Consider the following 111,842-nt stretch of genomic DNA (forward strand, 5'->3'; position numbering starts at 1 on the left):
CAGGTCTCCCCAGGCTGGGTCACCCACGTAACATCCCACACTTCTGTATTTTCTGTGTGCCGGGCACCTTTCTCTGGCCGTCTTGTGGAATAACTCACTAAGGCAAGCCTGTGAGGTAGGTACTATTATAATTCCCTCAATTCATTCTCTCAGCATCTCTCTGAGGTCAGTACAATTATTATCCCCAATTTCCAGAAGAAGAAACTGAGGCACAGAGAGGTTACACAGCTAGAAAGCAGTAGAGCCAGGATTTGAACCAAAGGCATCCTGCTCTTGGGGGTATGAGATGTACCAGCTGCCTGTCCACGTGACATGAGCTTTTCAGGCTTTAACACATCTACTTCTTACGGCAGTACAAGGTCTGTATGGGCTTGTTATTACTACCCATTTAACAGGAGGGAAAACAGAGGCACAGAGAAGAAAGGTGATGGGCCCAAGGCACCATAGCTAGTATGTGGCAGAGCTTGAAGCCAGAGTTCCCTGCACACATGGGAACGCTCACTCAGCCACAGAGCCATGGGTGTGGGCCACTGGTGCTAGGCTCTTCCTGCTAGTCAGGTGATGGGTGAGGGGTTGGAGGGACAAGTCTCAGAGGGAACACCCAGAGGAGGCGCGCACAGGGATCTGGAGTGAACAGCATGTGTCTTGGGGGTTGGAGATTGCATGTGTGTTTTTTGTTTTCTCTGGCTTTGAAACAAGGCATTTGCCTCGTTAATTAAGAGCCAGGCTGTGGGATTAGACAGGTCTGAGTTCCAATCCTGCTTCATACCAACGTCCCCATGAAGTGGGTCCTATCACAATGCCCACATTATAGTGAGGCCGCTGAGGCTTCAAAACATGAATTGGGGTTGGGGAGACACAATTCAGTCCATAGCACTGCTGGACGTGAAGGCTGTTTTCAGATTTTCTGTATCATAAACCCCTCTGTGATGCCTTCATTGTGCCCGTGTCTGTGGTTACTGGCAGGGACTTTGTGGATTTACCTTTGTCTCTCTTTATTCTCTTGCAGAGCATTTGGTTCTTTTCCTGAAATTTGCCACAGCTTGTCATTGTGTGTGTGTGTGTGTGTGTGTGTATGTGTGTGTGTGTGTGTTTAAATGTCTGTGCCCCAACTAGGCGTGAGAGCAGGGCCTTTGCCAGTTTCAGCTGCACCCTCAGTGCCTAGAGCAGCTCCTGACTTGTAGTAGGTGCTCACTAAACCCTTGTGGCTGAAGACCGTGGTGTTCTCCAGCACCCAGCACCCAGCCCAGCACTTGACCCACGGTGGGACCCCTAAGGGCAGTTTCCTGTGAGGATCCCTGAGAACCTGGCCTGGCCCTGGCCTGGCCGTTACCCTCACAGAAGAAATTACCCTTTCAGAGCCTGAAGGGGGCTTTGGGGTTTGGGAAGCAAATCCTTTTGCACATGAGGGCATCTGGCTCAGAATCCAGGTCAGAAACCCCAGAGGAAGGGACCCTCTCTTTCTGCTGAAAGGCAGAAACACCAGCCCAGCTGCTCGCCAGGAGGAAGCCAGGTTGTGCTGAGGGTTGCCTGATGCTCTCTGGGCGTTTGGGACCAGGTCACTGGGCACCTGAACTGATGCCCCAGTGACCAGCCTGGCTATCCTCCTCCAGGTGATTGTGATGACATCATTCTGGGCAAAGGAACTGGCATCAGGGATCGTTCCCAGAGGCTGCAGGACTGAGTATGCTGCAAAGTTGTGCTTGGAGGAGATGGCCGGGCCATTCCTTGAGTATTCTTCATTCATAGATAACGCTCAGATTCATTTATTTAGCTCTTCACCCAACAAATATTCATCCAATGCCTCTCAAGTCCCTGGCGCTCTCTTAGAGGCTTATTAGGCTTTGTCTAAAACAGATTTACAAGGACTAAGATGATAACAGAGACTCCCATCTATTAGACATCCACCACGTGCCACACTTGCCACCAGGTCCTTGGGCTCTATTCTTTCTTTCTTTCTTTTTAATATTTATTTACTTATTTATGTGGTTGCACCAGGTCTTTTTAAAAAAAAAAACAGTTTTTATTGCATACATTTGTATACTATTTTTAAAAAATAAATAAATTTATTTATTTATTTATGGCTGCATTGGGCCTTCATTGCTGCATGCGGGCTTTCTCTAGTTGCGGTGAGAGGGGGCTACTCTTCATTGCAGTGCGCAGGCTTCTCATTGTGGCGGCTTCTCTTGTTGTGGAGCACGGGCTCTAGGCACGCAGGCTTCAGTAGTTGTGACACGCGGGCTCAGTAGTTGTGGCGCACGGGTTTAGTTGTGGCGCACGGGTTTAGTTGCTTCGCGGCATGTGGGATCTTCCTGGACCAGGGATTGAACCTGTGTCCCCTGCATTGGCAGGAAGATTCTTTTTTTTTTTTTAAATTTTCTTCATTGATTTTTTTTTTAACATCTTTATTGGGGTAAAATTGCTTTACAATGGTGTGTTAGTTTCTGCTTTCTAACAAAATGAATCAGTTATACATATACATATGTTCCCATATCTCTTCCCTCTTGCGTCTCCCTCCTTCCCACCCTCCCTATCCCACCCCTCCAGGCGGTCACAAAGCACTAAGCTGATATCCCTGTGCCATGCGACTGCTTCCCACTAGCTATCTACCTTACGTTTGTTAGTGTATATATGTCCATGCCTCTCTCTCGCCCTGTCACAGCTCACCCTTCCCCCTGGCAGGAAGATTCTTAACCACTGTGCCACCAGGGAAGTGCCTGCACCAGGTCTTAGTTGTGGCATGTGGGCTCCTTAGTTGTGGCACGTGAACTTTTAGTTGTGGTGTGCATGTGGGATCTAGTTCCCTGATCAGGGATCAAACCCAGGCCCCCTGCATTGGGAGCATGGAGTCTTAACCACTGCACCACCAGGAAGTCCCTGGGCTGTATTACTTCTAATTCTCACCATAGACCAGTGGGCAGGACTTATAGTCTCATTTCTGCAGAGGCATGAAGCACCGTGCTCAAGGCCACATGGCTTCTAAGTGGGTTTCAAATCCAGCTTTGTCTAACTTGCTCTGCTTTCTGGTGTGGTCCTTACCTGTGCCAGACGGCTGACATGCATCATCTCTAATCCTCACAGCAAAATTTGTCTGAATTATACTCTCCCCATTTTCCATATGAGGAAACTGAGTCTTGCAGGGGTTAGGTAACCTGCCCACGGTTGCACAGACAGGAAGTGGTGACATTTGGATTGAACTTTACCCCTTGTCCCACTCCATGCAATGTGCAGCTGCCTCCTTGTCAGGTCCCTTTGGCCAATGAGCTCTGAAGTCCCTCTGAGCACAAAGAACCCCAGCCTCTCCATAACTTCAAGTAGAAAATTGGGAGTGTATCTAGATCATCCAGACTGGCCAAAATTGGCAAGTCTCCCCTTCTTACTAAGGTGTTCATCTAAGAGCCCTGTGTCTGCACTTTCTTCTCTTTCTGTTCCCACAGCCCTGCCCCACCCCCAGCACCTCTCCCTGCTCTCCTTCATATAACCCATCCAGGCTGTGGAAGGATTTGGGCATACAAGAGCAACATCTGACTCTAAGATGTGCCAGACCCTGCCCTGCACTCTTTTTATTGCACCCACTCATGTGAACCCCACAACAACGTGATAAAGGGAAGAACTGTTAGTCATTGACAGTGAGCATTACTTCAGGGGCAGAGACGGGAGGTGGAATACAGTTCTGTCTGCATTGAAAGCCTGTGACCTTCCACTATGCCATCTTTGAGAAGGGGAAGGGGACCTAGCAAGAGGAAGGTCAATGCCCCTACCCTACCTTTGACCCCAGGTGCCCACTTTCCTTTTCTAGCATCCAGGATTTCTCCTGGGGAAAATGACCATGAGAATGTCAGCACCACAAAAGCAGGAACTTTCCTTTGTTCATTGCTATACCCTTAGTGCTTAGAATAGGGTCTGGCTCAGAGTAGGTGTACAAGAAATATTATATTTTATTAAATAGAAAACACCATTTATTTTAAGATACATCCTTGCTCCATCACAATTTGTTGAAAAGACTATCCTTCCTCCATTGAATTGCTTTTGCAATTTTGTCAGAGAATCAGTTGGCCATACTTGTGTGGGTTGTTTCTGTGTCCTCTATTTCATTTACTTGATCTATGTGTCTATCCACCAACCAAACACAGTTTTGACTACTAAAGCTGTATCTTGAAATTGGGTTGACTAATTGCTCTCACTTTATTCTTCTTTTTCAAAAATGTTTTAGCTATTATAGTTCTTTCATAATTTCATAGAGTTTTAGAGTAATATTACCTATATCTACAAAAAAATCTTTCTGGGATTCTGATAGTAATTGCATTAAATTTCTACATCAGTTTGGGGAGGACTGACATTTTACTCTGTTGGGTTTTCCAATCCTATACATGGTATGGCTCTCCATTTATTTAGATCTTCTTTCATCAGCCTTTTGTAGCTTTTAGCATACAAGTCTTGTACATTTACACCTAAGTATTTCATTTTCGGGGAACGATTGTAAATGGTATTGTAGTCTTAATTTTGTCCACCTGTTCATTGCTAGTATATCAAAATTCAATTGATTTTTAGGTATTAATCTTGTATCCCATGACTTTGCTAAACTCATTTATTAGTTCTAAGAGTTTTGCAGTAGATTCCTTGGGCTTTTCTATGTAAATAATCATGTCTTCTGCAAATGGAGGCAGTTTTATTTCTTCCTTCCTCATTTGTATGTCTTTTATTTCTTTTCTTGGTTTATCACACTTGCTAGAACTTTCAGTACTAAGTTGAATAACAGTGGCAAGAACGGTCATCTTGTTTCATTCTCGGTCTTGTGAGGAAAGTGTTCAGGCTCCCACCGTTAGGTATGCTGTTAACTGTAGATTTTTTGTATATGCCCTTCATCAGGTGGGGAAGTTCCCCTCTATTCCTAATCTGTGAAGAGTTTTAATCACGAATGACTATTGGATTTTTCAAATGCTCTTTCTTCATCCATTGATATAATTTTTCTTCTCTAGCCTATTAAAATCGTGGGTTACACTATTTTTTGTCAAACAGAACACCAGACACCAACAACCAATGCTGGGGGAAGACTCCAACTACTTGGAGGATAGCAAGATCATCACAACGCCAGACACCAGGAAGAGAAGTCCAAACACTTCTGCCCACTGCACCTTGGTATCAAAGTTGCCATGGAAACACAACCCAGTCAAGCACTGGATGGAAATGCTTTTACTCAGATAGAGAAGAGAGAGCGGGATCAGCTGCAATAGTGTTCATCAGTCCCTCATGGTTAGCAGGTGCCCCCGGCAGCCATGGCAGGGCAACTGGCCTGAGTGCACCCCTCTTGTGCCTCAGGAGAACACCTCCCCCTCGCTCAAGGAGTCTGAAATACTGAAAGCTGAGGGTGCGCCTCAGAGCCGTTGGGTACATGTTTTAACAGAATGCTCATTGAGCCTAAAATAGGGAAAATATTCCTGAGCAAGGTGACAAGCCTGGCACAGGCTGTGTGGGCTCATTATCTCTTAGTAAGGACGTATTCCAGGCCCAGGGCCTATTCTTACGTGGTCTAGGGGGAGCCTAAAGACTGTGCACATGAGACTGCCTGTACCAACAGTCTCGAATGTTATAACAGCCTTGCATCCTTGAAATAAACCTCACTTGGTCAAAATATGTAATTCTTTTTATATATTGCTGAATTCTATTTGCTAATATTTTGTTAAGAATTTATGTCTATATTTACAAGTGATATTGGTCTGTAGTTTGGGATTCTTTTGTATTGTTTTTTGACTGGTTTTGGTATCAGGGTAATACTTGCCTCTTTACATGAGTTGGGAAATATTCCCACCTCTTCTATTTTTCTGGAAGAGACTATGTAGAATTGGTGTTATTTCATCTTTATATGTTTAGTAGAATTCTCCAGCAAACCATTTGGGCCAAGATGTTTCTTTTTGGGGAGTTTTAAAATTATGAATTCAATTTCCTTAATAGGTGTAGGGATATTCAAATTTTCTGTTTCATATTGGGTAAGCTGTATTCATTTGTGCTTTTCAAAAAATTTGTCCATTTCGTCTAAGTTGTCAAATGTATGTGTGTAGAATGGTTTGTAGTATCCTCTTATCATACTTTGGTTGACTTCGGGGCCTGTATCGATATCTCTATTACATTCCTGATATTGGTAATTTGTGTCTTTTCTCTTTTTTAATTTGTCAATTCTTGCTCGATGTTCGACAATTTTACTGATCTTTTCAAATAACCAGATTTTTTCATTGATTTTCTCTATTACTTTTGTTTTCAATTTCATTAATTTCTGTTTTGATCTTATTTCCTTCCTTCTGCTTGTTTGAGTGTCTTTTGCTATTCTGCATCTAGTTACTCGAGAAGGGAGCTTAGAGTATTGACTTGTGATTTTCCCTCTTTTCTAGTGTAAGCGTTTAGTACTATAAATTTCCCTCTCAACTCTGCTGAGCATCACCTATTTTGATATGTTGTCTTTTCATTTTCACTCAGCTCAGTGTATTTTTAAATTTCCCTTGAGATTTTCTCCTTGACCCATTGATTGTTTGGAAGTTCATTGTTTAGTTTCCAAGTGGAGTTTCCTGTTATTTCTCTGTCATTGTTTTCTAGTTTGATTCCACTGTGTCAGAGAACACACTCTGTATGATTTCAATTCTTTTAAATGTGTTGAGGTTGCTTTATGACCCAGGATATGATCTATTTGGTGTAAGTTCTGTAGGTACTTGGAAAGAATGTTAATTCTGAAGTTCTTAGGTAGAGTGTTCTATGAATGTCAGCTCAATTCTGTTAGTTATGGAGTTTTTTTAGGTCTTCTACATCCTTGTCATCTAGTTGTTCTCTCCATCGTTGAGAGAGGAGGGTTGAAGTCTCCAATTATTATTGTGAATTTGTCTGTTTTTCCTTTCAGTTCTATCAGCTCTTCACACCTTTTGCAGCTCTTTCGTTTGGTGCATACACGTTTAGGATTGCTATGCCTTGTGGTGGACTGAAACTTTTAGCATTATCTGATGTCCCTCTCAGTCCCCTGTAAATATTTTGCTCTGAAGTCTACATTATCTGATATTAATAAAGCTATTCCTGCTTTCTTTTGGTTAGTATTTGCATGGTATATCTTTTTTCATTCTTCCACTTTCAACCTACTTATTTCTTTATGTTTGAAGTAAGTTTTTTGTAGACAGCATATAGTTTTAAAATTCATTCTGCTAATCTCTGTCTTTTTATTGGTGCATTTAGACAATTTATATTTAATGTAATTATTGATATATTAGAGCTTAAATTTGTCATTTTATTATTTGTTTGTTTCTGTTTTCTTTTTCCTGCCTTCTTGAGGGTTACCTGAATATTTTTGCAGATTTCATTTTGATTTATCTACAGTACACTTAAGTATATCTCTTGTAGTGGAGGATGATGGTGGGAATTCTGACCTCAGCTGATACCATCCTGGCTGGAAGGCATAAGGATACCTTGTTATTACTCTCCATACGGTCTCCACTAGCACTGTGTGTGTAAATGGGTAACCTCATTGCCACTGGGTAGTCATGAAAGTCCTGACTCCCCCGCTGGCCTCCTGTAAAATATAGGAACAGTTTTACTATCTCAAGAAAATATCAACCAGATGTGTTTTGGGGGCAGGGCCATGAGACATAAAATGATTCTCTCCTTGCCATAGAAGAACCACAGAGCCCATGGTTTTTAGTCACTATGACAACAGGGGACTCCAAATCCATGTCATTTAGGGGGGTGACAGTTTATCCAGTTTCAAGTTATACCTTCAAGGTAATTCTTTCATTTGCTTTGAGTCTGGAACCCTCTATGGGACTGAGGCTAATTTTTTTCAACTAATTGCTTTGCTGCCTCGTTGAATTCCAGGTTCTTTCATTCTCTTCCTTTCTGGTTTATAGTGATTTACATTACATCCAGTTGGATAATGCAGAGCTGAAGCACTTGTCTGGCACTGCCAGGGATTTGAACAGGGATTTGGACCCAGGCAGGCTCAGTGCTCGAGCCATTTTTCCTTCAGTACTGGACGGTTTGATGTAAGGGGCATGCAGCAGACATGTAAGAGGGGCTTGCTTGGTGCTGGCAGCAATCAAGTATCTGGTCTGGATGGTGGAGAAGAAGGGCCCGATCTGCTTCCCTCTTTGTGGGGAGGAGGCTTCCCCACCTTGGCAGGGATTCATTCAAAGGATCAATTCTTCTCATCTTTGGGGAAAGCAACCAGGTCATTATTTGAGAGTTTAAAATGGACACTTCCCCCACCCCCATAGTCAAGTTTCTCTCTGTAGCTGCTGGAAGAAACTCAGAATGCCTCCAGGGTTGGAGCTCTGTATCCTGCTGATGGATACCCCCAAGATACCCTACCGTATTTCACATGGCAGGATTACCGAGTTCCATAGTCTCCGTTTAAAAAGTTCATGGGACATTTCCCCTTTCTTACTACAAGTGGCTGATAATAACAAGTTTGGGGGGGAAAAGTCTAGTTGGAGGAAACATATAAAAATATTCCCTGATTCCATCAGTCACTTCTAGCAAATAATTTTATTTCCTTCCATTTTTTTCATATATAGAATTTTAAATTTCATATCTTATGGATCCTTTTCTGTTCTTATATAGCTTTATTTATTTGTTTTTTAAAATGTCCAGTTCTTATACCAAAGGTAATATTTTTTAAATAGAAAGAGAAACTCCTCCTCACCCACACCCCCTCATTTCACTCCCCACTGGTAACTTCTGTTACCAATTAAGTGTGGATCCTTCTAGAATTTCTTCTAGAGCATTATAGATGATGAGATTATGCCAAACCTACTGTTGCACAACCTTTTTCACTTTATAGGTCTCAGGCAACTTTCCATCTTGTACATATAAATCTGATTTTTCCCTCTTTTTTCATACGTTTAAAAGATGTATTCAAAGCAAATCGTGCCCAATTTAAACCATTTCCATAGGTAATGATTGCTACAACCACTCCCACTTATCCATTTGGCATTTTGCCATTTCACAGGTCACTTCCTTTCGTAGCCAGATTTTTTCACCTAACAAAAAGGTATTTATCGTATTACCGTAAAGACCTTGCAAGTTTCATATAATCCATCAAATGGAGGTACCACAATTTTCCTACCCATTCCCAAATGCTTTTACATTTTGACCAAGCGTTATTCTCATTTTCTGTTATTATGAATTCCAAATAAACATTTCTCTCTGAATAGGGTTACTTCCTTGTTTATTTTCCTGGACGTAGAATTCCTAATATGTGAAACTGCTCTCCAAAGGATTATATAAAATCACATCTATATAAGCAATTCACGCAACTGCTCACTTCATCCTGGCTTTCCCAGCAACTTTTGTTTTTGTTTTCATTTCTGCTATTTTGATTGTGGTATTTTGTGTTTAGTTCTTAATGAGACTGAAAAATGTTCCAGATGTTTGCCATCCAATCTGCCACCCATGTTCTCGTTGTTTTAGAGCAATTTTGATCAGGAAGGATATTAGGAAGGGAAAGGACCAGAGCCAGGAGCCGGAGCCCTGCAGGCAATTCATCACCTCACAAATTCATCGCTTTGTTTTTTCTGATGAGACTATGATTGCATTTCTCCAGCAGCAACTAGAAGTTTGAACCTGGAGCTACGTTAAAATAACACTGCCATACAAACTTTTTTTAAAATATAAATTTATTTATTTTTATTTATGTATTCTTGACTGGGTCAAGGGTCTTCGTTGCTGCACGTGGGTTTTCTCTAGTTGCGGCGAATGGGGGCTACTCTTCGTTGCGGTGCGCGGGCTTCTCATTGCGGTGGCTTCTCTTGTTGTGGAGCACGGGCTCCAGGCACGCGGGTTTCAGCAGTTGCAGCACGGGGGCTCAGTAGTTGTGGCACGACGGCCCTAGAGTGCAGGCTCAGTAATTGTGGAGCACAGGCTTAGTTGCTCCGCGGCATGTGAGATCTTCCCTGACCGGGGATCTGAACCCGTGTCCCCCTGCATTGGCAGGCAGACTCCTAACCACTGCGCCACCAGGGAAGCCCTGCCATACAAACTTGAACCAAGCGCTGGTTTAAAATAACACTGACGCCTCACATTCTTCTCAGCCAGGAGGCTGACAGGCAGGGCTGGAGACTGGTGTTGCCGAGGTCTAGGTAGCGCATGCCTGTCTGGTGGCTGCCTTCTCTAGCACTCTTCTTCCTGGGTGCTCCAGACCTCACTGTGCATCCCTGTCACTAAGGAGGGCTGCCCGGACATCTTCAGCTGCCACTCAAGGGCCCTGTGAGCATAACATCAACATGCCTCTTTGTCCTATAAAGTCCAGGGCTCAGAAGCCATAATGCCTCTTTGTCCTATAAAGTCCAGGGCTCAGAAGCCATAATGCCTCTTTGTCCTATAAAGTCCAGGGCTCAGAAGCCATAATGCCTCTTTGTCCTATAAAGTCCAGGGCTCAGAAGCCATAATGCCTCTTTGTCCTATAAAGTCCAGGGCTCAGAAGCCATAATGCCTCTTTGTCCTATAAAGTCCAGGGCTCAGAAGCCATAATGCCTCTTTGTCCTATAAAGTCCAGGGCTCAGAAGCCATAATGCCTCTTTGTCCTATAAAGTCCAGGGCTCAGAAGCCATAATGCCTCTTTGTCCTATAAAGTCCAGGGCTCAGAAGCCCTAATGCAGGATGATGAGACCTGGGGCTGCCACTGTCCTCACGTTTAGGGCTCTCGTCCTGTTTTTCACTGAGCAGGGCCTCCAGTGGCTGCATTATACTACCTCTGCACCATCCTTTCATGCAATTACTAGGCATTCACTATGTGCCAAGTCCCCTTCCCAAGTCTTAAGGAATCCAGGGAAAAAGCCTCGATTTTTCTGGGATATCCTGCTTTCAAGTATGGTATCCCAATATACGTCTTCTTAACTGCCTTTGTGCAGAGAATGTTCCAGTCCTGTGCTTCCAACCAATAGCATCAACTAGCAGGTCCCGGGCTCCAGGCAGGCGCCAGGTGAAGTCCTTGACACACACCAACTCACGTGATCCTCATATCAACCCCAGGAGGAAGGGGTTATCACCCTCGTTGTGTAGGCAAATAAACTGAGGCTCAGGGAGGTTGAACAAGATCACACACTAGTGATAAAAGAAATCAGGACCTAAACCCAGATCGAGCAATGGCAAAGCCTTAACCACAAGGCTTTACTGGCCAGTTAGGAGGGAAAATAAAAGGCCCCAGACACACTGGTCTGCTGACTTAGATTCATTCACAGACATCTACTGAGCACACCTCTGTGCCTGGTGTTGTGCCAGTTATTAGGGACACAGAAGATAGAAGGGTCCTTGCCTTCAAGGGACATGAAACAAAAGTCAAAGAAACAGAACCAACAGGAGATTCTCTCTCTCAAAAAAAAAAAATATATATATATACACTGTGTGCACATGAGAGAGAGAGAGAGATTTTAAGGAATCAGCTCGCATGATTATGGAGGCTGGTGAGCCCCAAATCTGCAGAACAGGCTGGAGAGAACCCCAAGGAGGAGCTGATGTTGTGGGTTGAGTTTGAAGGCAGTCCGCTAGAAGAATTCCCCCTTCCTTGGAGGATGTCAGTCTTTTTTCTCCTCAGGCCTTCAACTGATTAGATGGGGCCCACCCACATTATGGAGGGTGATCTGCTTTACTTAAAAGTCCACTGATTTAAATGTTAATCTCATCTAAGAATACCTGCACAGCAACATCTGGACTGAAGTTTGACCAGATATCTGGGTGTCATGGCCTAGCCAAGTTGACACGTAAAATTAACCATCACAGGACACATAGTTTAGGACAGCTGTTCCTTTTTTCTCCTTATCTTTCAAAACAGCTTTGTTGAGCAGTAATTGACAAATATAATTGTATACATTTAAAGTGCACAACATGATGACGTGATGTGCATATACATTGCAGAATGATTACCAAGATCAAGATAACTAACACATCCATCACCCGACACAGTTAACGTACGTTAACTCTTGTGTGTGTGTATGTGGTAAGACCGCTTACAATCGACTCTCAGAAACTTTTAAGTATGCAATACTGTTATTGACTACAGTCACCATGCTGTATATTAGATCCTCAGAACTTATTCTTCTTATAACTGAAAATTTGTACCTTTTGACCTAAATCATCCTATTTTCCACTCCCCCAATCTCTGGCAAACCACCATTCTATTTTCCAGTTCTATGCAATGGACTTTTTTCTGTTGTTTAGATTCCACATGTATGTGATACCATCCAGTATCTAAGACAGGTGTTCTCCTTTTTTTTTTTTTTTTTTTACTTTTTTAAACTTTTTATTTTGAAATAGAAGATTCACAGGAAGTTGCAAAGATAGTACAGAGAAGCCCCATTCATTTACCCTTAAACAAGTTTGCCCCAATAGTCACATCTTGATAGTCACAATGTCAAAACCAGGAAATTGACATGAGCACAATGTGTGTGTATTTAATGTCATTTTATGACACGTGTATATTACTCTAGCTATCACCACAATCAAGATACAGACTATTCCTTCACTGCAAAGATACCCCTTGGTGCTATCTCTTTATAGTCACACCCACCCACCTACCCCTCAACCTTTCCAAACCCCTGGCAACAACTAACTGTTCTCCATCATCACAATTTTGTCATTTTGAAAATAGGATGGGTGTTCTTAACGCATATGGGTCACTTACCCTTTTGAGCATTTAAAGGAAGCAATAGAGATGCCCTTAGCTTTTCTTCCCTTGCGGATAGGGAAAGTGAGGCTTGGGGAAGAGCTGTAACTGGCCTAGGGTCATGGTCAAGTGGGTGCTATGGGAGTCTCTCTTCCTGACTCCCTGTGAGCGTTCTTCATCTTCTTGGGGCTTCTTAGTTTGGGTTACCCCAGGGGAGACTCTAAGACAAGGATCTGAGTGTAAGTCGTTTATTCGGGAGGCACTGGATACACTGGGAGGGAGTGGGAAAGTGAGACAGGGAGGGAAGAATCAGTGAAGGCATATTAGTGAGCTGGTCACCACCTGCGGCCGACTGGAGCTTAACCCACCGGGGAGCCCTGGGAAGTGGTGCGGAGCTCAGGCTCCAGAGCGAGCCCTCCCAGGAGCAGTGGAGCCAGGGTATTAATACACCCAGTCCCATCAGTCGTTGGTTAAGGGCTGCTCCTGGGGGGCGTTAGTTCCCTGCACTTTGATGGGCGGGCTCTGGTGGCCAGAGAAAACCTCAAGCAGAGTGCAGGTGCTGGCACTCTCGGGCTGGACCTCCATGAACCGAAGAGGGAGGGGGTAGGGGGGCACCGACAGCATCTGTTACAGGAGCCGTGTCCTCAGCCCTTCAAGGAGCAGGGCACAGCTGGGGACACATTTCCCCTGAAAAATGCATATGGAATATTTTGCCCACAGTTTGATGGGTTCACAGACCCCTGGGGATTCTGCTTGACGATCTCCATCTCCAGGGACTCTTTCTTCCTCTCCCCCCGCCCCGACCCGGAGATGGTCAGGGCTTTACAGACACAGCTGCCCTCTACACACACACACACACACACACACACACGCTCAGGGACTCTCCCGGGGAAAGGGGGCTCACTGATGACATGGTAGTCTGATCACCCATCTGTGGACGCCCTCCTATTCCCTGAGCTTTGGAGCAGCTGGCCTGCTTGCAGCCCACCCCCAGAAGCCCTTCCCGAGGGTTGGCAAATCCTCCGCCATCTGCCACTGGAGGCGGGGTCTGCTCTTGTTCCGGCCAGTGTGAGCCATGTTGATGAACTTGAGCCACTCATGCATGCTTTCCGTGGTTGCCTTTATATCCGTGTGCACTTCTTCAAACTGCACAATGTATTGTACATTTGGAGGAGCCTGTAACATGCAATCATTTTAAGGAATCACAACAAAGAGAACACCGTGGAAACACCACCCAGGTTGAGGAATAGAAAGTCTTCAGCACCTTTGAAACTGTTTGATGACACCTCCCTCACTCCTTCCCCCAGGTGCAGAGCAAACAATGATGCGAACTTTTGCCACCATCAGTCTGTTGCTTTTCTTCATGGTTTTTACTTTATTGTTTAGTTTTGCCTGCTTTTGGCCTTTACGTAAATGGAAGCACACTTTATTCCTCTGTGACTTGCTTCCTTCCCTTAACGTGGTGTTTGTGAGATGCATCCATGTTGATGCGTGAGCCGTAAATGGTTCATCTTCATTGCTCTCTAATATTCCGCCATATGAATATACAACAATTGAGTTATCCATCCTACTGGAGATGGGCATTGTTTCCAGTTTGAGGATAATTTGACAAATGCTGCTATGAATATTCATGTCTCTTCAGGTAGCAGTGCAAGAGTTTCTCTAGGTATATACCTAGGGAGTCAAGTTTCTGGCGTAGGGTGTGGGCATTTTTAACGTGCTGGGTAGTAACTATTTTTCAAAGTGGTTATACCAGTTTTATCCCCATCAGCAATTTATATACGAGGGTTCTGTTGTTCCGTATTCTCACTAACAGTTTTACTTTCTGTATTTATTTATTTTTGCCCATCTGGTGTGCATGTATTATTATACCACTATGGTTTTCCTTCATATTTTCCTGATTATTAATGAGGTTGAATATCTTTTTCATCTGTTTATTGGAAATCTGTGTTTTTTGTTTTGTGAAAAGCCTCTTCATAATTTTATAGTATTTTTCTAGCAGTTTGTTTCCCTTTTTCTTTTTCTGTTTTTTATTGAATGGTAGGAGTGGTTTATACATCCTAGATACTGGTCCACAAAGAACAAAATGATAAAGGAAAGGAAGGATAAACTTAGTTACACTAAAGTGAAGAACTGCTATTGACTAAAAGACAGATTAAGAGAGTAAAAAGAAAAGCCACAGCCTGGGAGAAAATATACCTGTAATACATGTAAATGGTGACAGATCAGTATATAGGGTTTATAAACAACTTCTCCCATGCAATAATAAAATGTCTGGCCCTCTGTTCTGTGTAAATGGACTGTCTATCTCTGCATAAATTCTACATTGTTTGATTTACTATGGCTTTATAATAAGTCAACACCTGGTAGAGCAAGTTTTCACACCTTGTCATCTTCAGGAGTGACTTAGCTATTCTTGGTTCTTAATACTTCTATATACATTTTATAATCAGCTTATAAGTTCTACACACACATACACTGTAGCTATTCTAATTGGGTTTGCATTAATTTACAGATCTTGGGGAGAATTGGCATTTTTTTCAATATTAAGCTTTGAATTTATAAACATGGTAACTCTCTCCATGAATTTAGATCTTCTCTAATGTTTTTCAGTACAGTTGTATAGTATACTCCATAAAGGTTTTACACATCTTTTGTTAGATTTGCTCTTTGGTGTTTTATTTTGTTTTTCTTTTTTATTGCTATTATAAGTGATATATTTAAATTTAAAATTTTTTTCTATTTGCTGTTGGTATATAGAAATCCAATTGATTTTTGTATTGGTTTTGTAATGATAGCCTTGCAAAACCCTCTTATTGATTCTTGTAGCCTGTAGATTCTTTTGGATTTCTACATATATAATCATTCTTTTCTGATCCTTAAAACTTTTATTTCTTTCTCTTGCCTTACCTACTACATGGACTTTCTTTGTTCAGTGCTGAATAAAAGTGATGATAGCAGACACTCTTGTCTTATTCTGATCCTAGAAGGAACGCTTTCAATATTCCATCATTAAGTATAGTTTTTGATGTGGGTTTCTTGGTTGTCAAACTCTACCAGCACTAGAGTTACCTGGAGAGCTTATTGAAACAGATTACTCCCCTACCCCAAACCCCAGAGTTTCAGATTCAGTAGGTCTTGGTGAACCGTGAGGGTTTTCATTTTGGACAAGTTCCTTGGCAATGCTGATGCCCTTTGAGATCCACCATGATAGATATTCTTTATCAGGTTAAAGAAGTTCCTTTCTAGTCTTAGTTTTTTCTTGTTTTGTTTTTTTTTTTTTTGCGGTACGCGGGCCTCTCACTGCCGTGGCCTCTCCCGTTACGGAGCACAGGCTCCGGATGCGCAGGCTCAGCGGCCATGGCTCACGGGCCCAGCTGCTCCGCGGCACGTGGGATCATCCCGGACTGGGGCATAGAACCCGTGTCCCCTGCATCGGCAGGCGGACTCCCAACCACTGAGCCACCAGGGAAGCCCTATTCTTAGTTCTTTATTTTAAAATCATAAATGGAAGTTTTATCAACTGTTATTTTCTGATTTATGGAGAAAATTGTGTAATTTTTTTCTTTGACCTGTTAATCTATTGAACTGATTTTCTAAGATGAAGTTTGCATTCCTGGGATCCATTTAATTTGACCTGGTATTGTATAATCTGATGTTGTATCCTTTTCGAATGCAGTTTGCTAAGAGTTTTACTTAGAATATTTTTGTTTCTGGGTTCATTGCTGTGTCTATAGGTTTCCTTTCTCATGCTGTTCTTGTCATGTGTAGTACTTAGCTCAGATTAAGTGCTAAAAAATGGGAGCCATCATAGTTATTATTATTATATGCCGATTATTATTATTATGGCCTTATAATCGTACGTACCCTGCCAGGGTAAGTATTATTATGCCCTTATAATAATAAGTATTAATTAATAAATAAGAATAATACTTATAATAATAAGTCATTCACTGCTATATCTCCAGAATCTACCACTGAGCTGGACACATAATAGGGATAATTGTGCCCATATAAAGTAGGCATGAGGATTAAATAGCTAGATAATAAGGAACCAATAACTATAGTAAGGCACTAATCCTGTGGGGAGTGAGTGGGAATAGAAAGTAAAGAAATGAATTTTGGTTGGGTGCTTACGGCCTGCCAGGGGCTGGTCTAGTCCTCAGAGAACCCAAAAAGCAAGCAGTCCTCACATTTTACAGATGAGTAAGCAGAGGCCCTGCCCCAGGCGGTCTCTCATCAGGTTTTTGCTGCTACAAGGTCGTCGAGGACCCTGACTCCTCCACACCCTTTTACAAAGGTCTGTGTGTGGCAGGAATCATTTGGCATGTTGCCTTCCTTCTAGTAATGAGAATCAGATGCCTAACTCTGGTTCCCTTCTTGCATGGGCTGCTGGGAAGCTCAGATCCTAACTCTGAGCTTAACCACAGGTGCTAGTTCGATCCTCATGGTCATAGATATGTTTGTCCTTTCCCATGACCTTTATGTCCGAGATTTTTCCTGCTTTGATATCTTTATGTTTCTCTACTTTTTAGTCACCTGCTTGTTGAATATTTCCTTATTATAAGTGGCCTGGAGTCCCTTGAGAAATGTGTCAAGGAAATAAAAAATTAAAAATAGAGAATAAGGGGCTTCCTTGGTGGCACAGTGGTTGAGAGTCTGCCTGCCGATGCGGGGGACATGGGTTCGTGCCCCGGTCCGGGAAGATCCCATGTGCCGCGGAGCAGCTAAGCCTGTGAGCCATGGCCGCTGAGCCTGCGCGTCCGGAGCCTGTGCTCCGCAACGGGAGAGGCCACAACAGTGAGAGGCCCACGTACCGCAAAAAAAAAAAAAAAAAAAAAAGAGAATAAGTAAGTATAATGATTGAGCTGTCCAGGAGCCTCTTCGGTCATGTTACTCACATGAAAACTCCTTTCTGAATGATTCCCTGCCCAGCCCTGCTCAGGTCCCTGCTCGCCCGAGCCCTGGAAACTGCCCAGGACAGCTATAATTTCTGCAATTAAGGTAATTAAGATGTTCCAATTGTTATAATTAACACTGAGATGCTGTTTCTCAAGATGCTGAGACTCATTTAAAGACCCAAGACAGGTTCAAAAAAGAAACTATGGAACTAACTTTACTGCTGGCCTTAAACCCTTCAAAGACAGCTCTGCTTCAGGGATTTATCAATCGCGCTTCGTTTGCATCCACTGGTTCATGACACACACGTCAGATGAGCACCCACACCGACAACGCTCACCCTCGGCTTTCCAAGCATGCGTTCCTTTCTAGGAACTCCAAGGGTGACTCCTGCGCCCTGACATCCTGTCAGCAACCATCCCAAATCCTTGCTACCCGACCAGGAGACCCAGGACAGGTGCCCAGAACTGATGGGACGGACTTGGGGGAATAGAGTCCAGCCCCTCTCCCACGCTGAGCCTCATGAAAACCTGCCCAATGTTCGTTTCAGCTTCAGATCGTAAGGGAGTGGCCACTGACACATCGCAGTGGGCAAACGGGAGACACCACTGCCCACCCCCAGTGGGCAGCAAATGCTAACACTTGTGGTCTTAATGAAGGCTTTGCTGTCACCTGACTTCTTATGTGTCCGGCTTCTCTTTTTTTTTTTTGGCTGCGTGGGGTCTTAGTTGCCGCACTCGGGATCTTCACTGGGGCACGCAGGATCTTTAACTGCAGTGCGCGGGCTTCTCTCTAGTTGTGGCATGCGGGTTTTCTCTCTCTGGTTGTGGTGCACAGGCTCCAGAGCGCATGGGCTCTGTAGTATGTGGCACACGTGCTCTCTCGCTGAGGAGCGCGATCTTAGTAGCTGCAGCGCGCAGACTTTGTTGCCCTGCGGCATGTGGGATCTTAGTTCCCTGACCAGGGATTGAACCCGTGTCCCCTGCATTGGAAGGCGGATTCTTTACCACTGGACCACCGGGAAAGTCCTTGTCCGGCTTATCTTAAAAAATATTTATCATCAGAAAAAAGCAGGCAAGATTGTTGGTGGGAATGTAAATTTATACAGCCACTATGGAGAACAGTATGGACGTTTATTAAAAAACTAAAAATAGAACTACCATATGACCCAGCAATCCCACTACAGGGCATATACCCTGAGAAACCATAATTCAAAAAGGCACATGTACCCGAATCTTCACTGCAGCACTATTTACAATAGCCAAGACGTGGAAACAATCCAAATGTCATCAATCGACATATGAATGGATAAAGAAGATGTGGTACATACAATGGAATATTACTCAGCCATAAAAAGGAACGAAATTGGATCATTTGTAGAGACATGGATGGACGTAGAGACTGTCATACAGAGTGAAGTAAGTCAGAAAAAGAAAAACAAATATCATATCTTAATGCATATATGTGGAATCGAGAAAAATGGTAGAAATGAACCTATTTTCAGGGCAAGAATAGAGACGCAGACATAGGGAATGGACATGTGGACACGGCGGGGGTAAGGAGAGGGTAGGACGAATTGGGAGATTAGGATTGACATATATGCACTACCATGGGTAAAATTGATGGCTAGTGGGAATCTGTTGTATAGCACAAGGAACTCAGCTCAGTGCTCTGTGGTGACCTAGATGGGTGGCATGGGCGGGTGAGTGGGAGAGAGGTCCAAGAGGGAGGGGATATATGTACACACATAGCTGATTCACTTCGTTGTACAGCAGAAACTAACAGAACATTGTAAAACAACTATACTCCGATAAAAAAAGAAAATTTTAAAAAAAGGAAAAAAGCAGGCAAGAGACTCCTTAGGTGGCAGTGCAGAAAAAACGAGGCTTTGGAGCCAAACATACCTGTCTTTTTAGCTTACTCGGGTAAGTTACTTCAAGTTACTTTCTCCCTGTCACTGAGCTGCAGTTCGCTGAGTGCCAGGCCCTATGCCAATCACCTACCCGGATCTGTCACACTGCTCACAACACCGCCCTGAGATGGGTACTGTCACTATCCCCATTCTACCAATGAGCAAAGTAAAGTTCAGAGAGGTTAAGCAATCAGCCCGAAGTCACACAACTGGCAGTGGCAAAGCTAGGAAGCACACCCTGGCAGCCTGGCCCCGGAGCCCAGGCTCTGAACTGTGCTACAGTCACTGTCACTTATTGCCTGGGTACATAGTATGTGCTCAACAAATATTCACTGGATTAAATGAAAATATGTTTGAGAGTCCACTCCTGTTTCCTTCCCATCTGCAGAGCTCTTCCTCATGAGCAATGGCAGGGACAGTTTCGCAGATAAATCTCAACCTACTTCTGTGTTGGCACGCCAATTGCTCCATGGCCACAAATAGGGAAGCAGAAAAGACAGAAAGAGACACTTCCCAACACGCTTTCATCAGTCCCCAGGCCCTTCCTAAGGCCCTTTGTCAGATTCCCTTGCAGAAACCCTTGACTCATTAATCTCTCTCCAGGAAACCCTGCTTGCAGTGTCTCTTGCTCAGCGAGCGAGACCCAGAACCACAACATGAATGGGCCCGGGATGGGGTGAGGGATCAGAGAGGAACCTACAGGGGTGGGTCTGTGCTGTCTGGCCACCACTGTGAGAAGAAGGCTGGCTCTGCATCCCTAAGGGTAGGACACGAAGTGAATAGAAGTGAGACTTGAGCCGAAAACTGAAGGATGAGCCCTGGCAAGCTTCTCGCCATGAACGAGGTTTTTCTCCTGGCCCAGTGTCCTTCTCCTCTGGGCTCGGGGTGGCTAGGGGTCAACGAGGAATTCCTTCCCCTCTGGGTTCGGGGTGGCTAGGGGTCAACGAGGAATTCCTTCCCCATCGTCTATAACGTGGACCCGGCTCTGGAGGTGGCTGCCCAGCCAACGACCACATTTCCCAGAGTCCCCTGCATCCACACGTGGCCACTGAGTTCTCCCTGTTGGACTGTAAACGGAAGTGATGTGGGGCCCTTCTGGCCTGAGGTGGTTCAGATACTGGTGTGCTTTCTCCGCCCTCTCTCTTCTCTTTTCTGGGGGCTCAAGGTCAATGCCCACAGTGAAGCCAACAGAACCTCCATCAGCCTGGGTCCCTGAGGGACGGTGTGGAACAGAGCTCCCCCACTCCACCCCAACACACGTACTTACCATTCAGACCTGAACCACCTTAGACTGTTGGCCTGAGCAGGAGATAAACACAGGCAGTGTCTGAGCCATTACACATTTTATAGTCTATTTGTTAGAGCAGCTGGCCTCCCTGAATGCTTACTTCCTCCCAAACGGCTCCTATCCCTTTTTCCTCCACAGCATCACCATTCTCCCAGTTAATAAAGCTAAACACCTTCTAGGAATGTATTCTAGGGAGACTCATGAATGTGTACACCAGGAAACGTCTCCAAGAATGGTGAGAGCCACATTGTTATAGCAAGTGTAGGAAGAACCCGAGACACTTTGACAGAAAGAGGTATAAATAAATCGCATTCACAAAATGGAATACTACACAGCAGTGAAAAGGAATGGATTACGGTGACCAGCAACATGAATGAATCTCACCAACACAGTGGTGAGTGAAAAAAACAAGTCAAAGAATAACACAACGAATATTGTTCTATGCATATAAATTCTAAAAACAGGCAAAATGCAAGAGTAGGTCGTTCAGAGATACTGAGATAGGTGGTAAAATTATAGAGAGAAGCAAAGTCATGATAAACACAAAATTCAGATTAGCGAGACCCCTGGGTGTGGGAGAGGCGTGCGAAGGCTCACCCACAGGACTGTGGAGGGGTTTGGAATGTTCTCTTTCTTAAGGAAATCAGTGCCGAGTACACAGGCTTTTCACTTCCTAATTATCCTTTAAATCATTTAGAAACATCATAAAAACTTTTTTGTACCCTTGATCTACTTCATAAAAAATCAATAAGTAATAAGTCTGGAAACCCGGCAGCTGACCCCACCTCTCCCCATTCCCACCTCCTGTCCATCAGCAAGCCTGCTGCTTCCTGTTTTCACACAAATGGAGAGTTGAACAGGGTCACTTCTCTGGCTGAACTAACGTGCAGCCCTCTGACCTGTGTCTTTGCTCCCATCCCATTCCTTACCCCCAAATCTCACGCTAAGCTGTTCCACGTCTAGAGCAATCTTTAAAACAACGTAGGCCAAATCACATCACACCCTGCTTAGAGGGGTCCCCACTGCATCGGAGTGACAGCCAGGCTCATCACTGTGGCCTACCAGACCCCAGAGACCGGGACCTGCCTTCTCTTCTACCATCACCCACGCCACTCTCCTCATTCCCTACGCTCCCCCACTAGAGGCCTTTGGCCAGGTTTTAGAACATGTCAGGCCAGTCCCCACTCAGGGCTTTGGCACGGTCTCCTCTCTCCACCTGGCTCCTTCCCAGCCTTCCAACCCAGTCTGAGATGCCACCTCCTCAGAAGGCCTCCCTGACCTCTTGTTGAAGGTAGATCCCCTGTGGCTCCCAGCCCCATGTCCCATTTATTTCCTTCCTGATCCGAGTATCACTTGGTGCTGGGTCACTGCGGGCTCCATGGAGGAAAGGGCTCCCTGTGGTCTGTACTGTGACAAGGGCTATCTTGTCCTTTATACTCTCTCCAGGACTTCGACCTGGACTTTGATTTCCAAGGGTTGCCACGGTCTTTGGCCCAAAACACAGCTCATTTTTATTTTTTTATAAAAAGCTTTTATACATATACACACCAATGTAATTAAAATAAGTAAATCACATGTGTGGCCAAAATGCACCCTACTTTTAAGCTTTTTTTTTTTTTTTTAAGCCATTGTCTGTCTGCTTGGCTTCTTCCTGCTCCGTGCCACACCCATGCTAACCGGGTGGACCGGTCCATGTTTTTTCCATGATCGTATAATCATCAATCAATACACACACATACACACACGGGGGCGGGGGGGGCATGGCTCTGAGGTCACAGTGACCACGCTGACGTCATAATGCACAAACTCTTTTGTGTCTTGTCTTTCTTACTCGATACTTTGTGGAAATTTCTCCAAGTCAGTTGGGATACTTCCTACTGGTTCTTGTTAAATGACAGTGTAACAGTCCAAGGTGTGAAATATACCAGAATGTGTTCAAAGACACCCTCTTGATAAACCGTTCACTTTGTATCCAGGAGTTTTTGCCACGATGAATAGGAAAGGGTTGGGGTTTCAACCCAGGTGTGCATCAGAACCATCTGGGAAGCTTTACAATATACAGTTGCCCAGGCCCAGGGATTTGGCCTCGGGAGGCCTGGCTGGAGGGGTTGGGGGCCCAGGAATCTGTATTTTTAATGACTCTTCCAGGAAATTTTGTGTGCACTCTGTTTAAGAACCTCTGGCCCAGCAAGAAAATTTGACTGTAGCAGGAACTGTCTGGTTGTTGAAGGTGCCACCACAACCTGAGTGGCTGCCACAAAAGGGGAACCACGACCCCCTGAAACTGCTGATCCCAGACTGGGGGAGGGGTACCGGTGCAGGGGCGGGGCAGAGATGCTTAGGAGGACAATATGGCAGGGGTCGTTGATACTCCACGCTGGCCACAAGGCACAATCACCGGGCAACTTTTTACAACATCCCAATATCCAGACGGGATCTCCAAGGGGGAGGAGGACTCTGCTAGGTTTTCATTTTTTTTGAGGCGGGGTTTTGTTTTGTTTTGTTTTGTTTTTTGGCCACGCCTGTGGGATCTTAGTTCCCCGGGTAGGGATTGAACTCCGGGCACTCGGCAGTGAAAGCGCGGAGCCCTAACCACTGGATCGCCAGGGAATTCCCTTTTCTTTCTTTTTTTTTCCTGCTAGGTTTTAAGAGCCTTCCAGGTGATTCTAATTTGAGAACCACTGGCGTGGCTGGCTGAGAACCCCGGCTATGGAGGTCACATGTCCAGGCTCACCTGCCTCCCCCACTTCATAGCTCTGTGACCCGGGCAGTTTCCTTCATTTCTCTGTGTCTCAGTTTCCTTGTCTATACAGTGAGGCTAATAATTGCAACTACCTATTAGCCTGTCATGAAGAGCAAATGAGATGATGCGTGTAAAGTGTCTCTGGTACATGCCCAGCACACAGCTCACACTCACCATCATTCCGCTGTAGGAGATGTGGATGACATTGACCCTACAGGAAATGACAGTTCCATTGACTCGGTCCAGTCGTCCAGAATTCCTTTCCGGCCACCCTACCCTGGAGCCCCAGCAATCCCACCTGACACTCCCGCCCTCCGGGGCTGCCAGGGAAGGGGCAGGAGACCACAGGGTTGGGCAACCTCCTGAAGTTACTTATTCCTAATTCTGAATATAGCATGAGTCAGGCAGGCCCAGTGCCACCCAAGTTGTAAATCTCTACAAGAAAGATAGGCTCTCACTCCTCTCTGGGCAGGAGCCTCCTCCTGGGTCAACCTCATGCAACTGAGCCCAGCAGGATATGACCTGAGAGTTGCCAGGACAGCCTTCCCTTCCCTTCCCTTCCTCCCAAATCTGACCTCTGGGTCTCAAAAGGTCTTTGTCCCCTATTTGAATGCAGAAATTAGGAGTATATATGCAGAGCCATCATTTGGGGATGGTCCAGGGGGTGTTATATAACAACAGTGACCTTTTATCAAGCACTTACTACGCGCCAGGCACGGTGCTACTAGGCACCTCACTTAAACCCCACTCAAGCTCTGTGAGGCAGGCACGATCATCATGCCCATTTTACAGAGGAGGAAACTGAGTCTCAGAGAGCTTAAATGCACAGCTGAGAAGAGTCAGTTCAGCGTCAGGTCATCTGACTCCGAGGCACGTGGCCTTTTCACTGTGCCATATTGCTTTGTCCAGGAACCCTGTCGGGCGGGCAGAGTGCCTGGGCATGCTCTACCTTCTCCTGCCCACCCCTGAGTCAGACCCTGGAGAGGGGGAGTGGAGAGGGACAACATGCTTCAAGATGGGCGTAGTAGGGCTACAGGAAAACAGGCCTCCTCCTCGTCTACTCCCTCCACACACCCCCATCCAGGGCTTTTGGTCCTGCCTCTGCTGCCTGTGCTCCCCTACTTCCAGGCCTTTGCACAGCCGTTCCCAGTGCCCAGAAGCTTGCTCCCCTGCTTACCCGCAGCTCGGTGTCATCCTCCAGTCTCAGCTCAAATGTCACCTCCGTTGAGAGGTGACAATTATCCTGCTGAAGCAAGTCCCTATCCCCTCTATTCCCTGGCCCTCACTTCCTCCACTTAATGGCACTTAGCTATTTGTGTTTCTTTTCTTGCTACCTCCCTAGATGTAAACTCCTGAGGTTAGAGATTTTTGCCTGGCAAAACCCAGCCCTAGGGCCAGCTTGAGTTTTTATGGGTTTTGCATCTCCGGAGAGAATACAGGGCTTGGAAGGGACAAGCAAAGAGAGCGATTTCCTGGGGCTCTAGAGCAAGCCCGCCGGGGCCTTCATGGGGTGCTCATGGCCTCCCCATGGGCAGGAAGGAGGATGTCTCTGAGGGCACATGGTAGGCCTCTCCATGCTCCACATACACTGGCTTCCCTCACTGCCACACTCATGATGCAACCTTCCAGCCACAGCCCAGACCCTCACCCTGCCATGCTCACGTGGTCCTGGCAGCCTGACATTTGACCCCTGGGCTTGCATTTATGCATCCGTATCATTGCAACTGTCCACGGTGGCCCTAACTCATCCTATGGCCAAGATGGAGCAACCTCACAGTCTTACCAAAATTTGGGCTTCTCAGCCTCATCTTCTTGGGGGTCAGGCAAGCAAATACTTCAGCCGCAAAAAAACTTCTCTGTTCTTGCTGTTGTGTTCTAAGCCCAAAGAAGGGCCCAAATTAGACTCAAACCATTTGTGTTTCTGTAGCTTTATTAGCCAGGGATGGAAACACAGCTGGACCCACACAACACACATGTAACTGACACACATCTGGAGAAAACCACCCAACCCCTCCCCCCACTCCCCTGCACTCAGAGCGCTTCATTCCCAGAGTTGCCCCCTTGTGAGCCGTCTCGGTGGGTCCGGCCCACCAGGCCCCCCTCTCCTGAGGCAGAGCAAGATATGGAAGTATTGACCGGGAGTCAACAGAAAGCCTAGGACTGATTTTACCAGGGCTCTCCCCTCCTGCAGAGAGGACCCAGGGCCACTGATGCACCCCATGTATTATGAAGGACATTTTTCACCCTTGCACCCAGTCTTGCCAATCTCCGGGAATTCCCCAGATATTTTCATCTCCAAGAAATTCCAGGAGGTCTTAGAACCAAGTCAGGTTTCTGAACATCAGCTGATGAGATGTTTCTAAGGCTAAGGGGTGACTACCATTGCTTCAACATGTGTCTAGAAGCACCTACTATGTTAAAGCTCCTGCTGGGCACTGGGCGGGGGTGGCGTTCAACACCTGGTCAGGAGCCTGGGAGTTGGAATGCTGGTCCCGCCTCTGCTCCTTTCCTGTGGGTGAGGCTATGGGCTGGATCTCTCTCCTGTGACTTTAGGACGTTAGTTCCCCTGTAGCTCCAGAGGCAATCAGACCAAAGCAGGATTGTGGGTCCTTCCTCTGTTAGGACACACAGGCCAAGAGGGCAGAGGAGATGCATGGATGTTTCTAGACCCCAAAGTGAATTAGGCCCCATACAGAGGATTTGGGGGAAGGGGGGAGGGGGATGTTTGGAGGAGTTCCCGTGGGTCATGTTGATCCGCATGAGAGGCCACAAGAAACGAGGTCCTTCTTATTGGGAGGCCAAGGGGAATCAAGGCTGAAAACCAAATGGGTTGCAGGTGAGGCGTGAACACTTCTAAGGAAAAGGCTTCCAAGAGGGTGTTCCATCTGGAAACTTGGAGTCTCTTGACACTTATTGTTCAGGGGCCTGTCTCAGTCTCCATCACCCAGGCCGACATCCCACCCCAGGGGTAAAGGATGGTGGGGGGATGGGCTCAGGGCACCATGTTCCACCACCTGAAGGAGAAGGTCTGCCGGCGCACGATGGTGCCGCAGTGCACCTCCCCGTGCAGCTTGTGGTATAGGGTGAAGTCGTCAGTGAAGGTGCACTGGAGGCCCAGCGGCTCCAGCAGGGACCGCACCTTCTCCCCCAGGCAGCAGCGGCCGTAGATGATGGGTCCGAAGGGCTTGGGGATGCCCAGGTGCTTCCCCAGCACCAGCATGTTCACCTACAACAAAGGGGGAGCCCAGGTCAGGGGCAGCACTTCATCATCGACTCCCACCCCAGCACCCTCACTATACCCGGCAGGACCTGGGTTTGTCTTTGAGGCAGGCTTGCAAATAGCTACTCGCCTCTCCAGGCAGCGGGAGAAGAACTTGGGCTGCTAAGAAATCTGGCCAGCTGTGCATTGCCATGAGCACGTCTGCAGAGTTCACAATGACAACTTATTTCTCTGGTGACTGCCCTCCTTATTGGTGGATCATGGTGGTTGCCATGTCTGTGCTACAGAATCCCAAACTCCTAGGCTGTAGCCAATTGGACCAGGGTAGACATATGACCCCAGCTGGATCAATCAGATTCTCTCCTCCGGTGTTTGAAGTTGATATGGTGGGAGAGTTGAGTCAATCTCTGCCTGTGTCTATACTTACATGTGGCCATATTAATATTCATCCCCAGGGACAGAGGAGCAAGGGAAACCAAGAAATGGAGGAGGAGAAGCAGGGAAGGAGAGGGATGAATGATGTAGACGCAGAGACAAGAAATGGTTCCACGCGCTCCTGATGTCCCCCACAGCTGCCCCTGGCTTTCCTGGGGTCCTTATACTAAATCTTCTGCTCTGGCTGAAGCTGGCTTGGGTGGTCCTCCTGCAACACAAGAATCTGGACCAGTGCACAAGCTTCTTGGGGGCACAGACATAATTGCCAGGCCTCCTTAGAGATGCAGGAAGGAAAAGGAGTGATGAGAGGCTTTACAAGTGGGGAAATCAAAGATGTCAAAAAGCCAGAAAGGGGAAGGAAAAAAGGAGGGATGAAGCAGTGGTGGTGTGGACGGGCTCCCTGCGAGCCTCTGATGATGGGCGAGTCTAGCTCCTCTGGAGGATGGAGGTGTAGAGGGTTTGAAAGGGTAGGGGAAAGAAGAAGGAGGAAGCCGGGTGATTGACAGCGGTGATCTCAAAGTGTGGTCCTCAGAGAGCAGCAAGCATCACCTGGATGCTTGCTTGTTAGAAAGGCAGCAGTGTCTCAGGTCCCTGCTAGATCAGAACCCCTGGGGTGAGGGCCCAGTGGTCCATGTGTTCCAGATGCAAGTTCAAGTTTCAGAGGTAAGGCCCTCAGGGCTCAATCAAAGGCCACTTCTTCCATGAAGCCCTCTTGGATCTCCAGTCCTACCTCTTGTGCCGGAAGTGATTTGTCCCATCTCTGAACTGCCACATCACTTTATTATACAAAGTAGATTGTTGGGACACATCCTCAGAGAGGTGAAGAGAGTTTTCCCCTGAACAGATTTGACCGGCAGCTCCTTGGGCGCAGGGAGCAGCCTTAATCACCTGTGTATCTCACACAGGGTACCCTAAATATGTGGAGGATGGTGAAGAGCTGTTTACTGGGAGAAAGAGAGCAGAATGGGCACCTGAGCTTCCAGTGGATACTACATGCTTTACATGCACAGCCTCATGCAATCTTTCATTCACTCCACAAATATCAAGTGGGTCCCTGGGAGGAGAGAAGAGCCCTTCCCTGATGGCCCCTGACCAAGGGCTTGGCCAATGAGCATTTCATAGTGACCATGACAATCAGCCAAGAAGAAGTCCTTCTGCTGGGCACCATGGGACCTCTGATTCTCCCTGCCGCCGCTACCAGCCACCACAGTCCCAAACGTGGCAGCGACCAATCGTCTTGCCCACTGGGGAGCAGAGGCTCAGAGCTTAATTTGATGAAACCTTAAATCACGGGTGGTGGCCTCACCAAGTCAGGGAAGAAGGCCACCGCCTTTCTCCTCTCCATCTTGAAGAGCTGGGGGATGTCGATGAGGTCACCATCGGTCAGGCCCAGCTCCCGCTTCAGCACCTCCCGGTTCCAGTCGACGCAGCTGTAGGAGAGGAGGAAGGAAGAGGTAGGAGACCTTGCCCATATTGGAGGGAACCCCAGGGGTCATGTCTGGTTAAGGACGGGCAGGATGCCCAGAGATCAACTCTCCACACAAACCTTCTCTTTGTACCCCTTCATCAAAATATACCTGCCCCGTGTCCCACCCCTCATAGTCCTATCCCATTAGCCAGGCTCAAGTGAGAGTGTTCCAGAGTGTTCCATCCTTGACCCTCTCCCTTCTCTAGATCCTTCACTCCTTAGGGGATCTCCTTCAGTCTTTTTTTTTTTTGGCTGCGTTGGGTCTTAATTTCGGCGTGCGGGATCTTTCGTTGTGGCATGCAGGCTTCTCTCTAGGTGTGGCACATGGGCTTAGCTGGCCCTCAGCATGTGGGATCTTAATTCCCCGACCAGGGATCAAACCTGAGTCCCCTGCACTGGAAGGCAGATTCTTAACCACTGCACCGCCAGGGAAGTCCCCCTCCTTCAGTCTTATGGTTTAAAACACCAGACACTGACAACTCCTAAATTTCTATCTCCCAACCGCTTTATAGAGCCCAGCCTCTTTGCTGAGCTCAGACGTGCAAGCATAACCAGCACTTTGCATCTTTACTTGGGTGTCTAACGGGCACATCAGATGTGACGGGTCCAAAGACAACCTCTTCATTTCCACCCATGCCCCCACCCCGTTCTTCCACTCTGTGAATGGACCCATTGCTTGGGTCAAAATCCCTGAGGCTATCCTCGATGCCTCCTTTCCTCTCACTCAGCATCCATCATCAGCCAGTCCCGTGGGCTCTACTTCCAAAATATACGCCCGATCGGACGCCTCCCCACTACTTCCACCCGGGGTAGAGGCCTCCCCGCCCGCCTGGCTGCCGGCAGCGGCCTCCTCACTGGCCTCCTGGCTTCTTCTGGTCTTGCTTCATGTGGCGGCCATGACAATGCTCCTCGAAGACCTCCAGCCATGGGAGTGGAATTGACCGAGGGCCCAGCTGCCCAGATCCAGCTCTGAAATCCTTCCTGTGCTGGCGCCCGCCCGAGGCCACACCTCCCACCAGCTGCTAACAGCCAATGGCTGAGCTCCGCAAGGATACTAAGGCAGACAGTTTCTGGGAGCCGGGACCCTCTGATGGCTGATTGGCTTGCAGAATCCCGCAGTTTGGCCGAGCCTAACTTGACTGTGCGGCAGTAAAAGGATGCATCCACCCTTCCTTCCCTCTCCTTCCCTCAGGACCAGCTTGACCAGCCTCCTCCAGCTCCCTTCCTCTTTCCCTCCTGCAGCATTGCCCCTAATAAAATCCTTGCATGTTTAACCCCCATCTTGGCATTCGCTTCTTGGAAGGCCCTGGGCTGGATATTCTGTTTGCTCTACTGGACCCACTGTCACCCATCTTACCTGCTCTGTGCCCTGGGAGGCTGCCCCTTGGGAATCAGGGGCTCCCCTACCCACAGGCTTCCGGTTGGGTTCAGCCAATGGGGGCACTGGCAGAAGGTGGGGGGGCTGGTAGGAGAGTGCAGTTGGGATCTTTGTTCCCCCAGCTCCCTCCCTGTCAGGTCACTGTGGGTTGGCTGTGAAGTCCCAGCTGCTGTCTCGTAGCCTCTTCTTGTAGTGACCCCTCCAGGTCCCAGTAACATCTTCCTTGCCTAATTCCTCCGGGCCCAGGGGTGGTGACGGCTCCCCTCTTTCTACCCTGGGGATATGGGACAGGCCTTTGTTGATTTCCTCAAATCCTCCCTATGTCTTTGTAAATATTCTCTTTGTTAAACTTTTCTACAGTTATCCGCTTCAAGTGCCATATGTTTCCTGCTGGGACCTGCTGTCACCACTCCCCACCCCTTGCCATAATAGAAGATGTATTCTCAACACAGCAGCACAGAGATCATTTCAAAGCATAAGTCCTCTGCTCAAATTCCCCAGTGGCCTCCAATCTCACTCGGAGTCACAGCCAAAGCCCTAGTGATGCCCTACAAGGCCTTGTGGGACCTGTCTCCCCGCACTCCACGTGGGCCTCCTGGCTTGTCCTTAAACACCCCAGGCCCCTCTGTTCCTCCTCAGGGCCTCGTCTGTGCTGTGCCCTCTGCCTGGAATGTTTGTCCTCCTCACATGCGCCTGCTTACCCCCTCCTTTCTCTCGGGTCAAAGTCAGGGTTTAGGGGCCCTCATCTGGGCCTGCTCCAGCCTGAGCTTTCATGAACTGTGAGCTTCAGGCCCCCGTCCCCATCCCGGTCCCCAGCCACGCCCAGCTCCCACTCACAGCCCACGGCCCTGTACCTGGACAAACCTACTGTAACTGATGAGGTTTCCATTGGAGAGGACCTGGTCGATGGAGATGGCGTTGATCTGCTGATTGCCTGTGAAGGAGAGAGAGACACGAAGGGCAGGGCGAGAACAATGCCAGCAGGGAGGGCCACCTGCTCTGGGAAGCAGCCAGACAGAGGCCAAGTTCGCAGGCACCGGTCTTGCTGAGTCAGCAGCTCCCCGGCCTTTCCGCTTGGCCACTGTGCGAGTCTGGGCGTGTGAGGACGGCAGGGGCAGGTGGCTGCAGTGCCATGAACTTTAGACCCTCATCTGAGCACTTCGGAAGTGGCGACACCTTTTATTGGAAATGTACAGCCTCCCCCTCTCCCACCGGGGCACTGGGTGATGATCGCTCTTTTTTGGCTAGTGGTGGGTCAGGGAGCTGGGTCACCCACCTGCCACCAGTGCCAGCCCTGACGGACACCACTGGACCCTGCCCCTGACCTCCAAGAGGTGACTGCATGGCAAAGGGGCTCCCCCAGGCCCAGCTTTCCTGCAGCCTTGATGAGGTGCCCGTGGAGACGGGCGTGACAGGGGAGGTCAGAGCCAATGGCTCACAATCCTCATGGCTGCCATTTATGAAGCTCTTACCCTGTGCAGGCCCTGAGTCCAGCGCTCTACACTCAGCACTTCATTTAGGCCTCATGGCAACCCTACAAGGTATGCATCATCATCCCCACTTTACAGATGAGGAAACTGAGGCTCAGAGAGGTAAAAAGACTTGCCTCAGGTCTTGCAGCTAGGAAATGGGGGTGCTTGTGATTCAAACCCAAGCCCAGTGCTCATGAAGGGGTGAAGCCTTGACCAAGGGAAAGGAGAGGGCTTGCTGGCCACCCCACCCCCCACCCCAGGCTTGACATCCCCCCCACCCTAGTTGGAATCCAGACCCAGCTCCACTGCATTATTGCTGAGGCCTCTGGGCCAGCGACTTACCCTCTCTGAGCCTCATATTCTGACGTGTGAAGCAGAGTGACAGTAAGCCTCACAGGCTCTCCTGAGGTCAAATGGGGTAACCTGCGTGGACCACACAGCCTGGGGGCTGGTACACAGTAGGTGACCACTGAGGTGTGCTGGACCTCCACGGCCACCACCCTGGGTATCAGCTCTCCAGTGCCACATGGTGGCTATGTGCGGTCTGACAGCTGTGAATTCCCTCACTGTCCTGCTCAGGACACTGCTCCCTGTAAAGCGGTACTTCCAAGAAAGATGAAGATAGCTTTCTCCCTGCCTGGTACATGAAATTTGGATTTGAGCATTTTTTCAGGTTTCATCTGAGCTCAAAGGAGTCTATTCATGGTCCTTGTGGGAGTGATGGGTTTGGGGAAATTGTATTTCTTCCACTTTATAGCTGGGGCTTTGGGGTGATGGTAGTGAGGGGTGGTAAGGGGACGTGGGAAGTTATACTTGGGAGCTTCTAAGTTCTATGGAAGCTTTTCTCTCAGAGAGAGGTGTGGTCCAGGGTGGGACTGTTCATGAGCCCAGGCTCCAAGCCCCCAAAAGATGCTCCATTGATCAATCAGATTTTGCTCACAAAACACAAATTATTAAGATTTTCAAGACAGTGAAGGGCAGAGCATCAAATCCCAAGTGCTGGACCCTTCTGAGCAGAGGGCCCTGTATGACTGCCCTGGTCACGTGCCCACAAAGCTGGCCACGTCTCCACTCTGTCCACACCCACCACAAGCCCATCATCCATCATGGAGCTCCCTGCCAGCTCTGCCCCAGCCATGGACAGTGGTATCTCGTGGAGCAAGGGATCTCACACCTGGGAGGACAGCCCTGTTTTAAAATGTGCCCTTCCTCCCTCAAGCCACAACGTGTCTTAATTTAGGTGACGGGGGTGGGAGATCTGTGATGAGGGATACAGCACCGGTACCCACCAATAACCCCTTGGAACAGGAGGGCCATGCCGTGGCCCTGCTTCTGCTTTTCCTGGAAGAGCTTGAAGCAGGTGCTAGGGCTGGCCAGGAGCGTCCGGAAGCCCTGTGTGGAGAGAGCAGATTCCATTGAGCTCGCCGGCCTCAGCATGGCTCCTTGGAGCTCATCCCCTAACCCAGAGCTGTCTCCCGAGTCCTTACCTTCCCATCGGGGGCAGGGACAAAGCTCAGAAACTCATCCACATGGCCCGCGGCCAACCAGTCCACAAAAAGCTCCACAGTGGGCTGCACCTTCTGCGTGTGAAGGAAGTCCTGAACCACCTGGGTGACCCTGCAGCCTCTTGACCTGGGGCCCAAGGGGTTAAAAAACAAAAGTTAACTAAAAATATACGTATATGCAGAAATGGAATGACAAGAGTTCAAGATTTCTGCAACATCTGCCCAAAAATGCATTGCTTTTGTAATCAGGGAAGACAATAAATATATATTTAAATTGCACTCGGGGCTTCCCTGGTGGTCCAGTGGTTTAGAATCCACCTTCCAATGCAGGGGACACGGGTCCGATCCCTGGTGGGGTAACTAAGATCCCACATGCCGTGGGGCAACTAAGGCTGCACGCTGAGACTCCTGAGCACGCGAGCCACAGCTAGAGAGAAGCCCGTGCCCAGCAACGAAGATCCTGCGTGCCGCAACAAAGACCCAACGCAGCCAAAAATAAAAAATAAATAGGCATGGACTTATATATACTACCAAATGTAAAACAGATAGCTAGTGGGAAGCAGCCGCATAGCACAGGGAGATCAGCTGGGTGCTTTGTGACTACCTAGAGGGGTGGGATAGGGAGGGTGGGAGGGAGACACAAGAGGGAGGGGATATGGGGATATATGTATACGTATAGCTGATTCAGTTTGTTGTATAGCAGAAACTAACACACCATTGTAAAGCAGTTATACTCCAATAAAGATGTTAAAATAAATAAATAAATAAATATATATTAAAAAATATATATTTATATAATAAATTACACTCCAGGTGAGTTCTTGATGAGGCAGACACAGGACAGGTCAATCACACCAGGTCAGTGACCCACCCAGGTCTCACCATACAGGCAAATCCTCAGAAACACCCTCAGGCCCCATCCTCACATTCTCTAAGAGACTGATTTCACCCCCATATTCAATCACCGGCTGGGCAGTGCTTTGTAGAGTTTAACTTACATCTCTCTTGCTGCAGCCTCGCCTTCCTGCATGTCAGTGAGGGGAGAGGGTGATCTTTTCTCATAGCCCCGGCATATTATGTTCATGAATTTAAACCCCATTCTTCTCTTGCCTTCTGAAAAAGTATCTAATGGCATGGCCCCAACTTCCTCTTTCTGTGAGATCATGTGTTTGAGGGCAGGTAGTCCCCTTCAAAGCTTCTTGTTTCACCTGTTGTTTGATCACAGGTCTGTTCTAACTGCTTTGCTGAATTTGGTTGGCTCAGTTTTGGTCTATTCCATAGCAAATAACCATTATGATATAATTCCTTTTCTTTTTCATCAATATCCCTGTGTCACATATTGAACAAGACATAATCAGTTACACTCTCTCTTTGTGTCACTGCTGTCTCAATTTTCATGTCCTATACCTCCCTTTTGCTCTCAGGACAAGGTCTGATATTAGTCATTTACATCATAGTGTGAACAAGCATTGATTGAAATGTAATTTCTCCTGGGACTGCTGAGACTTAAAACTTTTTCATCTATAACTATTAATTGATGTCAACATCTATTTATTTTCTGAATCAGAAGACCTAAGTCTAGTCATAACTTTGCAGCCTGTGTGACCTTTCCCAGGTCACTCACCTTCTCTGGGCCCACTTATGAAACGAAAGGGTTGGACTGAATGATCTCTTACGTCTCTGCTTGCTCCAGTCTTCTCAGTCTCCCGGAGGTAAGTGTGGACAGTGTCTGGAGAACCGTCTTCTGCTCCCACCCCACCACATCCAGGTCTACAATTTCATCACTGATTTTTTCTGGTTCTCTTCCAGGAGTAGAATGGCCCCTCCCCCAGCCACCATCACCACCCCACCCTCAGTCTCCACCCCAGGAACACCTCTCTCACCCAGGCAGGTTGCCACCAAAGAGGATCCTCCCCAGGGGGTATTCTTTCCCATTGGCCACCACTGGGGGACTGACCTCCAGGTTCCCAAAGGAATCCAGGCCACTCACAGAGTTGTCTCGTGGTTCCCGAGTCACGTAGCCGAAATCTGGACCCTGGTAGGGGAAGTTGAGTCAGGCTGGGAGTGGGGAGGCTCACCAGGAAGAGCTTGAACCTACCTGTTGGGCTTTGAGCTCCTTAGAGTGGGAGTGACCACCCATTCTTCAGATGGAAATACTGAGTCAAAGATGGGGATCTGACCTAGCGGTATTTTATTCACGCCTGCCAAGGCTGGGACACACACAGCTCACTGACTGGCCCCGCTGCCATATTAGAGAACGTTATTCCCCATGGTGATGGGAAAACAGCAGAGAGGACCCTGGCTGCTCCAACACTCCCCATTAGACACTGAGCCTGAGGCCACGGCCTCCCCCTTTACCCTCTGCACGGCCTTCCTGCCAAGTCCAATCCAAGGCAGGTATCTGGCTGCTCTAGAGTGGCCTACTTTGGGGACAAATAGGCTGGTCTCAGTTTTTCAACTGAGACTCAGTTTTTCAACTCTGGAAAAGGGGAGTACTTCCCAGGGCCATCTCTTAGAAGGAATTTAGACAATATCGAGGGCCAGGGGAGAGCTCCTCCCACCTTTGTGATCCAATAAGGTGCTGGAGAAGTCTTCCGTTCTCTTTGGCACGAGGGAATCTCCCCTCTTTTCTCAGGAGAGGTAGATTAAGACACTTTTTTTTTTTTAATTTTATTGAAGTTTAGTTGATTTACAATGTTGTGTTAATTTCTGCTGTACAACAGAATGACTCAATGATACATATATCTCTTCTTTTTCATATTCTTTTCCATTATGGTTTATCACAGGATATTAAATATAGTTTCCTATGCTAGACAGTAGCACCTTGTTGTTTATCCATCCTGTATGTAACAGTTTGCATTGGCTAAGCCCAAACTCCCAGTCCTTCCCTCCCCCACTCCCCCTCCTCTTTGGCAACCACCAGTCTGTTCTCTATGTCTGTGCATCTCTTTCTGTTTCATAGATAAGTTCATTTGAAGACACCCTCTTTATTACCAATAATCATACGAGCAAACTATGTTGTATGTTTTCTTCATGTAGGCATGGAGAAGCCTCACAAACACCTGTGAGGCCAGGGCTAACATATTTTTACTGATGAGGAGACTGAGGCTCAGAGAGGGGAAATTATTTGTGCAAGGTCACACAGCATGTGAGTGACAGAGCCAGGCTGTCTGGCTCCAAAGCCTATGTTCTTAACAGCTGCACTGTCCTGCCTCCCTTTCCCTTCTCGGGCTGCCAGATTTAGTAAAAAAAGAAAAGATACAGGATGCCGGGCTTCCCTGGTGGCACAGTGGTTGAGAGTCCGCCTGCGGATGCAGGGTACATGGGTTCGTGCCCCGGTCCAGGAAGATCCCACATGCTGCAGAGCGGCTGGGCCCGTGAGCCATGGCTGCTGAGCCTGCGCATCCGGAGCCGGTGCTCTGCAATGGGAGAGGCCACAACAGTGAGAGGCCCGTGTACCGCAAAAAAAAAAAAAAAAGATACAGGATGCCCAGTTCAATTTGAATATCAGATAAACAAATATTTTTAGTATAAGTATATCCCATGCAATGTATGAGATATACTTATACTAAAAGTTACTCACTGTGTAGCTGAAATTCAGCTTTAACTGGGCATCTCCTATTTTATCTGGCAACTCTACTCCTGTCCCTAAAGAACATAGTTCCCAGTCTGGCCCTTGGGGTAATGTCTCTCAGCCCTCAGGCCTAGGCTGTGGCCTTGACCACTCACCAGGATTCTTTTGTAAGGGAAGTCCTGCAGTTCTCCATTCCCCGGGGGAGTCAAAGACTACTGGGAAGGTCTTGTGCGGTGCCTGAATGTAGCCCAGCTCCATCCCATCCTGCAAACATGAGGTCGCCAGCTGTGGATGGTCAGCAGCTTCCCCTGCTTGCCTGGCACTCAGCACCTTGGCGAAGACTGTTCACGGGAGTTCTGTGCCACAGGCCTGCTTTGCCCTTGCGGGGGAGGGGCCATGATGTCTGCTAGCTGGGGGAGGGGCTGGAGGCTCAGAGAGGGGGTCCCCTTGCCTAGGGTCACACAGCAAGACAGGTCAGGAATGAACGAGAACATGGCCTTGGGGTTGTCCCTGTGCTGTGTCAGGGCAGAGTGGATACAGAGACGGGTTTGGGTGGCCTGCAATGGACAAACAGGCTGCTGGGTACCAGCCAGCACATCTGGCCTCTGCACGTGGTCATGAGGGATTGACGGCTGGATAGGGCTGAGGGGACCTGAGGAGTACAGATCTGCCTCCTTTTCTTTTTGTTTTGCCACGCTGCATGTGGCATGTGGGATCTTAGTTCCCCGACAAGGGATCTAACCCATGCCCCCTGCAGTGGAAGCTCGGAGTCCTAACCACTGGACCTCCAGGGAAGCCCCAGGCCTCCTTTTCAAACACGTAAACACACCCAGGTCAATTCTGAGCCCTCTGGCTCCGGAGGCAAAGATGACCCATCACTGATGAACTATGTATCCAACAAGAAGCTCACGATTATGGGCCCGGCCCTGCCTTATGCTCTTTACAAATATTAACTCCATCAGTCCTCATGACATGCCTGTGTGGAGGTGCCACGATTACCCCATATCACCGATGAGGAAAGTGAGGAACAGAGAGATCTAGTTATTTGTCCAAGGGCACACAGCTGGCCAGCAGCATAGCCAGGATCCAAACCCAGCCTGTCCGGCTCCAGAGTCCTGCTCTGAACCACCTCATTGGACGAACCTCCAGTTGAAATGAAAGCTTCTTAGCTTGGCATTCAAGGCCTCCTACCTCAACTCTTGCCCTTCAGAGAAACTGGGCCCTGGCCAAAGAGAATAGGTGACATCTTTTCTCATGCCTCCCACCTCTGGTCCTTTGCACATACCAGTCTTCTGCCAGGACCACCGTCCATTGAGTCTCAGCACAGCCCTTACCAGATCTGTGGCCCTAGGCATTTACTCCACTGAGAGCTCCTTCTTTATTGACAGGGCATTGTCAGGAAGATGAAGTGATGCTACACACGGCCAGCAATGAGTGCTCGATAAGCGACACAAATCATTATCCACTCGCCAAATCTGGTCCAGCTCAGATGCCCCCTCCAGGCAGTCTTCACTGATCCCCCAGACAGAGGTGATGCCACACGCCTCCAAACCCTGCTGGCACTTTGCCAGCACCCCTGCTACATCTTAGACTGCTGGGCGGGGATTTCTGTCGCAGTCATTCTCTACATCAGGGCTTCTAGCCTCGGCACTCTTGACACTTGGGACCAGGTAATTTTTGTCGTGGAGGCCGTCCTGTGCATTGCAGGATGTTTAGCAGCACCCTTGGTCTCTACGCACTGGAAGCCAATAGCACCACTTCTCTCAGTGTAACGACCAAATGTCTCCAGATGCCGCCAAATGTCCCCTGGGGGGACGAAATCACCTTCCATGGAGAACCACTGGTCCAGGTTGTTGAGGGCAAGAAGCGTGTGCCCTGCACCTCTGCCATCCCCTTCAGGTTCAGCCCAGTGCCTATGCCAGATCCTATGGGTGAATGGATGTCAAATTCAATGTCAGTGTGCTTGAGCCTCCAGAAGGTTCTGGAGAGAAGGGGAGAGCTCTAGGTCTAGAGTTAGAAAGAGCAGTGCCCTGGGGAGGACGAGCACAGCCCCATTCCTCCTGGATATTCCCAGCAGCACCCGCGTTGGGATAGGCCAGCCTCTCCCTCCAGGCCAGTGTCGGGTGAGGTGCTGCCCGGCGGCCGTGGTACCTGGATCCAGCGGTCGTTGCGGTTCTCGGCCTGTGGGCAGATGGTCAGCTTGCAGCCGGCTCTCCTGGCCAGCTCCGCCACTGCATCCACAAAGCACGTGTTGTTCCTCACACTGCAGACGAGCCCAGGGAGAGTGGCTCAGGACAGAGCTGGGCCTGGGGGTGGAGAGAGGGGCCACCAGGGTCAGAAGGACACCCAGCACCCCCCGGACTCACCGGCACACGTACACCTCCAGGGGCGGCAGGGTGCTGGGCGTCATAATCCAGGGCACCACACAGAACACCACGGTGTCAGTGAAGATGGGGGATTCAGAGAAATCCTGCAGGGGAAGACCAGAGGGAAAAGAAACTGGCCTCAGGGTCCAGAGCCTGGATGGTTCAAGGACCACCGTGGACTTGAGCAAGCCGCTTGCTCCTTAGTTTCTAGAGAGGCACCAGCGGGGTGGTTGGGATCTTTCACGCCAGCGTCAGGGAAGGAGAGGCCCTCTACGAAGAAGCACTCCTCATCCCCGTGGAAGCGGGGCACCTGGTACGACACCTTGTTCTGGCCCAGCACGTGCCTGTAAGCCTCTCATGAGTCCTCGGGACCTGGGAGGGGACAGAAGGGGTGGCCGTGGCTCCCGAGCAGGCCTGGGGAGCAGGAAGGGCTGTGCAGCCTCACCAACAAAATGTAAGCCAGACAACAGCTCATGCCTCTCACCTCCCACTGGCAAAGGAGAGAAAGATGCTTAATACCTGGCATGGGCAGGCCTGGGTGGGGGCAAGGGAGGGCATTCCTTTCTAAGATCAGTGCTCAGATCTTTCGGAGGGCAATTTGGTGGCATCTAAGAAGGTAATGTTGGGACTTCCCTGGTGGTGCAGTGGTTAAGAATCCGCCTGCCAATGCAGGGGACACGGGTTCGAGCCCTGGTCCAGGAAGATCCCACATGCCGCGGAGCAACGAAGCCCGTCCACCACAACTACTGAGCCTGCGCTCTAGAGCCCACGAGCCACAGCTACTGAGCCCACGTGCCACAACTACTGAAGCCCGCGTGCCTAGAGCCCCTGCTCCACAACAAGAGAAGCCACCGCAATGAGAAGCCCGCGCACTGCAATGAAGAGTAGCCCCCACTCACCACAACTACAGAAAGCCCGCGCACAGCAACAAAGACCCAACACAGTCAAAAGTAAATAAATTTATTTAAAAAAAAAAAAAAAGAAGGTAATGTTTACCCCTAACCAGCAATTCCATGGCTAGGTATCTTTCCTAAAAAATACAGGTACAAGGGTGTTCACTGGTTAATTATTCATTCATTGAATAAATATTTACTGAGCACCTACTATGCACCTAGGAGGCATAGCTCTGGACTCAGGATATGGCTGTGAGCAAGGTCCCTGCCCGCCAGGAACCTAGATTGTTGTAAAATCAGAACACTGCAAAAACTGTGCCTTCAGGGGACCAGATAATTTACAGCAGCTCCAAGCTTTGGAATACGATGCAACTGTGGAGGAGAGTGAAGCGGAGCTAAATAAACACACAGGGAGATGTGTAGGATGTATAACTCAATGAGAGAAACCATTTGGAAAGCAGAGTATGTACACACACACACGCACGCACCCACACACCATGCACACACACACACCATGCTCATCTAGTGCACATAGAGAAAAGTCGGGAAGAACACACACCAGATTGTTAACAGTGAACACATGTTAAGGGTCAGGTTTTGGGGTAGGGATAGCAAACTCTCATTTTTTATTTTACATACTTCTATATTTTTTAAATGACCATATTATTACTTGTATACATTTGTATTTTTAAAATGTAAAAAATTTTTACGTTATATACTTTTATTTGTGACAATGGAATTGTGGCTATGTAAAGCAATAGTTTGGGTTTTTTTTCTTTGAGTGGGGTGGGGAGATACAGACTGAATTATTATAGAGGCAGACAGCCAGGGTGTCTGGGACTGGCTTTAAAATACTTCAGCAAACCGAAAAGGATAGATGAAGTAAGAGAGGCAAAATAGTGATCACTGTTGAATCTGAGTGGGTGGCACATGGGGGTTCATTACACCGTTCTCTCTACTTTTGTGGATGTTTGAAAGTTGTGATAATAAAAATTTCTAAACATGCTTAGAACATATTTTAAAAATTCAGTCATCCGGTAAAACCACCTGAGGCACGGCTGTGCCAGGGATGCCAGCCAACCGGTTCTGGAGCTCTCTCATCTGATTCTTCTTCCTCTGACCCCCAAGGCAGCCCAGGAGCCAAAGCAGAGCCTGCTCTCTCACCCCAGGTGGGGAAACTGAGGCCCCCCCCCGGCAGGGCAGGATGGGCATGAACTCACCACAAGCATGGAAGACCTGTGCCCACTTGGCGTCACAGCTGGAGGTGTGGAGGACAAGTGTGTGGTCGTCGAAAAGAGCAATGGGGCCTTGGGTCCGCAGGACCATGACAGACATATCTTCCAGGTCTGGGGAGCCAGACACAGGGCGGCAATTCAGGGGGCCTCCGACACCCCAGCCCCTCCGACTCCTGCCCGTGCCCTCCCCAGGGCAGAGGGTGCCGAGACCTGGGTCTCTGAGCCCCAGCTCTGCCCAGCCTGTGGAAGCACTGGGAGCCATCAGGAGCAAACCACAAAGATGGCTGTAAGCATGTGACATGGTGAGCTACTTCCTACCCTCTCTGAGCCTCGGTTTCCTCATCTGCCCAGAGAACCAGGAAGTATAGAGCAGTCAGCCCGGTGCCTGGCACACGACAGGTGTGCAGGAGAAGCATGTGTGGTAAGAAGCCCACCTGGGTGGCACGAAGGTGAAGGCCCCTGTCTCAGTCCCAGAATCGCTCGCTGCTGCCCTGGGCCAGCCCCTCCCCGCCCCAAAGCCTCAGCCTTCCTGTCTCCAAAACAATCATGCCAACTTTTAGAGTAGCATGGGCATCTCATGTGTGAAGCCCCTGGCCCACACCAAGGATGCTGCTGCAGCATCCTTCATGGGTCCGTGCATGTGGTTCAGGATGGACTTAAACGTGGGGCAGGGCTTCCCTGGTGGCGCAGTGGTTGAGAGTCCGCCTGCCAATGCAGGGGACGCAGGTTCGTGCCCCGGTCCGGGAGGATCCCACATGCCGCGGAGCGGCTGGGCCTGTGAGCCATGGCCGCTGAGCCTGTGCGTCCGGAGCCTGTGCTCCACGGAGGGAGAGGCCACAACAGCGAGAGGCCCGCGTACCGCAAAAAAAAAAAACACGTGGGACATCTCTGAAACCCAGACCAGCGATGCCAGGGAGGAGGAAGAGGCCGGATTTCGGGTTGGAATCAGAAGGCTTGGACCTGCCACAGGCTGGCTGAGTGACTTTAGGGATCTCCTGACCTCTGAGCCTCAACGTCCTTGTCTCTAAATTGGGGCGATGTTGCCCTTCTGCTTCGATGGTTAAATGAGAATTTGGGTAAAGAGTCTGGCACATGACGGGTGCTCAAATAATGTTAGCATCCTCTACTCCCCTGGAGGGAGAGAAAGGTGAGTCAGCTCCTTTCCAGAGCTCTGCCCCAGCATGCGAGTGCCCGCTGGCACTGAGGATGGGGAGAGGCAGCTGCCGGCCTGAGGCAGGTTTTAAGGAGCATCAAGGTGTGTACGGGAGCTGAGACTCTGGCCCTGAGCTCTGCCTTCAGAGCTGCCTGTGGGGGTCAGAATCCCTGCAGGGTAGCTGAGCACTGACCCTGGAAACCCAGGGACACAGGCTGCCCCGGTGCCCCCCTCGCCTTGCAGGCAGCGCACGTGCCGGTCACAGTTGTCCTGGTCATCACAGTTCAGGTTGTCCCTGTCACAGTTCACCAGCAGGATGGCTCCATACCCACTAGATCCCCAGACCCACTGCCGCTGCCAATGGCAAAGCGCAGCTGATGACGGGGGCTCAGACCAGACCTGTGCCTCCCTCCTCAGCAACCTCCTGGCCAGCCTCCTAACCCATCCCTTCCTCTTCACCCTGCCCTGTGATGATAGGTCCACTCCTGCTCAAGAAACGGCAATAGCTCCCTACTGCCCACACCATCAAATTCAAACGACACAGCTGTCTCTCATGGCTGCCTGTGTTATGTCTCCAGCCAACATCCTCCTTCCGATAGGCAGCTTCCTGATAAGATCCATTCCTTTCTCCAGGCCTTAGCTTCTGCTGTGCCCTCCACCTGAAATGCCCTCCGTCTTGCATTGCTTTGGAGCCCAGCGCACGGGGACTTCAAGGGAAGTCTTTCTTGCTCACAAAGCCCACCTTGCCCTTCTCCTCTGAACTCCCAATGCATTAAGTGCCACCACAATTCAGCCCAAAGTTCTTTTACAGTTTCAGCCTTGGTAGATTTCCCTTTTCACCTAGATTAGGGGGTCAGCACACTACTGCCCGTGGGCCAAATCTGGCCCACTACCTGTTTTTTTTAAATAAAGTTTTATTGGAACACTGTCACATCCATTTGTTTCTGTACTATCTCTTTCATCCTACAATGGCAGAATCAAGTAATTGCAAGAGAGACAGGATGACTCGCAAAGCCTAAAATATTTACTATCTTGCTCTTACAGGAAAAGTTTGCCAACCCCCAACCTAGATTGAAAATCCAGAAGGACTTTTCCCCAGAAAGGAAGGCCTAGCCCAGGGCTGGGCACATGTGTGCTTGAAAACTCTTGGTGATGATTTTTCTCCCAGAAGATCCCCAGCCATGCCTGGTTCCTATCTGGCTCCACTGGCCTTGACATCAGCTGGGAGGCAGGGGGATACCTATAATGGTCTCCCTCCTCTTAACCCAGCCTAGAGCAGCTCCAAACTCCATGCCCGTTTCTGGGCCCAGAGATAGCCTACCTTGTCCACAAAGCCCCTATCCCGTCTGCCTTCACAGTTCAGGTCACAATCCAGGGTGATATCTGCAAGGAGAGGGCAGAAGGTAAGTCATGACAGTGTTTCCAGGGGCCCAGCACGTTTTAGCCTCGGTCTTGGCCCATCTGGCAAATGGAAGTCATTTCCAAGGAGACACTGCCCAGAGGTGGGAGCATCTGGAGCCTCCCTCCCTGGGCTGGGGAAAGAGGCCTTGGGGAGGAAGCAGGGTCAGAGCAAAGACCCAGGTCAAATGCTGCCCCCTCCAGGAAGCCTTCCCTGAACTCTCCCTCTCCTGCATCTCTACAGCCCTCGACGTCTGGGGCACACCCTGCACTGCGCCTGGGTTGCCCTGGACATTCTTGGTCTGTATGAAGCTACCTCGTCTCCTTGGGATGGGGCAGTGAGCCTGGACTTTGGTGTTAGATAGTCATGGATGTGAATCTAGGCTCTGGCACCTACAGGCTATGTGGCTTCTCTGAGCCTCAGCTTTTCCCTAAATCCCAGCCTCCATCCCACTGTCTTAACCTTTCTCCCTAGAAAGTGGGGGAGATTTTACAATACAAATGAAACCTTCAAGGGAGAGAGAGAGAGAGAATTTGAAATGATTTTTAAACATGTGAAAAGGCACCCACCCACCATGCAATAAGTGCATGAAACTCACAAAGCTAACATGGGGCAAAACAAGCCCAACTCCAAAGGACGCGTACAATAAGATTCCATCCAGGGAGAATTCAAAGATAGGCAAAAATAGACTATTATTTGGGTGTGCCTATTCAGATGATAAAACCATAAAGAAAAGCAAGGAAATACTTACCACAAGATAGTGGTTACCTCTAAGGGAAGGAGGGAGCTTTGATCAGAGAGAGGCTCGGTGGCGGGGGGCACTTTGGGGTATTGACCACGTTCCCTGTTCTATTTCTTAACCTGGGTAATGGTTGCTCAGGTGTTTGCTTTGTAACTATTCCTTAATGTGTGTGTATTCACACCCATACTCTCACACACACATACATACATACGTACTTTGCTCTATGCGTATTTTCCAAAGAACAAGGGTGGGTGTGTGTTCAGGGAGAGGAGGTGGGGAGGTCCCCAACATCAGTCCTAACTAAAGGGAGGCAAATTAAAGCAACAATGAGACAGCGACCTCTCAGACTGGCCAAAAATGGAAAAGGTTGATAATGTACAGCGTTGGCAAGGCACTCCCATACTCCCTGCTGTTGGCAGGTGTATAACGTGGTACGGTCTTTTCGAAGAGCCATTTGGCAATATCTATCACAATTTAAATGTACCTTCCCTGTAACTCAGCAGTTCTGCTTCTAAAAACGCCTCCTGCAGACAAAGCATTTTCAACTTTCTTGCTAACTTTCTTGTTCTCCAAGTGCTTGTACCAACGCAAACCCCACCCCCGGTAGAAGGAGTTTCCAGTTGCACATCCTTCGCAGATAAGTATCTTCTAAGATAAGTATCCTTTCATTTGAGTTCTGATCATTGGGGCTTTTCTCATCTGTGATTTGCTGGGGTTTTTTCTTTTTTGTTGTTATTGTTGTTGCTGTTTTGCCTGTTTCTATTGTTTGGTTTTTCTTTCTTATTGATCGGCATTCTCCATTACCTATAAGCACTGAGTCAGCTATATGCATTGCAAAGCTCTTCTCCATAGTCTGGCTTTGTACTTGTCCTCCACTGTACAGAAGTTTTCAATTTTAATACAGTCTAATTTATCAGTCTTGCCCCTAAAGTCCTGTGCTTTTGTTTTGCCTTGTTAAAGAAAACTTCTGACTGCTTTGATGTTGAAAAGATATTCTCTTCTAAAAGCTTTAAAATTCTGACTTTCACCTTGAGATTTTTAACCCATCCGGAATTTATTTTTGAGTATGGTATGAAGTAGGGCTCCAAGTTCATTGAGTTCATTCAATGGGTCTGGGTTCTGGTCCTCTATTGGTTCCGTTGGTCTGTATTTAACCCTGCACCAATTTCACACTGCCATTGGCTGAGGCCCCGGACTTACCCACACAGGTGAGGTAGAGCACCGCATAGGCCAGAGGCTCTTGGCCAGAATGGTAGGAAATCTGAACCTGTAGAGAGATGGGCCCCAAGGTCAAGTTGGCTGAAGCCAAGAGCCCTGCCCCCAAAACACAGGTCTTGGGGGATCTGGCAAGGAGGGGAGGAGTTCCCAGGAAACTCTGTGCAGTAAAGTTGAGTTTATCAACCCAGCTCTTCCTTTAGCCTTCTCTGTGCCATTTATTTTTCCATGCCTCAGTTGGCCTATCTGTAAAATGGGAACAATTTGTGAGGGATTCCATGGAGACGTGCGTCCTGGTGCTGCCAATGACTACTGTGTGCTTTTCCAAAGAACAGGAGCTGGGGCTCCTGTTTTTGATCTCAGTTTTGCCATTCCTAAAATGAGGAGTTTGGACTGGGCAGGCTTTAGGGACACTCTCTTAACTCTGGGATTCAGACAGGCCTAGACTTGAGCCCAGCACCTCTGGGTTCTGTGACCTTGGCCGAGGCCCTTCACCTTTCTGAGCTACCTCAGTTTCCTCATCTGCAAAATGGGCTTTATATAGGTCCCTACCTCAGAGGATTGTAGTGCGGATTTGAAACGATCCATGTAAAAGTCTAACCTTATAGGAAATACCCAAGAAATACCAGCTATTGTTATTAGAGGGCAGGGGCTATGATGTAAGAGTCAGTGCAGAGTTCTGGAGTCAGATGTCCTGGGCTCAGATTCTGGATCCACCATGTGAGAATATCCTGGGAAAAGTTGTTGTCCTGTCTGGGCCTCAATTTGCTCAGCTGTAGAATGGGGATAATAATAGTTCCGTAGGACTGATTATAGGCTATGAGGATTGAAAAAGGAAAGCACGTGACGTTCTTGACGCGGTGCTCACAGCACACGCCCAGCAACTGTCAGAGGTGAGGCTGAGGGTGGTGGTGCTGATAAAGCAATCCCAGGCTGATGTATCAAACCCCTCTGACCCACCGCCCTCCACTTGGACCTTCCCTTTTTGGCTCTGATGTTCTCAACTCGGCCAGAAGGTTCAGGATTTTATAGCGACCCTTCACCCCTCTGTCCTGGGAGCCCCTAAATCCTGCAGTTACTGACCCCTATGTGTCAAGCCCCAGCAATGATGCTCACCTCAGGCATAAAATTACCTGGATCCCGGGCAAAGGGGGGGAGGGGAAGTAGGGGACACTCTGATGACCCTCCTCAGTCCCTGCGGTCCTCGGTGTCAGGGAGCTCAGATTGGGGAGGTATCCACACAGCCTCTGGCTCAGTGCAGGGCACCCAGGAGCGGCCCCTCACAGGATGGCTGGTCCTCTTGCCCTGCCCCGGGGGCCTCTGTCCTGACTCTCACCAACTCCGCTACTTACTAATCATGTGGCTTCAGGTAAGCCACGCCCCTTCTTGGTCTGTTTCCTTGTCTGTAAAATGGGTTCATTCTGCCCCACCTGCCTCACGGAACTCCCTGGATAGGATAATTCAGACACATGGATGGTAAAGATGTGGGGGTGATGGAGGGAGCCTGTACCCAGGTGTCGAGCAGCTCTGACACCTGAATTCTAGCCTTCCCACTGATTGGCTATGTGGCTCCAGGACAGTTACTCTGAACCTTGGTGGCCCCACCTGTGAAATGGGGATCAGACCCTGCCTCTCAGGGCTGCTGTCGGGGCCGGGGGAGGTCACGGCTGCCCCAAGCTGGGCGCATGGTCAGTGCTCCTTAAAGGGCCAGTTTCCCAAAATATCGCCCCTGACATGGAGTGGGGACCTGCCACCCACACGACAAGGCCTGGTTCCCATCACCCCTTTAGGGGGCGTCCCCTGTGCCCTGTGTCGAGGGACACCCGACTTCTCCCACTTTCTAAATCCCCCCCTGCCATGGGGCCAGAACACTGCCTCCAGCTGGGTCTTGTTAAACTCAAACTTAATGGGCAGAGAGAGGAGAGGAAGGGGAGGCATCCGGCCTCTGAGAAGTGAATGGGGGTCAGGAAGGGAGTGGGTTAGGGGAAGGTGAGGCCCCTGGGGAAAGGGGTCTCCCCAGGCAGCGGCTTCCCTCCCCCATCTCTGCTTTCTCTCCCTCATTCAGAGTATCAGAGACCACGAGTCAACCCTCAGCCTACAGATAGGGAAACTGAGGCCCGACACAGAAGAAGTAGGACAACTCCTCCCTTCACAATGGGTCCTGGGAAGCAAGAGAAGGAGCAAAGGCTGGCTCCTGTTCAACACTAGGAGGAAGGTGCTATGATTACCCCATTTTACAGTTGGGGAAACTGAGGCCCAGAGCAGTGATGTGACTCACCAGCAGACTCACAGTTTGTGTTTGTAAGTTGCAGAGCTGGCTGGCTCCAGGGCCAGGCACTTACCCACTGTGCTACCCTGCACTCTGGATAAAGAGAGGGCCCTGGGCCCTTGTGGAGTGAGATCACTGCCTCCCCATCACTCCCTCAGACCAAGGGACTTGCTTACGTGACTGTCGTTGAGGTCGTTGCTGGGAGAGTTCATGACCACGATGATCTGCAACCCCACATCAAAGCACCACCGCCCGGTGTCTGCATGTTCCCAGTCCCTCTCCACTCCGGGAGAGATGGAGATGTCCACGCTGGGGGTTCCGTAGACCTCAAACATCTCTGTTCCCTCAGGTACTGACCTGGGAAGAACAGGGAGCCACGGGAAGTGCTAGAGGGCAGCTCTTGTTCAGATGCTTGAGCTCTGGCTCAAACTCTTTCTTCCAGGAAGCCTTCACTGACTACCCCAGGCCTCTCAGATTCTCACAGCAAGCTCCTGGAAGTCAAGCCTGGACCTCACACACAGATAAACATTCTCACATTCTAAGGTTCTGTGCTCATTGACGTTTCCCTTGTGAGTTCTCCAGGCGTTAATTGTAGGGTTAAAAATTCCACGCTGTTCTGTGGCCCTGGGGCCTCGTCCCCCACCCCAGCTAGTCTGTTCATCCTCCGATTGTCTGTGGGGTGCCTACTGCGCGTGCTGCACCGCTGGGCTGAGGAAGACACACCCACTGCCCCCGAGCCTTGAGTCTGGCTAGGGAGCTGCGGACAGCACTGCCCAGGGCAACCAGATGCGATTCAGGGTGATGGGGTCAGGGGTCAGTGGGTCTCTCCCATGTAGGGAGAGACCACTGTGGGCCAGAGGAACCGGAAGGCTTCCTGGAGGAAGCAGCACACACATCCAGCTGGGAGATAACAGTAGCTGACTTTGGTTGAGCCCTTGCTAGGTGCCAGCCCTATTTGACTTTCTTTATGTGCCTTATGTCATGTAATCCACTCAAAAACCCCAGGAGGTAGCGACTATTATTGTCTCCCGTTTTACAGGTGGGAAACTGAGGTTAAAGTAAACTGTCCAAGGTCATGGAGCCAGTTAGTGGCAGGACTGGGGTCCTTCTGGCTCCTGAGTCCACATTCTTACCCAAGAGTAATAACAACAGTAATCATAACCCCCAGGGCTCCCACCCCCTGAACATTTACCATGGCAGGCTTGGCTGAGACTTTCCGAATATCAGCTCATCCAGTCCTCAGCACAGCCCCAGGAGGAGGGGATCATTACTCCCACTTAACATGGGGAAACTTGCCCCAGGAGGGGCAAGAGGCTCCCCCAAGCTTGCAGAGCTGGCCACAACCACTACCCAGGCCCTTTCCCTTCCCTGCCTCCATGGGGAAGAAAGCAGACCTCCTCCAAAGCACCCTCGTCACTCCTCTTCCAGCATGAGTCTGACACTTCTCGACACGCCTTTCCTTTAAAAAAAGAGAAATACCTGAAGCCTAAGTGTACTCCACCAGGCGGGTCCCACTCCTGGGCTTGGCCCTGCCAGGTATCCTCACCAGGTGGGAGGGGCTGACACACCTGTGTCTCCTTCCAAGCAGGGCTGCCAGATTTAATAAAATACGGAACACCCAGTCGGACTTGAATTTCAGATAAACAACAAACAATTGTTTTAGTATAAGTATGTCCCATGAAATATCTGGGATATACTTACACTAAAAAAGTATTCATTGTTCATCTGGATTTCAAATTTAACTAGGCATCCTGGGTTTTATCTGGCAACCCTACTCCCGAAGCTGTCATTTCCAGGGCTCTGTCCTATTGTGCCCTGGGTGTGTGAGAATCTAGATAGAGAGACATGGGGACACAGAGACAGCGACAAAGGGACATGAAAAGATATGGAGAGACAGAGAGACAGAGACTCATGGAGACAGACCCGGGTACGAAGGGCCCCCAGCATCCTCCCCCCAAACACAAGCTAGAGCGGAGCGCCTTGGGTGGTCCTCCTGGTACAAAGCCCACCCAGTTCCCAGGCCCCAGCCTCTGGTTTGGGGTATCTCAGCCCAGCTCCCCTGCACCTCCCTGGCCCGGGGCTTGTATGAGGCACCAGGGGACCCCTGATGAAGATAGAAGTGCCCCTGCCCAGGAGGGGCCCAAAGAAACTGAGAGCTTGGTAGTGCCAGGACCAAGATCAAGAGTCAGGGTCTAGCCTGGGCTGGGTTGCCCATCAGCCAGGTGACCTTGAACAAATCACCTAGCCTCCCCGGGCCCTGTTACCTCACCTGTAAAGTGGGATAATGACACCTACTGGGCCATCCTCACAGGCAATTGTGAGGCTCAAGCACGATAATAGGTGGGCAAGTCTTTTGGAAAACCACTGGCCCAGGACTGGGGAAGGGGTTACTAGGGTAAATTAGGGCACAGGAAATGGGTGGATAGGAGCAGCTTGAGAGGGTGTACTGGGGTGTCTGGGGAAGGCTTCCCGGAGGAAGGCAGGTAAACCGAGGACAAGGAAGAGACATATCTAAGGGGAAGGGGTTTCCACTGCAGAGCCTTAGGAGGTCAAGTGCAAACTCAGGCTGCAACGAGCTCATTTTCATTTCACCCCTATGTAATGGGAAGCCAGCGATGGTTCCTGATTAGGAGAGGCAACACAGTGGAACCATGATGAGGTGGCTAAGCCTGTGGACTCTGGGTGCAGGAAGCCTGGGTTCAAATCCCAGCCCCACCACTCACTAGCTGTGTGACCTTGAGGAAGTGACTTGGCCTCCCTGTGCCTCAGTGTCTACATCTATAAAGTGGGGTGATGAGAAGACGAAAGGAGTGTGAGTAAACACTGGGGATGAGTAAAATTTGGAGGCACCTGAACCCATGCCCTCATTTCACTGCTGGGGAAACTGAGACCCAGAAGAGGAGAGACTAGAAGACAGGGCCCTAGACTCCCAGTCTCGTACTCATGCTCCATCCTGCAGCCGTGTGTTAGGAAGATCAAAGGGGAGGCTTCTAGGCGGAGAGCCTGCGTCAGGTACAGGAGGATCTGGATTTCCCATTTCCTGGAGGACAGGGAAAGTGGCCAGAGGCTCACGAGGATGAAGTTCTTCCTCCAGCCAGGCCACCCAGAGCGCGGCATGCTGCTCTAGACAGTGTCCCCAGCCCAGTCCTGGGGGCACTTGTGGCTGGGGACCTCGTCCTCTCCCAGCGAGTAGGACAGTCCAAGACCCTCCCCAGCCCTGAGCCCTTCTAGCCAGCCCAAGGGCCCAACTGATCCAGTAGTACAGCCAGCCTAGGAGCTGGTGCACAGTGGGGAAAACATGATGGGATGACCAACAGTTCTGGTTTGCCAGGGACTGAGGCATTTCCTGAGGTGCAGGACATTCCATGCTAAAACCTAGAAAGTCTTGGGCAAACTGGGACAGCTGGTCACCCTCACAGTGGTCAACTTCAGATCTAGCTCTTGAAAATGCAGATTCCAGAACGATAAGTTCTGCAGTCAGAGCTCCGGAACCTGCATTTTATTTTTTTTTATTTTATTTTTTTAATTTAATTTTTTTTTTTTTGCGGTACGCGGGCCTCTGACTGTTGTGGCCTCTCCCGTTGCGGAGCACAGGTTCTGGACGCGCAGGCTCAGCGGCCATGGCTCACGGGCCCAGCCGCTCTGCAGCATGTGGGATCTTCCCGGACCGGGGCACGAACCCGTGTCCCCTGCATCGGCAGGTGGACTCTCAACCACTGCGCCACCAGGGAAGCCCATGGAGCCTGCATTTTAAACCACACTGATGCCCAGTGAAGTCTGAGGACCATGGCTAAGGATGGACTGTCTCAGAAACAGTGCACCCTAGTCCCCCGGGAGTGTGGGCGTGACTCAATGCGAGCTCACGCCCTCCTGGGAATCAAGACAGGTCAGGTCTTCCTTTAGAGTCGTGCCACCCCTTCAATGGTGAGGATGATGGTGGCGACAAGGGTGATGAAGATGGCTCTCCTAGTCATAGGACGTCAGTACTATTTCCCCCACTTTACAGATAAGAAAACTGAGGCCCAGAGATGACAGGTGACTTGCTCAAAGTCACACAGCTGGTGAGTGACAGAGCCAGGACTCACAGCCAGCTCTGTCCCCACTCCCTTGCAAACCGAAACCCACTCTCTCCCTTCAAGGGCTCAAGGCCTCCACCTCTGGGAAAACAAAATCAGACATTTCAGAGCCATGAAATTGACAGCAAAGGTCTTTGTGGCTGAAAACAGGAAAGTTGACAAGCTGACCACCAAGGTCCCCAGCAAATTGGCCCATAGGAGCCGAGGAGACCAAGGTCCCAACAGCTCAGGCTCTGGGTACCAGCTGCCCCTCCCTCTTCAGTGAGGCTCCCAGATCCCCGACTGCACTGGCCTCACCAACAGAACACAATTCAGGAAGTCACTGCCCCTCCTTAATTCTACGTCTTCCTGCCCCTGGAAAATGGCAGTCACAAACACTTTTTACAAAGTTCAAGTAGTTAAGAGAGTTAAAGATGCGTCCACCTCCCAGAGCCCAGCTCTTTGCACAGGCAGGTTGGAGCTTTACAGCAAACAAAATCTGGTAGAGACAGAAGGGGAGGTGCTTTGTCAAATCAGGGAGGAGGCTCAGAGGCCTCCATGAGCAGAGCTTGAAATCCACTCTTCTACACCAACCTCCTCAGAGTACCTATGGGGAAACTGAGGCCCAGGAAGGAGCAGAAAGTTACTCAAGATGACATAGCAAAGGGTGAAAGAGCTAGGGCCAAAACTCAGGGTTCCTGGCCCCCAGTGCCCCAAGCCTTTTCTTTCTATTAGACCACCTCTGCTGAGCAAGGGGTGAGCTGTTTGCCCTTCCAGCTAGGGCAGCGGTTCTCAACCCTGGCTGCACATCCGATGCGTGTCTCAGCATACCTGTGTATTACCCTTCCTTACCCTCCTCCCTAAGAATCCCTATTCAGGGCCTTCCCTGGTGGCGCAGTGGTTGAGAGTCTGCCTGCCGATGCAGGGGACACGGGTTCGTGCCCCGGTCTGGGAAGATCCCACATGCCGCGGAGCGGCTGGGCCCCGTGAGCCATGGCCGCTGAGCCTGCGCGTCCGGAGCCTGTGCTCCACAACGGGAGAGGCCACAACGTTGAGAGGCCCGCGTACCGCAAAAAAAAAAAAGAATCCATATTCAGGAAAGCAAAACCCCCTCACCAAGTCTGGGCCATCTCCAACTCAGTGGAAGGAAGGAAGACAGGGTTTAATCCACTAGTGATCAGAGAGCCCCAATGGTCTTGCTCATCCTGCAAGGCTCTGGTTGGTGCCCTTTCTCCAGGAAGCCTGCCCTGACTGCTCAGCCTGTGTTAATTTCTCTTTTCTCATTTCCTCCTTCTCCCAGTACAGCTCAGAGTTTGTTCCCCAGCCATCTTGTGGATGGCAGGTTTGGGGACGCTTGAGGCTGTCTAGAGACCCAGGAAGGATACTTAAAATGATGATGATGGTGGTTATAATGGTAGCAGTTACCATAATCGAACGTTCACACGACAGCCATCGCCTATGTGCGCTACATGCACAATCTCATTCAATCGTCCCAATAGCCCTTTGAAGTGAAGGCCAAAGTGCTCGGGCTGCATCCTGGCTCTGCCTCTCCTCACTGGCTGTGTGACATGGGGCAAGTGACTTAGCCTCTCTGTGCCTCAGTTTCCTCAACTCTGCAATGGGGATGAAGACAGTACCCATCTCACAGAATGGCTGTGAGCATCAGTTAACATATGTTAAGCCTTTAGGGCAGTGACTGGTATGGAGCAGCCTCTGAGTATCATTGCTGATATTATGACGACCTTCATTCTATAGACGAAGAAAGAGCGACTTGAGAGATTAAGTGACTTTCCCAAGGCCAGACAGCTGCTAGATCACAGAGCCAGGACTGAGCCACCACACCCAGTGCCCTTTCTCTTGTTGGCCCACAGTCTGAGCACCAAGGATTCCTAAATCACTGTATCTCCGAGCCGGAAGGGACTTTAGAATTAGTCCAGCCCCGTTCCCCTTGCAAGACAGGAATCCTTTCCACAGCACCCCTGCAAGGTGGTCCAGCCTCTGCTAGAACTGCAGGACAGGGTTCTCAGAGGGCAGGGACCACGCCTGCTTGCTCACCATTGTGTCCCCATGCCTGGCACGCAATAGACCCCCCCCCAAATACTTGATGAATGTGTGAAAGAACAAACTAGGAGCTCTCCCCCATCCCCAATGTGGTCTGGTCATTGGAGGCCCGAGGGTCCCCCGTGTGAGGGTGCCAGAGGCTCCACCCCCCACCCTGTGACTGTCCCACCCACAGCTCCTTTGCAAACCCCAAAGTGGCCCATCTATCCACAACACCCCAGGATACTGCTGCCTTTGCCTCTCATGGCCCAAATCCTTCCTCCATCCTCTAGGAAGGTCTGCAGGGAAGGAACCAGCCCCCGGGCTTCCTGGGGCAGGTCAAACTAGAGACACATCTGCCCCATGGGCATGAGGAAGCCAGGGCACGAGGCAGCCGTGGGCACACAGCCCTGGAGGAGGTGGTGGTGCCAGCCGGCACAGGTACACCTCCTCCCTCATCACCCCTCTGTGGCTGCCACCTGCTTCAGGATCAGCTGAATCCCCTTCCCACTCCTCACTGCCCACCCACCCTCAACTGGGCTTTAGCTCCTCCTACTAGCTTGGAGGCCTTGCTCCAGACTTGGTTCCCTCCCATGACCAGCTCCTCACCCCCTGTCATCTAATGCCCTGGGACCAACCCCATCTCTGCTTCTAAGTTCACTCCAATTTTTAAAGTCTTAGTCTGAGACACTGGTTCTCATCAGGGTGTGATTTTCCCTCCAGGGCACACTTGGCAACGTTCGGAGATGTTTTTGGTTGTCATACGTCGGGGTGTGCTACCAGCATCTAGTGAGTAGAAGCCTCTCTACCCCCATTCAGTCTCCCACACTTAACACCCCCTAGCGGGGGTTCTTTAAGAAGCCTGGCTGAGAAAGACGAGGACCCAAGCTTCCACGATTGGCAGCTATGCCAAGGCCAAGGCTCAGGAGAGGGCAGCCAAGTCAGGCCTGAGCCTTGAGGAAGCCCCACACAGCTCGCAAGGAGAGCCCAAGAGGTCAGCACCAGGGGCCTGCAAACCCCCAGATTTCTGGCTCTTACCCATAAATGTCCACGAGGGTCTCCACGCCAGCCACACACACGGCACTGGTGGGATGCTCCAGGGACACTCGCAGGATCCTCTGCAGAGACATGCTAGCCTTGGGCTGGGCTTGGGCCACAAAACCCCTGGCATGTGGTTTAAAAGCCTTTGTTATACAGCGGAAACTAACACACCATTGTAAAGCAATTATACTCCAATAAAAATGTTAAAAAATAAATAAATAAATAAAAGCCCTTGGCCTTTCCCTTCCAGCCCAAGGTGCTAATTCATTGGCTCCAGTCCTGGAAGCCCAGCCCCTTCCCAGAGCCAAGAGCTCAGGATTGGCTGGAAGGAACCCAATATTTGCATATGAACCTGTTGCTCCCACCCAGGCGCAGGGAGAGTTAATTTCTCACTTTAAGGGGAGCAAGTAAGTACTTCGCCAAGGCACCAGGACCCTGGGGGGCGTGCAGAGATGCAGGGTATGGATCAGGGGACCTTCCTTGCTTTCCACACTCAGCCTCTTCACCCCTTTTTCTGCATTTTCAGAGATCATTGCTTTAGTGGGGAGTTTCTCTATCCTGATTTTGGAACTGATGAAAACGGAGATTCCCAGGCCCAGCCTCCAATTTGATAAGCAGCCTGGTGTCTGGAGTCTTTTTTTTTTACAAGCATCCCTATAGCATTTTGAGGCACTTTGAGGAACGCCAACTTTTTTCTTAAGAGCATGGATTTTGCAGGCAGGACTGGATTTCAGCCCTGCCTCAATTACACCCTGACTGGGTGACCAGGGGCAAGTCACTTAATTGCTCTGTGCCTCACTTTTGGCATCTGAAAAATGGTTGTTATGAGGGTTAAAGGGGAAAACATGGGTAGAGCTCTAGTGTGGAGCTCAGTATTCTTTTATTATGGTTGTTTTTGTTATTGTTATTATTGTTAGATGCCTAAAGCCTCTGGAAGGAGTTAGTGATAAGGGTGAAAACCCTCTCTGGCCAGGAGGAGCTTAGAATGTCAGAGTAGGAAGGCTCACTCGTTAGGTGGGGAAACTGAGCCCAGAGGGGCATTCAGCCACCTGAAACAGAAAGAGCGAGGGCTGTGGGGAGAGGAGTCTCAGGTTTGGACCCAGGGACCACCAGGCACTAGCTGTGTCCCCTCCCTTGCAGCCTTGGTGTCCGCATCCGTAGAAAATGTGGCTACTCACCAGCCCTGGCAGAGATAATGGTGGGACACACCCTGTCCAGCAAGGCTCAGAAGGTGCTGAATAGAGGTTTCCTCCCTCCTCCCCGGTGATGCTGACAATCTGAGGCAGGGTGAGGACCAATATCTGCTCCCCCGGAGTCCCCGGCTAGTGCATTCACACCAATTCAAGGATCTCAGCAAGACTCTAAGACTGGCACCCCTATATCCCAGGTTCTGGTAACGATGTTCTTCTCAAGGAGAGCTGCTGGGCTGCTGGATCCAGGGACAGCTTCACTTTTTTGGCTGTGAAACGGCTCGGGGGCTGACTCAGCTCTGGGTAAGAGTCAGAGTTCAGGAGGAAGCCTCAGGCAGGCTCCATAGCCTGTTTGTGGGCACAGCTGGGGAACAGATACAGAAGCAGGGGCATTCCTCTGGGCACTGGCCCACTGTGATGGCGACAGGATAGCCTCCAGCTCAGAGCCCTGGATCTCCCTTTGGAAGTAGACTCATGCTTTCACTTCTCCCCAGTTACCACATGCCGGCTTTTAGAAAGAGATTGGTGGTTCATTCAGACTAAAGTGTCCATGACTGATGGGCAGCAACTTTTTGCCTCTTAGTCCACAACAAATCTAAAATAAAGTGAATGAGTGAGTGAGGGAGTGTCAGGGGAGCCACCTGAGGCAGCACCAAGTGTGTAGGATGAGAGGGGTGATAATTTCGGGTCCCTGAAATCAGACCACTGAGGCTGGGTAGCTTGGTAGCTTTAGAGGCAGGAATTCGAGGGAATTACATTGGCCTGTGGCCCTGGGCACCAGTCCTGCTGGGGACTCTCCCACTCTGCCAATAGGGCCCAGCCTGCCTGCCCTCTGAGAGATGGAGGAGATAGACCAGGGAAGGGAGAGGAATGAAGAGATAGGACCCACCCTCCCCCGATAGCCATCTCAGCAGGGCAGGCAGCCTCACGGCAATAGGCGTGGGCCAGCCATCCTGCTGCGTCCGCCTGCCTGCCTGGCACTGGCCCTGGGGGCTCTCCCAGCTGGGTAGGAGCTGCCCATGGCCAGTGGAAGTTGAGCCAGGGAGCTGGTAGCATTGTGGGTGGAACTGAGAGCACCTCTCCCCCCGCTTCCCTCCCCTCCTCCCCACAGCCCAAAGAACAGAAGCTAAGGAGGCAGCCACTTGAAGAAATGCATGTTGACATTTTTATTAATCAGAAAGGTGACCAGTCACCTGGAACATTCTCGGAGGGAACATCAGCAACCCCCCCCCCAAACAGCCCAGCAGCAATTCCAGAGCTCCCCACACTCAACGCCACTCCCCTCCCACCCGCAGCGCCTTCCCTGGGGAGCCCCAGCTGCACACCCTTGGCCGCCGAAAAGATCCCTTCTCCTCTTGGCTCAGTCTAAGGGGCATCATGATTATGAGCAGAAAGTGCACAGGCTAGACCAGGGGCTTGCAAAAGGGGCTCCCCAGAACCTTCTGGAAGGGGAGGATCCTCGTACACCAACCCTGCCACCTTAAACCAGAGCAGTTCCGTTTTCATCAGTTTCACATGCTGGGTCTCCGTGGTAGCCTCTGATGGCTAAGTGTTCCACAGCTAATAGAGTTTAAGGGCAGATGGCTCAATCTAAATCTCACTGAGAGCCAGGGAGAAAACCCAGAAGGTAGAGGCCCAGAGGCTGTGGGAGAGGAAGGCCGGCTGGTTCCCTCCTGCCCACGCTTGTCTGGGGCAGGGGCCACCTCTCGCCCTGCACCGGCCAAGCCAGCTTGCCTGTGCATGTCCCGGTGACCTCACCTGGGCCCAGGCTATTAAATTCCCGTGGCAGCTCTGCCTTGCCTTCTGTGGGAGGGGACACAGGCCTGCCACAGGGCTTTACTCACAGGTGAAACCCAAGCTACGTGCAGGGTCTCTGAGTTGCTGAGAGAGACTGGGAGAGCCTTCCCTCCCACTGCCGGCAGAACAAAGGGGAATAATGAAAGACCATTAAAGGAAATTAAACCCCACCCTCAAAGATAACCTAATGACCCCCCACCGGCTTCTAACATCTAGGCCCCCTCTCCTTGCTGCATCTGGAACAGCCAGACCCCATCACATCCAGAGTCCAAAACTTAAAGCCTGGGAGGCCTAGGGCGCAGAGGCCAGGTCCCAGGTTTTATCCCCGTGCCTCAGCCTCCTCTGCCATCCTGGCCTCCTCGCCTCCTGCCCAGCCTTCCTCCGTGCGCCCTCCTCGGGCCTCACTTTGGCCTCTCAGCGTTTGCGAGCCGGAAGCAGCCAGCACGCGTAATTAAAGGCTTTCCAAACAGGTAACAGGCACCCTTCTGAGGAGGGAGTCAGGTATTAAAGGGGGGTTGTTGCTTTTTCTTTTTAAAACAGTAAAGCAATTATACTCTAATAAAGATGTTTAAAAAAAAAAAAGAAACAGGCCATCAGATGCTGAGTTTTCCTGCCCTTATTCGCCTACATAAATATGGCTGAGGAGTGCTAGGAGATCACAGCCTGGGGGCTCCCTGAAGGAGAAGATAGCCAGAAAAGGAAAAAGGGGACCCAAATCCCCCTTCCGGTCTTACAAGAGCCACCGGTGGCCTAGACCCAGGGCTCTCACCCCAGGCCCCAGGCCCTGTAGGCCACGCCAGAGGTGAGGATGTGCGGTGTCCATCCCTGTATCCTGGTACCCACGGTGACCAGCACACTTGCGGGCACACAGGGGGAAGCGTCCAAGGCTCCCCCAAGAGGATGGAGGCCAGGTGGAGGTTCCTTATCCTGGCGGAATTCCCTGGCAGGTGGGGAGAGAGGATGGCGTGTGGGGAGCAGGCTCAGGGCACCATGTGCCACCACTTGAAGGGAAAGGGCTTCCGGCGCACGTTGGTGCCGCAGTGGATCTCTCCACACAGCTTGTGGTAGGACAAGTAGTCGTCGATGAAGGTACAGCAGAGGCCCAGAGGCTCCAAAAGGGACCGTACCTTCTCCTCCAAGCAGCAGCATCCGTTGATTATGGGCCCGTAGGGTTTGGGGATGCCCAGGTACTTGCCTAAGACCACCATGTTCACCTGTAGAAGAGACAAGGCAAGAAAGAGACCCGGTTAGCTGGGGATGCTCTACACCTGCGGCCCCTTCTGGGTTCTGGCTCTGGCGGACCCATCCCCAGGGCCTGTCCCATCTTTGCCAGCATCTCCGGGCCACTAAGGCTGGCACTCGCTCAAGAGCTAAGGTCTATGGAAGCAGAAAAGACATAGATCCGTAGTTGGAAGAGAGGATTAATAACAGGCAGGGCTGCCAGTAACATACATGGGAACTTCATATAAATAAAAGTCACCCCTTCCTCCAACACTTTCCTCCACCTATCAGAAAAGTAGATTATAATGACTTCGTTAGAACAAGATTTTACCGTTATCTGCCAAAAACTTGTACAGCAAATGTATCCATCTACAAGGTCCACGGTGTGAATGTCACAGGTGTGGTGCATTTATTTGTGCAGTACACACCAAGCTCAACCGTTCCTGGAAGCCCTGATAATTGTTACCGTTTATTGAGCATCTTCTACGTGCCAGATATCGCATCCGTAAACCTCACAGCCTCCCTCCGAGGCCATAGCGTGGACTGGTTAAGTAATATAATTAAGGCCACACAGCCAGAGAACAGGGAGACTGAAATTTGACTCAGGTCTGACTCATGCCAAAACTCGTGCTCTTTCTACTCTGCCAGAGTGTAGCACTGTGGCTGCCTGGGGTGCTAAGGAGTTGGGGCAAGGGGCTGGGAGTCCTTGGGGGCACCTGGGTTTATCTCCAATGACACTTCTGCTTCCCTGGCTGGGGGACCTGGCAGGGGGCCCTAACACCAGGGAAGGGAAGTCTGCCCAGTGCAGGGTATGGAGGCTTCTTAGAGGTAACTTCTTGCCCAGTAGATGGCCAGAGGAGCTGTCCTTGGTGTTCAGAGGGGACACTCTGACTCACTGGGTCATCTCAGTGTTGGGTGGGCTGCCCTTACACTCTCCATGCCCCAGCCCCTCACCCTCAAGTCTGCCCCGCAGGGCCATCCACGGCTGGGACCAACATGGAGCTGGAGGGTCCTGTGGGGGTCAGTCACATGGCCTTGGCCCTGACCTGCTTGGTTGCCCACTAATGGGCCAGAACATGGTGGGAGTGGGGGCACACAGAGGGACAAAGGGCAGGGAGAGGAACAGAGAGCGGTATTCAGGACCATTGCTGGCCTGGCTTTGCCTCCTCCTAGACGAGGACCCAGGAGACTGGAGGTCGGTCCATTTGCTCGCTGGAGACCTCAGGCAAGTCAACCACTCTCCTCCGAGGGCCTCTTTCCCCTTCTGACGAATGAGGGTTAACTGAGTGTTCCCTAAGGACTCTCCAGTGAGAACATGCTGGGATCCTCTAGCTGGGCCTGGTCTGAAGCTGAGAGATTCCCACGGAGGGCTGTGTGTTGGGGAGGGGCTCCCAGTAGGGGAGGGCAGGGCCACAGCCCAGGGCTGACCACGGTCATGGGCCTTCCCCCACGCTCAGTCAGAACCGGAGGCAGGTCACCCCTTAGAGCTTCACTGTCTGATACGGTAGCCGTCCGCCACATGTGGCTGCTGACGTTAAAGTGAAAGTAAAACTTCCGTTCCTCAGTCACACTGGCCACATTTGAAGCGCTCAGTAGCCGCATGTGGCGGCGGCCACGTCACATTGCACAGATGTAGAACATTTCCATCACCCGAGAAAGTTCTGACAGCACTACCCTAGAGCAGTGGTTCTCAACCAGGGCGATCTTGCCTCCAGGCATTTTGCAACCATCCTACGATGCACAGGGCAACCCCCAGAGCAAAAGATTCTTTAGCCCCAAGTATCGGTAGAACCAAGGTTGTGAAGCCCTGCCTGCGAGGTCTCTGCAGGGGCCTCACAGCGAGGGGTCAGGAGTGAATGCGACCCTGGCGGGGGAAGCCCAACCCTACACACTGGCCTCCAATCAGGACCCCAGGATTCACTGGCTGGTCCAATGACAGGGATTCGAGTCAAGGCCCCAGGCTGAAGAGGGAGGGTCTCCCATCCTAGGGAACCACCCCTCACTGCTGCCAATGCCCCGACATCCTTTCCCAAGGGGTTACTGGGCGCTATGGGCAGGGCTGTGCCAATAGCATCGCTCAGACCCCTCCCAGGGGCCACACTGGTGAGATCACATCTGCTCATCTGCTTGTCAGGTGCCTGAGTTAATGACAGCCAGGGTGGCAGCTGCCACCCCTGCCCAACTCAGGATGCCTCTGGGGAGCAGACAGTGGGGTGCCAGCCTGGGGAGCAGAACAGGCAGCTGAGACCCAGAAGCGAAAGCTCGAAACATTGGAACCAAACCACGCTTCCATTTTCCACTTTGAGGGAGGGAAAGGCCTTAGTTGTGGGGCTGCCCTGTGCACTGTAGGATGTTTAGCAGCATCCGTGGCCTCCACCCACTAGATGCCAGTAGCACCCTCCTCGTGTGGCAATCAAAGTGCCCAGGGCGGGGGTGGGGGGAGGAGAAATCACCCTGGTTGGGAACCACCGATGGAGATTTTCTATATCTGCCCCAAAAAGCAAACACTGGCGAGGTCCGCAGGGCCCGTCCCAGCCTCCTTGCCAGTCTGCCCCTGGATAGGGACGGCTTCTCCTCTGGACCCCCAACTGACCACCCAGCAGGACCCCGCCAGGCACCAAGGATGGAAATGACCCGTCCTCCCTCCACGCTCTCACCATGTCGGGGAAGAAGGCTTCTGCGTGGGAGTCCTTCAGGTAAAAGAGCTGGGGGATGTCCACGATGTCCCGCTCAGTCAGGCCCAGTTCTTGCTTCAGCACCTCCCGGTTCCAGTCAATGCATCTCTGAGGGTGGGAGGAGGGGCACAGGTACCCAGGGAGCCAGGAAGGATCCAACGTTTCTGAGCACCTGCTACGTGTCGGGCCCTGTGCACCCCTTGGCTTGTTTGATCCTCATAACAGCTTTGTGCCATTGCTACTGCAGATGGGGAAACTGAGGCTCAAGTGACCTGCCCAAGGTCACAGAGCTAGGAAGTAGTGGACCTGGGGTTTGGATCCAGGCAGCTTCTGGTTGCAAAAGTGCTTGCTGTCACCACACACTGTCCCAACCAGAGCCGGGCTTATGCTTCTGCCCAGCTCAGCTGTTTAGGAGAAAAGCGTCCGGCACCACTGGGGAGAAGCATGGGGCCTCCTCCCGTCTACTGAGTAGGACTCCATGCCAGGCCTACACCAGGCACGTGGCAGGCATTAGCTCCGCCCCTTCCTGGGACCTCCTTCCACCTCATCTCCTCACCAGGTCACCCTGATTCTCACGCACCCCAGCCCTCGCCCCTACAGGGCCCCATTTCCCCACCACATCTCTCCCATCTCCCCAGACTTCTCGGGGAACTCAATTCTACTTCCGCTGAAACCCATCATTTCCCCAGAATGGGGGCAAGATGTCCCCCACTGGGCTGTCACGGCTGTGTCTCTTCCATCAGACTGTGGGTTTCCCAAGAGCAGGGGCCCTACCCAACCCACAGGTCTCAGCGGCCCCCAGGAGAGTCAGAGGCGCAGGGCTGAACCCCTCACCCCCACCCCGGCAGTTCCTGGGGCTGCTTCACCCTCCACCCCCCTCACCTGTGCATAGAGGTTGTCACTCCTGAGAATTCTGTCTTCCAGTATCTCATTAATGCTTCTCTTCACCTGGTGATTTAACCCTGCAAGAGAAAGAAGACCACAGCCGGCTCAGGGAATACTGCCTGGGGCCACCTCAAGCCTGGGCTTTAAAATCCGGGCCAGGATTTTTCTCCCACCTCAGCGCCAGGGTCTGAAGCAAGGACTGAGAAAGCCAGAGACTGGAAACCCTGATGGGACCAAGCTCTGGCTGCAAGTAAATCCTGGTGATGGATTATAAACTCCTTGGGAAGGGACGCCTGAGCTCAGAGCCTAATAATAACAGAAGAGCTACCGTTATTGAACACCCACCATGCTCTGGGCCTCCTATTATATTTATTACTGATCTCTAAAACAATGCTAGGTCAGGTTAGTTATCACCCCGCATTCAGAGAAGAGGAAATGGAGGCACTGAGAGGTTCAGAACGCATCTTTGATCTCATAGCCAGCAAGTGGCAAGGTCAGGATCTGAATCCAGGTCTATCTTTGTTGAAGGCTATGCCACACCCCTTCCAATGCTCCATTCCTCAGGTGAGAACGCTGCGATCCCTGGTGGGGAAGGGGGAGGTGCTCAAGGGGGCCAACCAGGCCCTTGGAGGGTCTGTCGATTCCCCCAGGAAGGTCCACAGAGGGGCCCGGACCACCCTCCTGGCTTCTCACCCCTCCCTCTCTTGAGCCCCTGGCCCTGCTGCTTCCTGCTGCTTAGCCCTGGGCAAGCCGCTTCCCCTCTCTGAGCCTCAGTTTTCTCCTCTAGGAAAAGGGATAAGGAGAAGGGGGTGAACGATCTGACTGGGCAAGAGCATGAAAGTGCATGTTCGGACAGGCACGTGGGAAGGCTCACGGCTTCCTGTTCCTTTCTTCCCCTGGGGTGCGGCCAGGAACAACCCAGTGTATGGAGGAGGCCACCCAGGCTTCCATCCCTGGCCCAAGAAAGGGAGAGCCCTCATCCTTTGCTCCCACATGAAGGTGTTGGGAAAATCAGTGATGGACTCTGAGCTGAGAGCTGGCAGGCAAATGGCCTGTAAGCAGAGCACAGCCATGTCAGGCATCAATAGTGCCCAGGGCTGGCAACGAGAGGGCATGGTCTGCCAGGGTGATGGGTTCACTGGCACTCACCGTCAAACTGGGCCGCCTCCCCGTAGCCCTCCTCCTTCTTCTCTTGGAACAGGTTGAGGCAAGCGCTGGGGCTGGCCAGGAGCAGCCGGAAGCCCTGGCACAGAGGATGGGAGAGCAGCTCAGTGGACAGGTTCTCCCCCCATGCAGGAAACCCCAAACTCAGGAGGGGCCTGAGTTCAGAGGCCAGACTGCACATGGCAGCCCCCCTCAATCCCTCCCACCAGCCACAAAGGACTGTCTGCACCTCCCTGAATCCTCCAAGCCGGTTCACACCTGCAGGCCTTTGTCCATAACCTTCTCTTTTCCTGGAAGCCCTTCCCCACTTTGTACACCAGGGAACTCAACCACTGGTCACTAGGAGGCCTCCCTCCCGGGCTGCCTGCTCCCTGCGGGCTGTACCCTCCCTGATCGCCTCTGCAAGGTGGTGAGTGGTTAACGTTGCTGGTCCAGAGCCCACCGTCTTGGTCTGAATTTTACCCTACTAGTTAATTGCCCTTCTGAGCCTCGTTTTCCTTATTTATAAAATGGAGGAAATGATAATAGTACCCACCTCATGGGGTTGCTAGAGGACTAAATGCATTAAAACACATACATCTCACAGGTGCTCAGTAAATGTTTCCAATTATTACCAGTGTCAGTCCTGGGTCTTGACTGAGAGGTCTGGATCAGAACAAACACCCAGTAAGTGTGAGAATGAGTGTATGAGAAGTGAGCGAATGAGTTCCCTCCTGGGCTCTGACCTCCTCCAGGAAGCCCCCCCCCCCCCGATTAACACCACCTGGCCCAGAGGGTACCCTGACTCCAAGCTCTCTATGGACCGAGGTGGTGAGCTAGTTTCAGGTGCCTTTGCCCTATCCTGACCCATCAGGATAGGGAGGGGCAGAGGTAGCTCAGGCAGGAGGAGAGGGGATGTACCTTTTGGTCGGAGGTGGGCACAAAGCTCAGGAACTCATCCACGTGGCCCACCCAGAGCCAGTCAGAGTAGAGCTCCACGGGCGCCTGCACCTGCTGGGCCTTCAGGAAGTCGCGCACCACCTTGGCCATTCGCCGCCCGCCAGACCTGGCCAGGGAGGGAAAGAGCAGGGTCACCTCGTGCGCGTTGTGTGCTGGTTCCCTGCAGGCACTTCCTGAGCCCCTCCCTGCCCACTGTCAACCCTCTGAATGGGTCTTCTTTGGTCCCTGCTTCCTGGCCCCAGCGCCCAAGTGCTCCCAGGAACTCGCTGTCCATCCTGAGTATCACCCAAGAGAGTCTGTCCCTCCCTCACCTTAAAGCATCCTCCCCAAGGCCAGAAAGGTCCTGCCACCCCTTCTTGCAGAAGAGAGTCAAATGAGAGCCCTCCATCTGCCAAAGGGAACTGAAGACGCTCATCTCAATTCCTGGGACTCAGAGAGGTTGACTCTTTACCCAAGGCACCAAGCTTTTTGTTCAAAACATGACTGGGAGCTGGCAAGCCGCCCCACATCGTGTTTAGTCCAGTGTTGCCCCCCATGTCCCTCACTTTCCTCAGGTTTAACTCAAACGTCACCTCTTTCTCTATGTGGACTTTGGAAATAACAACCACCCCTCAACTCCTTTCCCAGCATTATTCTTCTTTACAGCATTTGGTACTATTTGGCATACTTGATATCTTGTTTATTGCCTGGCAGCCCACTAGAATGTAAGCTCCAGGAGGGCTGGGATTTTTCTCTAGGTTCACTGCTGTATCCCCAGCACCTCTTATAGAATAGCTGCTCAAAAATATTTGTGAATGATATTAAGGCTTTTGAACAGCTGTGTAAGAGTCCACAGTCTATATAACAACAAAACTAGAAGGGAGACCCAACAAGCAGTGACACAAGGCAACACTGATTTGATTCAGGGGATGGGAATGTGGAAAATATTTTTCTTGTATTTCTGTTTATTTTAATATAATATTTTAATATTTAATATTTTAGTTTCTGTTATTTTAAGTCCCTCCTTGGGACTCTGCAGCCCTCTGCCTGGAGGCAGGGGAATGGACCAGATGACCCCAGCCTTGAGAAGCATCAGACGTGGTCTCTGAGTCACATCAAAGCTGCCACCAGGAGGCAGAATTGTTCCAAGATCGTTTTAAATGTGGGGAGCAGAGCTTGGAGAACCCAAGATAGTAGAGAAAAGAGGGGGCATTTGCTGAGCACCTGCTGTGTGCCTGCCTGAGGCTCCTCACACTGGGTGTCTTGTTTAATCCCCATGATAACCCTATTATGTACGTAAAAATGACAGGTCCATGTCATGATCTGAACTCTGCCGGACCAAGCTCTCTGACCTCATCCCCCCACACCCCCTTGTTCCCTCTGCTCCAGACCCAATGGCCTCCTTGCTGTTCCTCTAATGTCTCCAGCACGCTCCTGCCTCAGAGCCTTTGCACTAGTTGTTTCTACTCCCTTGCACATCTTCCTCCCAATTAGCCACATCTTTAACTGTCTCATCTCCTTCAGGGAAATGTCAGCCTCTCACCAACGCTTCTTTTACCTAACATACTAGATGATTTACTTATTTATTATGTTTGCTTATTGTCTGTTTCTCTCTGCTAGGATGTATGTAGGTTGTTTTGTTCACTGCTAAGGTCAGAAGCCAAGACAGGAACACAGGACAGCAGCCTGGATGTTAAATTTTAATTCGGGGTCCAAGGAGGAGATCTGAATTCTGACTATTCCCCTAACTTGCTGTGTGGTCCTAGGCAGTAGCTGCCCCTCCCTGAGCCTCAGGGTTCCATCTGTCTACCAAGAGCTTTGTTCCTGGTTTTCAACACAATAGCCAATGGAGTGAGGCCCAGCTCTGCTAGAGACCCCCCACACGTTCCCATCCGGGGTCCTTGCTCTGAGCTTGGAATTTTCCAGCACATTTCTTTTATCCCCAGCACGAGGCCCCGAACCTGGCATATAGGAAGTCTCAATAAATAGTTATTGAATTGATAAATGAATGCATGAATTAGTGCATTCACTTCATTTATCTAAGCCTCAACTTCCTCATCTGTAAAATGGGGATAATAGTCATCTCAACCTCATAGGGCTGTTGTAAGAATTAATGGAGGTAACCTGGGTAAAGCGCCATGTTCATGGCATGTAGGTGATCAATAACTTTTATCCGTTGAGTTCCAACCTACTTCAAGGCACATCCACAGCCAGCGGTCCAGCTAAGTAATACCCAAGCATTCGGAAGTTGGTTAACGTGAATCCTTTATCCCCAGTAACGGCTATTATACAGCTAGGACAGGGGTTTTTTATAAGCCCATTTCACTGAGGAGGACACTGAGGGATGACGTATAAAATAATTTGCCCATTTAATAATGTATCTTTGTCACCCGATGTATCCCTAGTACCTTCATCAGTGCCTGGCACATGGTAGGCATGCAATAAATATTTCTAAATGAATTAATCAAGCACCTACTATGTTCCAGGCCCTGTGGTAGGCACTAGTTAGATGATGTACCCCAAATCATGTGGCCAATAAGTGGCAGAGGCAGGACTTGAACCCAAATCCGTTAGATATCAAAGCCTGTGCTCGTTCCTCCTGGATCCCTCCTGGAAGCACAGAATGACTGCCCAGCGGTCCCAAGGCCCTTCTGCCCCCAGAGCTGTGGGCAGGATCCAGCCCCAGAGTAGTTCTGCACATGAGTCGGCAGCAAGGTGAGTGCACTCCTCTTGTCCTGGCCAACCTCAGCCCCGGGTACCCAGCCTGGGCACCCAGCTTCATGCCTGGGGTTGGTGCCAGGAAGCCTCACCTCACCTGATCCAGAGCCATGAGGCTACCAAGGTCACCACATGAGCCTGGGTAACCTTCCCAGGACTGCCTGGCTCCTCTGGGCCCAAGACCAGATAGCCAGGGCTTGGGGACGCAAGCTGGGTCACGCCTGGGCTCCATGCCAACCCCACACAAACCAGAAGGCAACCTCCAGGGCCTGGGGTGGGCTTAATCTTTAGGCAGGAAGCAGGGGATCGCACTAGGATCCCTGTGCTCCACACCCCGTTCTTCGGCTGCCCACAGGCTGGGTGGGGGCCCACTAGGGAGATTTAGCTGATGCTGTCATCTCTCTGAGCCCTAAACCCTAAATACCTTGTTTCCTCCTAGATGACAGCACCTGTCAAGTTACCTCCGTCACCCTGGTATCGTGACCTGCAGCCTTGTGGTGACGGCTGCACCCTTTCTAGCTGTTGCCAGGACAAAAGCTATTTCGATTTCCTCACTGGAGAGGTCAACGGATCCAACTCCTACTTCTGCCCTGGATTACACGTGACCTCCCCGCTCTTCTGATGTTTCAAAAGAAGTCAGAAATCTGGCTTTTTATATGAAGCCTCCTGATATATGTATATTTAATGTTGGTGACGAATTATGCTCATAAATACTAGGCAGGGCAAAAGACCGTGGGCCAATAGTTTGTTTTTTTCCTAAGATTCTGTGATCTTTCCTGTGATCTGTGATTCTAGGACTCTATTCTAGGATTCCATGCAGGAACTTAAGACCACTTTTCAGACTGGAGAATTGTGTTTGCGGTGGAGGCAGGGGGTGTTGGAGAGTGGATGCTGCCTTGGGTCCCCCGGGCCCTCCCGTGACCTCCACCACCCTCCTGCCCTGGTTTCTCACTTGGGGAAGCTGCTGCCAATGAGAATTCGGCCCAGGGGGTACTCCTTGCCCTCCACTGTGACTGGAGGGCTGATGTCCAGGTTGCCGAAGGAGTCAAGGCCAGAAACACCAGCGAACTGCGTTTCCCGGATTACATATCCAAAGTCGGGACCCTAGGGGAAAACCATCGTGAGCTCTAACCGTCAGTTAGAAAAGGAAGAGACAGCTCTTGGGGCAGGGGAGCGAGGGGTGCTTCTGGGGGAATCCCACTCCCTGAAAAACAACCACTATTCGCTTTTCACACATCCTCCCGGTGCCCTGAGCCTTGTGCTGTTAAAGCCGAAGCCAATAACAGAACAATAACTAGAAAATCCCTGACTGTTTGGAAATGAGGCAACATACTTCTAAAGAACCCACGGGTCAAAGAAGAAATCAAAGGGGAGGTTACACAGTATTTTGAAGTGAAAGGTAAAAACCACACAGCACGTTAAAACTTGAGGGGATGCCGGTAAAGCTGCACTTCTAGGGAATTGCCGCAGCTCTAAACACATATATTAAGAAGAGACAGGGTTGAAAAATCTTAGCTTCCGTTTCCAGCTAGGAAAGGAACAGCAAATTAAACCTAAAGAAAGTAGAAGGAAGGAAATGATAAAGACAGAGCAGAGAGCAGTGGAAAAGGCGCTGGCCAGGTCAAGCCCAGGGCTTGGGGTCAGGCCCTTTGTTGATGCAGGCTCACCCCACAGAGCTCACTGTCACCTCCCCAGGGACTCTTCCCTGATCCCTCCAGGCTGGGGTAAATGTCCCTTCTCTGTGTGCCCATGAGTTCCTGGACCTTCCCCATCATATCCCCCACCAGACCCTGGCATTGTCCTGGAGGCGGGGGACAGGGGCCAGTAAACGGGCAGAGACGTGAGTTCTGGGACCCGGACCCACCTCAGAAGGCAGGTTAGCCTGACGGTAAAGTTCAGGGGCCGTGGAGGCAGCCCCTCTGGTTTTGGTGCCACTGCGAACTAGCTGTGTGGCCTTGGGTAAGTTGCTTAACCTCTCTGAGCCTCAGTAAAGAGGGAATAATAATATCCATAGGAGTATGGATATCCATACTTATCCATAGGAATCCACGTGGATTAAATGAGCAACTGTGTAAAGCTAGGAGAGAGGGCCTGGAACTCAGGACACGGCTGCTGGAGTGGCTCCTGTCGCCCTCCTGTGTGTAGAAGCAGCATTGTGCCTGGCACACAGTAGGCGTTCAGAAAACATTCGTTACCTGAAGAGAGGACCTGGCTCACAAAAGCAAGAGCCATGAGGGCTCGCTAAGGGTGCGTTGCCCTCAAAAGGCAGTTTAGTTTCCCCAGAGCTGACTCCTTTGTTCACTCCCCCTTGGGGGAAAGGAAGGACCCCAAGGAGGACTTTACTGGCCTGTCCCTCCCAGAACAGGGGTGATTTGCGTGAGATTTGCATTTCATTTACATATTCCTCCCAAACCTCCCACTAACTCCCCATTTGCCAGAACCCACCACCTGTGTCCTTTTGTAGCCCCTAAAGGACTAGGACCATGCAAGACTGACTGGAGAATCCTATAGGAGGAGCCACCCACGGTTTCCCCACTCTGCCCTTTGCCGCATACCAGGATCCTCTTATAAGGGAAATACTTCAGGCCTCTGTCTCGGGGGGAGTCAAAGACCACTGGGAAGGATTTGTGAGGAGCCTCGATGTAGCCAAACTCCATCTCGTCCTGGGAGGGGAGAGAGAAAGACCACAGTGACTGCCTCAATATAGTATTAAGAATGGGTTAATCCCCCCAGGCCCGGGGCGGGGCAGGGCAGGACAGTGGATCTTCCCCAAGACCTGGAGGGTGCAGGGACCAGGGAACAGAGGTGGAGTGAGGCCTCTCAGGACCACAGCCAGAGGAGGACTCTGCCTGGGACCAGAGCACTTGGAGGGAAGCAGGAGACACTGGGGCGACGCAGGCAGTGGCGGGGGGGGGGGCGTTCCCCTAGACTGCATGCCCCCCACCCTAAGTCCTGGCACCCAGGCCGGCCTGGCTTCTCTAGGGAAACGGAGGCCAGTAGGAGCCTGCGCAGGCCAGCTTTCCCAAATCCAGTGTAAAGGACGGGGTTCAAGCCTCCCGGGCTGCCCTCCTCTCCCGGGATTGCTCCCGCACCCACCTGGATCCAGCGGTCATTCCGATTCTCAGTCCAAGGGCAGACGATCAGCTTGCAGTTGGCTTTCAACACCAGGTCAGATATGTCTTTCAGAAACTTCTCATTTGAGCCATGGGAGTCTAAGACACTGCAAAACAGAGGGAGAGGGGAGCGAAATAATGACTGCTGACTGTGGCCTTGGCCTCAGGGCCGGGAGGCAGGGGATAGATGGGGTGGCCTTGGTGCGGTCTGTGCTAGGCTCCGAGTGGACCCTGGGCACAGGGGTTCAAACCCAGTGTCTGCACTAGAGAGATTCATGGGCTAATGACAGAGACAAATAATGTCCCCAGATCACATCAGGGGGCAGGTGCAAGGGGAGGGACAGGCCCGGGGCTGTGGAGCCCAAAGGCAGGGCACCATAAGTCCTGGAGAAGGTGACTGGGGACTGAATCTCACTGGTTAAGGTGGTAGTGAGGGGGCAGGTAGCCCCATCTCCTCCTGTTTCTCACAACTGGCCTAAACAAAAGAGTCAGGGTGGTGTTAGTGAGCAAACAGAAAGAAAGAGTTCCCTTCTGAACACCTGGGCCCAGCTCAGCAGAGCAAACCTGTTTGGCCACACCCTTCCTGGCCTTTTGACTTATGTTCCAAGTCATCTATGGCCCTTTCCAGTGGTCCGACCTCTGATGCAGAGGCCCGGAGTAGCCTTGCCAATCCAGGCTCACCTGCCCATCAAGGCGCCTGACAAGGATTCTGAGAGATGGCAGAAGGACCAGGGACCCGGGTTGGGCCAGGGCTCACAGAGGAGCTTGGAGTTGGGGTCCCGAGTTCTCTGCAGGCCCAGGAGCACACCCACATCTGAGCAAGGCTGGGTCTCCTGCAGCTGCTAGCAGTCTGAACGGGGCCTGGCCCCACTGCCTGGAATAAATCCTAGATGTTCTGGGGCTGCTACATGCAGGACACGGTAGGGCAGGTATGCTGGACTTGAGTCATTGACCTCAGCCAGGGCCTTAGCTGCTCAGAGCAGGTGGGGCTGACAGGCCCAAGCCAGCCTGCTGCTATCCTGTTCCCAGCTTGTGTCCGTGGGTGCCTGCAATGAATCCGTCCAGTATGAGTGCAGGGCCAAGCCTGGTACGGCATTCTGTCCCTATCTCTATGAGTCCAGAGATGGTGGGAGAGCTGCAGGAGGGGCGAGGCCTCACCTGCACACATACAGCTCCAGGGGGCACTGGGTGTTGGGGGTCATGATCCAGGGGGCCATGCGGAAGGTCACGGTGTCTGTGAAGTAGGGCACCTCAGGCAGGGTCTGGGGGGAAAATGAGGACTCAGTGGGCCCTGCAGGGAGCCCCATCAGGCTTCAAGACCCTGCAGCCCCCAGCCTCCCAGTCCTGGAGCCTCCATGCTGGTCCCTGAAGCCCCTCATCCCCTATCATGGCCCCCAGCGCCATACATACCTTGGTGTCCACCAGGCTGACGCTGAGAGAGACCAGCCCCAAGAAATCAGCGTCGGGAAAGGTGAGCCCCTCCACGTAGAAGCTGATCTCCCGTTCCCCCGGACGCCGCTCCACTTCGTAGTACAGATGCTGGGGCCCCAGCACCTGCTTGTAGTCTGAGAGAGAATTCCCACCTAGGGGGAACCAGAGTCAGCACTGGGGGCCCAGTGCTGGGACAGGGGTGTGGGGCTGCGAGGATGTGAGGACAGGAAACCCAAGGCCAGGAATGTAGAGGCAGAACCACCTTTGTGTTAGATCTACTTGGACTCCTCCAGCTCTGCCATGGGCAAGCTGTGTGACCTCAGCTCAATGACTCAACCCCTCTGAGCCTCAGTTCCTCATCTGTAAAATGGGCTAATATTACATTTCTCATGCGGTCAGCGTAAGCTTTAAACTAGATAAGGAAGTAAAAGCAGCTGGCACAAAAGATGAAAACAACCTAAATGTCCATCAACGGATGAATGGATAAACAAAATGTAGTATGTCCATATGCTGGCATGTTATTCATCCATAAAAAGGAATGAAGTATTGATACATGCGACAGCGCAGATGAACCTTGACATTATACTAAGTGAAAGAAGCCCGACACAAAAGGCCTCATATCGTATCATTCTATTTGTACGAGATGCACAGAATAGGTACATCCATAGGGACAGAAAACAGATTAGCTGTTGCCTAGGGCTGGGGGTTGGGGGATGGGGAGTGACTGCTAATAAGTACAGGCCTTTATTTGGGGGTGATGAAAATGTCTTAGAGCTAGAAATTTTGTGGTAGTTACCCAACATTGAGAATGTACTCAATGTCACTGAATTGTTCACTTTAAAATGGTTAATTTGGGGACTCCCCCGGTGGTGCAGAGGCTAAGAATCCGCCTGCCAATGCAGGGGACACAGGTTTGGGCCCTGGTCCGGGAAGATCCCACATGCCGTGGAGCAACTAAGCCTGTGCACCACAGCTACTGAGCCCACGTGCCACAAATACTGAAGCCCACGCGCCTAGAGCCCGTGCTCTGCAACAAGAGAAACCACTGCAGTGAGAAGCCCGCTCACCACAACGAAGAGTAGCCCCCACTCACCGCAACTAGAGAAAGCCTGCGCCCCTCAACAAAGACCCAAGGCAGCCAAAAATAAATAAATTTATAAAAAAATAAATAAAATAAAATGGTTAATTTTACGTTATGTGAATTTCATCTCAAGTTTTTAAAAAAATCACCTGGCACATAGTAGTTCTGGCCCGTAGCCTTTTCCCCTCCCCTGAGGGTTGTCTGGGAAGTGCCACCCTGGCACGCTCTTACAGCATGAAATGTTGTCACCTCACTTACGGAGACTTTGCTTATGTTCTGGTATCACAGTAAGTGTTTCCAAGCTGGACTCCTGGGTAACCTTCCACCATTGGGACATTCTGGTCCCTGCCAGGCTCATTTAGCTGGGACAAGTTCTGAGTCAGTTTGAACAGAGGAGGATGAAGAGGAAGAAGGAAGGGGCAGGAGAGGTCTCTTGTGATTTATGAAAATGAGTAAGGGCACCTCAGGGTTAAGGATTAGTGTTTCTGCCAGGTTTTTTTTTTTTTTTTTTTTTTTAATCCACAGACTTTGATTAATAAACTGTCAGAACAACTGGATTCTGAAGGCAAGCCTGGGCCTCAGCTTTGCTAGTCCCTGCCTCCACCCCACCCAGCCTGGACACTGCTGTTTTACATCAAGAACTCATTCCATGCTAACCGACCAGAGGAAGGATGGGCTCAGGAGAAAGGGCAAGGGTAGTGGAAAGAGGGGCTTTGGCGCCCAAGAGACTGGCTTTGAATGCTTGCTCCATCCCCAACTGGTTGTGTGACCTTAGGGCAGTGAATTCACATGTCTGAGCCTCAGTTTTCCCCTCTGTAAAATGGGTCTAGTTTGGGAACCTCTTTCTTGGGCGATATGTCGTGTCCTGATGGAGTGGCTGTTTGTAAGTGGTAGTGAGAGTTACAAAATGATGATGGAAGGAGGGAGAGAGGTGGATAAGAGAAGAATGGTTTGGGAAGCAGAAGATGGAGCAGGGAGGGAAGAGATCCCTCCAGGCCACTCACCCCTAGCGCAGAAGACCCCCATTCTCCTGGAATCAGAAAACGGCACGTTCAAGACCAGCTTGTGGCTGTCAAAGAGCTCATCAGGGCCATCGCAGCTCAGCACCATTGGGGCCATGTCCTGCAGGTCTGGAGAGAGGGGTGCCCATGAGACAATCTTGCTCCATCCCACACCTTCACCCTGGACAACGCCATACACCCCTTCTGTTGCTCACCATCCAGTGATGTCAGCTGGGTGCTGGTGAGGTCGATCTCCCTGGACCAGAAACTATCCCGGTCACAGTTCACCAGCAGGACAGCCCCATAGCCCTCAGGGCCCCAGCGCCAGGTTTTCTGTGGCAAAGCAAGAGGCCTTAGGATCAGTGGGACCCAGGGGTCTCTGAGAAGGGGTTCTGGACATGGCTAGAGCTGTCTGCTTTGTTAACTTGGAGACTTTTGTATTCTGGGTTTGCTTAAAGATTTATAGAGGGATCATAGATTTGGGGAATGGAGTTCCAGGTCCCTACACCCAGAGCCACTCCACGCTTGTGCAGTGAACAACTTGAACAACAGCTCCTCCCAGCCATCAGACTGGAAGAGGAAGGGTGATGGCGCCAAACCCAGAAATGGCCTTTGCCAGTCTGCTGAGCTTTGGTCCGGCCAGCAGACTAAGACTGCCTCACCCTGACCTTGATGGGGCTGGAGAATTCCTGGGAGACTCTCCCCATGCCAGTCCTCTCCTGGGGCCTGTCCCACAGTTTTCTCTGACTTTCACTTGAGATCCTGCAGGCCCTGCAAGATAGTCTGAGCAGAGAGGTGGGGAAGATGGCTGGAACCCTGCCTCTGTGAGCAAAGCTCTTCCTGATGTGCTTCTCTTTTTTTCTTTTAATTTATTTGCTTATTTATTTTGGCTGTGCTGGGTCTTAGTTGCGGCACACAGGATCTTTGTTGCGGCACGTGGGATCTTTAGTTGCAGCATACATACTTCTTATTTGCGGCATGCGGACTCTTAGTTGCAGCATGCATGTGGGATCTAGTTCCTCGACCAGGGTTGGAACCCAAGGCCCCCTGCATTGGGAGTGCAGAGTCTTACCCACTGGACCACCAGGGAAGTCCCCTTCCTGACGTGCTTCTACTTTATCCCCACCAGACTCTGCAAGGCAGGGCTTATTTTCCCCATTTCACAGAAGAGGGAAAAGAGGCTCTGGGGTGTGAACCCCAAGTCACATAGATGGGATACAAACTTGGGTCTGGGGGACCTCACAGGACCACTGCTAACTTATATGGCACTCTTGTTCACCCCTCTGGGTAGATGCTTCTCTGTACCGGGGCCCAAGACATGATTTATATCATAGGTCCCACCCGCCACCTTGCCCAAGCAACCTTGTGCAGTGAGCACTCTGCTCAGCCATCCGTGGCAGCCCTACCCCATCTTGTCCACAAAGTCTTCTATATGATTCAGGCTTCCTCTGTGGGGTCTTTCCCTGCAAATCATATCTTCTACCCTCCCAGGATGGCTTTCAGATACATCCGGTGGGATAATGCCTTGAGCCCACCCCATCTTCGTCCTCACTCTTCAGGATCTGTCAGTCACTTGACAAGTCACCTACCATGCTTGGGGGTCCAAATACAGCCCAGGAAATAGAAAAGGCCTCAAGAAAAAGAACTAATCCCAGTTCTAAGGTGGCACAAGAGAGACCCAGAGAGGGTAAGCTGTTTTCCAGGAGTCACACAGCATGTTGATCACACAGTGTAAGTTAAGGCCCATTCATGCTGATTTGGGAGTCCTCAGATGGCTTCCCTATACTGTTGGATACCACAGACCCTAGGAATCCATCACCCTTCTGGAGGAAGAGCCCACTGCTCCCCAGGACCACCCCCAGGTTTGCCTGTCAACTCTGCCATCTTGGGGTAACCAGGAGAGTCCCACCTTGTCGCCGTGGCTCCTCTTCACCTTGCCCGTGCGGCCCGTGTCGACGTCGAGGGAGATGTCTGCAAAGAGATGTAGAGGGACAACAGGGCTCCCCAGGCCCACCCTCGCACCATAACGTCCAGGTCGGGGCAAGCTTCGGCCCCTCCACAAGCCCTTGGGAACCAGGAAGCCCTGTTCTGGGGACCACACCCAACACCTGAGAGGCCCTTGTGGCAGCCCCGTGTGCTTCTGGGTGTTGGAGGGACCCAAGGCTCTGGCTCTTGAATTTTTGACTCATCTATGTGGGCTGAATTGCTAGCTCCTGGGGGCCCTGACTCTGGAGGTCGGGATCAGGCCTGAGGTTCTAGGTGCTGGTTCTGCAGTTCTCAGGGCCAGCTGCCGGGGTCTGGCCCAAGGTAGCATGTGGCTCTCCATGGTTTAGTGATGTCTTGAATTTCCAGTGAGTGTGATAGGCAGACTCTGGATGAAGGAGGCCTATTGTTCGTCTAGCTGGTGACCCATGGGCAGTGCAGTTTCCAGATTCTTATGGCCCTAAGTATGGCCGGGACTCCACCCCTGAGGCTCTAGAGTGGATGAACCACCTCTGAAGAAGCCAAGCTCCTCGATAGGGGAGGAAGATGTCCATGGGCCTTGCACTTGGGGGCTCCCCTAAGACCCTCAAGCAGCCAGCATGGAGGGGTGGATGTACAGAGGAGCCAGGGAGGTGGGACTTACCGGTGCCAGTGAGGTAGAGTACGCTGTGGCCCAGGGCAGCCTTCTGCAGCCCGAAGTAGGAGACTTGCACCTGTGGGGACATGGTCAGCCCTAAGCCAGCACGGCCACCCCTTCAGAAATGGCTGTGACAGGGGGAGTTAGGGGGCACTCCGGCGGCCCTGCTTAGAGGTAGGGGAGGCATGAGGGTCCCAGCTACTCCCTGCTGCTGAAGGCCCAAGGTCCACGGGCTCCCGGCTTGGATCCAGAGCCCCCTTCTCCAGCTGGAGAGGCTGTGGATGCCTCCTCAGCTCCCAGGGCTGGGCTGAGGGGCAAGGAGGGCCAGATGGGGTGCAGGAGGATCCCAAAGGGAGCAGCTGGACCCTCAGGAACCCATGGGGATGTCAGAGAGAAAGAATGAGGGAAGGGACAGCTGTCACTAGGGACAGGCAAGTTATTCAACCTCTCTAAGCCTCTGTTTCTTCATCTGTAAAATGGGAACAATGACCACCCCCCACCCCCGCCCCATAGTAGCAGCCCAAGCTCACAGAGCTTTCCCCATGCCCTAGAACCCATGGCCAGGGCTCCACCCAGGCCATCTCAGTGAGCCCCCAGGATGACCCCAGTAGATGGGGCTCAGAGGTAGGAGAGTAGGGGCTCCAGGGCCCCTACTCTCAACCGCTGCACAGTCCCCACCTTTTCGGTGTCGTTGGAGAAAAGGCTGAATCAATGAATCAGGGCTCACTGTGTATGTGGTGGGTGCCTGAGGGTGAGTAAGAAGGGTGTCCTCTGTGAAAAAGAAGGCTTCCTGCTTCCTTAGGTGGGAGACACACACCCTGGTATGTACCTGTGTCCACGTGCATGCATGTGTGTATGGGTGCTGCCGAGAACTCCTGTCTGCACAGGAGTGGGGGGCTTGTTTGGGGTCTGTGCGGAGCTGTGTTAAAGCAGGTGTTTGTGAATTTGAGGGGGTGAGCAGGAAGGCTGTGCTTTTACGGGAGCACTCGTGTATGTGTGCGTGTGACGTTGGGGCATTGGGGTGGGTTTGCATCTTTGGGTGTCTCTTGAGTTGTATCAGGATGTGTCGCGTGGATGTGGGTGGCAAAGCCTTGTGGGGTTTGGTTGAGTGGGGGTGATGTGTGAACAGGGTGTGCTTTGTGGGGGGCTCTTACCTTCTGTGGGGAAGTAGCCTCTTACCTCGAGATCGTTTAAAGCCTTACTGGCTGTGTCCACAGATATGATCACGTCCACGCCGGCATTCAGGGGCCAGTAGGCCTTACCTGTGGGCTCTGTCACCCGTGCTATGTTGTAGACCGTGAAGACCTCCACCCCGGGGCTCCCAGAGACACTGAAGGTCTCAGCACCCTCGGGCACATCACTGATAGAAAGGAGAGAGGAGAGCATCCGGGGGCTCAGGAGAGAGACCAGTGGGGTAGTGGGCTAGGGCTACCCGGCTATGCAACAGCACCCCCTAACAGCTGGAGTGGGGAGTGGCGGGGAGTGAGGGGCCCACTGGTCGGGAGACCAACCTGGTTGGGCCCCAGGGCTCCATCCCAGCTCTCCACTGATTTCCACGTGACCCACCCTGGGCACATCGTCCCCGGGCCTCAGTCTCCCCATCTGCAACATGAAGGGCTTGGAGCAGAGCAGTGGCTGTTGAGTTCTGTTTTAGTGGCAGAGCCCTTTCAGTGGACCTCGCGTGGAACCCCAGACAGAAGAAGGACAAAAGGGAGTCGGGGGTGGTGCCGAGCCACGGTGTTTAACCCTTCCACCCCCACCGTGGCCCCTGAGGCTCCAGAGAGCAGAGACTGAAAACCTCTGGACATCCTCAATCCCCCACCTCCCCCAAAGCTTCCTGCTTTTATGCTTCCGAATTCTCTAACCCAACAAGAAATCCATTTGAGACCACCTCTCACCTCCTCCACTGCCACACCTGCACCCACTTAGAGTGCTGAGCAGCTTCTTAAGCCCACCTGTGCCCGCTCCAGTCTGTTCCCCACTCAGAACAGATCACGTTGTTCTCATGCTCAAAAGCAACGGTTCCCATCACACACAGTGAAGTCCTCACAATGGCATAAAAAGCCCCTCCCGATTTGCCCTCTGCCAACCCCCGGGAACCTCCTCCACCCCCCTAGGCTCAGTCCTCACTCACTCTGCTCAAGCCACACTGACCTTCCTGATGTTCCATGAAGCTGCCAGGCTGTCCTGCCTCAGGGCCTTTGCACTGGCCGTTTCCACTGCATAAAATGCTCTTCCCCCAGATATCCACAAGACTCACTCCTTTACCTTCTTCAGGGCTCTGCTTAAATGTCACCTTCTCAGTGAGCAACCCCCGCCCATCGCTCTATTTAATGCTACACCTTGTCCCACCTTCTCCCACACTCTCCTTATCCCTGCCACTCTGCTCTGATTCTTTTTTGTTTGTTTGCTTGTTTGTTTTTAACATCTTTACTGGAGTATAATTGCTTTACAGTGGTGTGTTAGTTTCTGCTGTATAACAAAGTGAATCAGCTATATGTATACATATATCTCCCAACCCCTCCCTCTTGCGTCTCCCTCCCACCCTCCCTATCCCACCCCTCTAGGTGGTCACAAAGCACTGTCTGCTCTGATTCTTAATCATACTGTTAGGTATTGTCCGTCTCTCCTGCTAGAAGGTCAGGGAGTTTTGTCTGTTTTGCTCATTGCTATCTCCCAGCACCTATAACAGTGTCTGGTGTGTGGTCAGTCTCATAAACACTTGTTAAATGAATGAATGGATTCAGTTGCCCCTAGTCTGCAGGGGGATTCAGGCCCATCTGCACCCAGTGGTACAGAACTTGACTGAGGCCATACCCTGCAAATTTCTCCCCATCTACCTGATATACCACATCCACCCAATACTCCAGAGCTCTGGGCTCCAGAAAGGGGGATCAGGAAGCCCTCAGTCTGCCAGGCCCCAGCCGGGGTCACCCATCTGCTGGGCCTCCACGCTACTTCTCAAGTCACCAGCTGCTTCCAGCCACAGCAGGTAGGGGCCAGCCTTCCTGGGCCGTAGACTCAGAGGGGATGCTCTGCAAACTCGGGCCACAGGGCACCAGGAGCAAAGTCAGCAGGGCCTCTGGGGGCGCTTGTCCTTCTTCAACCCCTGAATAAACCTGAACTGTGTGCCTCCCTGCCCCAGCCCTGTGATGGGCCCCAGGGTTCCATGAGGCATTTGGCCATGTGGAACACACACCCTGGAGGGGAAGTCGGACGAGGGAACTACATGTCAGGGCTACCCACTGCCGTCCCCCAGGACAGAGCCATCAGCCTCAAGGCCACCACCCAAGGTCAAGTCAACTTGCAAACGTCCACCCGACTGCAAAGATGCCAGGCCCAGAAGGGTCCTTTGATACATCCTCCTGCCTCCATCGTTTCCTGTATCCCTGAGAAACCACCCAAGTATTAAAGCCCCTGGAGAAACCAGACACCCCTTCCAGATCCCTGCCGTGGTCACTCAGTCCCCACAAACAACTGCCCCCATTGACAATGGTGGTGATGGTCGTAGCTACAACAGGCCCAAGTTCCACTCAGGACCTGGCTCTCGGACGCATATCATGGCCCCATAAGGCAATTATTATTCTCGTTTTAAAGATGAGGCTGGGGTGGAGAGGGGTCCCTGAGCCCTGCAGGCTGCTGGCAGGACCCACAGGTCCTCACCCCACTCGTGGCCTCACCGTCCTCAAGAGGCACTTTCAGGCATCTTCCCACCTTACATGCCCTTTGCCATTGTTTAGTCAGTTGCCATAGGAACCTAAGCCTCCCAGACTTAGAACCCCCATTTTCCATCTCAAGACTCAAAGCTGTCTTTTGAACATCTCTTTAGGGTGTCTAACAGGTTTTTTACATTTAACATGTCCAAAACGAAACTCTTAGCTCCCCACTTCTGCCCCGTCCAAACCTGCCCGGGTTAGGCCACAGTTGCCCCATCATCGGATTCATCCTGGCCTTCTCTCCTTCCCTCGAGCTCACATCCAGTCACCAGTAAACCCTGTCAGCTCCCCCTTTACAGCATCACCTGCTGGCATTCACGTCTCTTCCACGCCTAACGCCCTGGTCCAGGCACCAGCTTTTTCCGTGTGGATTTTCACAATAGGCTGGTCCCCCTGCTCCTTCTCCTGCTGCCCACGATCTGGTCTCAGCACAGCAGCAGAGGGATCCTCTTAACACAGAAGTCATTCAGCATCCCTTCTGTTCACAGCTTTTCCCCGGGGGCTCTGCAGTCTGCGCGGAGTTGGCTATGCCCTCCTCACTCCTGCAAACCCAGCTCCTGTTCTCCCTCCAGTTGCCAAGCTCCCTCCTGCCTTGGACCCTTTGCACTTGGGTTCTCTTCGTTCACAATGTTCAGCTCCCGAGCCTCCGCTGGGCCCTCCGTGCCTCATTTCCTTCTCAGAGGTCTTCCCTGACTGCCCTATTTAAATCTGTGTGACATGGGTGACACCATGAACCCCACACTCCCTAACCCCATGACCCAGCTTCATTTCAACCCATGGCACTTGTCACCTGACATGTCATGTTTATTTGACATGTTTTTCTATTGCCTGTCTCTCCTGTTTCTCCCTCTAGAATGTGGGGAATTTTCCCATTTTACTTTCACTAAGACTACTCTCATCTCAGCACCCAGCGTGGTGTCTGGTGTGGGCAAGGGGTACAAGAAACCCCCGTTTTATGGATGAGGACAAGGCAACCCAGGAACGTGGAACTGTACCCGAGCAAGAATCTACGGACCGGGCTTCCCTGGTGACGCAGTGGTTGAGAGTCCGCCTGCCGATGCAGGGGACACGGGTTCGTGCCCTGGTCCGGGAAGATCCCACATGCCGTGGAGCGGCTGGGCCCATGAGCCATGGCCGCTGAGCCTGAGCATCCGGAGCCTGTGCTCCGCAACGGGAGAGGCCACAACAGTGAGAGGCCTGCTAAAAAAAAAAAAAAAAGAACCTATGGACCTCCCCGGGACAGACCCCCCCTCCACCATGTCTTCTGCCTGCCTCTTGTTTGTAATTTTAGCCTCCTAGGCCTTCCCCCAAGTTCCAAAGAATAAATTTAATCAGAAAAATGAGAAAATGCAGAAACAATGGAAAACAGCCAAGCAAGACAAAATAATAATAGTTTAGCCATTAAACAAAGTCAAGGATCTCTAGCTCCTCCTCAAGGGCTATGGATAATATTCTGAGCCGCATCCTTCGAGCTCTTTGGCAGATACTGAAGCCCCCACCAGGTGGAAGAAGTTAACTGCATGCTGCCCACAAGCACAGAGGCCCCAGACAGGTTGGAACCAGAAGGTTGATGATGTTGACTCCCAATTACCTCACCAGCAACCGAGCAGAAGAATGTGCACGAGCAGATCACACACCCCGAAACGCTGTCCCTCACCCTGTCTTTTTTTTTTTTTTTTTTTTTGCGGTACACGGGCCTCTCACCGTTGTGGCCTCTCCCATTGCGGAGCACAGGCTCCAGACGCGCAGGCTCAGCGGCCATGGCTCACGGGCCCAGCCACTCCGCGGCATGTGGGATCTTCCCGGACCGGGGCACGAACCCGTGTCCCCTGCATCGGCAGGCGGACTCCCAACCACTGAGCCACCAGGGAGGCCCCATGCTCAGCTTTTGGTGCCTCGTCTACCCTTCACAACAACCCTCGCAGGAACCCTTGCTGTCCTCATTTAGCAGATGAAGAAATCTTCTCAGAGAGGTTAAGTAACCTTCCTGGTAAAGGATGGAAGGAGCAGCAGGTTTGTCTTCTGTATTATGCTGTCCTGCTGACTTGAAAATGAGTGTGTGTGCCCTGAGCGTGTCCCTGGCGGGGACCGGAGGAAGGAAATAGTCAGGGAAGACGTAGGAAGGAAAAAGGAAAATGTTGAAACTTTGCAACACAAGCGCTTCAATGTGATCCCTTGGGAGCCGGCAGGATGTGGGGCACTGAGGCAGGAGAGCCCTCTTCCCCCTCCACGCACCTGAAATTTGCAGGGGTGAAGTCAGTGCAGACCAGGAAGTTGGCACCCATGACCTCTGGCCCCTTTCTGCCCTAAGACAATGAGACTGTGGAGTATCTTCATAGGCCTTGGGTGAGAGAGGGGCCTCAGAGGCCATCCTGGCCAGCTCCTTGCCCATCGCAGAACTCTGTGCTTGAACAGGCAGCTCACTACCTTACAGCCCTCTGTGCTTTGACAGCTCAGGTAATTAGAAAGCTTTTCCTTTTACTTGGCTGCAACCTGTATCCAGAAGCTTCCTCCCACTGGGGCTCCACAGGCCACACCTTATCTCAACTACTCGGAAGTTGACCACCTGGTCTCTAGGGAGAAGAGAAACATAGCAGTCATGGAGTCCCTCCCCTGCTGTCCATCCTACCTGCTGCTTGGATACCACCAGCCCCTAGGGACGATCTCAGGGGTCAGGGGACCCCTCTGCCCAGCCTAGGGTCTGGGCAGGGAGGGCAGGATGGGGCTGACCCCGCCTCCAGCTAGGGGAGTGGGTATGGGGGTGGCGGCAGAGGACCAGGTTGCCCTGGAGGCTTGTCCAGGGCATTGTGCTGGGGGAGAGGTGAGGGCAGAAGGGAGAATAATGCAGAACTGGATGGAAAGGCTGAGGAGCAAGCTGGCAGGCAGCCCTTGAGCAGACCAGGCCAGCCAAGCCTGTGACTCCCCCTTCACACTTGATCAGCCACCTGTCTGCCCAGAGCCCCAGAGGTGCCACTCTCCAGGTGTCCCGGACTTGATGTTCCCTGGACTGAAGCCACAAGAAATGCCCTGGGACCAGCCAGCAGGACCTGGCAAGTCCTCTCAGGTACGACCAGGTCTGTGGTCGCTTCTGCCAGGAGCCAAGAACCACTGTGGCCAACAGTCCCACGGAGCTGGCCAGACCCCCACAGGCTCCGGCCCTAAAGAACATCAGCTCCGGGGAGCACACGGAGTCCTGTTACTGCTGTCGGCCGCTCTGCCTCAACATGCATTTCCTACTGTGCCACGCTGGGCACCAGGAAAGAAGAGATGAGTCAGCCCTGGCCCTGCCCTCATGGCATCCACCCAGGTCAGGGACATCACGGGCCCCAAAGTACTTTTGCTCCATTCTGATTCCACCCCTACGGCCCCTGTTTGCTGAGCAGAGCGGTTATTATTCTTCTCCCCATTTTACAGATGATGTGAAATTCAGAGGGAGGTCCCACGTGGGGCAACAAGGGAGAGCTGAGATGTGACCCCGCTCAGGGTCTGACTCCAAAGCTCATCCCCTGCCTTGCCCTCACCCACCCCTCGCACCAACCCAGCAACGCAGAAAATTCCCCAATAACGGGCTCTCTTGGGGTTGAGCTCATAGAATTTGCGATCAGGCAAACCTGGGTTCAAATCCCAGCTCTGCCATTTGTTGGCTGTGTGACTTGGGCAAGTCTTTTGACATCTCTGTGTCTCAGTTTCCTTGTCTGCAAGATGGGGATCGTAGTAGTCACTACCTCAGAGGCTTGTTGTGAGATTTAATTGAGATAGTACAGCAAGCACCGTGAGCTGAAGATGGTGCTGTCACCATTGTCATCACTGTCACAAGGGGCATGGGGAGCAGGCAGACCCTGGGGAATAGGATTCTTCCATCTCCCTTCACTCTCAGACCTGACCCCAAACCCGGTTAGCGATGCAATTGTTAGCGTCCACATTCTGAAGGTTTTTTAGCTCCCAGACTAAGATGGGAGCCCCTCGGGGGCGGGGGTGGGTCATATAATCTCCAGGTGCCTCAGCCCAGCACAGAGCTGAATAAGGAGCGGGTGACCAGTAACATTTGTCAAGTGACCACAGCGAGGCAAAGGTCACAGAAAGTTCAGGCCCCCGTGTGGCTTCCTCCTTGGTCCTCCCTGGGTGCTGGCTGTGGCCGACAGAGGTTGGGGAGGGCAATGGCTGACATCACATCACAGGCAGACCCCACATCACAGGCAGGGATTTTCCCCTAAGTGTAGAATCACACAGGGTGTAGTTATGTCCTCTCCCTCTTTCCTTCCTTCCCAGAGATAAGAATCACGGGTGCCTTATGCCCTGTCATTGCTCAGCTAAGGCCACACCCAGAGAGCCTGCAAGGAGGGCCGGGCTGGTCAGGCCTTCTTTCAGTGGACCCCTGCCTGCCCAAGGATGGGGGCTAGAGATGGGGGGTGGCAGCTTTCCACCCCGGGCCTTCCCAGCAGAGGCAAACAGGAGCTGGGGGCCAGAACATCCTTAAGAGAAGAGCCCTGAATGGAAAGTCAGAATCATGAGTCACTTCTCCCCTCTCAGCCTCAGTTTCCCCATCTGCAAGATGGGAAATTGTATGGCTGTGCTCCGTGGATTATGCAATTCTCATCTGTAAAATGGGGGCCAAATTCACAGGTGCAATTAACTGGTGATATTATCCTCATCTAGCATGGGAGGAAACAGGCTCAGAGAGGCTAAGTAACTGGCCCAAAGTCACACAGCCTGCAAGGACCAGCCTGACCCTAACTGGTGGTTATGACTGGTTACCAGCCATCTTGTTCTCTGCAGTCATCGAACTGACTCTCAGAGGCCCCATCCCAATGGAGCTTCCTCCTCTGGGGCCCAGGCCTTCCTTCTTGTCCAGGTCCGGAAGCCCCAGCCCACCCTTTCACTACATCTGGCAGCCTGGCTCAGACCACACCCTCTGCAGGATCCTCCTGAGGAATTTCTGGCCTTCCCTTTGCCCACTCTCCCAGCACAGCAATGGAGACCCAGGTGGGGGTATAGGCAGGGTCATAAGCGTGGCAGGGAAGGTGTGCTGGAGAAGTGCTTGGCAGGGCTTCAGGTGGCCTTGGTCTCAAATGCAGAGTGACTGGGTTCTCTGTTCTGGGGCCCAGGGTGCATTTGGAGACCCAACTCAGGCCTGTACCTGCTGCGAGGCCAGGCTCCTGAAAAGTTCCGGCAGGTCCCAGCTCCCTCGGCACCCACCCCTGGGTGGCAGCATTTGGAATCGCCCCCACTGCTCCCGGCCCACAGCTGAGGTCCCCCTCCTGGGCTCCCCAGGTGGCTGATGTCTTTGGCTGGGTGTGGATTTGCCAGTTCCTTCCAGCCTCACCCCCACCTCCCATACGTCTTTGAGCATCAGAACCACTTGGCAGAGCTGAACAGCTGCTTAAAAGCCACAGCAAAGGGAATGGAAGCTTCTCTGGACATAGCAAAGGAGAGGACAACACATCACAGGGAAAGCATTTTGGGGGTCAAGGAGGCATCTACGTCATGGGTGAGCGATCACCCCTCCATTCCCTGCACCTCACGTCTTCTCTTGGGGTCTGCTGCCTGGCCCCGGGCCCGCCACCAAAGGAGGAAGGTGGGGATTGGGGGGAGGAGAGAGAAGTGGAGCTGGAAGTGCTGGGAGCAGCAGGGGGAAGAGGAGACACTCAAGGATGAGGAGAGGCTCCAAGACCAAAATGATGGGAAGGAGAAGCGGGGACAGGGAAGGGGCTATAGGGCCAGAAGAGGGGAGGGAAGAGTGACTGAATGGATTCCCAGGTCTCAAAATGGGAGTTAGTTAGCAACGAGGACCAGGGAGGCAGGGACACCTGTAGACTTAGGGGGCGTCTGACCTCTGGTACCCTCTCTGATGCCAGTATTTTACGTTTCAAGAACTCACACTGCCCCATTTCGCATCCAAATCCTGTAACTCCCTGGCCTCTCCTGGCTCCGTGGACCTTACAGGGGACCCCGGCCTCATAATCTCCAAGAACCCTCGAATCTAAACATTAACATCACTTCCAATGAAGGAATGCGATACAGCAACAGGACGGAACAAGTAGGAGAGGAGATCCTCACCTGGCTTTAAATCCAGGTCCCAGCCCGGCTCTCGGAGCCTGTCACTCATCATGAATTAGTGTTGGCCTCAATCCTGTAATTATCCCTGAGGAGCACAATTATGTTTCATTGTACTTCTTCGCAAGTTAAAAGCATTAATTTACTTAATGTAAACATCAATTATATATAGATCAGGACTACCCTGGTGGTGCAGTGGTTGAGAATCTGCCTGCCAATGCAGGGGACACAGGTTTGAGACCTGGTCCGGGAAGATCCCACATGCCACGGAGCAACTAAGCCCGTGCGCCACAGCTACTGAGCCTGTGCTCTAGAGCCTGCGAGCCACAACTGTTGAGCCTGTGTGCCGCAACTACTGAAGCCCACGAGCCTAGAGCCCGTGCTCCACAACAAGAGAAGCCACTGCAGTGAGAAGCCCGCACACTGCAATGAAGAGTAGCCCCTGCTCACCTCAGCTAGAGAAAGCCCACACACAGCAACGAAGACACAAAACAGCCAAAAATAAATAAATAAAATAAATTTATTTATTTATAATTATTATTTTTTTAATAAATTCATTTTTTAAAAAAAAGAATATATAGACCACAAGTTTTACAACTCTGTTTTGGCATTTTGGGTTTTTGAAATACAGGGAACCCCAGAAAAGAGAAGTGGTCTGGGTCTTTTCTCTGGCTCATCTGAGAGGCCCTACAGAGACCCCATTCCCTGTGCTCCTGGGATTCCAGTCATCTTGGATCTAAGAGTCTATTTGGCTTTGAGGCTTGTGTAGGGCTGGGGGAGGCTTAGAAAAAATCCAGGAGATTGTCCCTAGCCCCACCCAGCCAGCCTTCTCCTCCATCCCTAAGGATAAATGTTCATGTGATCTCCAGCCTGGGACTCTGATTCTGGCCTCTGGGCAGCCAGGGAGCGCCAGGCTGGACGGCTAATGGATTCCCCATGACACACCCCCTCGTTTTTGGCATAAGTCCTCTGGGGACCACCTCCAAGAAAAGGACAGAGACAGCCAGGGCTATCTGGCCAAACCCAGGAGGTCGCGGTGGAGAGCTAGCCCGCTTGGGTGAGGGTGTAGGATCTGCAGTGCATGCTGAGTCAGGGGATTCCTAAGGTTCCTTGGGCTGGGACCCCCTGGGGCACACAATTACCCCCAAATAACCAGCTTAGAGAGCACATGGGGGAATTAATCACATCCCATGACTCCCACACGCCCATCTCCACTGGCTCTGGAAGGTTGGGAGTCTGGGCAGCTCAGGTGACCAGCACAGGTGGCCCTCTTCTGGGGGGCTTCCGCCTTCTACCAGCAAGGCCAAACAGAGGCCCCTTGCTCGGCCTCAGCTGGAGCCAGGCACCTGGCACTGGGAGTGGGAAAGCCCCAAGTTCATCATCAAGTACAGCCCCTTCATCCTAGACAGCCAAGGCCCTGGAGTGAGCTTCAGGCTCCTCTTAAACCTTCCCAGGTTGTCAATACACGGCCCCCTTCCTCCACCTGTCTTGACAATTCTACGTCACCTTTCTCCACCTATCAGAGACCTCAGTGGCTGGAAGTTCTTCTTTAGGTCTACTTTTAAACCGACTTGCTGCAGAATAAACTTCTGTTTTCTAGTTTAGAGATTCTCCGTGGCTATGACGCTAGTCACTACCAACGTCCAGGGTGAAGTTTCTTTTTTTCTTTTTTTTAACATCTTTATTGGAGTATAATTGCTTTACAATGGTGTGTTAGTTTCTGCTTTATAACAAAGTGAATCAGTTATACATATACATATGTTCCCATATCCCCTCCTTCTTGCATCTCCCTCCCTCCCACCCTCCCTATCCCACCCCTCTAAGTGGTCACAGAGCACCGAGCTGATCTCCCTGTGCGGCTGCTTCCCACTAGCTATCTATTTTACATTTGGTAGTGTATATATGTACATGCCACTCTCTCACTTTGTCACAGCTTACCCTTCCCCCTCCCCATATCCTCAAGTCCATTCTCTAGTAGGTCTGTGTCTTTATTCCCGTCTTACCCCTAGGTTATGACCTTTTTTTTTTTTCTTAGATTCCATATATATGTGTTAGCATACGGTATTTGTTTTTCTCTTTCTGACTTTCTTCACTCTGTATGACAGACTCTAGGTCCATCCAGGGGTGATGTTTCTTGAAGGGCTCTTGGGTACAGGTCCCTCACGGTGCTCACTCAGGACCCCAGAGCAGCCCCCTCTCCCAGAGTCAGCCAGAGCTCAGCAGCTACAGACAACCAGGCAGCTTCCCCTCGGCTGGGCCACGGCCCACACTTGAGGATGCTAAAGCACTTGGTGACCCCAAAGGAGTTTACAGATGACATCGCCCCGTGTTCCCACCACACACCCGCTGATCTGTCCTTTGCTCCTTCCACCCTCTGACACATGATGGGAAGAACAAATAGTGAAGGAAAGGGAACCCACAGAGCTGCCAGAGCTGTAAGCACTTCCCACTCTCACAGAGCAAGGGCCCTACACGTGCATGCTCACAATCATGCTCCCCCTAAGCCATTAACATCAGTGCTATTGCTTCCCCATTTGTCAGATGATGTAACAGGCTCAGAGAAATGCAGCAGCTTGCCCAGGGTCCCACAGCCACCAGTGGAGCTAGGATGAGGACCCAAGTCTGTCCAAGTCCAGGGTGTGGGTGCTTTACCGCCACGCTAAACTGAATAAGGGGCTCAGTTCATCCTGCCAGGGCCCAGAGAGGGCCAGTGGCTTGGCCCACGCCAGACAGCAAGTCAGTGGCAGAGCCCGAACCAGAACCTAAGTCTCCTGGCTCCCAGTCAAATGCTTCTGTCCTCAGTCAGCAGCACAACCTATCATGTAGGGCCCGAGGTTCTGAAATTACCTTCCAGAAATAGCCATCCCCTGGGATGAGAACAGGGGTCTGGAATCGGGAAGATAGGGGCTCACTAGAGACCTCTTCCCTACTTTTGATGTTAAAGCGGAGTTACCAGATAAAGTACAGGATGTCTAGCTAAATGTGGATTTCAGCTAAACAGCATTAAAAAAAAAAAAAAAAAAGTACGTTCCATGCAATATACTTTAAAAAAAAAAGCATTTTTTAAAATCTGAAATGTAAACTTAACTGGGTGCCCTGTATTTTCACTTGCCAAGCCTGGCAACCGTATGATAAAAGGGCAGCAGAAAATGGGATCTCTGTTAGCCACCCAGATGCAAGAGAACCAGCCCCACGCCAGGGCCCCCAGCATGACTTAGAGCCGAGGTCTGGCCTCCCAGGGCTCCTGGCTCTCCCTCCCCAGCCCCAGGCCACTGCCCCAGAGAGGGAGGCAGGGAGGTCTTCTGGGGCAGAGGCTCCCCTGAGGCCAGGTGAAGCTGGGCCCAGCTCAGATCCCACCTTATAACAGACCTCAGCCCCCACCTACTCTGGGAGGGAGACTCCCACCTTGACTGCCCCCTGCCCATCTGCAGGGTCTCTGGTCCCATCCGATCCAGTAGAGATGGAGCTCATAGAGAGTGTGTTGAGTTGGAAAGAGCCCCAAAGACCCCCAAGACCAACTTCCTCAATGGCCAGGTGGGGAAACTCACACTGGGCCAGGTCCCTGGACCTCCATCTGGGTAAAGCCAGGCCAGGAAGTATTGGGACCAACAGGGGAAGCTAATGCTTCCACTGCCCTGAGAGGTGCCTTCAGTGCCATAATCACCATCATCCTCCTGGCAAACACAAGCCCCAGGCTTGTTCCAAGTTCTTTTCCTTTATTAAAAAACACATTGAAACATAAGCCCCAGGCTTATCCCAGTTCTTTTCTTTCATTAACGCATTGAATCATTCCCTAACCACTCCATCTTGATCCCAGTCGCCCCGGCTGGCCTTCTAGGAACGAGCTGCACCACACACACTGCCCCTCCCCACCTCAGAGAGATGGGTCATTGGCAAGAAATTGAGGGCAAAATCAGGGGAGGCCAGTCCTGTCCTCTGTCTTGAGCAACAACTCATTCTGATGCTCCACACAAGTTCCACTGGGATGTCAGAACGCAGAACCCAGACCCTAAAGTCTGTCCCCAGGGCTCAGAGCTGGAACAGTCATCCAGGGGCTTGAGGCCAAAGGCTTGACCCTGGTGCCAGGAGCCAGAGCCCCAAGATGGACCTGATATCCTAGTCCCTCTGCTCTGCTGTCCAAACAACCTCTTGTCAGCATCCTCCAATATGCCCCATTCGTCCACCAGGCGCCCACCCCATTGCCGCGGGTCCTCCAGCCCAGCCCAGCCCTCTGCAGCCAGGTGGGTGCTTTCGGCTCTCACCTGTAAACATCCACGTATGTTTCGATTCCCACCACACACACAGCGTAGGTGGGCTTCTTCAGGGACAGCTGCACAGCTCTCTGTGGGGCCATCCTGTCCCCCAGGCTCCAAGCCTCCGTGCGCCCTGGCTTCCTAGCTCCTCTCCTAGGCACCTCGTCTCCAGGAAGGAGCGTGAGTTCTGAAGTTTCAGTGCTTTCCTCCTCCCTTTTATTTCACACTATGACCTGATTCGCCTGCCTGAGCCCGGTCCCCACCTCCATGCCCATCCCTCCTCACTTCGGCCTGTCAATCCAAGAGGCTGAGGGAGGAGGCACCCAAGGCATCTCTGGGGGATGGGGAAGCAGGAACCCCTGGTGGAGCAGGGCTCAGCTGTCAACAGAAGACAAGCTCCCCAGCAGCCCCCGTCCCCCTTTCTCTAGCTTCACCTCTATCCTCAGACTCTCAGTGCCTGAATCTACACGGTAACGATGTCAGCATTTTCTGAGGGCTCTGTGCTGGCTAAGTGGCTTGCAGATCTTATGTCATACATTAAGGGATCAGTTAGCACATAAAAGCACGGTGCAATCAGACTGTTCCGGCTCTGCCACTTAGAACCTGTGATCTTGGCAAGCTCTTCAACCTCTCCATGGCTCCGTTTCTCCACGGAGAAGATGGCAGCTGTAGCCGTAGTACCTGTTCCACTGGGTTGGTGTGGAGATTACATGAGCTATGTGTAGGAGGGTTAGCACAGTGCCTGGCACCTAGTATTCGCTAGAAGAAAGCCTGGCAACTATTAGTAGTCTCCTCATTTTACAGGAAGAGTCTGTATGAGGGGACACAGTCCCCACCTCCAGAAACGCCCAGTCTGATTAGGGAGATGGGAAGCACACAAATGGCATAGACTTTTACTTGGTTACTTTTGATTTCGAAGATCTTCCTGGAATGATCCTTCTTACTGCCAACATACCTGATTGCAAGTGTTCTTGATCTGCAAAGTTCATTACACCCAAAAGCACTGAGGCAGAGTCTAGGTTTGCCACATGGATACAGAACCCAGCAAAACAGCACTTCAAGGATGCTCAATGATTTTGTTTCCATCACTCTCACCCCTCCCCATTAACCAGGACCTGAGCCATTTTGTTTATCTGTAATGTAATGCGGAGTGTATAAAACAGGTTCCTGAAGAGCATGTGGGGATATTCCCATTAGAGAAGGATGGATGGATGGGTGGGTGGATGGATGGGTGGGTGGATGGATGGATGGGTGGGTGGATGGATGGGTGGATGGATGGATGGGTGGGTGGATGGATGGGTGGGTGGGTGGATGGATGGGTGGGTGGATGGATGGGTGGGTGAGTGGATGGGTGGGTGGATGGATGGGTGGGTGGATGGATGGGTGGATGGATGGATGGGTGGGTGGATGGATGGATGGGTGGGTGGATGGATGGGTGGATGGATGGATGGGTGGGTGGATGGATGGGTGGGTGGATGGATGGGTGGGTGGGTGGATGGATGGGTGGGTGGATGGATGGATGGGTGGGTGGATGGATGGGTGGGTGGGTGGATGGATGGGTGGGTGAGTGGATGGGTGGGTGGATGGATGGGTGGGTGGGCGGATGGGTGGGTGGGCGGATGGGTGGGTGGGTGGATGGGTGGGTGGACAGATTGGAAAGAGAGAGGAAGGCAGGTTGGTGCATAAAGAGCTGTCTGCAAAGATGATGATGGTAACGGTGATGCCAATGGTGATGATGGTGATGGTGATGATGAGATGCTAGCAAACGCATCCATAGCCCTCACTGTGTGCCAAGCACTGCTCTAAGCCCCTTCCGTGGATTTACTTATCTAATCCTCACGACAATACTAGTTGACAGGTACTGATTAAGCCTGGAATCCCAAGTTCAAACGGACTACAGCCTGGGTGTGCAGGATGTGTCTTTTATGGGTTGTGGGCAGGGCAGGGGCCTGGGCAGGTCATGGTGTCTTAAAAAGAAATGTACTCAGAGCTGGAGGAAAGGAAGAGACAATAGCAGAGAGTGGGCAGAGAGGCTGAGAGGAGCACAAATATCCCCATTTTACAAGAAGAAACCGAGGCACCGACAAGTTAAAGACCCTCTCAAGATCCGTAGCTGGAAAGTGGTCACGCCAGGACTTGAGCCCAGGCCATCTGACCCTAGAGGGGCTTGTACTGTGGAGACCTCTACCTGGGAGGAAGAAGAGCGTGTCCTTTTTACCTTTTCTTCGTGCTCAGTTTTTATAAGCAAATATTTTTACCTTTGAAAAAAATAAAGTCTCTCTTGGAAGAAAAATAAGAAGAGTTTCCTGCTCCCAGTCTCCCTGCCCACCCTCTGCAATTTGCTCCCTTCCTCTAGTTTCTTCTGGTTCTGAGAACACTTAAGACACCAAGACCTGCCCAGACCCTTGCCCTGCCCACAACCCACAAAAGGTACCTCCTGCACACCCAGGCTGTGGTCTATTTGAACTTGGGATTCCAGGCATGATTCGTCAGGTCTGGGAGTAGGAGGGTTGGGGGAGCCAGATGACACCATGGCCCCTCTCCCTTCTGGCAGGTAGGACACAGCTGGGTTTACCTCCAAACACAGCGCTGTGCAGGGGCAGAGGCCTGGGGTTTGCTGGGTGACCATGAGACTCCAGCACAACTCCAGGACGTCCCTGGAACCACCCAGGGAAACTGTAGCAGGGAGGGGTTCTGGGGCTGGTGCTGCCATGCCTAGCGCCTCATTTTCCCCATTCTTCAACAATTTTTTTGAGCACCTACCATGCGCCAGGCATTATTCTGGCACTAGGGATACAACAGTGAAACCAAGTCCCTGCCCTCATGGGGCACACAGAGTAGCAAGAGGGACAGAGAATAAACTGGGAGGCTAGAGAGGGGGAGGTCAGGAGGTGATGAGGACAAACAGAGCAGGGTACGGGACAGAGAGGATAGGGGTGCTGCTTTGATCAGGGAAGGTATCCAAAGAAATGATACTGGGACAGAGATCTGAAAATGAGACCTTTGTGATCTCAAGGGCTCTTCCAACCTCTGGGTCATCTAGGATTCCATTCTCCCTGCTCCAGTCTCCGTGTCCACAAAGCAGGGCTGTTGATCGAGCTCAGAGTTTCCAAATGCCTTCAGGGGTCAGGCAGATAACATGTGTGAAGCTACCAAGTACAAGACAATAGGGACAAGTGGCAACTGTGGCAAAGGGAATAGAGCCTGCTTTGTCCAATGTATTGAAATTCAATGTTTCTTAAAAAGCAGAACACTACGGCTCAAGCAAAACTAACTCATTTGTAAGTCAGACCTGACCCTTGGGCCTTTAGTTAGAGACCCCAGCACTGACTGTTTATGAATTGCTGGGTAAGGAGGGTATAACCCTGGTTGGGGAAGTCATATGATGCCCACGGGGATAAGCTACCTAGGCCCAGGTGAGCCTTGACACCATCGGGGCATGGAACCTGCCTGTCTCGGGCCTTATGACCAGTCAGAGTGGGCTCTGAGCTGTTCGCATGATAGCTGACACCAGCTGTGGGCTCTTCCACTCTGGGGGAGCCCCCCCCCAACACACATACACAGAGTCTGTGCCTGAGCTTTCCTAGGACAACAGTGGAGGGAGGGAGGGAGGACCTGCAGAGCTTAGCTCCTAGACACCCTGCCTGTGGCCTTTCTCCACGCCCCACACCCCTGAGCACCACGGGGACAGTTCCCTCTCCTTTCCAGAATCCTCAGCTTCAAGCTGGAAGGGCCCCTGAAGACCATCAGACCAGCTCCTCCATTTTCCAGTTGGGTGAGCCAAGGCTCAGAGAAAAGCAATGACATCCCTGAGATGACATAGCAGTCACTGGATCCAAGGTTTTCCTTCCTCCCTTCATTTCTTGATTGAAAAAACATCTATTGGGCACTTTCTGTATATAGGTGCTGTTCTAGAAATCAGAGTTCTCACCACCTGTTGAGTCCTCTCAGTTTCTTATATGGACACACCCCTCTGGGACCTCCCAGGTCACCCCCAACACCCTTCTGTGCCCCTGATACCCAGAGCAGGATCCTGGACCCCCAGGTGGATGGAGGAAGGGCCCCGAGGGCTCTCGAAACCACTAGGTGGCATTTTGGGGGTGCTTTGAGAAGCCCCGGTTCTTTATGTCTCAGAGCAGAAAGAATTCAGCGAAAGGCAAAGTGATAGATAAAAAGTGATTTAATAGAATAGGACGCTTGTGAAGCTGACAAGCGAATGGGCAAGAGGGTGCCACGCCCCAAGAAGTTAGTGGGCTACAGTTTTATAATCAAAGGAAGAGTGGGGAGGAGGAAATAACCACCTTCTTCCTCATTCTTGAGCAGATGTCACGCTTCCATCACCAGCTCCTCCTCCAAGTTGGGCCAGGGAGTTTTCTTGTCCCTACGTGGTCAAGCCACGACTGTAAATGATTGATTTTTATGTGTGCAGAGAGCACGTCCTAGGGGTCATTAACTTATTGAGCTCACTGGGCAGGATGTGGGACTCATGCCACCATTGTTTTATTGTTTGGGGGCATGTCTCGTGCTTCTGTTGAATTGTTTCACTGTTAAGCAAGCTTGCTTGCTTTTGTGGCTAAGCAAACCTGTTTTCTTGAGTGATCATTAACTTACAGAGGTCTCCCATACTTTTTTCTTTACTTACAATCCCCTAGTGGGATTAACTATTTAATTTGTCCCTTTACTCTCTCCCTATTACTCTGACTCAGCCATTGTGAGAAGGCAGGATACCCACTAATTCCTGCAGGGCCAGAGCGCCTGGGGCTAGCGGCTCTAAAGGCAGGAAGTGGTGGGGGCCATGAGTCACCCAACTGGGTCCACACTGTCCCCTCAGAGCCCCGAAACCCCAGCCCAGGTCACCAGGGACCTTCAGGAATCACCAACTCCTTCCTCGGCTCTGGGACATCTATGGCTCCACGTGGCAAGGTCAACAAAGCTAATGACACCGCGTAGGGGGGCTGGACTGGGCAAGGTCTAAGCCTGCGGGGCTGTGGTCAGGTAAGATCAGCCCCATCTCCGCAGGTGGCCGACTCAGCTGCCTCCGCAGCACATCTTCTCCTTCCCCACCGCCAGCATCGAAAGTCACACCACCTGACCCGTCTGCTCTCCCTCCCAAATCTCTCTTGACCCCACCCCATCCTCTCTGTCCCCACCCTCATCCCCGTTGCTACCCTGGTCCCAGCCACCATCATCTCTCAGCAGAGACCTGAGCTGCCTCCTGGTCCCCCAGACCCCAGACTGACTGCATTCCACGCTGCAGGCAGCAGTGATCTGTTTGAAACCTACATCTGATGACATCATTCCCTGAGAAGCCTTCCACAGCTCCATATGGTCCCAGGATAAAGGAAGGTGGGCAAAGCCTACAGCTGGGGGCTGCTGTCTGGGGTTCCAGTCTGGGCTCTGCCATTTCTTAGATTTCAGAACCCTGGGCAAATGATTTACCTTCTCTGAGGCTCAGTCTCCTAATTCATAAAGCCTGGAATAATGTAGAAATTATTAAGGACATATGTAAAGTGCCTGGGGCAGAGTGGATCCTCAAAAAATAGAAATTTAGGAATTCCCTGGCAGTCCAGTGGTTAGGACTCGCTTGTCTCACTGCCAGGGTGCCGGGTTTGATCCCTGGTCGGGGAACTAAAAGCCCATAAGCCACGCGGTGCGGCCAAAAAACATTAGAAACGCAGCCTGGCATTCAAGGCTCCCAGACCAGGCCCCTGATGAGCCTCCTTCACTCAGTACCTGGCCCCTATCTTGATCATTTTCCTCTGGGCTGCACTCCTTCCCTTCCTGGGGGTTGCTCCCTGACCTGGGCTTTTCCATGAACCTCTGCCCATCAGCAGCCTTCCTGCTCTCCCTTCCCCATTTCCACGTCTCTTCCTCCAGCATCCACTCCACAGGAAGACTCAACGCTTCCACTTCTTTCATGGATTCATAGCCCACATTCTAACAAAAAGGATTTGAGACAGCTTACAAAATACATCCAGGATGTGATTGATCTTTTTAAGTGAGAAAATGAAGTCAAAGAGTGGGAAAGAAAGAAAAAGACAGGGAGAGACGTCCTATCTGGTTGGCAGACTTAGCTGTGAGTTTCCTGGTGGCCCAGGAAAAAAAGGAAATGTAATCAATTCTGTGAATCATGGTGCTCAGAAGTTAAAACTAAACCAGTTGAGGAATAGAAGCCTGGCTCTTCCCGGCCCTGAGAACTGCGAGAAATGCCCCCACCACTGGGTGTAGTTTAATAAATGGGGCAAGTGTGGAATATTAAACTAAGTGATTCACAACATCGCTATGGTTGGGTTTGGCTTGATTCACAGGTAGATTGGGGAAGGGACTGTCTATAGAAATATGTGCTTTGTATCCTTCCAACTCTCCTCCATGAGCATCCTTATTTTATCCAAACCTTTGATTAAATAGGGAGTGGCAGAGAATTTGGGGGTATCCTCTTTGATATTGGCTCTTCCTTGTGCTGAGAAAGCAGAGATTCAATACCTTTGAATGTCAGCCAACCTGGCAACCACCGACATCCCACTGTGAGAATAAACCTGGATTCAACACCTTCTACCGGCTTACCCAGAGCTGGAGAATCATTCCTGGAAAGGGGCTTGGGGACAGCAATGTGTTAGGGGGCGTCCCCTAATGCTGAACTCCACATCTAGGCAGGCCCTTCCAGAAAACATGGTCTGCGGGCCTCACAGGACACACAGAGACTGAGAGGTCCAGAGAAGGGGAGTGACTTGCCTCTAAAGACAAAGCCAGGTGGAGGCAATGTGGAGTAAACGAGAATCAGCCTCAGAGCTAGAAACTTGGATTCTCAAGTCGTCTGACACTCCATCTACATCTGACCTGTCCAACTGCTGTTCTCACCAGCTATGTTACTGACGAGACGTCATCAGCCAAGACTCCCGCTGGAGAAACCATTGTACGGAAGGGTTCAGCATCTTGCCAAAATAAATCACCCATTTATTCAACAAACATTTCTTGGGCATCTACCATGGGCCGGGCCAAGAATAGAAGAGAAAGATCAGATCCCAATTTGCCTTATAGGAAAGCATGGTTTATGGGGAACGTGGACGTGTGAACACGTTGTCACGAGGACGTTTTGTAAAAGCCACAATAAGGGGATGTGCTGAGGACCAGGGATGCATGCACGGAGGGAAGGGATTGTAAGAATGCAAGCCAGCGCTGACTGAGCACTTACAACGTGCCAACTAAGTGCTTTGCAGGCATCATCTTTTCTTCTTGCATCAAACCTAGGAGACAAGCGCTGTTGTTGCCTCTGCTTTGCAGAGAAGGAAGTCTAGTCTCAGGGAGTTTAAGCAACACGTCCAAGGTGTCCTGCTAATGAGGACAGAGGCAGAGCTGCAGCCCCATCCCTGGGACTCAGAGACTGTGTATTAATCACCATGTCCCACTGCCTCCAAGGAGGATGAAGCCAGGGTAGCTCTTGTGTTGTTATAGGCTGCAGGGGCCACTGGCCTCAGCCTCTCCTGTTACATCACATGCACCCCCAGCTTCTGCCCTGGGAGGGGCGAGGCTGTCCTGTGTCTGGCCTGCTGGTCCCAGAGCAGCCCCGATCCCAGACCCCCGCACAGAGGCCTGATGGCAGGAGGACCCAAGAGATACCAGTTCCCAGACACCTCACACCATTAAGGTCCTTTGGACACCGGCCACCCAACTCTGGCACCCCTTCAAACCCTCGAGCCTCCCAGGACAGAGACCCAGGCCATCCAGCCCCTGCTGGCCTTGGCCTGGCCTGAGTCCTGGGGTCAGGGGCTAGCCTGGGGGCAGGGGGGCCCTGATGACTGGGGTAGAGGAGTGGGGGTACATACGATCCTAGAAATTCAGGGAAATAGGAGGCTTTACAGAGAACCTGGAAGTTCAGGAGGCCACAGTTAAAACAGATTAAAGAGCAGACCCTTGGGACCAAGCAAGGTAGGGGCTCAAAGCCCACATGTTCACCTCCTTCCCCCTCCAGTAGGCCCTGCAGCCCTAGTACGGGGGCCTGGGACTCCTCAGGCCCTCTCAGAAAGCCACTGGTCTGATTTGTCCCAGGTGATACACCCGGAGAGGATCAGCAATTGATCCAAGGCCACACAACCCATTCTCTTTACCCCACGTCCAGGGAGGGAAGAAGGGGCGCTGTGGATACAGGGGCATCAGCAGCTGGGGAGGCAGTACCAGCGCCGCACAGAGCATGGGTCCAGCCCTGGCCCGCCATTCACTGGCCGCATGACCACGGGCAGCCACTTGACCCCTCTGGGGATGCTTTGGCCTCATCTGCAGACAGGGACTTGTTATGTACACACCTGGTCCAGGTGCTGGGTTTTACAACACACTCTCCTCGACATCTTCCAGGTGGTGGCTGTGCTTATCCCCACCCTGCAGAAGAAGAAACCAGTGACGTTTCTAAAGCACCCAGCACAGTGGACTTCCCTGGTGGTCCAGTGGGTGAAACTCCAAGCTCCCAATGCAGGGGGCCCGGGTTCGATCCCTGGTCAGGGAACTAGATCCCACATGCTGCAACCAAGAGTTCACATGCCGCAACTAAATATCCTGCGAGCCGCAACTAAAGATCCTGTGTGCTGCAACGAAGACTCGGTGCAGCCAAATAAATAAATAAATATTGAAAAATAAATAAATAAAGCACCCAGCACAGGCTGGGCTCCTGGGCCTATTAGGCTCCCTCCTGGTCCCTCATAGACCACCTCCTCCAGGAAGCCCTCCCAGATGGTTCTGGTTTCCAGAAGTGTTCTGTTCTCTAAGTAACCCCCACAGGCTCTGCCCTGGGAAACCACCTGCTTCAACCACATTCTCCTCGTCCCTCTGACAAGACGTCACATTTCAGAGGGACAGGGAATGGCCAGGCCTTTGGCTCTGGGGGATCAGGAAGCTGGCTTAAATGAAAATATCTAGACTCACAGTGGTACAAGTGTTCTCAGCCACCCATCCCATAGATCCCGTAGCCAGTCAGAAGCCCCCATGTTCCCCAGGCAGAGGTTCCAGCAATCCCTTAACAGAGCTCTTGGGCTGTCTGGCCTTTATCTCCTTGACCCTGGCACTGAACTGAGCATCCTCAGGGACCCCAGTGTCACCTGAGAGCAGAGCTTCGGCCTTCTCCCCACCCCAGCCTGGCCCAGCAGTTCAGTGAAGCCAGAGGGCCTCCAGAGAGGAGAGAGAATGGGAAAGGGAAGGAGAAAAACGGAAAGAAACAGTCTGAAAAACAGAGACAGAGACAAAGAAGGCCCAAAACAGAGAACAAAAGGGACAGAGTGAGGAGGAGAGACACAGAGAAAAGCAGGGGCAGAGGCAGAGCGAGGTGCAGAGAGAGACCGAGACGGAGAGAGGCAGACTGAAAGCCAGAGGGAGGGGCCGAAACCAAGAGAGAATGAAAGGCACAGAGACACTGAGGAGAGAGAAGGAGGGAGTCCTAGAGCCCACAAGATCCTCTCTCGGCTTCCCGCTCCCCCAGGGTCTGTTCCTTCAAGCCCCCTGCTCCCTGCACTTGGACAGGTACTGATCACCTACTGCGTCCCTGGACTGGGTGCTGAGGGGACAACCCCCTTCACATCTCCCAGGTGGTAGCTGTGTTTATCCCCACTATGCAGATGAAGAAACTGAGGCTGGGAGCCATCAGGCGACTCAGCCAAATAAACTGGATCCAGCAGCACTAGGGTGCAGGCAGGGAGGTCATGGACAGGGAGACTGAGGCCCAGAGATGGGTGGTGACTGGCTCTGGATCACAAAGCAGCCAGCCACAAAGCCGAGGCTGGAAACCAGCTCACCTGGCACCTTACCTGGCTCCAAAGAAAACAAATAAATCTCATGAAGTCTTTGGCAAGGAAGCTACAGGGCTTATCAGATGGCCAACGCCCTAGAAGCTGTCAACACCTCCCGCCACATCCGCCTTGCCCACTCACCTCCCACTGTCTTTTCTGGGACCAACTGCCCAAACTCGGGACCTGGGACCCTTTGCTGCAGTGCTTGCACACAGACAAATGTCTCCTTGAGCAACAAAGTACAAAGAAACTATAAGGGACTAAAATAACTGCGTGTGTGTGCAGTTGGGGCAAATGATGGACAGCAAGATACAAAAAGACCAAAAACCCAACTGCCGCTTCTGAAGAGCCGGGAGCAAAAGCAGGGTACCGCGCATGCCCCCTGCACTCACCACCACCAAAGGGGAGGGCAGACCCCCTAAGCCACCCCTCCGGCCTGACCCCTGGACACACCCCTACCCAGCTCACCTCTCCTCAGGGAGCCAGCAAGTGTTCTCGCTCCCTCCTGCTGCAGCAGGAGCCCCAATAAAGCCTTGCCTGAATTTCTTGTCTGTCTTCTTATCAATTTCTATTGATTGGGGAAGGCCAAGAATGCTGATTGGTGACGCCAAGAGCCAGGTCCCTGGCTGTGGCAACTCCAGCTCCCCAGCCCCTGCCCTCCAACCTAGCCTCCCATGCAGACAAGAGGCAGGGTGGCTGTCCCTACACCCCTCACTTTTGCTGACATCAGCAAAGTGTGTCCTGAGGCTCCCCCAAAGTGCCCGGTCCCCCTGGAGGAGGGGAGGGAGGACACACACTGAGACTCTGCTCTGAGCACTCACCACAGCTCACCGTGGTCCCTTGCACCCCAGAAAGGCGGTTACAGGTGAACAGAGCATGGCTCAGAGAGGAGCAGATGCCTGCCAAAGTCATACAACTCATTCAGGACAGTTGTGACTCTGAGCTCGTGCTTCTGCCATCACCCTGGCCCCCAAGGCTGATGGCTCTTACGTGCTCTGCATCCATCCCTGTCCTGGGGTACGCTGGCTGAGAAGGGGGAAACACCCTCAGACCGGTCAGAGCCCTGATTGGGTTTTCCTATCTGTGTGTGTCAGGGGGCAGGGGATGGTTTGATGGTCTCTGGGGGTCCGCAGGCTTGCCTTTCATGAACCTCGCCTTGCCCACGTGCTGTCTGGGGCCCGAGGTCCTTGCTTCCCCCCTCCAAAGTGGCTGTGATTCCTCATAAGCTGATCCCAGGATTCCCAAGTCTTCAGGACACAGCACCCACAGTTTCTGGGGGCAGGGGGCATATAGACACGAGTGTGGTCGTCTGCCTGGTCCCCCTGCCCCTGCCTCCTGACCCAGGGAGGCAGAGGGTGCGGGGGCAATAGCTCAGGGGCTCGAGGCTGCTCACGGGGGCACCACACACCCCCATAGTGCTGCCCCGCCGTCTGTGCTGGGGTGGGACACAGCCCGTGCCCTCACGGAGCTCTGGGGGCCTGGGACAGTCTCAGGCAGATGCAGAGATGACAACACAGGTCTTACAAACAAGCAGAAAGAGATGGCCCCAATTCCACGGGCTCCTGGTCCAGCGCGGGGTCCGGAGCCTTCCGGTCAGAGGCATTGCTGGAGCCTCCTGGGCTGGGACTGGGTTTTCCCTCCCTGATTCAGAGATGCCTCTTGCTTCTCTGTCTTTCCTCCAGGCTCCCCAAGGAGGGAACATGATCCAGCATGTTCACGGTCCCTCCTTCTCAGTCACGCTTCAGAGAACGTCAGAGCCGTGGAGGCCACTTCACAGATAAGAGAACTGAGTCCTCTTAGATGAGAGGGGAGTTGGCTGTTGGCATGTGGCAGGCCAGGAACAGGGCCCGGGCTGGAACCCAGGCCTCTCTGCCCTCCTCTGCCTACCGTCACACTTCGGACACCCTGCCCCCAGCCCGCCAAGGTCCCACCGTCCGTTCACTGGAGGGCCGTGGACGTCTCCGTGGCCTGGGCTCCACTTCGTGCCAGGCCCATCCGACCAGCCTCGTCCTGCCCCCTTTGCTCCAAGGGTTGGCCTCTGCCTCCGTCCTGCTGGCAGCCTCCCAAGTCCCCTTCAGTGCTGGCAGCCCAAGGGTGGGAGTGGAGTCTGGCTTGGCCTGACATGGTACCCACTGACCCCAGGACAGGTGAGGAGTCCTAAACTGGACCCAACTTTGCAGAATATTCATCGGGCCTGACCCCACCCCCGCTTCGCACACTCCCAGGCCGCTTGACTCACGTCCCCTGAGCACCAAGAACCGGGTTCCAGGGTTAAGAATTCGACCACGTCCTGGTGAAGCCACCCAAAACCAGGGCAGAAACCAGGGAAGAGGTCAGGGGCTGAGTACACATTCAGCCAATGGGGCTTGTGGAGTCAAGGAAGCTTCTAGAAGCAGCGCTCACTGCACAGGATTTAAAGACCCAGCCCAGAAAACACGGGGAAACCTTTCTTTTCACCCTGCCTGCATTCTGAAGAAAGTTTTGATAAAACTTTTGTAAAGAAAATCATGTTAGCTTGGTGAGAGAAACTGGCCTTTCTTTCTTCCTCATTCTAAATGTCTGTCTCTCCTCCAGAGGTGTGCTCCCTTTGAGGGCAGGGACCACATCACATGTACCTCGGAACCCCAGCGCCCAGCACAAACAGGGTCTGGCCCATTCATTATTTTTTTTCCTTATTTTTTTTAATTGAAGTATAGTTGATTTACAATGTTGTGTTAATTACTGCTATACAGCAAAGTGATTTAGGTATACATATATATATATATATATATATATTCTTTTCCATTATCACAGGGTATTGAATATAGTTCCCTGTGCTCTACAGTAGGACCTTGTTGTTTATCCGTTCTATATATAATAGCTTACATCGGCTAACCCCAGCCTCCCACTCCATCCCTCAACATCCTCCCCCTTGGCAACCTCCAGTCTGTTCTCTATGTCTGTGAGTCTGTTTCTGTTTCATAGATAGGTCCATTTGTGTTATATATTAGATTCCACCTATAAGTGATATCATATGGTATTTGTCTTTCTCTTTCTGACTTACTTCACTTAGTATGGTAATCTCTAGTTGCATCCATGTTGCTGCAAATGGCATTATTTTGTTCTTTTTTACGGTTGAGTAGTATTCCATTGTATATATGTGTACCACATCTTCTTTATCCATTCATCTGTCAGTGGACATTTAGGTTGTTTCCATGTCTTGCCAGTCTGTTCATTATTGATGCTCCTGGAAGGGGCTGATGACTTAATATTCCATGTAGAAGAGAAGATACTCATAATCCGTGTCTCTGACAAAGGACTCACATCCCGAATACATAAGGAATGTCTACAAATCAACATGAAAAAGATAAACCACCAGCCCTGCACGGTAGAGCGGAACTCAAAACTCACACGCTGCAACTATTAAGCAGGAACGTTCAAGGAGTTTCTGTGCTCACAGCTAGCTTCCCCGGCTGCAACCCCAGAGTCCCTCCAAGGTGTGTATCTGGTTGTGCCTTTACTCAGGGGCAAATTCTGGAAAGTATCAGGCTCAGTGTCCTGGGTAAGAGGGGCTGGGAAGTCTTCCAGACAGCACCCAGATTTGTCTCTGGGTTATCTGGGCTCAGTGCTAACAGTGAGGTTGTCAGGGGCGGGGGGGTGTTCCATCCACCCTCAGATGGGAGGAGAGGCTCCCTAAGAGCACAAGCTGAGCCTCCCCAAGAAGTAGGCAGGCAGAGTGGAAGGGGCACTGGGCTAGGAGTCAGAGCCTTGGGTTCCAGGCTCAACACCCTGCAGACTGGATGGGTGGCATGGGCACCCTCTGTATGACCTTGGTCTTTACAGCTGTACAAGGAGAGGACTGAGTAGCTCTGATCCGCGGAGAGCTGTCCAGCACTGACTCGGTGACACTAGGCCAGGTCTGCACCACCTGCTACCCCTCTCTCATCTCCTCCCCAACAGCACCCCAGTGCCCCCAACCTCAGCGACCCACTCCCACGCCAAATAAGCAGGTGAGGCCAGGTGGGGTTGGGCTGAGTCTGAGAGCCAACCAGCCCCAGGGCAGGCCTGAATCACCCAGCCCGACCCGGCCCTCTGTCCTGAGCTCTCAGTGCCATCGTGGCCTGGCAGGGCGGGCGCCTCGTTCCGAGCCGCTGCTTTGCTTTAATACGCACTTCCCTCTCCACTTCCCCTCGGTCCACGTGTGGCCTCCTTTCTCCCTGACATCCAGCGCTGGTCCCCAAGGGCCAGCCCCGCACCCAGCAGCCATCCACAACACAGGCGTCCTGGGCCCTGGCTGGGAAGGAGAAACGTAGAGGAGGACAGTGGGGCCCCAGTCTGAAGGGGGAGGCACAGCCCACGCTCTGCAGGACCCCCAGACTGAGAGGAGAGACACACTGCCCGTCCTCAGGAGTTTCCTCTCTGAGAGGAGAGGACAGCCCCTACCCTCGGGAAACTTCCCATCTGCTGGGGAGGTATAGCCCCTGACGACACGGATCACCTAGTCTGATGGGGGAAAGACAGCCCCTACCTTACAGGAGTTAAGGGTTAGGCAACACCCCTCTCTCTCTCTTTTTTGAAACTTCTGATCTAACAAGGGAGGCACAGACACTGTCCTGGAGGAATCTCCAGTCTGATGGAGGAGTCCTCAGAAAACTGTCTTCCTGTCTCTTCCTGGAAGGGAACCGCTCTGTCGTGAGGGTCACATTTGCTCAGTTCTGGCAAAGGGCTTTCACACGCTGTCTCCCTTAAGTCTCAACACCATCCAGGAGCAAGGCCAGCCAGAGATTGGCCCCCCTGTTTGACAAATGGGGAAACTGAGGCCCAGAAGGAGAAGTGACAGGCCCAAGGCCACACAGGAAGGCAGGACTAGAGTCCAAGTTTATATCCAAAGGGAAGGAGGGAAGGAGAGAGGCCGCAGACAGGGTGGATGACTAAGGCAGCTGGTTCCGCACACCCTTGGGCTGGGAGGGCTGGGCAGCCGGATGCCCTCTGCACCACTGCCCCTGTTACAGTCTGACTCAGGGCTGCCCAGAGCCAGCCTTTCTCAACTCTGCTTGGAAAACACTTTTTATCTGAGGGAGGCCTGCTGCCTTGCCAGACATTTACGAGCCCTGTTTATTGGTCTGGCCCAGGGAGCCTGGGGCGCAGCTCCTGCATGAGCCAAGGAAAATGCCTGCTGGGGTGCAGCCCTGGCCCAGGCCACTTCTCTGAAAGTCATAGCTGGGTGGAGGCTGGAAATCAACAGTCAGAGCCAGAGGGACCCCAGGGCTGAGTTGGCCCAATACCCACCTTTTACAGGAGGGAACAGTGAGGACCAGAGAAGGGCAATGACTTGCCCAAGGTCACACAGCACATCAGCAGCAGAGGTTGGACCTGCCACTGGTCCCCTGACCCTTGGCCATGGCTCTAGCCTGCACTGGGGCCAGGCGGAGCAGCTCTACACCTCAAGCTGTCCTTGGGGGGACAACTCAGGTGTCAGAAAGATTGCCTGTATTTGGGGTATTCAGGAATCACCTTGGGACTGGATCCCGCCTCCTGGCTCTGCACCCCTGCCCCTGAGCATCCCCTAAGGAGGCCAACTCAGGTCCTGGCCGTGGTAGGAATTTGCCACTATGGAGGTGGTGGGGCTTGGAGGGTCACCTCACCGCTCTGCCCACCACTACGCGGTCAGCTGGCAGAATGCCCTGAGCAGGGGAAAGGCCCGGCTGAGATAGCTGTAGGAGGAGAGGAACTTGCTGTTTATTGAGCACCTGCTGTATGCCAGCCCAGAGAAAGCTCTTGAACATTACCTCATTCGAGCCTCATGCCATTGAGCTGGACATCTTTATTAGAGGAAACAGAGGTTCAAAGATGTTGAGACACTTTGCCCAAGGTCATGCAGCACGTACATGGGGAACTGGATTGCCCGCCCGGCTCTGAGCGCTTCTGAAGCCCAAGCTTTATTTCTCCATTGTACCCTCAGCCTCCGAAAGGGCCCCAGGGGATGCCCGCCTCCTCTGGGGAGTGTCCAGAACCTCCTGGAAACCTCACCCTGCTGACTTGGGCCTGTGGGGGATGGGCTCTCCCCATGGCTCAAAGCTGGCCTTGCTGACCCCCACCCCCAGTTGTAGCCCTGCTCACGGGGCTCCCTAGGCTTCCCGAGGAGAAGCAGTGAGGACAGCCAGACCTGGCCTTGGTGTATGCATGATCCCATTGGCATCCCCAGGCCAGCACAGGACAGCACGAGATGCCCAGGGGCCCAGCTGAAGAGGGTTCATGGGCCAGACTCAAATTTGCACAGTTCCAAGACTGGGATGGGAGGCTTAACTCCCAGCTGAACTCTGCCATATGCTGCTGTGTGACCTTGGACACGTTGCTGGCCCTCTCTGAGCTGCAATTGCCAGGAGCTGGTCACGGACATTCTGTGATGCATGAGTCTACACATGCCTGGTTAGGTTCAAAGATTCAGACAGGACCATTGCTCAGTCAGAGTCCGCAGGAAGAGAGCCAGGCAAGGAGTGGGTGTGAGTTCCTGGGCCGCCCCTCTCTGGCGGGACCCTGCCAAGATCATCCCTCGCTAGCGGCAACATCAGCAGCTGCCAGAGTGGAGGGTGGAGGGTGTCTTGCTCATCTGCAGCAGGAAATGGCAGGTTTCCATTTCTTGTGTGAGAACTCAGCAGTGTGCTGGTGGCTGCCTCTGCACTCAGCGATGCCATATTGGTAGCTTGAAACTGGCTGTGGTGGGAAAATTTACACCACAGCAATTGGTAAACGCTACAAATGAGCAGGTTTTGTTTGTGTGTGTATGTGTTTGGTTGGTTTGGGAAGCCAACTGTCAAGCATTTACCAGCACACTGCTGGTTGTGTGGATGTTATACTTTTCTAGAAATTTGTCCATTTCATCTAAGTTTTCACATTTGTTCACCTATATTTTCTTTTCATTTAAATTTAGTTTTGGGGCTTCCCTGGTGATGCAGTGGTTAAGACTCGCCTGCCAATGCAGGGGACACGGGTTCAATCCCTGGTCCGGGAAGATCCCACATGCCGCGGAGCAACTAAGCCCGTGTGCCACAGCTACTGAGCCTGCACTCTAGGGCCCGTGAGACACAGCTACTGAAGCCCACATGTCTAGACCCATGCCCTGCAACAAGAGAAGCCACCGCAATGAGAAGCCCACACATCGCAATGAAGAGTAGCCCCCGTTTGCTGCAACTAGAGAAACTCCGTGCGCAGCAGTGAAGACCCGACGCAGCCAAGAATAAATAAATAAAATAGATAAATTTTTTAAAAATAATAAATAAATAAATTTAGTTTTAGCAACTAAAGAAAAAAATAAATTTGATTTCATCAAAGTTTTAAACTTTTGTGGGACTTCCCTGGTGGCGCAGTGGTTAAGAATCCGCCTACCAATGCAGGGGACACGGGTTCTAGCCCTGGTCCGGGAAGATCCCACATGCTGCGGAGCCACTAAGCCCGTGTGCCACAACTACTGAGCCGAACTCTAGAGCCCACGAGCCAAAACTACTGAGCCCCTGTGCCACAACTACTGAAGCCTGCGTGCCCAGAGCCCCTGTTCCACAACGAGAAGCTACTGTAATGTGAAGCCTGCACACCACGACAAAGAGTAGCCCCCGCTCGCCGCAACTAGAGAAAGCCCACTCGCAGCAAGGAAGACCCAATGCAGCCAAAGATAAATAAATAAATTAATTTTTTTAAAAAAAGTTTTAAACTTTTGTGATTCAGAGGACAATATCAAGAGAGTGAAAAGACAATCCACAGAATGGGAGGAAATATTTGCAAATCTTATATCTGATAAAGGTCTAATATTCAGACTATATGAAGAGCTCTTACAACTCAACATTAAAAAGAAAACCCTATTACAAAATGGACAAAGGATTTGAGTAGACAGTCCTCCAAAGAAGAGACACAAATGGTCAATAGCACACGAAAAGATGTTCAACATTATTGGTCAGTAGGGAAATGCAAATCAAAACCACAGTGAGGGGCTTCCCTGGTGGTGCAGTGGTTGAGAGTCCGCCTGCCGAAGGAGGGGACACGGGTTCGTGCCCCAGTCCGGGAAGATCTCACATGCCGCGGAGCGGCTGGGCCTGTGAGCCATGGCCACTGAGCCATGGCCATTAAGCCTGCGCGTCCGGAGCCTGTGCTCCACAACGGGAGAGGCCACAACAGTGAGAGGCCTGCGTACCGCAAAAAAAACCCACAGTGAGATGTCACCTCATACCCATTAGGATGGCTACTACCAAAAAACAGATTATGGCAAGTGCTGGTGAGGATGTGGAGAAACTGGAACCCTCATATGTAGCTGGCGGGAATGTAAAATGGTGTAGCAGCTTGGAAATGCAGCTTGGTGCAGCCTCGTGATAGCCTGAGAGTTCTTTTACCTCTCAGGATGAGGCGAGTGAGGAAGGAGGTATGAGAGGAAGGGACTGTGACCCTGGAGACTCTCTTTGGAGAGGTAGCAGGCACCTCTCTGGAGGCCTGGGCTCCTGTGTGTTTGCATGTAGGAGTGTGAAGGTTGGCTTCACAAGCTTGGCTCCCAGAAAGATCATAGGACATGGGTGTCTCCCCTCTTGGGGTCATTCAAAGGCCAGTAGATCTAAGATGGTCTCTATCTTCCCATTCCAGGCACCAAGGGGGTTTCCTTGGGTTTTCTATGTACAGCTTCATCCTCTCCTGTGCCTGCCTCATTAAGTCCCTTTGTTTATGCCTTTCTCTTTTCCCCCAATGAATCGCGTCAGAAGTTTACCAGTTTAATTAATCTTTCCAAAGAACCAACTTTTGGAATTTTAAAACTCCCATTTTTTTTGTTTTTACCATCTCTCACTTTTACATTTATCTTTCCTTTCTTTGGGTCTATCTTATTTTTCTAACTTCTCAAGCTGGGTGCTTAATTCATTGATTTCTTGCCTTCCTTATTTTCTACCCCAAACATTTAAGACTATGTTTTTGTTCTAAGAACCACTTTAGTTGAGTCCCTGAGTTTTCATATGTTGTCCTTTTTACTATTGCTCAGTTCATAATTTCCATCAATGTCTCCTTTGTTCAGTAAGTTCTTTAAAAGACTTCTTAAAATTTTCAGACAAATAGGATTTTCTTATTATCCTGAGTTCTCAGTTAATTGCATTAGAGTCAGAGGATGTGGTCCGGATGATACAATTTATTTTGATTCTGTTGAGACTTGCTTTGTGGCTGGTACCCATATAGTCAGTTTTCACATGTGTTCCCCGTGCTTGAGAAGAATGAGTATTTGTCCATGCTTGATGCCCGGTTACGTGTATGTTGATTGGATGGAGTTGTTATTTGTGCTTGTCAAATCTTCTATTGACTACTGATTTTTTTGTCTGCTCTATCAGTCAGTGAGATGTGTCAAAATCTCCCAGTCTAGTAGACTTTTCCAATTCTCAGAGTTCAATTGACTTTAGTTTCCTATATTTTGATATCCGAGTAATACTGGCTTCATAAAATGAATTGAGGAATGACCTCTCCTCTTCAGTTTTCTGAAAAATATTGTGTAGAATTGGTGCTAATTCTTCAAATATTTGGTAGGATTTTCCAGTGAAACCATCTGAGCCAGGAGATGTCTTTTTCAAGAATTTCTAAATCGTGAATTCAATTTCTTTAATAGATACAGGGCTATTCAAATTACCTATTTCATATTGGGTGAATTTTGGTTGTTTGTGTTTTTCGAGAAAGTGGTCCATTTCATCTAAGTTGTCCAATTTATGTGTGTAGAGTTGTTTGTAGTATTCCCCTATTATTATTTTGATGTCTGCAGGTCTGTATTGGTATTCCTGGTTTCATTCCTGATGTTGATAATTGTGCCTCTCTCCCCACTCTGTTATTTGATCTTTTCAAAGAACCAGCTTTTTGTTTCATTGCTTTTCCCTATTGTTCTTCTGTTTTCAATTGCGTTGATTTTGCTCTTATCTTTATTTTTTCCTTCCTTCTGCTTGCTTTGGGTCTCTTTTTGCTCTTCTTTTTCTAGTTTCTTAAAAAGGGTGCTTAGAATATCAATATGAGATGTTTTCCCTTTTTTATTTTTATTTTTTTGCGGGTACGCGGGCCTCTCACTGTTGTGGCCTCTCCCGTTGCGGAGCACAGGCTCCGGACGCGCAGGCCCAGCGGCCATGGCTCACGGGCCCAGCCTCTCCGCGGCATGTGGGATCCTCCCGGACCGGGGCACGAACCCGTGTCCCCTGCATCGGCAGGCAGACTCTCAACCACTGCGCCACCAGGGAAGCCCCTCCCTTTTTTTTTAATGTCAGCGTTTAGTGCTATAGATTTCCCTCTCCACATTGCTTTCATTGTGTCCCATGTATTTTGGTATGATGTACTTCTATTTTCAGTTTAATGTACTTTTTATTTCCCTGAGACTTCCTCTTTGACCCATGTATCATTTAGAAGTATATTATTTAATTTCCAAGCTTTTGGATATTTTCCTATTATCTTTCTGCTATTGATTTTTGTTTACATCTCCCTGTGGTCAGAGATCACACTCTGTAAGTTTTCAATTTGTTTACATTTTTTGAGATTTGTTTTATGACCCAGGATATGGTCTGTCTCGGCATATGGCCCATTGGTCCTTGAAAAGAATGTATATTCTGCTGTTGTTGGGTGGGATGTTCTATGCATGTTAAAATAGATACTGTTGGTTGATAGTGTACTTGAGTTCTTCTATGACTGCTGATTTCTGTCTAGTTTTTCTATCACTTGTTGAGAGAGTTAAAGTCCCCAACTATAATTGTGGATTTGTCTATTCTCTTTTCAGTGCTATCAGTTTTTGCTTCGTATATTTTGTAGCTCTGTTGACTGGTGCATACACATTTAGGATTTCTATGTCTTCTTAGTGAAATGATTCTTTTATCATTATGTAATGTCTCTCTCTGTCCCTGGTAATTTCTTTGCTCTGAAATCTATGTTACCTCATTATTAATACAGCCACTTATGCCTTCTTTGATTACTGTTGGCATATTATATCTTTTTCCATCCTTTCATCTCAGCATTGGTGTATGGTGATTGTCTTTTCTCATGCAAGTTGAGATCGTCCTAGTTCTTGGTATAACAAATAATCTCCTACTGAAACCTGGACATTTTGGGTGTTATGTTATGAAACTCTGGATCTTATTTAAACATTACGTTATAGCAGAGCCCCTCTGACACTGCTCTAGTCAGGAAAGAGGGATGCCACCTCACTGCTGCCAGGTGGAAGTGTGAGCGCAGTTTCCCTGTTTAGCTTCTATTGACAACTGCCGGGAAGGGTCTCCTGACTACTGTTTTGTGTGAATAGCATCTTAGGCTCCCCAGTAGGCTGGGAGAGTCAGGG

At 51.2% G+C, this 111,842-nt stretch overlaps 2 protein-coding genes across 4 annotated transcripts; both read right to left on the reverse strand.

The window, feature by feature from the left end:
* Positions 1-10,498: 10,498 nt before the first annotated feature.
* On the reverse strand, positions 10,499-57,169 carry PADI3 (peptidyl arginine deiminase 3). Its single transcript, XM_089900208.1, is given in 17 exon segments — positions 10,499-26,699; positions 28,435-28,558; positions 30,839-30,908; positions 32,736-32,838; positions 32,934-33,078; positions 34,835-34,986; positions 36,681-36,725; positions 36,727-36,789; positions 38,677-38,788; positions 38,892-39,090; positions 39,138-39,263; positions 41,005-41,130; positions 42,409-42,526; positions 43,494-43,555; positions 45,514-45,580; positions 47,974-48,154; positions 54,931-57,169. Coding segments are annotated over 17 exon segments (2,019 nt in total). The 5' UTR covers positions 55,023-57,169; the 3' UTR covers positions 10,499-26,465.
* Positions 57,170-57,265: 96 nt separating this feature from the next.
* Positions 57,266-91,249, reverse strand: PADI1 (peptidyl arginine deiminase 1). Of its 3 annotated transcripts, XM_022552025.3 has the most exons (16): positions 90,780-91,209; positions 77,927-78,107; positions 76,754-76,823; positions 76,037-76,098; positions 74,343-74,460; positions 74,131-74,256; positions 72,025-72,197; positions 71,773-71,876; positions 70,598-70,721; positions 70,057-70,164; positions 68,454-68,605; positions 64,766-64,910; positions 63,851-63,944; positions 62,699-62,778; positions 61,799-61,924; positions 57,266-59,134 (listed from the first exon to the last, which is right to left on the reverse strand). In XM_022552025.3, the coding sequence occupies exons 1-16, from the start codon at positions 90,869-90,871 to the stop codon at positions 58,901-58,903; spliced, it is 1,989 nt and encodes a 662-aa protein (XP_022407733.2). In that variant the 5' UTR covers positions 90,872-91,209; the 3' UTR covers positions 57,266-58,900. The 3 variants fall into 3 exon arrangements, with proteins under 3 accessions (XP_022407733.2, XP_089756319.1, XP_089756325.1); XM_089900193.1 differs by lacking the exon at positions 57,266-59,134 and having other exon boundaries at positions 61,907-62,054; positions 90,780-91,249; XM_089900199.1 differs by lacking the exons at positions 57,266-59,134; positions 61,799-61,924 and adding an exon at positions 61,970-62,057 and having other exon boundaries at positions 90,780-91,229.
* Between the last annotated feature and the right edge of the window lie 20,593 nt (positions 91,250-111,842).

Source organism: Delphinapterus leucas, chromosome 1, assembly GCF_059928025.1.
Source record: "Delphinapterus leucas isolate spDelLeu-1000000601 "Yukka" chromosome 1, BTC_Dleu_Yukka2, whole genome shotgun sequence".
NCBI classification, from domain to species: Eukaryota; Metazoa; Chordata; class Mammalia; order Artiodactyla; family Monodontidae; genus Delphinapterus; species Delphinapterus leucas.

Coding starts and splice junctions, on each gene's coding strand:
- PADI1 (XM_022552025.3), bottom strand. CDS start 90,871: ATGGCCCCACAGAGAGCTGTGCAGCTGTCCCTGAAGAAGCCCACCTAC. Junction 76,099..76,753: donor ACTCTACCTCACTGGCACCG/GTAAGTCCCACC, acceptor ATCTCTTTGCAG/ACATCTCCCTCGACGTCGAC. Junction 74,257..74,342: donor CCAGCTGACATCACTGGATG/GTGAGCAACAGA, acceptor CCCTCTCTCCAG/ACCTGCAGGACATGGCCCCA.